Source organism: Solanum pennellii, chromosome 2, assembly GCF_001406875.1.
Source record: "Solanum pennellii chromosome 2, SPENNV200".
In the NCBI taxonomy this organism is placed as follows: Eukaryota; Viridiplantae; Streptophyta; class Magnoliopsida; order Solanales; family Solanaceae; genus Solanum; species Solanum pennellii.
Window position 1 is genome coordinate 43,754,804 of NC_028638.1, and position 132,199 is coordinate 43,887,002.

At 32.2% G+C, this 132,199-nt stretch overlaps 13 protein-coding genes, 2 long non-coding RNA genes and 2 pseudogenes across 20 annotated transcripts; 10 read left to right on the forward strand and 7 right to left on the reverse strand.

The window, feature by feature from the left end:
• Positions 1–5,090: 5,090 nt before the first annotated feature.
• LOC107010624 lies at positions 5,091–5,656 on the reverse strand. The gene has a single exon (XM_015209901.2). The coding sequence runs from the start codon at positions 5,592–5,594 to the stop codon at positions 5,271–5,273; it is 324 nt and encodes a 107-aa protein (XP_015065387.1). The 5' UTR covers positions 5,595–5,656; the 3' UTR covers positions 5,091–5,270.
• A 7,398-nt stretch (positions 5,657–13,054) lies between these two features.
• On the forward strand, positions 13,055–14,261 carry LOC114076010 (putative F-box protein At5g55150). Its single transcript, XM_027914200.1, is given in 4 exon segments — positions 13,055–13,164; positions 13,166–13,252; positions 13,254–13,978; positions 13,981–14,261. Coding segments are annotated over 4 exon segments (1,203 nt in total).
• Positions 14,262–27,673: 13,412 nt separating this feature from the next.
• On the forward strand, positions 27,674–41,479 carry LOC107011894 (tobamovirus multiplication protein 1). Of its 3 annotated transcripts, XM_015211577.2 has the most exons (14): positions 27,674–27,863; positions 28,016–28,193; positions 32,252–32,302; positions 34,366–34,399; positions 35,687–35,773; positions 35,845–35,896; positions 37,094–37,262; positions 37,852–37,947; positions 38,531–38,591; positions 39,191–39,255; positions 39,557–39,631; positions 39,713–39,788; positions 40,463–40,626; positions 41,095–41,479. In XM_015211577.2, the coding sequence occupies exons 2-14, from the start codon at positions 28,089–28,091 to the stop codon at positions 41,116–41,118; spliced, it is 1,059 nt and encodes a 352-aa protein (XP_015067063.1). In that variant the 5' UTR covers positions 27,674–27,863; positions 28,016–28,088; the 3' UTR covers positions 41,119–41,479. The 3 variants fall into 3 exon arrangements, with proteins under 3 accessions (XP_015067063.1, XP_027770609.1, XP_015067062.1); XM_015211576.2 differs by having other exon boundaries at positions 27,675–28,193; XM_027914808.1 differs by lacking the exon at positions 35,687–35,773 and having other exon boundaries at positions 27,674–28,193.
• Positions 41,480–41,786: 307 nt separating this feature from the next.
• On the reverse strand, positions 41,787–44,814 carry LOC107009106 (mitochondrial inner membrane protease subunit 1-like). Its single transcript, XM_015208382.2, has 5 exons — positions 44,442–44,814; positions 44,103–44,327; positions 43,818–43,928; positions 43,031–43,092; positions 41,787–42,229 (listed from the first exon to the last, which is right to left on the reverse strand). The coding sequence occupies exons 1-4, from the start codon at positions 44,565–44,567 to the stop codon at positions 43,045–43,047; spliced, it is 510 nt and encodes a 169-aa protein (XP_015063868.1). The 5' UTR covers positions 44,568–44,814; the 3' UTR covers positions 41,787–42,229; positions 43,031–43,044.
• A 5,834-nt stretch (positions 44,815–50,648) lies between these two features.
• Positions 50,649–54,173, forward strand: LOC107011818 (transcription factor bHLH144). Its single transcript, XM_015211471.2, has 4 exons — positions 50,649–50,816; positions 51,375–51,510; positions 51,918–52,091; positions 52,687–54,173. Exon 4 carries the CDS (start codon positions 53,037–53,039, stop codon positions 53,775–53,777), a length of 741 nt encoding a protein of 246 aa, XP_015066957.1. The 5' UTR covers positions 50,649–50,816; positions 51,375–51,510; positions 51,918–52,091; positions 52,687–53,036; the 3' UTR covers positions 53,778–54,173.
• A 4,108-nt stretch (positions 54,174–58,281) lies between these two features.
• On the forward strand, positions 58,282–63,393 carry LOC107008930 (LRR receptor-like serine/threonine-protein kinase FLS2). The gene is made up of 2 exons (XM_015208146.2): positions 58,282–62,440; positions 62,890–63,393. The coding sequence occupies exons 1-2, from the start codon at positions 59,296–59,298 to the stop codon at positions 63,252–63,254; spliced, it is 3,510 nt and encodes a 1,169-aa protein (XP_015063632.1). The 5' UTR covers positions 58,282–59,295; the 3' UTR covers positions 63,255–63,393.
• A 3,397-nt stretch (positions 63,394–66,790) lies between these two features.
• Positions 66,791–67,613, reverse strand: LOC114076070. The gene is made up of 2 exons (XR_003576680.1): positions 67,483–67,613; positions 66,791–67,410 (listed from the first exon to the last, which is right to left on the reverse strand). It is a non-coding gene; the product is annotated as an uncharacterized LOC114076070 (long non-coding RNA).
• On the forward strand, positions 66,999–71,315 carry LOC107010815 (LRR receptor-like serine/threonine-protein kinase FLS2). The gene is made up of 2 exons (XM_015210087.2): positions 66,999–70,131; positions 70,428–71,315. Exons 1-2 carry the CDS (start codon positions 66,999–67,001, stop codon positions 70,796–70,798), a joined length of 3,504 nt encoding a protein of 1,167 aa, XP_015065573.1. The 3' UTR covers positions 70,799–71,315.
• On the reverse strand, positions 69,360–71,453 carry LOC114076069. 2 transcript variants are annotated; one of them, XR_003576678.1, is made up of 4 exons: positions 71,315–71,453; positions 70,545–70,712; positions 69,942–70,194; positions 69,360–69,485 (listed from the first exon to the last, which is right to left on the reverse strand). It is a non-coding gene; the product is annotated as an uncharacterized LOC114076069 (long non-coding RNA). The 2 variants fall into 2 exon arrangements; XR_003576679.1 differs by lacking the exon at positions 70,545–70,712 and having other exon boundaries at positions 71,315–71,452.
• Positions 71,454–73,253: 1,800 nt separating this feature from the next.
• Positions 73,254–76,566, forward strand: LOC107010817 (chlorophyll a-b binding protein 1B, chloroplastic-like). Its single transcript, XM_015210089.2, has 2 exons — positions 73,254–74,127; positions 76,062–76,566. The coding sequence occupies exons 1-2, from the start codon at positions 73,334–73,336 to the stop codon at positions 76,465–76,467; spliced, it is 1,200 nt and encodes a 399-aa protein (XP_015065575.1). The 5' UTR covers positions 73,254–73,333; the 3' UTR covers positions 76,468–76,566.
• A 6,254-nt stretch (positions 76,567–82,820) lies between these two features.
• Positions 82,821–86,131, forward strand: LOC107010042 (light-harvesting complex I LH35 proteins-like). Its single transcript, XM_027914201.1, has 2 exons — positions 82,821–83,711; positions 85,241–86,131. Exons 1-2 carry the CDS (start codon positions 82,917–82,919, stop codon positions 86,039–86,041), a joined length of 1,596 nt encoding a protein of 531 aa, XP_027770002.1. The 5' UTR covers positions 82,821–82,916; the 3' UTR covers positions 86,042–86,131.
• Positions 86,132–87,358: 1,227 nt separating this feature from the next.
• LOC107010924 lies at positions 87,359–90,676 on the forward strand (annotated as a pseudogene). Its single transcript, XR_001455767.2, has 3 exons — positions 87,359–88,244; positions 88,291–88,292; positions 90,197–90,676. The product of XR_001455767.2 is annotated as a chlorophyll a-b binding protein 1B, chloroplastic-like (transcript).
• Positions 90,677–92,124: 1,448 nt separating this feature from the next.
• On the forward strand, positions 92,125–95,534 carry LOC107010307 (annotated as a pseudogene). The gene is made up of 2 exons (XR_001455679.2): positions 92,125–93,034; positions 95,055–95,534. The product of XR_001455679.2 is annotated as a chlorophyll a-b binding protein 1B, chloroplastic-like (transcript).
• A 1,619-nt stretch (positions 95,535–97,153) lies between these two features.
• On the forward strand, positions 97,154–98,117 carry LOC107010306 (chlorophyll a-b binding protein 1B, chloroplastic). Its single transcript, XM_015209582.2, has one exon. The coding sequence runs from the start codon at positions 97,223–97,225 to the stop codon at positions 98,018–98,020; it is 798 nt and encodes a 265-aa protein (XP_015065068.1). The 5' UTR covers positions 97,154–97,222; the 3' UTR covers positions 98,021–98,117.
• Positions 98,118–98,234: 117 nt separating this feature from the next.
• LOC107010305 (probable starch synthase 4, chloroplastic/amyloplastic) lies at positions 98,235–108,421 on the reverse strand. The gene is made up of 17 exons (XM_015209581.2): positions 108,242–108,421; positions 108,024–108,172; positions 107,217–107,418; positions 106,132–106,213; positions 104,922–105,990; positions 104,787–104,838; positions 103,881–104,003; positions 103,716–103,791; positions 103,439–103,623; positions 103,167–103,361; positions 102,989–103,060; positions 101,938–102,147; positions 100,445–100,570; positions 99,386–99,535; positions 99,221–99,282; positions 99,050–99,125; positions 98,235–98,877 (listed from the first exon to the last, which is right to left on the reverse strand). Exons 2-17 carry the CDS (start codon positions 108,170–108,172, stop codon positions 98,701–98,703), a joined length of 3,006 nt encoding a protein of 1,001 aa, XP_015065067.1. The 5' UTR covers positions 108,242–108,421; the 3' UTR covers positions 98,235–98,700.
• Positions 108,422–112,061: 3,640 nt separating this feature from the next.
• LOC107010520 (purine permease 21-like) lies at positions 112,062–114,094 on the reverse strand. The gene is made up of 2 exons (XM_015209808.2): positions 113,995–114,094; positions 112,062–113,382 (listed from the first exon to the last, which is right to left on the reverse strand). Exons 1-2 carry the CDS (start codon positions 114,029–114,031, stop codon positions 112,253–112,255), a joined length of 1,167 nt encoding a protein of 388 aa, XP_015065294.1. The 5' UTR covers positions 114,032–114,094; the 3' UTR covers positions 112,062–112,252.
• A 7,132-nt stretch (positions 114,095–121,226) lies between these two features.
• Positions 121,227–122,701, reverse strand: LOC107009590 (purine permease 21-like). The gene is made up of 2 exons (XM_015208933.2): positions 122,575–122,701; positions 121,227–122,485 (listed from the first exon to the last, which is right to left on the reverse strand). Exons 1-2 carry the CDS (start codon positions 122,612–122,614, stop codon positions 121,338–121,340), a joined length of 1,188 nt encoding a protein of 395 aa, XP_015064419.1. The 5' UTR covers positions 122,615–122,701; the 3' UTR covers positions 121,227–121,337.
• Positions 122,702–132,199: the final 9,498 nt, after the last annotated feature.

A 132,199-nucleotide genomic window follows, 5' to 3' on the forward strand; every position in this document is an offset into this window, starting at 1 on the left:
CCACCCCCACCACCCAAAAAAAAATAATTTTATTTTTAAAAAATATTTTAATTTCATAAATTAATTTTTATTCTAGTAAAAATAAAAGATGTCTCTCAAAAACATTTTTAATTCATAAATTAAACACAAAAAATTATTTCCGGAAAATATTTTTCTAGTTACCAACCAAACATGAGAAAATAAGTCCAAATCTACTTGTTTTCCAGGAAAACATTTTCCATGGAAAACATTTTCCTCCATACCAAACACACCCTCAAAGTAAATTTTACTAGCAAGTTCAGGGAGAATTTTAAGTATTTTCCTTTTATTAAACAACTATCATAAAAAGCCACTAAACATGGCATCATTTGCTCAAGAGTATAACTTTTTATAAATATTCGGATAAATAGTAATTGTAAGTGCTCCATACAAGTTGCAATAGATCTAACATATTAAAGCTTTACTTGAATTCGCATACCTAACTTTACCACCAAAAGTAACTAATTAATGAAGTTTGTGAAACATTTCGTACAAATTTATTTTTTATCATAAATTTTGTGTATATATATTGTTAAATATTTTCAAATGTTAATTATTATAACTTATAATATTTTTTACGTAGTTTATAAATATAGAAAATTTATTTCAAAAAAATTAAAGATTTCATGCGCAAATTTCCAGTCAAACTTAGGTACCATTTGGCCATAAATTTCTCAAGTAATATTGGGGGAAAAATTGGCAAATGATGTTTTTTCATATAATTTCCCATTATTTAACAAATATTTTTGGCAAATATCCTAAATTTTCAAATATTATTTTTCTAGTATTTGTGTCAAACCTCATTATTTTGTTTTTTAAAAAAAAAATTAAAATTTTACACCAAACTTTTATCTTTTACAAAAACACCCTCTATAGTAATTGTTTGTGTTGTATTACAATTTTTTTTACGTGAACACCAAAATAGCGATGAAATATTCTGTGAATATGAAGGTGATGATATGGTTATTGATGAAAATGATGAACAATCGGTTCAGAGCAAAGTCATGTGCTTTGTTTACTTCACGATGTATCGAATGATGCTTGTTTTACTCACTTCAAATACTACATTGCTCTAGTGTCATGGACACTACTTGTTATTTGTTGTAACGAAGATCAAATTGATTTGTAATATAAACTTATGATTAGTTTTGATAGTTTTTAAAATTTATGGGTATAAATCATATCTTTCTAAACAAGTGAAATATATTTCCCAAATAGTCAAACACAAGGTAAAATTTCACCCAAATAATATTTACCAAAAATATTTAAAATTCTATGATCATACCCTAGCTTAAACTGTTAAAATTTTAAAAATATGAAATGTGTCACGTGTACTACTCTAGCTCAATTAACTTCTCACAAAGTGCTAACAAGTCACAATATTGCATCCATGATCAAGGTATGCATCACGCGCTTAGATGTTTCAAAGATTTTTTTTAATTTCGACATTAAAATTGATTTATTCAAACTCACACTAAGTAAGAATCATTTGAAAATAACGTTTTTTATCGATATTTTTTTCATATCCAAAACTAAAAGTTAAATCTGTAATTAAAGAAGGAACAACTCATCAGTGCATACTACCAAGTATATTTTATATATTGTCAAACGCAGATCATAATATTATTGAACAAATGTTATTTTTCTCATTTTGTTAAAATTAGGGGTGGGCATTCGGTATTTCGGTTCGGTTTTAGTTCTTTTTTTCGGTTTTTGTAAATTGTGTACCGAATACCGAACCGAAATATTTCGGTTCGGTTTTAGTTCTTTTTTTCGGTTTTTGTAAATTGTGTACCGAATACCGAACCGAAATATTTCGGTTCGGTTCGGTTTTTGTTAATCCGGTTCAGTTTTTATTAATTCGGTTCGATTTTTTATTTCGATTTTTTAATGGGTCTGCTGGCAACTTGACGGCGCGGCCGCTGCTGGCTGCTTGACGGTGCGACTGCTGCTGCTGCTTCTGGCGGACAGCGACTGCGGCTGCTGCTTCTGACTGCTGCGGCTGCTTGACGATGCGGCTGCTGCTGCTGCTTCTGGCGGACATCGGCTACTGCTGCTGCTTCTGGCTGCTGCTTCTGGCTGGCGGAACTCGGAAGAGGAGAAGAGGAAGAGGAAGAAGAGGAAGAGGAAAGACCAAGAGAAAAAGAAAATCAGTAGAAAGATGAAAGAGAGAGGAATAGGGCTATAGGGTTTCTTTTTTAAAAAAATTATTTAATATTAATAATTATTAATTAATATAATATAAATTATAGTATAATATTTCGGTTTAAATCGAAAACCAAAATAATACGTACCAAAAATCAAACCGAAATACCGAAAAATACAAAAAAGTAAACCGAACACCGAATCAAACACCGAAATACCGAAACCGAAATTCTGAAAAATTTCAATTCGGTTTGGTGTTTCGGTTTTTCGGTGTTTATGCCCACCCCTAGTTAAAATTTCTATTATTTCCCCTTGCCATTTGCCAATAGTTTTTCAATGTGTTTTGTTCTTATAAGAGGATGATACCTAAAGCTATCAATCATATATATTATATACTTTGATTTTATGTAATTAAAAAAAACTCGTTCTATGCTACTAGTATTATAGATTATTACTTATAGATTATTATACTTTGACTCAGAGTACAAGTTATGTCATAAACCATTCACTCATTTGATATTTTATATAATACAATAATTTATTTATGTACATAGAGGATACTTTTAAAAATACTTTGTCATCAGTCACTGATTTAGTTGAAACTTGAAAATGAGTTTTTTAAAGTTGTGTTTAAATTAAAAAAAATAAACTGAAACTTAAAAAGTTGTGTTTATATATGTATGCATTTTACTTGGGAAAAGTAATATTTTTGTGAGTAGAGATGAAATTTCACCCAAAAACTTAGATGATTTTGGAACTTGATTTTTTTTAAAGAGAACTATTAAAAAAAACACGACCAAATCTCATGATCAAACAATATTTCAATTGAAATTGGTATAATTCAATATATTTCTTGAGTGAGTGGAAATGTAAAAAAGAAAAAAAAGTGAATACTTTTTTTTTACTTTACAAAATAACTTTCACTATTTTAATTAAGTACTAATCATTGTGCAGTTGGATTGACAAATTATGTAATCCTCAACGGATACAAAAGTTTGCTTGGAGACTACTTAGTCAACCCAATCAAATGTTGAAGCACTACTTAATCCTCTGAAAATCTTTCCACCAACCAATACACCATCTAGTAAAATACTAATTCCCATTAATATAAAATATAACATTTATTATGTTTCGATTATCACATTATATTTATTACAATGCTTTTTTAATAGTTGTTACGTTTTCTTTATTGTTTTCTTCCTTTTTGTACTTGATTCTGCAGCATAAAAGTCGTCAGTCTTTCGAAAACAATTCCTCTACATTCACAAGATAGTGAAAGATTTGCCTACAATACTCTACCCTAAATCAATACACCACTTGTGAAACTTCACCAAATACGCGATGATAGTGTTATTAATACATAAAATAGGATTAAGGACATCTACTAATTCTACGTATGAAAAAGAGTTACTAAACATAAAAGGCTTATTCTAAAACCAACCGCCAGTTAATTATACATGAAAACAGCCTCGCTCTTTCCTTTCTTTTCTTTGTTACACCAAATCATAACATAATTGTAGGATCATTAGGCGTCAGATAGAATATCGATTTTAGATTCAAAATTTAAAATTTATAACTTATAAATAATTTTACGTTTTATAATGATTAATAAATTTATAATAATTAAATATATAATTTGGTAAATTTCTTATGATCATGCACACATACATGTATTTCGAATAGAAAATTATTATGTTCACGTGAATTTATAATACTCTATGTATAAGATACGCTGCAACACACATTCTAAGTCATAGTTAGCTGTAATGTAAAGGGCCACTTGCTCTTTTTCTAGATGGCCGTTGGACCATAAAATGTCATGTTTGTTACTCCTATTTATACTATAGTATATAGTTTATATAAAGAAATATGTCTGTTCATCAATAATTGGGCAAGATGTAACGTAAACCCCACATATATCATAAGAAAAAATATAAAAAAAAATATGGCAGCTTAACTGAACTGGTCCAAGCTAAGCTAGCTCATTAATCTCCTTTTTTTAAAAATAAACTTAATTATAAAGTGAATTTTGTCTCAAGCATATTACCGTTTCGAAAGAACTACTTTCATGGCTACCGTAAAATAAAAGAAATTAATTCGATATTTTCAATCTTCTTTTAGGGTTAATTGAAAATTAGATTAGCAACTACGTAAAATTATATACTTATCGAAAATTAGATTAGCAACTACTTAAAATTATATACTTATCGGATCATTTTTCATGACTTATTCGTTAGATAATATCCCGCACGATAATATTATAGTTAAAACTATATCTACTAAATGTTATTAGTAGATACTGATAATTTGGACAAATAACAAAAATTACATACTTTTAAGGTAAAATTATCTTTTGTCCCTTATAAGTTTATAATTACAGAAACCCCTCAAATTGATACAATAATATAAGTGCGGATACATTAATTTGATGCGCGAGATACATTAATCGAGTAAGATACATTATATTTTATACATGATATCTTATGTGTAAGATACATTAATATTTGAAACTAATACATTAATTTGATGCATAAAAATGAGAGAAATTTATAAAACTAATAAAGAATAATAATAATAAAAGAGCTTAAAAGATGGGGGATTTCTGTTCGACTTCCTGATCATTTTATTTAGCATAAATATTCGTATTACTTTATTTTTAATATCTTACCTGAAATATCTACACATCCATCTTATTGGAAAAAACAAATTCCATTAATTCCAAATATTTGTCCTGATTTGTGATTTCATTTGGACTTGTCTCGATATTGTTCATTTTTAGAAATTTTTTTAATACATATTATATTAAATAAATTGTAAAAATTTGATTAAATATCTATAATCGTGGCTTCGAGTATCTTTTATAGCATTGTATCGTGACCGAAAGAGACGGGAAGAACAAAGAAGAAGGCGAAAAAATTTAGGACTAATTAAAGTAAAGAATAATAATACTTAATTAATTAAGATTAAGATTACATTACAAAAGAATCTCTAAGTTAGTCTACTAAACTTTCTAATCATTACAAAAGCCTCAACAAAATTAATCTAATTATCAATTTTTCTTCAGAATTCCACTGTTATGTAGGCTGATTTTTGAATTATGGAAGAATCTAGATATGGCATCCGAAGCAGAGGTAGAAGAAAGCCAAAGCAGAGACGAGAAAAATGGCTTCAAATACAGAAACGATTTTGAAGAGGAAGCAATCAACGAACCAGTATCGCAATTTGTAAAGCCTTTTACTCTTCCATCTCAATCCAGAAGACAGATTTTTGAATCGCCACCGTAACGACGACTGCCGATGCGGCGGCGGCGGTGTCGGCTGAGTTAAGACATCGTGATGATCTCCGGCTACTTCAGAAGCAACAGTTCCGGCGACTGGCTTCTTACTTAGTCTGTTGAAGGAGAAGGAATAGCCAACAGCTTTCATTTTCATTTTTCTCTGTTGGAATGAAAAACAGAGTTTGTGCCTTTTTGTGGGTGAATGGGAGAAAACTGTATTGTTTGTATTTAAGAAGTGGGTAGGGGTATTTTAGGAAAGTGAAATTTTAATGGAAGTGGGAATAACTTTCTACAGTTCCGAGTGCGCGTGGGGTGCACGGATATGCCTTGCGGAATAAGTAGGAGAACCAGAGTGGAAGAAATTGAATTACTAATACAATTTTGGACCGTTATTTTATTTTTGCTTGGGTTCGATATATATATAAAAATTTGATATTTAATAAATTTATTTTTTTTTAATTTTTTTTTATATTTAATTAGAATTTAAAATATTTAGTTAGAAAAAAAATTAACTTCATCTATTACGCATCCTTCTAGATATAAATCTTGAATTATTTTAATTACTCATAGATTTAATGAAAAAATTAAAGATACGAAGACTATCCATTGTCTTAAAAATACGTTAATGCTTCCACGAATAAAATAAGATAGTCTTAAAAATAAGTTAATGCTTCCACGAATAAAATAATAATACACATAAGTCATAATGTGAATAATTTGCATACTTGATACTTGGTATTAGTTTTGTGTACTAATAATATTTTATTTGATATTAGTAATGCAAAAACTTTTAATATATATATTAGCATGATTAAAAATATAACTATCCTTAAAAACTTTACATATCTTTGTAGAGTGTATTTTTTTGTAATACATATATATATTTTAAAAAATTTATGCAATGCATATTATTTTTAACACATTAAATCGAACAATATATAAGACATAATCTATTAACAACTAATACAATTATAATTAATATATTTTATTTAAGATTATTCATACACACTCTACCGAATAAAGTCTGATTTGTTCCACATAAAAGTCATCAAGCCCACAACATCAAATTACACTCCGTATTTTACTCACCAACTCAATTTCTGTGCTTAATTATAATCAATGAGAATAAGAATTGTTCTCGTCTTTATATAAAAAATAAATAAATACCTTAGTTTTGTAAATGTTCTTGACAAATTTTATCGTAAGGTGTATAATCCGATAAATTAATCGTTAATTTTACCATAGTCGATTAGGTGAAAAAAAATCTGCAAAGATTGTTTTTTTCATACTCATACAAAAAATATGGTTATACATAATTTCCTATTGTTAAATTTATTAGCTACGTAAGCAAGTCCATGTAATTGAATTTATCTCGACTAATTCAAGAATTGTTGACAAATATTTCAGATAAATAGAAGTATCATTTAATTAATTAAAATTTAATGCGCATAATCAGATCAAGGTGAGATATATATGGCGATTATATCATGAATATTCATGCTTAGCACATTTGATTGACTCATTTAGTTAATTACTAGCTAATTATGATTCGAAGACTTGGTAATCTAATTAAAGAATAGCATATATAGACTTCTAAATGATTAATTAAGAAGGCTAATATCTTGCTTGCTCACTTCACAAGCTAGCCAGCAAGCCTTTTCTCCTGGTAATCAATATTTATACCAATCTTTAATTAGATTTTAAAAAGACAAGAAACATGTATTACTTCTTCTATTTTAAAATAAGTGTTATTTTATCAATAAAATTTTATTTAAAAATAATTATCATCTTAAAATTCGAAACAAAAAAAATATTTCTATGTTCCAACCACACTCTTATACTGCATCTTCTTAACAGTGTTCAAATTTCAAGAGACATTTATTAGATGAAGATGGTTTAATAAACTATTTATTGAATTTATTGATTCTAAATTTCTAATAAACGTGAATTCTTCTAAGGTAATACTTATTTTAAGGTAATACTTCTAAAGTAATCGTACATACACTTTAAAATTATTTAAGGACAATATAAATATCGAACATGAAATAAAAGCACACTCAAAAATGTTAACACTGGACACGTAGTGCACCTTTATTCTCAAGTGCTAGAAGGAGTCCAGTTAAGATTGAAGAATCTCAAGGCTGTGCAGAATAACATTTTTCTAGTGACCTAGCAAATCATTTGCAATATTCAGTTCAGATTTATCATTTATGTTTATAAAAACAAAAGTATATTTTCAAAGTTTTTTTTTAAAGATGATAAATGATATAAAGTTTAGGTTTTTGGAATATATTTTTATCTTTTAACCGACTTTAATTAGAATATTTCCATAGAAAATGGAAGGCTTTTAATACCGTCTACTTAGTGATCATGATCTTCGTTGTAACAATATAATAAGTAAAATGTTTTATTTCGAACAGATTAAAATTTAAATTAAATAAATATCATATTTTTATAATATTATGAATAGATAAATACGAAAATTAGAAGACTAGAAAAAAACACTGCATCAAAAATAATGTCGTTAAATATTTATTTTTAGCGACAATTAATATTTTTTTATATGTTTCTAATGTCTCCAGCGATATTAATTTTAATGAAATTAATTAATATCAGTAAATACTTTAACATTTTTAATTAATATTATATGCTAAAAATAGTTTTTATCGTGCATTTATAGCATGTTTAAGGATGAAACACATCTCCTGTTTGACCAAATTTTTGGTTGGCTGCTTATTTTTTTTCAGATATGCGCAATTTTTTTTCCGTCTAACTAAGTCTTTAGTTTTTAGTAAAAAAAGTTGTTCTAACCCAAAAAAAAAAGTAGCTTATCACACCAAAAAATATTTTTAATTTTTTTTTGAGAAAATTACACTTACTAGCATTTCTTTTTTTTTCAAATACTAATTGCGGCTTTAAAATGTTTTAAATAATTTTTTAATCTCTCGACCTTTTAATCTAATTTACTTTAATTTAAATTAATCATGTTATAAAATTGACTTTGTAAGTCTGTCTTAGACATTTCAAATTTGAACTATTTAAAAAAATAAAATTTAAAAATACATCGTCTTAATTTTGAATTAATCCTTAATCATGTGAAGTCTTAATTCTATCTTTAAAAACTTTTTGCTATTTCTAAAATATTTTGATAATTTGTATAACGATGACTTAATTGAAAAAAATTAAAAAATATAATCAATAAGAGGTTATCTAAAATATAAATATTTGTGGTGTTATATAATTTATATATGAATTTTTCGTATCTTATGAATAATTACAAAAAAAATAATCTTATAATGACAATTGTACGAGCATTGTGTTGTTTTTAGTTTTAAGGAGCATTATATGGTAGTATATCTTCCACTTGAAATTTATTTATCCATTAATCACCCACATCAAACTTCAATAACTTTAGATATCTCCCTTCAGCTTTTACTCTATTACACTTTTTTTCTCTTGTGGTTTATGATATTATGTGTACCTTTTTCATTTTTATTTTCTTGTAACCATTCTTTAAATCAATTAAATAAATACAAATTACTTAAAATTTGACATTTTTACCCTTCTATATATTAATTTCTTCATTTTAACAAATGCTATATAACTCATTTAACAAATATTTTAAAAAGTAAATGATCACAAATATATATAAACTAAAATGACCTTACATGCATATTTACCTACTCACAGATCAAAATAATATTTTGATACGTTTTGTATATAATTTTAATTTTAATTATAAAATTTAATTATTATTTTTTTTTAAGCTCATGTTAGGTCCAATTTACGGAAAAAAAAAACATATGAAATACTCCATCATAATTAATTTATAATCTTGCTTACAAATTAACAAAGAAAAACATTTAGAAGAACAATAACGGATGAAGTACACGTGGTTTCAACAGTAACACTTGTGAAATAGAATTTGGTGATGTCTTTGATGAGCTAACAAAGGAGAATATGGTCAAGTCCCATCTAATTTCTATATTGTTGCTACAATAAAATGACTTTTCAGCTACTATATTGTTTTAATTCTATGTGAATTTTTAAGACACCCTAAAGTGCCTAAGCAGACATGTTGAGCTGCTGTTTGACATTTTCACTGCCTTTTATAATATAGTAAAATAAAATATATATAGATATAAATTTTAAATTATAAGCTCCCATATATCTGGATAAATTTAAAAATTGTGTTGATACCTCAACTTAAGTTTTTTTGATTTGTTAAACTATTTATAATAACTTACATTAGAATTACTCATGCAAAATAAAAATTCAACACATACTAAAATAACATTATTCTAATTATTAAAAAAAAACATAATTCAATTTTCTAGTTGCGACTAAATTTTGAAACTTCAAAATACCAAAATTAAGTTTGATTTATTCGTCGGCCGAGCAAGGCTGTCCAGAAGAAAATATAATTTTATCGACATTATTATTTAAAACTAAGATCAAATCTGTGTTCTGATATTTAAATGGTTAGAGAAATAATATTAATGAAAGCAATATTCAATTAAAGTCTATACAACGATAATCATTCTTAATTTCTTATGCATGAATAATTTATTATTTTTTTAAACCACCTACGAAAACACAAAAAGAAAAATAAGAATATCCTACAAAAAATAATGAAAAAAAATAAAATAAAACCAACAAATTTAAAGAAGCTAAACACAAATGTGATATGTATTAAGTAAAAAAGTTGAATCTTCTAGATATTTAAATAATAATATTTACAAGCACAGTTAAAAAGATATGTATGAGACATTCATGTCAAATAATTTGATAAGAAGTCATTTGATCCTCTTAAAACATACCAAAACTCATGCATGGCAGACTTTGACTTAATAGTGTGAAATTAGGTTTTAGGCCTAATTCACACCTCAAAAGCTAGCTCAAAGGGAGGAGGATTGCCCAAACCTTATAAAGAGTCCACTCATCTCATTAATCATCGATGTGAGACTTTTGTCATTCTTTAACACCCACCTCACGCCCAGTGCTTAGCATCTGGTGCATGGGCAATTTTAATTTTGGGGACCCCAACATCGGGTGAGACGGGCTCTGCTCTGATACCATGTGAAATTAGGTCTTTAGGCCTAACTCACACCCCAAAAGCTAGCTCAAAGGGAGGAAGATTGCCCAAGTCTTATAAAGAGTCTACCCATCTAATTAATCACCGATGGGGGACTTTTGTCATTTTTTAACAAATACTCTTTTTTATTCTTTGAGTAGCTATTTAAGCCGGTGGACATATTTTTATTTTTATTTATAAATTGATGGAACAAACTTGTGCATATCAAATGATACTAAATAATAGAAAAAATGGTTCGAAATATATTCAAATTTTGGAAATTATTATAACAATTTCAAGCATGACCTATTATTTCTGTATAAAAGTGTATATATATATTTACGTGGACAAGTTACTATTTATAATAATATAATATTTAAGATGATCAGAGAAATAATATCAATGAATGAAATAGTATTTAAATGGTTAGAGAAATAATATCAATGAAAGCAATAATCAATTAAGTCTATATTGTGAGAAAATTTCCTTTCTATCATTTTTAATTTTTTATCCATGAACAATTTGTTATTTTCGTAACCACCTACAAAAATATCCTCGTAAAATAATGAACAATAAAAAGTAAAACCAACAAATTTAAAACATACATGTGGTGTATATCAAGTAAAATTGAATCTTTAACTTTTAATTTTAAAAATGAATCTAATGACATTCTTTTAACTGCTCATTTAATCTCTTAAGATTAAGTAGCTATTTATCCTTAATAATAATATAACCCATTTTTGGGACTCAAGAAAGACACAAAGATGAGAATTCAAAAGGGATTGGGTTCTTTTAAACCCGCAATCGGCTGCTACCGCTTTGAACTTAGAAAATTTAGTTTTAACCCGCCCCGCTTCTGCTTCATCCAGGTCGGACACAGAATTTTTGTTCAGGGATTCGAAAAATAAAAATATAAACGTGTAACTAAACTAACAAAACAGAAATTTCAAGAAGTAATAGTATATAGTTTTAGTGGCGGATCCTTGAACTTTTTTGAGTTTAAACCACACTTGTAGTATGTTTTATAAAAGGCAAAATGATCTGGTAGATCCTTGTACATGTATTAGTTTTATCGTAAACCCTTCTACTTATTCTTTTGTCATCTAGATCCTTAAACTCATTAAAACACAATTTAACGAATCCCCCTGACCGTTGACCTAACTTATGTGTCTTTAACATGCCTAAGTTGGCGAAATTGTGTGATTTCACGCTTCTTAAGGGACGAGTGAATTTTTTTTAGATAAAAAAGTTATTAAAAATAAAAACAATTAATTAAAAAGTCTTTTCTTCTTCCCCACTTTCCCTTCCTTTTTGCCATTTTCCCCGCCAGAGCAATTTCTTTTTTCCTTCTCCACGATTTACCAACAATGGAGACCAACAACTAATTCACCGGAGACCAGCGCTCCTCGAGACCATTGAATGGCAGTGCGTGAGAGAGACAAGTGGCGCGGCGGAGAAGAGTTTTTTCGGCCAGATCTAGTGATGCGGTGACTACGATTATTTTTGTGGAGGTTGGAGGAGTAAAGAAAAATGGCGACGACGGCGATAACTTTCTCCAGCAACGGTTAATTTATACTTGATAAAATAGAAACTTTATTGATTTTTTCTTTCATCCAATATTTTACTAATAATTAAAAAATAATTATGAAGAAAATAATGACTTGGCATTAATATATATGACATGGATATGATATGTCATCTATGTAAGAAAGAGTGAGCTACACACATGGTTGGATGAGTTTAAAAGTTTCATTTTAATTAAGTGTAAGCGTTCAGATGATAAAATGGTAAGTAGAAGAGTTCACAATACAAACTGATAGATGTACAAGGGTTTACTGGACCATTTTGCCTTTTTAAAACAAAAAACTAAAAAAAATTGTGAAAAATCGGAATTGAAACTTGAATAAAGGAAACAACTAAAAATAATATGGCTTAATTTCAAGGAGACCTATCACCGGATCATTGAGGGGTCCAAAATATACATATCCACATAAATACAGAAAATTTGCCATAATACATATTTTTTTGCCGAAGGGTTGGGGTGAACCCCTAGATCCCATGTGGGTCCACCGTGGCTTCATCCCCGCATATGCCTAAACACCCGCATGTCTAAGCCCGCCCCAGTCCGGCTCCTGTCCCGCCCCATTGCTATTCCTAAATTTATCGACATTTTGCTAAGATGCTTCGTGTGTTTGTGTAAGTGTGTGCTAGCGCAGAGGGACGTGAGGGAGTGGGATTTGTTTTGGGTAGTTTAAATTAAATTGGGTACAAAGTGGGATAGGAGAGTAAAAATAATGAAATCTTGAATGAATTAAGAATAGGATAATCTATATTCCGTCTTCACTTATTAGGTTGAATTTAAAAAGTCACAAATAGGAGTATATACGTTCCATGAAATAGTTATTCGAATGAGGTAAGGAAAAGGAAACCTATGTAAACTAGAAATCAGAAACATGACTTGTATAAAAGCAGTAGAAATTAAATATTGTGATTTGTGAGTAAGTAGTATACAAGTCTTGCTCTAATTATTGATATATGAGATGGCATCCATGTGGTCAGAGGTTCCAGAGGATCTGTTGAGGTTAATAGCTAATCGGCTTGATACATTGACTGATCAAGTTAGGTTTGCATGTGTTTGTACTTCATGGAAGTCTTAGTATTCGTCGCTCACATTCGTGGTGTCTACTATATCGTTTTGAGGAGGAGGCAAGTGAATTAGGTGAAAAGTTTCTTTTTTTACCACCTTGAGTTTATACCAGAGGTCCTTGGTAGGAGCAAGTTTCGAGGATGTTCCTTCAGTTGGTTAGTTTCTACTGATGATTACTCTCCTAAAATCTCTCTATATAACCCATTCACCAAGGTTCTAATCGCCCTTCCACCGCGGTACAACTTTCCTGATGTGATAAGATACTGTCCCCCAGAAAGGTCTCATCCAGTATATGAGATTGAAATCTATGATGGCGACACAGAGACTGACTTTGTAGCCACAAGTTTTGTGCACCAACACTGGATACACAAATTTGTCCTATCTTCATCTCCTAGTAAACCTAATTGTATGGTGGTTGCCATCTATGGTACTATGGATTATAATTTGGCCTACTGCAAAATTGGAGATGAAAAGTGGACATGCATTGCCAAAGGTAGGATGAGATATGATGATGTTATTTTTCGTGACAAAAACTTTTTGTATGCTGTAACAATCACAAGTCATGTGCACGTCTTTGATTTGTCGCCTAATTCTCCAAAATTGGTCGATACTATACAACCACCACCACCACCACCAGAAGAACTAGGGGAACCAGAACCGGGAAGACGAAGCTACTTGGTCAAGACTTCAATTGGACTGCTCCTGGTTCAACGACATTGGCTCTGGACAGGGTCTCTATATGAAGGAAATCAGTGTGAAAAAACAAAAATTTTCAACTTATACATGTATGAGCCTAGCAGTCGAAGTTGGCGTAGGGTGGAAATGTGCTGTTTTTGGGACTAAATACAGGAGTTTCAATACCTTCTTCTCGTGTTGGTGGATATAAAGGGAATCATATTTATTTTACAGATACTTTACTCGTTTTCAATTTGAGAACTGCTCGACATGGCCCATATGAAATTGGTGTTTATGATTTGGATACTAAAAGTGTACAGTGCTTGCAACGCTATGATACTAAAAAATACTGGATCCGGCCAACACCAATTTGGTACATACACAGCCCTGAAGATTTCTTTGAGCGCGATGTGAAAAACAATTAATTACTCTGTTTCTTTAGCATTACTCTGTTTATGTATAGTTATTTTCTTAATGCGTAGAAACTTCAAATATTTCTGGCATACCCAGTAACACCTCTCACCGATGCTAACACAATATATTAGCAACAACTTCAACGATAAAATCAAATAGAAAACCAAAATTCATAGTTGAGCATAGTAGCCTTGTACATAGTCTTGAGTTGGCCTGACTTTCTTGAACACCGACTTTAGGGCCTAAAGCCAAATTATAGAGAGGGGATTAAAAAAAAAAAATTCCACATACTTTTCTAACTTTTATATATTTGAATTCATTAATTATTGTTTTATAACCTATTTGTTTAAGTAATTCTCTTTCAATTGATAATATAACTAATCTATTCAATCTCTCTTTGAGACATTGTTCATCTTAAATAAAATTTTATCAATTTTAATTTTGAAAAACTTCTTTCGACTGAGGCAACGGTTATAAATTTTTTTAGCATTATTCTATAAGGAATGCATGCATTAGGAAAAGAATCAGGTCTTTTTAATTGATTGAGTATTTCCATTAGATCATTATTTCTACTTATATTGAAAGTGTGAGTTTCATACCTAAACTATCATTTTTTAGTTTGAGAAACACACTTCAGTGGTGTGTGTAGTGTACTCTCTCTTTTATATAAAAAAAACTGACACATGAAATTCCACATAGATAATAATTAAATAATAAAAAATTAATATTAATAAAAAATTAAAGATTATTATCCATAAAAAAATTAAATTATTTTTTTATCTCACTGCACCACCTCCTCCATGTACCACCCCTCCTCCCGCGACAATGTCATCCTTTAAAAAAAAAATCATCTATAAAATATTTGTAAAAATTTCACATTTCATTCTCTCCCCCTTCCCCGATAGAATTGATATTATTTTATTTAAAAAAATCTATCACATCCTATTTAATTTTTCGCTCCTAAACCTATGCCCGAAATCTCTGAAACACACTTATACTATACTAAGGTCCTATTACCACTCTGAACTTATTTTATTAATAATTTTCTACTCCTTTTCGACCTACGTGGCACTATCTCGTGGGCTCAACGCTGGTTGACTTTTTTTTCAAGCTAGTGCCACGTAGGCCGAAAAGGGGTAGAAAATTACTTATAAACTAAGTTCAGGGTGGTAATGGGACCTTAGTATAAGTGTGTCTCTAGGATTTCGGGCATAGGTTGAGGGGGTACTTGTGCATTTTTTATTTTTTTTTATATATATTTTTCTTATTTTGTGTTAGATACACATACATATATTTTTAGGGAAAAAAATTCTACTAGTGTACCGAATATAACATAAACAACTAAAATATATAAAAAGTCTTGTGGCGGTAAGTAAAAAATATTTTCGATATGTATATATAAATACTGAAAAAAATTGAAAGCAGAGAATTAAGTGGGATAGATTAGAATTATATTTTTAAGAAAATAAAATAATATCTAAATAAATATTTGATGAGGGGGAAGGAGATGAAGTAAAAAATGAAAAACTTTTATAAAAGAAATTTAAGCAAAATAAAAAACTTTAAAAAATGGTATGAGGTAAGAAAAATATTTTACATTTTATTTTATATAAAAAAATTAATTTTTTTATAATAGTTTTTTAATTTTCAATTTTAGCTAATACTAATAATTTATTTATTTTTTATCAAGATTGGATATTTTATTCATATGGAATATGATGTGGAAGTTCTTTAAAATAAAAGAGAGAGAAAGTATTACATATACCATGATAAGAGTGATATAAAAGGTCCTGATGAGAGTGATATAAAAGAGAGGTCCGTTTCTCAAACTAAGACAGAGATCGTTCTTTTTTAAACGGAAGGATTATTTACTTCTTTTTGGATCTGCGAAGCTTATCACCTTCATTGCTTCGCGGTTTGAAGCAGGTGAGATATCCACATTAACGCATTTACAATTTCTATTAGGCAATTCAATCTGTTGGATGATCCGCTGTTGCAAAGTATTGCATTTTCTATTTTCCGTTGATATTCAAATTGCATTTAAAATGGCAAAAGTTATCATTGTAATTTCTGATCCATGTTCTCTTCTCCAACAGTCGATGTTACAGCTCGCAAATTTCTGCGCGAGTTCGTCAACGCGACTAGTAGTACAAGCAGTTTGAAATCGAAATCTCTGCTCGATCGCATAGGGCTGTGCTATGAAGTCGAAAATCGAATCTCACGCACTGATGAAGTTAATATAGTATCTCTTCTCTATTTCTTATTCGAATTGGTATATTTTATATCTGTTTATGCATTTTTAGTCTGAAATGCGAAGTACAGCTATGTTTATCTGATAAACTTGTAAAAATGTTCATGTAAACTGATAAATGGTTAACGTAGCTTAAAGTACACGAGGAAACTTTAATCTATGCGATTTTCATCATGCTGTGAACAATTTGCCTGATTTCAACAATTCTAGAGCTCTATGTTGTAGCGGTAACTCTTGTGTGCTTTTTATAGGTTAATTAGATCTATGATGTAAATGCATTCAAGTTTCTGTGCTGCTACATGCACACACTTAATTCGATTTGATGGATCTTGTTATAATTAGTGTGGGCACCGTTTGTCGCTTGCAGATTTGAAACTTTGCAGTATCCTCAATGAAAATTACTTTTGTACTCATGGGGAGGTCATAGTGAAGATACTACGAAAAAAGTTCCTGCATATTTGGAACCTTGGCATCTGCTACCAAAAATCAGGCTCTCATGGTGAGTACATCTACTCTCTGCATTCCTATCATTATCAACTCTACTTTTGTTCTTGGTATTTGGAGTGACGATTAGGTGTCTTAATTGTTCAGTTTAACTACTAGATTTACAAGGATAATGAACAAATGTGATGTTTCGCCTGTGGCCAGAAAATGAATCTTTTAAGCTGAAAGCTTTTTGTTGAGAGAACTTGTGGTTTTGCTGACAGGATGCAGCAGATAACTGTAGTCAGTTGAGTTTGTCTTCTTGGAGAAAAATTAAAGTCATCTTGCTGATATTCCTGAAAGTGTCATCAAATTCTTGTTGGAAAAACAATTCCTGAAGCAGATTGGTGATTTCGAGAACTGTTCGTTGCAAAATTACATTTCAGGTGTAATCATTTAAAATTTATTAAATATAAATTTATAAAATGATTCGGATTATATTGAATTAATAAATGTATTAATCCAAATAAATATTGTGGATTGATATAATTGAGTTAAATATTTAAGTCCAATAAATATGGATTTAATTAAAGTCTAAATTAATTGATTTGGGCTACATTGGATCCAGTTTGTTAAACCCAATCTCATCTCATTCTAGAGTCCATCTTGGCGCCACGTGTGCAGATGATGTGGCATGCCAAGTCAAATAAGAAAACCAATAGAATCATGACATGTGTCAAAGATGACAAGCCCACTCCATAAAGCCCAAATGTCATGTCACTTAAATCTGATTGGCTGAACGGAATCCTATTCCAATCGCAACTCCTTTATTCTAAAACTATAAATAGGGGTCCTCATAATTCAGAAAACAGAAAATTTGAACGGAATCCTATTCCAGTCGCAACTCCTTTATTCTAAAACTATAAATAGGGTCAAACAGAAAATTCTAAACAAGAAGCTAGAGAAACTCTGTGGTACAAATGCCATTTAATTGTCTACAAAGCTACAAGTTTAAGAATTCAAGCATTCAAGTTCAAGAACGATCAAGATCAAGACCACCGAATTCAAGAACAAGCTCGAAGCCCTTGAGTTCAAATAAAAGTCAAGATCAAGATAAAGTTAAAGTTCAAGTTCATCATAGATTCAAGAACAAGCTTTAAAGCCCTTGAATTTATATTTGAAAAGGCAAATTCAGATGAATTATAGAGATTGTAACACTCGCATTTGAAATAATAAAATTGATTATTGCTGTAATTTTCCGTTCTTGATTATTATTTTCTCGACGCGAATTTTATTGTTTACACCAGATTATGGATACTCCTTAATCCTTCCCTAATAGGGATCTTTAAGATGCATCTTTCAAGACCTATTTGTTCACTGTGATTTTCATTTTATGATTTTGTTCATATTGATCTTGTCGAGGTGTAAATATAACAAACTATCTAATTGAGTAAGGGCTATCTTTGTTGGTTCTATATTACAGATTCTTAGAATCGAATCTGTTACCCAAGTTACCATAGAGATTAATTTGTTCTCAAACGCTTTCAGTGAGTAGGAATTGAACTTCCAAAAAGATTTCAGAAATGCCAATTCTATTATTCCGAGTTGTAGGTTGTAACATCTACAATTATAAGACACAAAGTGAGACTCTGAAAAGCTTTCCTTTCATGTCTGCTTCTTCTCATCATTTCTTTTGTCTTTGGATCCTTGTTATTGAAGTACTAAAGCAGCTGAAACTTAGTACTTTCGTGAGTATTCAAAGAGGTTAAAGTTGTCCTTGATGGATTATAAAGGTCAAATATCCTCCACTGATTTCATAAAATTTGAATTTTCAAGGTTAAATCTCATTCATTTAGTTCAATGGATAAGTACACGCTTGGGCCTAACATCTTTGTATAATTTTCTGGGAGAATCAAATTTTCTCTTCCTCCGCACCCTCCTACCATGTTGTGGGGCATATGCATATCTCCTATTCACATCTTCAAACCGTCTAAGTCTTGCTTCTCTCATCTTGTCCACTAAGGAGGCCTCCTCTTCACATGTTCAAACCGTCGTATAAGTTTTGTTTCCCTCATTTTGTCCACTAAGGAGACCACTTCCATCTTGTCACGAATAACTTCATTTTTAATCTTATCACTCCTAGTGTGCTTACACATCTATCTCAACATCCTCATTTCTGCGAATGCATCTTCTACACATAAGAGTTCTTGGTTGACCAACACTTTACTCCATGACTGGCCAACACTTCACCCCATACATACAATAGCCATGGTCTAAACATTACTTTGTAGAACACACCTTTAAGTTTAGATAGTACATTCTAATCACACAAGACTCCGAAGGCAAGCTTCCACTTCATCCATGCAACATCCAGTACGATGAATGACTTATTCCTTGCATTACCAACCCAAGATACTTGAAACTATCTCTCTTAGGGATAGCTTGAGTGTCAATCCTCACTTCTATGCCAAACTCATACACTATGAGCCTGTTTGGCTCAGCTTAAAAGCTGGTCAAACTGACTTAAAAGCTGGTTTTTAATTTATTTAGTTGTTTGGCAATACTCAAAATAACTTATTTTAAGTTAAAAAAAACTTATTTTAAGCCAAAAGTTAAAAGCTGGGGTAGAGGTGCTTTTTTTTTTTTTAGCTTATAAGCTGTTTTAAGTTGACCACATTTTTATCTTTTTGCCCTTAATATTTTTATACAATCTCCAAATTATAACATAACCCTAACATCTCTTTCTTCCATTTTTGCCTTTTCACGTTTGGCATAGCAACTTCAGCACTTTTATCCAAACACATAACTGCTTATTTTAAAAATAAGTTTCAGCACTTTCAAAAGTACTTTTTTAAAGCTGCTTTTATTAAGCCCATCCAAACGGGCCCTATGTCACCAAATTTACACTCTCAAATATTTAATATTCTATTTTAGTCTTGCTCAACCTAGTTGCGTAGCACATGGTGGTCAGGGTTCGTTGAAAAAAATTATGTATATACAAGTAAAATAATATATTAAATGATTATATAACATATTTTGAACACCTTTAACAAAACAAGTTGTTATAGCCCAGTGATTTCAAGTGTTCGTGTGTTCGAATCTCACTAGTTCTACTTTTTGAAATAAAAGCTTTTGTTGTTTTATTTCTCAAACACCCTTTATGAAATTTTTAGTTCCGTCACTGGCTCAACCTGAACCTTTTAGTCTAAGTGTGTCTACACACCTTCAACTTAGCATTAACTCTATCACGTGTCTCATAGGAAAGAACTATATCATCCACGAATAGCATATATCAAAACACCTCATCCTAAATACACCACGTCAGTTTATCCATCATCAATTTGAAATATTTATCAATAATATAAAAAGTACATAGTTTGATTAATGTGTCACTACTAACGTACAATATTTACAGTGAGAAAGTGATTTTCAGGGGTTTGCTTGGTTGCAAGTATAAGGAATTACGGATAGAATTCATCATTAGCTATGTAATACAGTAATACTACACATAATTATAAGTACTGTATACATAGTTTTTTTTTTTGGATGGTATTATATACATAGTTATGTATGATTTGAGCATTAATATGCATATTTATGTTTAAAGTAAGAATTATTTTTTTCACTATATTTATATTAGATAATTGAATAAAAGAAAACAAGAAAACACTTCCCAATTTCTTTTTTTTCATTATATTTAATGTTGGTCTGGTTCTATAAAGAACATGAAGTTGGAATCGCTAGTAATCGCGGATCAGCATGCCGCGGTTTAAACACTATATCACATAATTTTTCATGATGTAATCTAAAAATAAAATTGTCAAAGTAAAAATTTCACATTTTTATAAGTGTTACAGAATAGAACTTGAACTTAGTTCCACAAATTTGAACATGTTCCAACAGGGTTCTCCATTGCAAATAACACCACAAGAGCTTTTGTGGTCTAATTCTAAATCAAGTGGGTCTATGCAGAATGCCGACTGTTGATAGAATGTATCTCAATTTCTCGTTTATGAGTAGAGAAAATTAACCTAACAATAAGAAAGCCATTTCCAGTATCCGCCATGCCTACTGTGGGCTGATGCCAGCTGTCTATCTTGTTTAGAACTTGAACTTAGTTCCACAAATTTGAACATATTCTCATATGGATTCCAGAGGGTTATAAGGTTTCCATTTCATACAGAGAATTAGGAAACGGACTGATCACAGGTGGAACTACTTCTCTAAAATTGTTCATTAAGGAAGAAGGATTTTTTACCTTTTTCTTTTATATGAGGGTAAGAACTGCAGAAGTGTCAATGGAGGCACCAAGATTTCCCCAAAAGACAGATACAGAACCAAATCTGTTGATGCTCTTACTAGAAATAAATAATAATTTACATAACAATTGAATTAATTGGAAAAAAATAAAAAGTATAATTAGTAAGAAATTTTATCTAAAACATAAATATTTGTGGTGTTGTGTAACGTACAACAATTTATATATGTTTTTCGTAGCTTATGAATTATTACAAAAAGAAAATGATAATGATAATTGAACAAGCATTGTGTTATTTTTAATTTTAATGAGCATTTTATGATAATATCACCATCTTTATAGATAAATAGATTTCAGGTGTCATATCTGTCCAAAATAACTTTGTGACAATTTCATTGTTGATATTTGTCCAAAGTAACCAATATCACCCATCTAACACTGTAATTTCTAAATGTAGGTTATATATTGTCTAGTTGATTTACTCAAAAAATAATAATAGCCTTGAGAAAACACTGATTATGATATCATTATATAAATATTGCTCTTTAGATTGTTAATCTGCCATTTAAGTCTTCTCGAAGTTTTTCTCCGTAAAGTGAGATGACCAGTTCTTTGTTTAATTTCTTGATTTAAATGATTAAACGGAAGTTTTGGGCGTTGGTAAGATGAGAACTTATAATTTGAGTGGACCGTTTTCAATTAATTTTAAATTATTTTATTTTAAATAATAATTTTATATTAAATGTCAGAATTATAATAATTTTAAATGAAGATCTAAGTTGAGTGAGTTTATTAATGCAAAAAGAATTTTAAGGACTTTGTTAGACAAAATTTGAAAGTTGAGTGACCTTTTAAAATATTAATCTCCAAATGTTTGACCAACATAAGTTATTTTTGGAGAAATAAGATAGATCTTGAATTCAAGCTTTGAATATGAAATAATTCTATTGAAAAATGCACAATTTTAAATTTTATCAAAATTATAATATAGATTCAATATTCAAATGTCTGTTGAGTAAAATTATGGGTTGTATTTTCATATTTCCATAGAAGTATAACTCCTCCAACATCGATTTCGAGAACTATTTACCCCCTAAATATGTCACATCACACAAAAACATTATTTCGTCCTAATTTATATGATTCACTTTCTTTTTTGCTCAATTCCCCTCATCCTCCAACCCCCGCCACCACAAAAAAATCATTTTACCCCTAGTTAAATGATTTATATCCGTACAAATATTTATGACTTATTTTAGACTAAATAATTTTTTATCAAGTCAAACTATCATATGAAATGAGAATCAATATTATATTGTTTTACTTTGTTATTTGTCTTTACCACCTATAGTTATTTTAGATTGTTTCTGAGATGCCCTCGATTCAAGTGAGTTAAACTCAAATAACATAAGAAAAAAACAATGAAGAGATCACAATAGAAAATATAAAAAGTAGTGTAGCGCCTGTAAGATATGAACAACACTACCAACAAAATAGTGTGATAATCGAAACATATAAAACAATATATGACAAAGACAAGACAATATTCTACCCCTATTATTCTTCTATACCATTACACGACCTTCTTTCTATCCTATCTAAGGTCATGTTCTCAGTAATATAAAGTTGTGTCATCTCGTATCTAATCACTTCTCCATAATATTTTTTCAGCCTAATGAAAAGTTGTAGACTATTAAATTTGCAGTTATTTTTACTTTTTATGTATTTATTTTATTTAGTTCAATTTAAAGAAATCATGTCTTAACATTGACTTTGTAAATCTGTTTCAATTTTGTAATATATTTTTTAGATATATCAAATTCAAACTATATCAAAAAATTAAATTTAAAATGTCTTATCACTTTAAATGCATAATCAATTGTGAAATCTGAATTATATTTTTAAATATTTTTACTCTTTCTAGAATATTTTGATAATTTGTATAACAATTGACTTAGTAGGAAAAAAAATAAAAAATATAATCCATAAGAAATCATCTAAAAGATAAACATTTGTGGTATTATATACGTACCTCAAATTTCAACAAAACGTCCCAATTTTTTTTTTTGTTATATTTAATTGTGGTCTGGTTCTCCTTTAAACACTATATCACATAATTTTTCATGGTGTAATTCTAAAAACAAAATTGTCATAGTAAAAATTTTATATTTTTATAAGTGTTACAGAATAGAAACATTTAATCGTACATAGTATGAAATTTTCTCATTTTTATATAAGTGTTATAGAATAGAAACTTATTAATCGTACGAAATTTTCGCATTTTTTATATAAGTGTTACAAAATGGGTTGAGAAGATGAAATTCAGCAGAAGATGGAGGAGTCCAATAGAAAACGAAAGATGTATTTTTTTTTCTGCGGGAGGGTTACCACCAAAAAAGATTGACAAACTAGATTTTCCCAATAATTACATTCAGAATGAAAACTACAAACGTTGTATCCAGAACAAAATCTACTAACACTTTTGATTGAAACATTGAGAAATTTACAAATGTTTCGAATTGGAAGCGTTGAGAGGATTTTTTGAAGAAGGTTGAGCGTAAGAAGGGATCGATATAAGTAAGAGATAAATTATTGAAGGTTGGGCGTAGAAAATTATGCAAATCATTTTATTTTAAATAATAATTATATATTACATGTCAATATTTTATTTTAAATAATAATTTTATATTACATGTCAATAGGGGCATTTGTGGTTCACTGGATCGGTTATTGATTAAAATCAAAATCAAATCAATCTAGTCGGTATTTTAAACTTTTAAAACCAAAACAAACTAAACCAATTGTCGATTTGGTTATTATTGATTTGTTCGATTTGGTTCAATTTTCTTTGATTTATTCGGTTTGATAGTAATAATTTTTTAGAACGTACTTATCTCGATAGACATAAACATCTAGTACATGAGCAATCCACAAAAAATATTATCGGTTTAATTAAGAAATACTAAACTATCGATTATAAGCAGGGTAAGTAAATATTAAAATAGATTTTGATAGACTTGGACTTAGGAATTAGGATTGTCATAGTTGGATTAAAGTATTGGCTTGAGAAAATTGTAAAGTTAAAAATTTCAGTTAATTAAAATTTAACATTATGAATAATATATAAATAATTATAAAATTTTATATATCTAGTTTGTCGGTTCAATTTGATTATTTTTTTGATTGCTTTTAGTAAAATATAACAAACCAAATGGTATCGATTTTTAAAATTTAAAACCAAACCTAACCATACCAAACCATATATCCATTTTTTTCAATAGGCTTGGCTCGAATTGCGGTTCTGTTTGATTTTTTAAACATAACCGTGAACAACCCTACCTGTCAAAATGGATCATCAAATTAAAATTTTTATAACATAAAAATTAACTTACCAAATCATATTGTTTGCCACAAATTTTAAAACAGAAAATAAATTACAATCACAAAAAAATATGAAGAAACCTGATTTTTATTGATAAATAGCGGGTATACAATTCAATTTATCTCTTGATTCATATCTTTTAAGATTTCTCCGTGATTCAATCTTCTGAAATTATGATGATTTTGATTTGATCTCCATAATTCGGGACTTCAAATCCATAATTCAAGAGTTGTTGGTGCATATTTCTCAAACTAAGATGATTTGAATTTGATCACTTTATGAATATTTTATGAATTTGTGGAATATTTGAGATTTTGATCTCTTTATGAATATTTAATGAATTTGTGGAATATTCATTATTTTGATCTCTTTAATGAATATTCTATGAATTTGTGGTGAAATTTTCTTCCATGAATTTGTGGTGAAATTTTCTAGATTAATTTTTTTTTGTGGTGAAATTTTTGAGATTTTAATCTCTTTATGAATATTTCATGAATTTGTGGTGGATTTTTTGAAATTTTGATCTCTTTAATAAATTTTCTATGAATTTGTGTCAGAATATTTAAGTTGATTTTTCAAGGGAATGTAGCACCCTTTATATAAAGATGGACTATCAGAATATCGATATGTTTTTTCAAGGAATTGTGTATACTTTATATTAGGATGGACTATTGTTTAGAATTGAGTAGCATTCAAGAATCCTAATTAAAATTGAACACATTCAAATTGAATACGTGATGTAGTTTTGGAGCGTCCCACAAAATTTTAATTTGTCGACATTTGTCCAATGTTTGACCAAAATGAATTGTGTTTGAGTGATTTGACTGTCCACTTTTCGTAGATAGTAAGTAAGCATTTGACCATCGATATCATATCACAATATGGTAATTGTGAGATGAAATCAACATTTGGACATGTGATTTCACACTGATTCCATCTCATAATTTCATATCATGAGATGGAATATCATATTCTCTAAAAAACATGATATGAGAATTCCATATCATGATTTGAGATTTTTTAAATACAAAAATTGACCCATAAGTTTATATTTTAAACAACCCTATATTATATTTACTAAACATTATTTCATATGCAGATAAAATTAATAATCACATCATTATTTTTTAAAAATTATTATTCTCACCAACATAATATTTATTGCTGCTTTCAATTTGGTGGATATAAATGATAAAGTAAGAATTGATCTGGTAAATATAAATACAAATGGAGGGATTAATGTTCTTTTTTGTGTTTTCATAATTTTTTTCCAGCTACATATGAAAATGTTTAATACATGTTTGATAATCACTACTTCTCATACATATTTTAGCACGAAGTTAATGCGATGAAAATGTGTAATTGCACACAAGTGAAACAAAGAATAAACCATATGATATTGACACAAGTGAAATTTTTCATAACTTGTACAATGTTACATAAATATTTATGATAATACCAAAGCAATGATGAAATAATTATGATTTATGAGCATGAAAATATATTTGTGAATGCTATTGGCCAACAAATGATCAAAACAACAATGTTGGGTTGTCTTCTCTGTCATATGATAGAGAAATGCAACTTAATATGAGACGTTTGTTCGTACTATGTGGGAGGATTATACTATAAATTGGTACACTATAATTTATGTTCAGTTTTTTATTGAATTAAAGTTTGATCAATTAAAGTTAGATTAAACAATTAAGTGGAGAAAAATGACTTTGTAATAATTTGTTATGCGACTTTGTAATTTTTTGTTTATTTGATAAAATTGAATAAACAAATGAGACTATTTTAATAGTTTTACTTATGAGATTCTTATGTTTATGAGAAAATATACAACACAAAAATTTCATATCGTATGTCTAAACAAAACTTCAACTTAATCGCATGATTTCATCAAACGGGTTCTAAGTAGGCGTTTGACCATGCGATACCACATCACGATATGAAATTGTGAGAAGGAATCACCATTTAGACATACGAGTTCACGTTGATTTTATCATATTCTCCAAAAATCATGACATGGGAATTTCATATCATGATTTGAAATTTTTTAAATACAAAAATTGATCCACAAATTTATATTTTGTTAAAATCACCCAACATTTATATCTACTAACCACTTATTTCATATGTAATTAAATTAATAATCACATAATTATTTTTGAAAATTTGTTATGCTCACCAACACAAATTTTATTATTACCTTAAATTTAGTGAATATAAATAGGAATTGATTTGGTGAATAATGGAGGGAGTAATATTTTTTTATTTTTGCATAATATTTTTTTTCTCTTTCGTCTACATATGGAAATGTTTAAAGCAATTTAATATGAAAAAAAGGACAAAATTGGTGATATATATTTGATAATCACAACTTCAAGTTTCAATATATTTATTTTTAACACGAAATTAATGCACCAAAAATGTGTAATTGCACATAAGTAAAACAAGACATAAACCATATGATATTGACACACAAGTGAAAATCGTCATATCTCGTACAATGTTACACAATTATTTGCGAGAATACCTAAGGAATGATGAAATATTTATGATATATGAGCATTAAAAATAGATTTGCGAATGATATTGATTAACAAATGACTTAAAGTAACAATGTTGGTTCATCTTCTTGGTCATATAATCAATTGAGAAATACAAGTTCAACATGAGGATTATATGAAAGACGAGTACACTACAATTCATATTCAATTTTTTTAATTGAATTACTAGTAAAGTTTGATCAATCAAAGTTAGATGAAATAATTACTTACGCGGATTGCAATAATTTATTATGCGATCTTATATATAGTTATTTATTTAATATTGAATAACAATTGATGTTATTTTAATAGTTTTACCATTTATGAAATTTTTATATTTATGACAAAATATATAATACAAAATTCATATCGCATAGCTAAACAAAACTTTAACTTTAATAATGATTTCATATGGCATGGTCATACAAGCCATAAATTTAAGCTCTTGTACTAAAAATACGTGATTTAAATTTAATCAAAATTTTAATATAGGTCAATATTTAAACGTATGCTGAGTAAAATTACGGGGTTTGTATTTCTATGAAAGAATTGTTGAAAGCCACCAGCGTGGCATCAAGACAAAGGGACTCGTACTCGGTCCCCAAAAGGGCCAACTCAACTCTTGTCTACAGAGGGAGAGAGAGAGAAAAAGGGGTATAAAGGGAGTGTTTGAGGTAAGAATCCAGCGGCAGATCTGCAGCAAATTCAAAGAAAAAGATACCATCGAGGCTGCATAAAGAGAAAAAAGTAAGGGGAATTAGGAGAATATCGTTTTGGATACCATTTCATTTTCTTTTTTACTTCTTCAAGACTTGTATGTGTTTTGGGTACATATAAATATATATATATATACAAGCTTATCATCATATTGTGTGTCCACGTTTTTTTCTCTGTATTAGAGGGAAAAGGGGGTAAGAAGGATTGAGGCAGTGGATGGTTTTTTAAAAGGTAAAGAAAAAGAGTGAGAAGAACATGATTGAGTGGAGAGAAGGGACTTGTTATCCTAAGGCTTTAATGGGAGTGAATGTGGGTCTTGCTTCTGTCGATGCCGTTATTGCAGTTCTTGCTTTTGCTCAGGTACTCTTCTCTCTCCCCATGTTCTTCATTGTTTCAGAGGGTGTTGTTATATATGTGGCGTTTCTGCTAAAAATTATGTATTGATTATTGGAATTTTTGTGTTGGGTGTTCGTTTCTTGTTCCCAATTTGGGATTTTGGGAATGCATTTTATTGGGATTTTTGAAGGGTTTTAATGGATTCTGAATGATAATCTTGTTTGTGATGGACAATGGAAAGGTGCTGTTTCGGCTAGGTTTGTGATATTGATTGAAAAATTGAGTCCTTTTGCTAAATTTTCTTCCTGTGGCTTATTAGTTTCTGTGTTGTCAATATGCTTGAATTCGAAGGAAATGTAAGTTCATTTGTCACAATGGGGTTAAGTTTTTTGCTTTCTAATTTACATGGGTTTATACAGACGCATTTTCTTGAGACAGTTTTCTGCCATTGTCATGCATAGTTTAATATAATAAGTAGTGTATCTCTTTGACAAGTTCTGCTGAATTTAGTTATTTAAAGTTGCAAAGATTCGATTCGAAGAGACCAAATGTAATCTTGTTCTGAATATGGATTTTCTGAAGCAGAAAGCTTATTTTTCACGGGGACTTTGCCATAGATCACTTGCATAGCGATTTTTACTATGATTTCTCTTCCTCTTCTCTGGGAGGAGTAGGATGCAGTTTTTTGTGGGCCAAATTGTGATAAGTTTTGTATATAGTGCTTGCAGCAACATCTAGGGAGTTGTCGAGAAGTGATTTTCACTGTTTTGAGGGACTTTACCAGTATTATGGCATTTATGGCCAATATGATTCCCCATGGAGATTGCATTAACTATATGATTGTTATCTCCACATTCAATAGATTTTACTGCATTTGGTGAAAATGGTTGGGTGCCATTGTTACAATAGCATCAAAGATACTAGCTAAATGTGGAACTTTTGAATCATTGGTATTCGCATACCCGCTCTGCAGTTGTGTAGGTGAACATGATTTTTGATGTCCTTGAGAATGGGCTAAAATTGGGATTGTTCTTGAAGCAGACTACTGGGATTCAACCATGTGTTGTTTTTCTGTTAATGCTTATCAAATACCATATCAGTCCTACGCTTGCATAACATTTGATTTAAAATGGAATAAAACAATTGTATCTGAAATTATATTGTTAAATGATTCTCGGAGAATCAAGAAGATTGTGGATACTAATTTTATTCATGACAAAGAGATCTTATATGTTTGAGCTTGGGAATTCCATGTTGGAGGTCTCAAGTTCGAAACCCCTTGCCAGCGAAAGCAAGGGGTTTGCCTTCTGGGTCAAGCTCGTCGCACCAGGCTTGCCTAGTGCGGGTTACCTCTCCTATTTGGTTTGCGAGCTATTGCATAGGAGCGGGGTTTTACCCTGTGCGCACCCAAAAGGGTAGCGGCTGGGGGTTTCCCTTGTAGTCAAAAAAAAGAGAAGAGATCTTATATCTCAAATTTGGACCAGAAATACGTGTAGAACTCTTCTTTCTCGTTGAGAGTGCAAGATATCATTCCAAAGAACAGTTTGAAAGCTTTTCAGAAAGTAGCCAATTTTTTAGAGCTAACGGCTCTTGTTTAAGACAGGAGAGTACCTTGCTTTTCCTTTTGAGATATCCGTACTCTTACAGAATTTTGTGATCCTTTTGTTCTCTATCCTATTACAGTTAAAGCAAAAACTTGGTACGTTCGGATAACCTTTAATTGGAAGCTAATATGGTGTAAGCATAACTCAGGGTATGGATCTTTTTTTCCCATCCATGTTGTTGTCAATGCTTCCTGAACTGCAAACCGAATCTCCAAATATCCTCCTTACTCCTTTTCCTTTAGGCATGACCTCTTTGAAGATTATTTTTTTTTTATGAAGTAATTAGTTCTATTGCAGGCATCAAGTAGATGCATAATAGTTAGAAAAGCTTAGTAGCAAAAGGTCAGCTCTCCTTTACATTGTTAATTGAGAATCAGGGAGCGGACATGGTTCAGAAATCAGGGCAATCTAGAGGGGATAAATAAACCCAACTATACAAATAAACCCAACTATACAAAAACATGAGGCAGTTAGCTTTATTGGTAGGTAGTTGATATTCCGTCAAAGCATCTTCTATTCCTTTCGTTCCAGATACTCCAAAAAATGGTTGCAGGTATCTTTGAAGGTTAACTGACGTACCCCACTTCATATCCCAAGATCATGGTGGATGTTGGTCAACTGCAGTGAGGAAGCATTCCCTTTTTCTAATTATTTTTTAAAAAGTCTACTTCTTAAGAAGAAAAAGACATTGCAGACCTGTATCAAAATATTTCATCACTGCTTGGTGCGACTTTCTGCGACTTAGGTTGCAACTTTCTCCAGTTCTTCTTCTTCAAGCTCCAGCTATACTGTGTTGCTACTTCTTCTTCTTCTTCTTATTATTATTATTATTATTACCATGCTGCTATGTTCTTTTTTGCTGCTGCGTTCTTTTTTTCTCTTCTCTTGTTTCGGTCTTCTTCAGCTTTTATATTCTTTATTTGTTTCTCTCTTTTTTTTTTTCTTCAGTATGTTAATTTATTTGGATTTTGTTTATTTATTGTCTTCTTATTTCTTTTTTCTTTCATGTGTTGCGTATACTTCTTGTGTCTAATTTTAATTATTTTATTTCCATTTTCTTCTCATTTTCATTTTATTCTCTTCTTTTTCAGTAGCTTTTTTTGAATTACAGTTGTTGTTTAATTTTTTGTTCTCTTAACAGCAATTTCAAATGGCATCATCTGAGCAAAATAGAGAGCCATCAATTTTTTCAATGGCATCATCCATTTATGTTTTGTTTTTTATTTTGCTTGTTCTATCAAGGATTTTTGGCTTTCAACTTTCTAGTTTTTAAATTGAAAGATTTGCTTCTATATATTATTTCTGTTGATGTCTTTTTTGATTTAGTTAATATTACTCATGTGTGCGAGGTTTATTTTATTTTTGAAATTGTGCTTCACTTCAATGAAGAGAGTGAAGGGAGCTTTTGTTGCTTTTTTGCGCTTCATGCTCTCAAAAACACTGCCTCCCAGCAAACTACTCTATAATTAGTCCAAGGGGAGGGCTAGATTGGTTTTCTTCTACAAGTATAAGTGTCTTCTCCTCATGTATGTTGATTGGTTCAAGATGGAAATCGTTAAGAGTCCCTTGATTATTTGTCCCACTTGAATAAAGAAATTGTTTCTTCGGCTTGGTAACTCTTAAAGGAGGTGTTTGACACATCCCTCGGCAGAAGATGTTACATATGCCTTGTTTTTGCATTGCTCAGTTGCAGCCGATATATGGAAGTATATTCCTGTCCTTTTGTCATTCGATGAGTTATGCCTCATGGTCATAGCATAAAAGCACATACATAAGTGGGGACAATAGAATGTAAGGGAACAATTAAAAAGTTTTGACAGACTGTTCCAGCTTCTATTTTATTCTTTGGTGCCTATGGCTGGAAAGAAATAGCAGAATATGCTTCTCAAGGAGCCTCTTCTCCTATTCATGCTTTGAAGTATAGATGTCTTGTGTACATTTTTTTCTGGAGTAACCATTATATTCTAAATAATTTTGATCAGCTTTTACACTTTGTGAGCTCCTTAGGCGGCATAAAGGAGGATCACTGTTTAATTTAGGTGCTTGCTTAATATGACTAGTTGCTAAGATTGAAAACCAGAGAGGCCGGGGGTGGGGGTTGTGTGAGAGTTTGATGTTGTCAATGAGTTATCAGCATTCAACTACAATCTAGGACCATTGTGAAGGTGAGGAATGAATCCAGCAGAGTACTTTTTGACACCAACTGGGTGACTAACTGAAAAAGATAAAACCTTAATCTAGCTCAATTCTAACCTTGGGATACTGAAGCAATCTAATGGCTGCAAACCAGTTTGGTGCTTCTTTTTAGGTTGCTGCTCGTGCCTTCCGTGGTTGCATAATGTTGGTGCAACTCTATTAGAGTATATTCTTGTGCTGTTAATGACACTCACATTTGCAGTGTGGTAGTGATTATTTCTGGTTAAATAGATTGTGCCATCATATTTTTGTGCAACTAAACTTGCTTATCTGTTTTTCCAGTTAATGAGAATTCACTCTCGGAATACACACAGTGGCTGGACTCGTCAGAAAGTAAGCATTTCATCCTCAATTCTCTGGCTGATTTTATTGGTACCTGAGCTGGATGAAAACATTCTGTCCCTTCTACTTTAAATTAAAGTACTTTCCCAAGGTCTAAGTAATTATTGAACAATGTGAAAGCAGGCCAATTTGCCACCGACACTTTTTGTCTAGTTCCAATTATGAATAGCAAATATACTAATGAAGCATGTTGCTAGATGCTTATATGCGACCGACTTTCCCTTTGATACCGAAAGTTACTCTGATTTGGGTGTTGTTAATTCTCTTTGGGAATTGCACCCGAGGGTGTGGCCTAACTGTCAATGAAGATGAAAACCATGAAACATAGTAGAGACAGACTCCTAAGTGAGTCCTTCCCATTTGCCTAAGCCTCAGAGGGTAAAGTTACCCTGTATTTGTGTTGGTGTGAGGTAGTTGAAGTGCTCGCAAACTGGTCTAAACACCACAATTACAATAATAGTAGTTTTCTTCGGCAACTAAGACTTAGGTATGCATGTTCAGGTGTGTAATCATTTCTATCTTTACATTAACCATAAGTGACAAGGATAAAATCGTGGAGGAGGTGTGCGTATAGGGAGTATAGTTCGAGTAAATGGCTGGTTATGTAAGCTCTATTACTGTTGATACTTGGTATAATGTATTTTGCATACTTATTAGAAACACTTTCCTCATCTGTTTTCCTTCCAGCCGAGCTCCTCACTTATGTTGCCGGTTTACCTATCAAGAGTGTAGAAGAGAGGAGAATATGAAAAGTCCCAGAACCCATGTTGATGATATTCAACCGAATACTCTTGTCTAAACCATTAGTATTATAATGTTCAACACCCATGCTAGCATTGACGGTTCAGGTGACATATCATCTCTTTTTAATAATATTAGATAATTCAGGTGACATAACAGTGGTCTTCAGAAGCGAAAATATACTTGAAATTCCTTTACAGTTGTGGTATTAAGTTGCTTCTTTCTCACTATTGCCATAGTAATGAGTAACGATCCTTATCCTCCATTTCTACAACTTGATAACTATTTCCTAAAATTTTCTTTTTTGATAACCATTGCCTAAATTACTGTTCATCATGTAGGTTTTCAAAATTTTAGTATTCATACCAGGTTAGTCTCCAGTTTTTTCCATGTGATCTAGTTGTACTCTCTTAATGTATCTCTCTTCCCCTCTCAGTCCTCTGATGAGTACAAATCCAAACTTCAGGATATTAAACCCAGCCTAATCACTTGGCCATTATGGTATTAGTGGTTCATTTATGCTCACATCTAAATTCTTTGGTGTTAGAGATGAGGGGTGTCTATGCTCAGTTCTTGGTGCAAGATCAGTCTATTGATGATTGACCATGGAGGTTTTACGAGTGTGATAATGGTGATATTGAGCTCTGTAACAGTCAGGGTCATAGTAGTGATAGTCTTGTGGAGTTAACCGGTAAATGCTGGGCCACGGCTAGTTCTACCATGTTAACTTCCAGCCAAGTGGTACAATGTGTAGTGCAGATTGGGTTGAATATTCTGGTGATGTTACTTGTTCAAAAGAACACAAATGCATCTTTGAATAGCTGAAATTAGTGAATATCGAGGAGTCTCGTTCTGCATAAAATGATCCAAGTATGGTGCAAACAAGACGCTTCTTCCACTCATTTGAAGGCACTACCAAAAAACTAGAGTCAGTTTACCTCCTTGTTCTTCTATACCCGACTGTGAAGTGGGGCATGCTTGATATACCAATTGAAAACGAAACTGGGCTAAACTTGATAATATCTATGTAGACTAGCTCCTTGTAATAACAAATAAAAGACTTCATCAACTCTGAGGTAGCACTACATCTCTTGGAGGATATACACATATATTAGAATTTGGAAATATATTGCCTTAATTAGTTTAGTTTACTGCTATGAAGCGACAGTCATCAAGTAGATTCAATGATTCTTCTTCCTTTTGTCCTGGTTAGCCTTAAAAAAATTCTTTAGTACATTCAATGAGGCTTCCTTCTTGTTCACTTATGTGCTAATTACAGATCATGCTTACTGGACTTCACTATGAAATTGCAGGTATTTCACTTGATGATTGGATCTTCAAATTTGGGTAAGCATCTTATTTTCTCTGTTGTATCATCATTCTATCTACGGATTATTTTTCCCTGAGATCTCCCCGGGAGCTCTTATCAAAAGAAAATATTTGCACTCTTACTCATAATATTGGGTTTCTTAAGCCAATTGTTGATGCATATTTTGTTTTGAATGCACATGGAAGAGATTAAATAATGTGAAGCACAAAATGATAAGCAATTTTAAGAGTTAATGCAATGATATGACTTATAAGTTCTTAGATTATATTTGGAAAATATGAAGTTGCGCAAGATTAGGTAGTATGTCGTTTTTCTTTTATCATTTTATGGGAATACAAGCTTCCTGCAAACCTCTCATCCATATTGGGTAACTGAGTTTTTTTTGAGAAAGGTAACGTTAATTCTATATATCCACAGGTATACTACATCAAAGCATAGTCACAAGGAACAAATATCAAGAATATTTGCTAGTTCTCTATGTACAGAACTCATGGGTTAACTGAGTTTTGTACATAGAGAACTAGTAAATATTCTTAATATTTGTTCCTTGTGTAGCTTCTCACTAACATTTGACTCAATGGTGGAAGTGTTGAAAAGCGTGCTTTAACTAAACGTAATTAAAATGTGGGTTCTTCTGAAAAATGTGCTGATACGAAATAAGACAGATTTTAATCTAGTGCAATCTATAAAAATAGAAGAAAGAAATATGTATCCAGCGCCAGAAAACATAATTATGAACAAAAACAACTAACTCAGACAAATGAGTTGGTAGATACACAACTAGATGAAATATTTAGAGGTAAGATGATAAGTATCATTACTATTATTATCATATTCTTCAATTGTATCACTGGTGTTGTTTCTTTTACTTGGGTTATCTTCACTATCTTTGTTTTCAGTACTTCTCTTTTCTACAATATTTTTACAATAGCTTTTACTCTTGTATATGTCAAACCTGTTTTTGAAAATGTTTTTCTTGATCCGAGGGTCTATCGGGAACCTCCCTACAAGGTTGGGGTTAGGTCTGTGTACACCCCAACCTTCCCAGACCCCACTAGGTATGTCATTGTAGAAGATCTCGTTTGGTAGAAATCAAGGGCAGAAAGTGTATAAGCTAATTTGGACATGGAACTTTGATAAACCACCTGTGCACGTGTATACAATTATCTTTAATACCTTACCTTTATCTTTTATTTTTTGCTTTCTATGCATTTCATAATGATAATGTAAGTTATTATCCAGCAAGTGATCTGTTTGAATTTAGTTGCTTGTATGAATTGGTCATTAACTTTATTCTCCTGCAGGTTATTTCCTTTATTTTATTTTGACAATTGTTGCCGCATGTAAGGGTTGGATTTTCTGGTCGCACTCCTGTGGCTTTGTCGTTATGGGTATGTGCAAACCCACCGTTCTTTTTCAACTGAGGCTATTTTAACTAGGGCTTATGAAAACTATTTTGCAGCTTTCCCCAAAATTCTTTTCCTTGCGGCATTTCTTCTTCTCCTTTCTTTCTGGTAAGTTCGCCTTCTGTTTTCAATATCCTTTAACGAGTGAAAATTATTGTTGTGAATTTAACTATTTACCTTCTTTTTATAATTCTAATTTTGAGGAAAAGAAACTAATTTATGAGGGAAATTCAGTATCATGATCTTCCCATTTTTTCTCAGAGTCATCTTCATTCCAGAAATAATCTTGGGGCAGAGAAGCAGTACCTGTTGCTTTAATCAGTAAGCTGACAAAACCAGCAGTTTGAGAGACACCAAATAATGATCCTCTTTTGGTGAATAGCAGTTACTTGCTAAAGTTGCGTGACTCTTCATTTTCAATGCCACACCCGTGTCGGGTTCTCCAAAAATCCACTACTTTGGAGAATCCGAGATGCACCCGTTGTCATTTATGAAGAGTCTGAGCAACATAGGTTACTTGAGCCTAGTGCTGTTTGTAGATTATAGATCCTTCTGCTCTACACCAACTAAGTTGTCACTTGTCATGTATCTCTTTTTTTTAATATCCGATCAGTGGAGCAACATTCAGTGCTTGGTTGATAATGGGCACACTCCTTTATACTTTCTCCACTTTAACAACAACAACAACAAACCCTGTGTGATCCCACAAGTGGGGTCTGGGGAGGGTGGGGTATACTGTATACGCAGACCTTAGCTTACCTTTATGGGGGGTAGAGAAGTTGTTTTTGATAGACTCTCGGCTCAAAAATGGGAAAGAGTGTTTTACAAAACAGGTTCGAAAAATACAAGAGTAGAAAGAACTATGATGCAACTATCAAAGAAAAGAAAAATATCGACAACAAAATAGAAAAGATAAGCGAAGTAAAAGAAATAACAGTAGTTCTAAATCTTAAAGAAAAAGGTAATGATACAACAAGAATTATAGTACTGATAAGTATAAGAAGGAGAAAATAATGAACTTCTCCACTTACATACCAGTTCTTTATTTGCAGTGGAATATATACCCGTGACATGCACCTGACGCACATATCTGACATCACACACTATGTTCTCACCTTTAGACCAAAACCTTGGTGGCCAAAGTTGTCGTGCGTCTTATATCCTTTTGCACTTGAATCTACAAAAATATTACTATACAAGAACCTCTGAAATAAAAGAAAATGTGCAGGGGTCCAAGCCATGAACTCTTCATGTAGAAATTAAATATTGATGAAGTCTAAAATCCTTTTCTGTAAATGAATTTAGGGTTGATCTTTGTCATCAGTCAAATGATGAAGAAGATGAAGATGATGTATATAGCCCTCGAGAAGCTTTGTTGGAGAAGAACAAGCCAAATTCAAATGCTGATAGTCGCCGAAGATGCTGCTCTTTGCGTGCTGTCAAAGTGGGAAGCCGCCAAAAAGTTGTGGTTCTGGTAAAGTTTATGGAGTATGCGCATATAATGTTTAAAAGGCAAAATTGTGATTCACTTAGCAGCTCAGTTCACAGGCTTTAAATGCAACTGGCCAACCATGTGCCGAAAAGTCTCTTGAGATAACAACCAAATAAGTGGGGCTAGGCCCACATTTATGCTTTGTGTTATCTGCCTTTTGTGACTCCAAATATCTTTTTCTTAGTATTCGAGTATAAATTCATGTTACTGCTAACTTATAAGAACGATGTGTTTTTGCTCTATAATTTAGTATGTGGTGAAACTATATTAAAATAAACACATCTTATTATCACTTGGTACTTAATTATTTCTGTTTATCTTGTGCTTATGAATTATATCACATTTTAGTGGGTTTTATTTGAAAAAATATTGTTTTCTTAAAACTCTTTTAAAAATTTTGTTCGGCATATGTCTGCGTTGTGGCAATATCCCTACTCTACAAACCCCCCTGCAGTGCCCCCACTTTTAAGACATTGTGTGTATGTTCTACATAAAAAATGACACATTGTAACTCACTGTATTTCTCTTTTTCCATTTTTGTTCTTAATTCATGTATTTGCTTTTTGACCAGGTTACCCTGTTAGTTTTTCTGTTAATGTTGGTAGCTGCTGTACTAATATGGATTGGGAGGGGAAGGAACCCTATTGATTCATCTGTTGTGGCTCGGGTATGGACCAAGGCTCTTTGATTACCAGTATCTATTTATTTGTTTTTCTTGCATATTCTGTAACCTATTTGATTTAGCAGTGGTTGGTTCTCTGTATTGACAATTTCCAGCCTCACATATTCATTTTTAGCTGCAACCAGATTTTATAACACAATCTATTTGATTGTGGTTTTCACATATTCTTTCTTTAATCCATTTGATTAAGCAGTTGTTGGTTCTCTTTATAGATTACTTTGAACCTCACATATTCATTTTTAACTGCAGTTAGATTTTATTACGCAAATAAGTATATACCTTCGACTTGGAGCCCAAACTGTTTCTTAGTATTTATTGAGAGGAGCATGTCGTTGAAACTTGAAAGTGAGGATGTGTTCTCCTGTGAGAAAGGGTAGTTCTTGTAAAATGTGTTTCATGCTTAAGTGAATTAGCATTATTTTTAATTTGCTTTACTATACTAGTAGTCTTTGGTGTTCAAATTATTGTTGGGAGAATAGAAATTTAGACTGTTTCATGGTGATTTTTTTTCTTTGCTACCTTCTCCCCACCTTCCTCTTGATAATTGATGAAGTGCAGTTTCATCCAGGTGTATGTAGATCTCTTTGCCTTAGCAGTTCTTTTGCTGGGAGTGGCATTGGCATGCTATGGTTAGTATATCATACACTGGTATTATTTACCCCCCCTTCCACATTAATGTTCACATGTCCCAGAAAATTGTTGTCTTGCCATTTTCAGTAATATAATCTTATCTATTGCTACTATGAACCATAAATCTTTACATGGGCACTTCAGTACTTGTGTAGTAACTAAAATCTTGATCCACCATTTCTTCACACAATTAGCTGATGTAAAGATTTGAGTTATTTTATTTAACAATAAGGAGTGATTTACAAATGTTCAAGAGTTCTCTCTCCCTCTCTCTGTGTGTGTGTCCCCAGATGTGGGTCAAGGGGGTGGAGAAGTGATTTCAGAAATAGTTTAAACAATAAGATATGCAGGTTGATAGTTTTAGGGGGTGAATCTGCTGTCTCCCCAGAAAGACAAATTTCTCATCAGTAATATCGCGATCGAATGAGTTGATTGTTCAACCAATTATCCGTTTCTCATCGAGTTGTGCGAAATTTTAAGAAACGGCTGTCGTAAAGAACTTGCTGTTTAAATAGGTCTTTTGTGTTCTAAATATTTTGTGTGAAGGTTTTCTATTTCAAAATCTGTCCTTTCTGACCGTAATATCTCGTCTATGCAGGACTGGTATTGTTCTTGAAAATGAGCAAGGTGAGATCTGAAAGGGCTTCATCAGAAATGTGGAAGGTACTAACTCATCTTTCCTCTGTGCATCTCTACCATTTTCTGTATGTCAGCTGGAATTGTTATTTGCAGACTGCAGAAAACTTCTGTGTCATGTCATGTCATACTGAGATCTTTTACAGTTCTAGTTTTAAGAACCGAGCTTGAATAAAGTGCACTTTTCTTTCTCTTTTTTTTCTTCCTTGTTAGATTTTAGCTCTCATGTCACAGATTGTAATAGATTTTTTTTTTCTTTGATAAAGCGATTGTGATAGATCTTTTTACTGTGAAGTTCGATTTTATATTATATGTTTGTCAAATGAAGGTTGCAGGCTTGGCAGTTGTTTCTGTTCTATGTTTCACTTCAAGTGCCGCTGTCGCCATATTCACAGATATACCCGTACGTCTTCTGCTTGTCTCATGAGATCGTCTTTTGTTTTGACTGCATAAGTTTCTAAACGATAATATGCTTTTAATGCAGCTTCTTTTTAACTGGCATGGACAGAAGATAAATGGTGTTTGTACATCTCTTCTCATGGTTTTGTATTATTTTATAGGTACCCTTTAAAACTTTTTCCTTACTGAAAGCTTGATTTGAATTTCTATACTTCAGTGGGAACTTCTGCTTTCTGCCTGCTAATTGTTGTTACCAATTGTAGAAGCTACGAGATGCTCCTCAAGCCCACCTTTTATACCTAAGAGCTACCAACTGTAGTTAATTAGATGAAGAAGGCTGAACTCAACATGGTGGAAGCAACCAATTTAACAATCAGAGGTTGCTCTGATGATGTCATATAAGTGCATTAATATCGTAAACATTTTGAGTTGTTGTGAGATGTCTCTCTGGAGTGTAAGGACTTAACATAAGAGCCGGATTGGGAAATATTAGATATTTCTAAAAATTCGAGGCATGACTGAGAGGGGATTTAGTAATAGTGCGTCAAGATATTGCTTGCCTCCCTCTTAGTTCCTGCTCTTCCCCCCTGACTCCACTTGTAAGATTACAGTGGTTATGTTGTTGTTCTTTAGTTTAAGAAATTGCATCTATCTTCATTGTATTGGGCTATGGTATGGAGACTCCAATTACTTCTTCAACCAAGAATACAAGTAGCTTGTACATGTTTTGTTGGGGGCAGCTGATCTTACAATGCAGTTCTTTCCTACAAATTAGAGTTTTATTCACAAAGGGGGAACTTTCTAATACTCTGTACCTGATCAAAATATTTTCCAGGTTCTTCTGTACCTTCAGCATTTGTGCTATGGGTGATGAGAGAACTACCACCTCCACTTGTCACTTTCAGTCAACAGGAGTCGAGGACAATAGCTTTTATAAATGACAGTTCAGCGACAGTACAGCCTCAGCGATGGACAGCTGCTGCAAGTGTGCAAAATCAGGTTTCTTGCCTTCTTTTAACTCTAATGCACACCTTGTTTGTTGATTTGTCTCTAGTCGTGTGCATCATGATCTTGAGTAGGGAACACGTAGAAAATGCATGTTCATTAATAAGGGCTATAAGCCTATCACTGATTAAATGAAATAGAAAAAAGTTGAAGACGAAGCAAATAAATTATTTATCTCCTGGCACATTACACTAGGGATGGGGAAATCATGGTAGGTGAAGCTATGGCTACAAATCATTTTAGCTGTCCATTAAATTTTTCGTTAAGATCCACCAACTCGCCAGAATTGCAGCTTTTAGCAGTTGAAAGACAAGTTATACAAGCATTATTTTTAACCTCACATCAAAACCCAAAAGAGAATGTGAAAGTAGAGTGCAAAATCAATGAAGAACTCTTTTCATTATCTTACACTAGATGGATTCACAAACTTGTACCAATGTGTTCTAAGCATTGTGGATGCAGGTCTCAAGGGCGAGCCCCATATGATCACCGTGATGGAATTTGTAAATTGATTGGTGATTTTCAGCTAGAGTGAAGGACTGACAATACTAAAAATGAAAGAACTTCTCAGTTGAGTGGTCGGTGTTGTGGTTGAGTGATCGAAGAAAGCTCAACTCAACGGATAAAAAATACCCCATGCAACTAAGTAAGGTGGTTGCTCAGGGTACACATGCCTGCATAACTTGGATTCTTGTACATAGCAATGAACTTTCTAAATTTTACAGATTCTTTTTTGTTGATATAATGAGGTTTTAGATTTTTCTTGCCCTTCAAAGCTTTTCATCTGATTATCTTACATATATGATATGTGGTTTGCCATATAATTCAATTTGCGCTAGAAAATTAATTAGCCATTGGTCAGCATTTAAGAGGACAAATCCATTTTACCGTATTAACAACAAATCCCAATTTTCCTGTTGGATCTTTTTGAAACATTTCTTTTCTTCCCTTTTTTAGAATTTTATTCTGTCTTTCTGTTTTCATCTCAAGCGACTTACCTATAATTTGGTGTTGTGCGTGATTCTAATTTACGATCACAGTGCCATTCTTGACACCTTCAATGAAGTTTTAAGTATTAAATTGTTTAGAGTAAATTCTGCAAAAATTATTACAATTGCATTTGCCACTAGCTTTTGGATATATACAGCAATTAATTAAAATGAAAAAAAATTACTACTGTATTATTTAAAGGAACATGTAACTATCAGAAAAATGAGAATTAAAATGTGGTGCTGTAGCTTAGAGACCAGGTACATGTAATTTCCCGGCGTTAACACTTACTACAAAAAGGCTCATGTTTAGACGAGAAGTCACTGCCAGATCACAACCCTTAGATCCCATAAGTCCAAACGACTCCAACAATGACAAAGTAAAAAAGAAAAAGAAGCCTTCGAGCTAATGCATTAGCAGTGGCACTTCAAGAGCAAATTATGCAAAACCGTGCACCCTTTGGAGCTTGAGAAATACATTAACCGAATATATTTAACAGCTTTGGCGTCCTGTCTTCCACCTCGAACCAAGTAGTAAAGCAACCCACCAATTGCCATCTTCAGTAAATTGTTTAAAATCCAGAATACTCAACAAGCATACTCCAAATCTGCCAAGGTAAAGTCCATTAACCGGTTTCAGATACCAACAAAGAAAACAGGTTTATCACAAGGTCCAACAAAATCATATGCCATTTTTATGGGAAGCAACAACACATATATACAAATACAAGTTGAGGTTGGCTATATAAATTCTCACCTATCAGGTTTCTACGTTTAAATTCATCACATGCCAGCATCATACAATTCTATAGAACACAGCATAACAAAACTCAGAATATTATGCAGAAGATACATTATTACGAGCCATAATCTTGTCATACATTACCAAGCACACATCTTTCAAGTCACAACCAAAAAGAAGCTTCATCCTGTATACAATTAGCATTTGGACGTAATACGCTAGATAAAACATGAAGCAAACAAGAAGCTTAGTTTGAAAATGTGTAAATTTCCTATGAGGAAACCACTGGGAGGAAATTTGAATTAGCCGGGGGAGAAAATAGAGAACATTTAGAAAGAAAAACACAAGGAAGAAACCTAAACACAATATTTGATTCCTAAACATTTTGCTACCTCTCTCATTAAGTGAGTACTTGAAGTTTAACACATATAAAGTTCACATAAGTTCTTGAGAACATTGACAGTAGCATAAATAGTTCACTAAGACAAATTGGAGATATAAAGAGAAATTTTTTTATAGAACACAGGAATCCAATCGGTGACGAAAAAGGCAAATATCAAAGTGAAATGAGGATAATATTGCAAAGCAATGGCACAAGTTCATAACAAATGATCCAACCTCCTAATTAGCAAAAACATATTAAGCATGAAATTCTAAACAAGCATACCTTGTAAGGTTGAATTACTGTACTTCTCTTCCTACCGATCCAAAATTTTCAGGAGGCCATACCTAATCACAACATCAGAACTTTAAGATTTCTACAACACAGCAAAATTAAAGATAGAATGCTCTGCACAAACAAGTACTACAAATACGGAAAAATGATCAAAAAGGTTACACATTTTGTTTTACAACATTCCTAGTTTACTAATTCAAGATGACTCTCCAGAAATAGCTAGCGACATATCTGATGGTTTATGAATTCAAGTCAGAAACGTAAAACATATTGGATGAATTTCACAAGTATCAACTAGTCTACAAGAACCTGAAGTATTAAACACGTTCACAAGATTAGGTGTGCTTATGCATATATGTAGAGATTTTAGCCCTAAGCCCCTAACTTACCAAATTGTACCAAACGGTACCAATAAAATCAGCGCACACACTATTTAGGACAATAGAATCCCCTGAAAATGCTGCTTATGCACAAGCTAGACATGATTCCTATGGCAGGTGTTCCTTCTGGCAAGTCCTACAGGAGACTTAGCTATTCTTTTAATCTTATCAAACAATACAAAGATAAAAATCTGACTTACCAATTCAAACTTAAAAAAATTAAAAATTGTCTTAAACATAATCATCCAATGGCATGCATAAGGACAGCAATATGATGGCGTTAAATATACCTCCGAAAACAGTTCCACAAAATTAAGCAAAAAATATTTCCAAAATATAATCAAGTCATAACAGTTTGGCAAATTAGCTAAAAATTAAAATAGAGAAGAATCACTGACAAGCCAAAAGACTCTGCCCTGTACAAGTCCATAAGGTACAGGTCCAAAGTTCCTCGAATCGTTGGTATTGAATTTGTTATCCCCTTCAATCCAAACATGTCCATCTGGTACCTGTTCACATTCAAAGCATATTCACCAAAGAAACAAAAGTGGAGCGGCGCAAAGAAAATAGGGCAGCAAAAACCCAACTACATTAGCTCCTGAAAGTAAACTACAAACATTTACCAACTGCAAAAGAGGAGAAAATCAGTTGTAAATGAAGGTATTTGATCAATTCTGAATTACCACAATAGTATGTTCTATTCCATTATTTGCATGATCCACAACATATCTAACAGTATCACCACCCATACCCATGAGTCTTTTGATCACAATTTTTCTCGGGTTCTCAGGGCTACGCACTAGCACTACATCTCCACGTTGCATTTTCTCAAATTGAGTTGATAGCCTTTCAGCCAAAACAAGATCTCCAGTCAGATTAAACGTTGGAAGCATGCTTGGACCTTGAGTCTGCCCAAAATATATGAAACAAAATACAGATTTAAAAATTGCAGTGCAATTGGTCCAAAGCATGAAGTAGTAAACTAAGAAAACAGTATAGAACTACTGGTTAAGCTATCGTACGAGAGCTAAGGTGCAGATATAGCTGTTGACCACATGAATACCACAGAGGAATTTGGCTACGAGTAATGTTTGCTGAAATGCTTCTTTGATAAAAGGCGTCAATTGCTTCAGATTTTTCAGACCCATTATTAGTCAATCTGCATCTCAACCCTAAAGAGGCTATCTCACCAATTAAAATGGATGACAGAATCAGGCGAAAGAGTACCACAGTAACCCCGACCTCTACTCGACGGCGAACACGGCCCCCGCGATTTAATTGTGCAATCTCCGATTGACGCACACCGAACACAGCCCGGAATTTGGTGGTCTAATTGTGCATTCTCCGGTGTAGAGAAAGTTGAGAAAAATATTTTCTATAATAGTCCCTTAAGTTTGAGCATCAACTCAAAATAGTCATCGAAATATACACTAAACTCAAAAATAGTCCTTATAGTTTTAAAAATTGTGATATGTATTAATAATGGATGGAAAATCTAACTGCATACGTTGACCATCGTATGACTCATCCAACATAATTACCAATCGAAGCAATAGTAATGAAGTTCATTTGAGCAAGTGTAATACTTTCGCTTTTCATATTCATATTACATTTTTAAAAAAAAGTGAATTTTAACTTATTTTTAAAATTAAATAATATTACACTAATCTGATATTAAAATTAAAAATTTAGTTATTCAAAAATCATATAAAAATTATTATAAATTGTAATTTTTACATGTTGATATGATGAAAAATACATTGTAAAATATTAGTCAAAATTTATATAATTCAATTTGGCTCTAAAAAAGAAAATTATGACAGTTAAAAATAGACAAAGGTAATAGTAGTTAGAATGATTTTGTTGCTAAAAGTAATTTCAACAGGTGATTGACATAACATGTTATTGTCAATAACGTTTTGTAATTCGTTACTCTAAAACACGTATTATTCAAATTTCCATGATTCAAATGGATAGATTTATTTTGTACATACCTTCACTTGAAATGTATATGATTTTCTCTTTTCTTTCTCTTTTATACATAGACAATATTTTTTAAAAAGAAGAAAAAAAAGTGAGGAAGACTTTGAACATATTGGAGCTTGTCTTGTATCATTTCAATTTCAAAATTTGTGAATAAATCATATGAGAGATCTTCTTCTAGCCAAAATAATCATCCCTTCCAAATATTAGACCAATTAGTTTCTTATGATTATTAAATATTAGACTATCAATAAAGAAGCTATTGAATTAAAATTGATACAGTAAGTAAGCAAAACAATTATTAAACAAAAAGAATAGATTAATATTGTAAAATCCCTCCTTACTCTTTTTTTTTACGAAAGTATTATCTATTATGAAAAGAGAAGATAAGAGAAATTTAATAAAGTTGAATGAGGTATGTACGAGATTGAATTTTAGTTTTTAATCAATTCAGAGAAACGTTATTGTGAGTCACGTTTTAGCTGCAAAACGTGCCTCACAGTAAAAAAATAGAAAACATTACTTAAACTAACGTTTCATGTCTGTTTACTCTGTTAGATTTTTGTCTTTTTATTATTAATTTTTTTTAATAAAATATTACTTAAAACGTTATTGAGAACTACATTTATATTAATATTATAAAATTTCTAAAAAATATATTATTTTATTAAATTAATTTTTAATAATGACTTAATTTGAAAGAAAAAAAATCTAATTTTCTCCATATACATATGGAAACTCAAATAAATTCATTGAAGCTATTTTCCTACCAAATTTTAAACATTTATTTTTTGTGAACCGCTATGGGATAATTATGAAAATTTGTCATTATTTTTCCTTCAAAAAGTCAATAAAATATTATATTAAATGATAAAGCATGATAGCTTAGCTCATAGCTCATTGCACAACATTTATTCACTCTTTTTACCTCATGCCTATAAAAGTAGACCACGTCAAATTCATGTTGTTCATACAATTCGAGATGTGAAGAAACATCAAGTTAGATAACAATCTCTATAACTATATAATTAAAAAGAGTTAATAAAATAATCGCAATGTGAATTATCGAATAAATTTCTTTATTGAAAATTCACATATATAATTAGTTCAATTGTTATAGATATAAAATTTACTCAATAAAAATTTTGATTTCACGAATTTGAGTGAAATATAATAAGTATAAAAATAACGTCAACGAGAGGAAATGACTCCGCCGCATCAGCCTCTCCCCCGTCGTCCTCTTTTTTCAGAGGACTTTCGGTACAATCCAAAATCTTTTGAAAGTGTGAATGGCTAATGACAACAAAGATAAATGACAATAGTAAGGTTGGCAAATTGGCGTGCTGCTGTCTAAAAATTGCATGCTTATGCACAAAATTCAAAGCTATGAAAGCCTTATTGAAAACAAAAGATAAACCTTTGAAAATGAAAGGGGAAAAAAGAGATTATTTTTTTGGACTCAAATATTTAAGTTTGAGCCAACAAAGAATATAACCATATGGTGGTCCATTAAATGTTGACAATTTAAAACTTGTTGGTTAATAAACTTTTGAAAAATGCTTGCTATTATCTGAAAAAGGATAAAATTGTGGCCCTTCGATCTTTCAGCATCAAGGTTTTATTGGATGCATGCTTTAACTTTCTTATGGATTTTTCAAATTGCTACTATTATTGATGATAATCAAGTCACTAATTATGATTAATTAAGATTTTGCTAACCAATGATACAATTATATATCCTATATCCTCTCATCTACACAATTTTCAAGTGTGATATATAGCAAGCGTTTCATATAAAAAATATCTTTAAAACCGGTAACTTTTCATAATATTTTGATCATTCTAATCTTCTGCTCCTTCAAACCTCACTTTCATGCCAAGTATAGCGACATAATAACAATATTATCGATAAATTCAAAAAGATAAAAACATACATAAATAGATAAAATACGTTTCACACTAATAACTTTTGACTTTTCATATCACAAACTAGAAGTATATGTATGATAGTTGAAACTAAACCATCTTGCTATCATATATTACTAAGTTTTGACTAGGTTGACATGGACATTAGGGCTGGGCATAAATATCGAAAAATTGAAAACACGGAATTGAATCGAATTTATTTGATATTTCGGTTTCGGTTTTTTGATTTTCGGTTCGATATTCGGTATACATTTTTATTTTTTTGATATTTCGGTTCGGTTTTCGGTATGTAATTTTATGTTATTCGGTATTTTGTTTACCGAAATATATTATATTATAATATATATTTATATTATATTAATTATTAATGTTAAATAATAAATATTATAATTAAAAAGTAAAAAGTAAAAAGTAAAAGACTTATTTGATGTAACTATTTTTAGCCCATTAAACTGAAAAATCAAACAAAAAAATTTGTAAATTTTTAAATTTTAAAAAGTCCACTTAGCAGGTCCAATTAAAAAACCGAAATAACAAAACCGAATCGAAATAATATAAATCGAACCGAAATAATATAAATTGAACCGAATCGAATTATTTTGATTCGATGTTCGATACACGCTGTACAAAAGCCAAAAACCAAAAACCAAAAAGAAAAACTAAAACCGAATCGAATTACCGAATGCCCACGTAATTGGACAAACTAACCTTAAATTAATAAAGAATGTCTATATATGATCTTATGAAAGTTTAATTTCTTTTACAATGTTAGTTGCAAAGTACAACTCATATCTATCATAATAATATTGATTCTTATAGGTTGGCGTGGGGATGAATAAATGATTAATTATGTGTTAAGTACTTGTAAAATAATAAAAACTAGTTACAATAATGATCACAGAATTAATGTTTGTTAGTTGTCAATTGTGAAGTACAAGTTGTTCATTCTTCATTGTATCTTATATAAGCGTGGGACATTAACTCATTGTATAATTTTAATGACGTGTTAAAAGATCATTAAAAAGTCTAAATCTTCTTTCTTACAACACCAATGTTATCGTCATTTTTACTATAATGTCTTGCAATAGAATGTTTGTACGCATGATAATTAAGTTCCTTGTCTTAATTAGAAAAAAAAAATTCGTCCGAATGATATTTTTTCTATGTTATTTCACTTTTTAGATCATGTTTACCCTTTTAAATTTAATGCATTTTAACTAAAAAATGAAAGAAATATATATTTTAAAATAAGAAAAATACTATAATTTTTTTAATTTTCTAATCAAATTTTCTAGTCATTTAGCACTTCCGTTATAATTATTATATCCTATTGAATTAGCAAAGCAAACTATTCTCTCGTCACAATCTAATTGTCGCTTTAGCTCAAAAAAATTGTCATCTTAGAAATTTAACTATAAAGTTGTCAATAGTTTTCAAATTATACTTTTAAACTTTAGTACAGTAAAAACACGATAGTTAAAATGAGATAGATGAAATGTCTTGTGCAATTTTCAGGATAAAATAGTGGTATCCCTAAGTATAAAAGAAAGAACATAAACGAAACAACATATGCATCCTATATTAACAATAACCACAAATTAAGGCAATAAAATAAAATTTTGTTTAATTAGAAGACACATTAAGCTGAGATGGATTATTTTGGTATTATTTTATTAATATTTTTACTTAATTCTATTAAAAATAATATGCATAACAAAACTTTTAAGAAGAAATTATCTTTACGAAAATATGCTCTTATTATATATTTTTTTAAAGAACGTTATGGATATTTTAAACACTATTATTTCATCCTTCTAAAAATATAACTTTTTTGGTCACTAATTACTAAATAAGTTACCTCAAAATTAATTATACACTAAATAAAAAATAAAATGATACTTCAGTAATTTTTATTTTCGAACTATATATACTTGTACAAGCTATTTAGTGATGGAGTAATATTCAACGAAACATTGGCATCATTTTAGTGAGTCGTGCTTATAGTATTTCACACATATTTATTATTATTTCATTGTTTTTCCACTCAATAATATTTATTTGTTATATTAAAAATAGATATGAAACAATATTTATTTAATTTAATAATTTTACACTTTTATATAAAAAAATAAACATATATTGGGAACTGTAGTGGACTTTGGCTCACTTCGAAAATCTAAATCCATCCTAGCATATAGGCTTGTTTACGGGGTTGGCTGGGTCAGTTATTCATCAAAATCAAAGCTAAGTTAATTTACTTGATTTTTAAATTATTAAAATTAAATTAAATATTATATTAGGTTAGTGTGGTTGTTATCAGTTTTTGATTTGATTATTAGTTATAAAAGATATAATTTATTTTAAATAAATTATTTAAGATAATGATTCATTCAAAAACACAATAATAGCGATTAAAATTACAAAACTTTCAACTACTAAATAAACTATACATAAAACGTAAAAATTTGCCACATTTAACCTAAATAAAGAAGAGACAACGATATTCTCAGTCCTATAAAAAAATTGTCATAAGCACACCTATGTGTATATAGAATTATAGATAAAACCAACAAAATCAATACCCTCTATTTGAATATTAATTAAGGATGAGCTGTTTTTATACATAATATATACGTACATACATACCTTCACACTTTTACTACCTTGTCACATTATATTTGTTATATATATTATTATATATACAAAAAAATTAACTTTTTTCTTCTCTATCTTCACATTTTTTTCTTGAGAATAACATTTTATCACTTTCCCTTCCCCTTTTCTTATTCTCTAACAACAATGAGTAAATAACTTGAAAAAAAGAAGAAGAAAAGGAAAAAGACGTTCTTCTTTGGTTGAAAGTTCCATATATGAAAAAGACCAAAAAATACAAATCGTTAGGTGAAAAATGTCAATGAAATTTGAAAAACAATTCATTCATAGTACAAACTTTGGTTGGATAACTTTTCCAAATAAAAAAATTTAGTAGAACAATAATAAATTAAATTATATAAAAAGCTCCACTAATCTTTACTCTTGTTTCACTATTCCCAATATGTAATTTAAATATGTATTAAGATTAAATATGACAAATAAAAATGAACGAAAAAAATATGATAAAAATGGATGTAAGATGCGCCATCTTTGTCAAACCTGATGAGGGCCCACTTTAGCTTTCACGCGTGCTCTTGTAAATTGATCGAACGATCAATAACTCACCCGCATTATACGGAAAACTTTTCTCTCTCTTCAATCGAACGGTTCAGATTTTCCGCCTTTGACTCTTTCCTGTCTCTACCCCTAAGGCTCTAACTAGTAGTCCCCCTCCCTACCCCTACCCCCTCTCTTCACTCGCATATCCCAATAACAAACCACGAGCTTCTTCTTCAACATTTGCATCTGACACTCACCTCTTCCCTCTCCAGAAAAAAAATTCAGAAAATCTAGTGAAGAAACAACAAAGATCTTTTTTTTTTTTTTTCATTTGGGTATGTTGAAAGTTCTTTTTTTTTTTGGTTTAGATTTGTTGCTTTAGTCTTTGATTTGAGGTTGATTGTGCTGTTTCTGGTTTTGGGATTTTATCTGACTTGATTTGATGATGTGGGTATTTGTGTTCTTGGTTTAATTTTGTATGGTTAGTGAAGAAAGGAGAAAAAAAGTATTTTTTTGAGGTTTTTAGATTCAATATGGTTTCTTGTATTGAATTGATCTTAGGTTTGTATTGATTCAATGATAGTGTGTGATTTCATAGAGGGGTGATTTCTTCTACTGAACTTCTTTTGCATCTATTGGTGATTTTTTAAGCATTCGTGATTTGCTGGGAATTTGGGTTTTTCGACAGTTTATTTGTATTAAGGAGTTTTAGTGTAAAGAATATTAGTTTCCTTTTGAAGGAAGCATTGTAAGTTGGTGTTTGTTTCTATGAGCTTTTATAATGTTATGTTTTGCTATTAGTGTGCTTATTGATTATTTAGAGTTATGTTTTGCTATTTGTGTGCTTATTGATTCTTATTGATATTTGGAGTTGTGTTTTGCTATTCTCTCAGTGGCTTGGATTGAAGACTATAATATACTGCACTGGACCAATCAACATGCCGTGGGCATTTTCTTCTCTGAGTTATTGTGTGAAGTGTGTGCGCTTTGTGGTATTCTTTCGTGTGATTCTGTAACCCATTTTACTTGGTGAGATAGCCTCTTGTATTTCTTAAATCTCTATCTGTCTCTTCAGCCTTAGATTTTATTTGTTTCTATGTAAATATTGCACCTTTGAGATAGAGATAAGGCCCGGGAATGTTGTTTTTGTTGTGGTATTTAAATATTGCGGATTAACTATTCCTGTTGAGGATTTACTTAAACAGAACAGTAATGCCCAAGAGATTAAAAAACTTATTGCCGAAAAGTATTTAGAAGAAGATAATTTTAGTTGGTTTGACAATAGAGAAATGGAAATTAAAGTTGTACTACTCGAGTGTTAGTCAGGTGATGGATCCATTAGTTTTACAGTGGTTCGCTACTCACTTGAGGAATAAGTTGTGCTTGTATTGATGTTCTTTAATGTTTTACTCATTTGTGCTTGTTTGGTATGACAGATTGCGGAATCACTTTATTTTCTGTCTTGTGATATTTCTTGATACTAGTCTATTTGGAGGTTGAGAATGTACATTGCGATTACCTTGAAGAGATACAGAGCAGTTAAAGAAGCTGGTGAGATTAAAATGCATGTGGGGAGTGTTGCTTATTACCAATTGATGCTAGTTTGTCAGGTAAATATTCTTTTAGCTTTTGGTCCTGTCTTTTTGATTAAATTGGTATTCTCTCCTGCACTGCATCCAACCAAACTCGTACAGTTAAAAGGAAATAGAGACAAATCAACTAGAACTTAACTGAATATTGTGTGGGAGGATTCTTTTTTGTGTTTCAGTTTTCTGTTTTTGTTCTGACTGGTATTTTGTGCCAGGTGCATGATCTTCTTCTGACAGTCTTATTAAGAGTTCGCTTAAACCACTATGAAAATGTTGAACACTATTCCTCTTTCTATCAATATTGACTTTATCACTGAGGTTGAGTACAGAATATTGTTTATCCTCAATGTAGTATACTGCTATATAGTTTCCATAGGCATCTTGATATCCATACAGATAACCGCGTCTGTATTGAGATATAACTTTTGTATGCCTTCTGTATAACACTCATCTTACCAAGTGTATGGTGGTTCCGTTCAACCTCAAGACAGGGAGAATAGTTGGGATTATTTTCTAGGCATATTTTTTCCTTGTTTTGATATTTTTCTTATCTTGTATTTGTTCTGAATATATGACAACCCAATGATATGGTTCTTTGGTTCTTGTTTTTTTTCAGGCTGAGTACTTCCGTCAGTTGCTTAAACCTGTAACGTAGTCTGCTAAAGTGTAAGCTTTGGGGAGGTTGGGATTGCTTACTTCTTGTTGCTCTTATTCAGCAAAGCCTGTTGAAGTTAGGATTTGTTGCTTCTCTTTCAGTGTATACGAAATCAGAATGACCTCATTAAGCACTGAATGTGGTTACTGTTGATTGGAATTGTCAGTGCTTTTTTACTACAACTAATACACCTTGAACATTACTCTCTTTTGCCTGTGCCTTTCGTAACTCTTAGCTACTTTCATTTTTAAAACTTCCAAAGTGGAAAACACTTTTCTAGTCCAGTTTATTGGATCTTTGACTTGTTACTCATGCAGAATAACTATCAATTTTCCCCTCAAATTCAAAAGCCTTTTGTCTCTCTGGAAGACCAAGCAGCTGGTGGTAATATATTTGATATTCCTGTTCCATCCGTCTTTGATACAATGGCACTTCCTACTGGTTTCCAATCTTCTGTGCCCTTTCATGGTTTTAAATTTCAGTCCTCTGAGGCATGTCCAAAGAATTTCATCATCTTTGATCAGACTGATTACCGGAGCCAGATCATGTACCACCCTGCCATGGCCTCCAAGTTCCCATATCCTGATCTGAATTATAATTCAACTCGCTTCCAAGACGGCATGGAGAGAAAAATTGCAAACAATGAGAATACAGAAGTTTCTTCATATATGAAGGAAGATTCAGATGATATAAATGCATTGCTCAGCTTGGAAGAGGAAGAACATGAGGAATATGATGAAGAAGAGGTGAGCACTGCACGCACTGATGCAAACTATGGATGCAGTTCCCCTGAATCATACTCGAACTATCATTGTCAATCCAAAAAGAGCAGGACCTCTTCTTTCAGGGAATCCTCTGGTAGCAGTACTAGCAATTGCAGTGAGAGAAAACGCCGGAAACTTAAGAAGATGGTCAAGGCAATAAAGGGAATCGTCCCTGGTGCCAGCAGGATGAATACTGTCACCGTTCTTGATGAAGCTGTCAGATACCTCAAGTCACTTAAGGTGGAAGTGCAGAAGCTTGGAGTCGATAATCTGAAGACATATGCTTGATTTCCTTTGTGGTATGGGTAACTTCGCTTCCTTTATCACCGTCTCAGTTGACATGATTATGAACCCTAGTCATATCTTTTGCATATGTGAAGAAGAACTACTTATACCGCGTATTGCTGAGTTGCTGCTCTGGAGGGGGTAACGTAACGTAGAATATGGTCCTTTGTCCAGCGATAGGACGACAAGTCTGCTGTAGTAGCTAGCTGCTATATCTAATTTCTCATTCTAGCCTATAATATGTTTCCACTAGTTGCAAACTCTATTAAGGCATTTGAATAATTTCTCCAATATGTGACACTCTTTCAACTATATTGGAGCTGCTATTTGTTATTGTTGTTGTATGACTTTGATGATTTGTTTTAATGGATAATGGGTTGATGATTACACTTTATGCAAGCGTGTTATGGTCGAATCTTGAGTGTCTTTTTTATTTTAATTTTAATCTTTGCATGCTGTGATCTTTAGTTACTTTTTTGTCTGTTGGGAATCATGAGACATTGGGATTATATGTGATCCTCTCTGCTGCTCCACTTGGCTAGTGCTGTTACTGTAAAGTACACCACTTTATTAGTCTATAAATTTGGATGATATGATTATGCCCTCAGAATTTTATCTTTTCAAAATTTTATTTTACAATGAAATTCGAGTATTTTACAAAGTTTCTGACCTAAATACTTTCTTAATATTCTAAAATAACTTTACTTCAAAATTTAATTTACCATTTTGCGTTTATTTTACAATTGTTATTAAATGTTATGATTCATTCCCTAATATTTAAATGTTTTATAATTAATAGTGGAGATATAGCATAAACATAAATAAGTTAAAAATTGTTTTACCACGACTTTCAGTCCCCTCCTTACCCTTTCTTCCTCGTGATGAGCATGAACTCAATAATACTATACTAAATTTAATATTATAAGTTTCTTTTGGATGCCCGACTAGTTTAAACTACTCTTTAATTTAGTTCATGTTAGTTCAAGGGATTAACTTTCGCCTAAAAATAATAAACTAGGATAAAGTTTTTTTAAACAGAAAACAATGATTTATTGAGCTAATGAGAAATAATTTAAATAATACTTAGTAACTTCACTAAAGGAAAAGATTATACTTTTATTGCTTCTAACTGTAACGTAAGAAAGTAATTTCGAAACAAACTTTACTATCGAAATACTTTAATTTTTTATGGTATTGGATAGTCCAAAAGCCAGGTGGGATCCACAGTAAATACACCTGATCGATCACCTGTTACATAAGCACTGATGCAAGCAAATTAAAGGATAAAATGGTTAGACAAACTCAAAAATAATTCAAAGGAGCTACAAACTTCTTTCATTAACTAATGGAGTTTGGATCAATTCATTCTAATTACAAAGATAACCTGATTGGCCTAATTAAGTTGCAAGAAACATCCATATTTCAGCTGTGTGCTTATTATTTTTCATTTATTCCCGACATCAAAACGAATATCTTTTAAATCCTAAACACAGGCGGAGTTAGCAAAGGAAGAGGTACAACATAAGCAAGTAAGCGGGTCACAAGGAAGTCGGATTCCAATCACAGTGAGTCACGCCGCTTTCAAGAATACCTCAACTTATCCGAGGAAAATGACTCCGCCCTCGCTGGTCCCATAAATTAATCACCGAATTGGACCAACAAATGGGTGAATTTAAAGATCGCGCATCAATGGATCATCAACTTTGTTCAAGAAAAGCCAAACGTGTAGTTATTTTTACTGATTAAAAGGAGCATTCTCTAAAAACACACATCAACACAAATATAACTATTATCCATGATCACCTTTTAACTCCAAATCCATCTAAAATAATATCACACAAACTTAAAAGTTTAAAGTAGTTCGCCCAAAAATGGACGGACTAAGATTCTTTTTATTAATTCTTCACTTGAATCTATATCTCTTTTTTCAACAATAAATATGGGTTATTCACCCACATTCTCTCATTCATCTTCTACTTTTTTTTATACTTATTCTATGTCTCAACAATCCGGAAAGCCTGTATATTCAATTGAACCAAATGTTTATAAATATAAAGAGTATCGTAAAATAAAAATATCAAGAACTCCAAAAAATTCCAATCATAAGTTCTGAAGTTGTGCACGTTCAAAAGGTAAAAAACTAAGTTGTCCATGTCATTTCATTTAAGCTCTATCTTATCCAGTATTACATAAAACAAATTAAATTTGACAAAAAAGAGGGAAATGAAGTTTCTTTAGAAGTCAAGAGATCTCAAAAGTTTAATTCTACAAAAATAATTTTAATATATCATATATGAATTGAAATAAAAGAATACCTGAGTGACCACAATTATTTGCCTCAAATATGGCCCCAAATATAAAATAGATCATAATTATAACATTTTCTTTTCAAAGCAAAGTCTTTGTTTAGTGTTTGAGTTGATTTATTTTTAGTTTTTTTAAAATAATTTGAAATGTGTAAAAAGTTAAAGAGTTAAAAATTGAGCGTTTTCATTTAAAAAGAGTTAATCCAAACATCGATAAGTTGACAAATAGACTCTTTAGATTCCTCCTATCAAAGCATTTTACGGCCTCGTACCTTCTTCACTCCTTTATTCTTATTCTTCTTTACTTTAATTTTTTCCAGTTTAAGAGCACGATGTCATGATCTGTCATATCAATTATCATCATGTCACTTAGGCGTCACGTGGCATAAAGTTATCTATGTGAAAGCTTACATAGACAAAAAAAACTAGTTAATTAGTGTAAGCTTCCTCCACATTTCTAGATTTATGAGATTTAATCTAGATTATTTGTCTAAAACAAAAAGACTTCAATTAAGATTTCAAATATTTGAGATTATTTCAATAGGTTTAACATAAAACTCCAACTTAGAACCTTGACATATACTTTGTTTTATATTATTTGGCTCTCATTGATGCAAATTAGGAGTGGAAGTCTATGAATTGTGATTTCAATATTTTCGAATGTGGATACTTAATATTTTATATTCATACCAAAGGTAGCCAAAAAAAAAAGAAAAAAAAGAAAGAAATTGCTTTTAATTTTTAAAATTAGAGAAGCTAAATGAAATATTTAATCTCTTTAATTTTTAAAATTGGACGAGTAAAACGAAACATTTAATTTTATAAAACACGGCTTATAATTTGCCCATATATAAAACCTGTTCAATTTGCACATGTCGATTTCTAATTAATGCACTTGTTTAAGGATAATTAAGATGGGTGTTGTTACCTAATTATAACTCATTTGAATGTTAGGTCAGCTAGATTACAGGAAAAAAGGACAAATAAATGATTTTTAATGTATTGTATATTTGCAATAAATTATTTCTTAATAGATCAATTGTATAGCAAAGAACAAAATACAAGGAAAAAGAATCGTGATGGAAAAAATTGATTTAGACATGTTAACATTTAACTTTATTTGATTTATTTATTGATCATTTATTCTATTTAAATTTATCGATTCAATCTATTCATTTGACGCTCCAGAATTTTCAGTAGAAAATTTAAAATTGATTGAAGTTATTCTATCTAGTTGGCTGTGTTTTTACGACTTATATAACATGAGATAAAAACCTAGCTCTAATTATTGTGTTGACTTTCAGAACAAGTTGTAATTTAAAAGTTCTCACTTGGGAACTATTTATTTGCACACTTTTGAGTTTTGCTGGCATTTATCTTTTATATTATATAATTCAAATTAGAATTTTGTGTATAAATATTTATTCAAGCATGTTAGTCAAGTTGCTATTTGTCACTATTTGACCAAATGTTGAAAGTTTAGACGACTAAATATATTATTATTTCATATATATTTTTAAGGTTTAAGGAAACTGTTTGTTACTATTTTTTGTACACCAAGCAAACATGTGTGCCAACTGAGAATCGTTATTTGATTTTGTAATCGATTATAAATACTTTTCTCACGTTATATTAATACCAAAATATGTAAAAACAACACAAGATTCATAAGGGCATAGTATTTTATTTTTTTTTAAAAAAATCTAATTGTAAGTGGGAATGAATAATAATGTCATAACAATTCTCGTCATTTAGGGCATAATACTTTTTTATATCAGGAATATGTCGAAGGAATTCATAGAACTAAAGCACCATATAAATAATATCCATTAGAATAGAGTGAGACCACCACTTCTTTTGGTTTCCGGTACCTTTTTGTCTGATTAATTCAGATTTGTACTGAAAAGTCTTTCTTTGGTAGTGAGCTTAGTTAATCTACATTCACACAAAATGCGATTTCATTTTTCGTTGCTGTAAACCCAAAAAATCTGATTATTTCATTTTTCATTGCTCAAAACCCAAAAAATCTGATTAAAAATAATGGGTACTTGCTACCAGATTACCACCTTTGGTGGTATGTAGTCTGCCAACTCATCTTCTGGGAATAGATAACTCATACTATAATAAAATAATAATTTATCATTTTGATATTGGACTCTCCTGCCCAACTTGCAAGTATTTTTATTTTAGAAAGTTGGCTCGTGACTATCCCTTTGGACCCTTTTCAATGCGCGTTCGGTACACAAACTTGTCATTCTTCTTGTTACATTATCATCTTTCATTCTTTTCAATTTATTCTTTATTCATCATTTTTGGTTTGTTTATTAGAGTAATGATTCTCTTCATTCATGACTTTTTAAGTACCTGCCCACTAAATACACTTGCACGAAAAAAAGAAGTGACTATTGAGAGTATTTGAAACGTGCACCCAAAGAGAGTGGTTGAGAGCCTTTTAGGTTTCGAGTTCAAATCTCAGCAGAGACGGAAAAAAAACACTAGGTAGTCTTTTCATCTGTTCTTACCTTGGTGGGCATAGTTACGTGGTACCTATTGCTGGTGGGAGGTAGGAGGTATTCAAGGTGCGTGAAAGTTGGTATAGACATCACCATCATAAGAAAAAATAAGTATTTGAAACCTATATAAAACCATTAGCTACAGCCTATTGGCACTTTATCAAGTACATGGTTCATCTAAAAATTTAAGTTGTCTCAAAGTGAAGTTACCCCTTCCGTCACAATTCTCTCTTTATTCAGAAACCACTTCCCCTTTCAAGAAAAGAGCAAACTGAACTTAACTTCTAGGATACTTGTGTGATCTGTCCATGTGCTACTTCTAGAACAGAAGGGAAAAAAACAGTTGGCTCAATGTAATGTGAATGCACAATTTGAGTTTACGATCTATTAGGTGGTCAGAAAGCTTTGACATTTTTTATGTACTCCTAGGTTTCGAGTAGGTGACGAAGTTCTTGTTGTCTTTTCTTGTGTGGGGGTACATGCAACTTGTTTTTTAACACGGCGCATCCTAGATTAGAGGCATGCTTGGTATTTTGTAACAAATTCATAGAATGCAAGTCATTTTCCTTAAGTGTGAACGGATGACTAGTTGACTGCTACTGAAAGCAGTGATTCACTGAAAGATTTGCTATGAAATGTGCATAAAGGCTTCATTGTCAGCATAATTTTTTCAGTGAGTGAAGTTTTCTTTCTTTTGAAACAATGATGTTAAAGACAGTTGTATATGCATTAGCCATATTTTCTATTACCTTTCTCATACCTTTGTCATCTGGGCGAATTCCAAGCTTTGAAGTTGAAGTTGCTGCTTTGAAAGCTTTCAAGAGCTCAATCTCTGACGACCCTTTCGGTGCACTTGTGGATTGGACTGATGCAAAGCACCATTGCAACTGGTCTGGAATCATATGTGATCCTTCTTCAAATCATGTCATCAACATTTCACTTATTGAGACACAGCTCAAAGGCGAAATTTCTCCGTTTCTAGGAAACCTCTCCAAACTCCAGGTTCTTGATCTAACTTTGAATTCATTTACTGGAAATATTCCACCCCAGCTGGGGCATTGCACGGACCTGGTTGAGCTCGTTTTTTACCAAAACTCTCTTTTTGGTGAAATTCCTGCCGAGCTGGGAAACCTAAAAAAACTGCAGTTAATAGATTTTGGAAATAACTTTCTAAATGGGAGTATACCTGATAGTATATGCAACTGCACTGAATTGTTGTTAGTAGGCTTCAACAACAACAATTTCACAGGCAAATTACCGTCTGAAATTGGTAATTTGGCTAATCTTCAGTTGTTTGTAGCTTATACAAACAATTTGGTTGGTTCTATTCCTACCTCCATTGGAATGCTGACAGCTTTGCATACCCTTGATCTGAGCGAAAACCAGTTATCTGGACCTATACCACCAGAAATTGGCAACTTGTCAAGTTTAGGAATTCTTCAGCTACATCTCAACTCTCTTTCTGGGAAAATTCCATCTGAACTTGGCCTCTGTATCAATCTTTTTACCTTGAACATGTATACTAATCAATTTACTGGAAGCATACCTCCTGAGCTTGGAAATTTAGAAAACTTGCAAATGCTCAGATTGCATAACAATAAGTTGAACTCCAGTATACCTGCCTCAATATTCCACCTGAAGTCATTAACTCATTTAGGACTCTCACAGAATGAGCTAACTGGGAATATTCCTCCCCAGTTGGGATCTTTAACGTCACTAGAAGTGCTTACCCTTCACTCCAATAAGTTATCCGGGGAGATCCCATCAACTATAACAAACCTGGCAAACTTGACATATTTGTCTTTGGGCTTTAATTTATTGACTGGATCACTTCCATCGGAACTTGGGTTACTCTATAATCTGAAGAATCTAACTGCAAATAATAACCTCCTGGAAGGATCTATTCCATTGAGCATAATAAATTGTTCTCATCTTCTAGTTTTATCCCTCGCTTTTAATAGAATAACGGGGAAAATACCAAATGGGTTGGGGCAGTTATCCAATCTTACATTTTTGTCTTTGGGATCAAACAAAATGATGGGGGAGATTCCTGATGATCTCTTCAACTGTTCAATGCTTGAAGTTCTAGATCTGAGTGATAACAATTTCAGCGGAAAACTCAAACCAATGATTGGCAGACTCTCTAAACTTCGAGTTTTAAGAGCTCGTACTAATTCATTTCTTGGGCCAATCCCACCAGAGATTGGTAAACTGAGTCAACTGCTGGATTTAGTGCTTCACGAAAACAGTTTCTCAGGTGCCATTCCACCAGAAATTTCAATGCTTTCAAACCTTCAGGGTCTTTTGCTATCTGACAACAAGCTGGAAGGTGAACTTCCTGTGCAACTTTTTGAGCTCAAACAGCTCAATGAACTCCGGCTGAAGAACAATAATTTCTTTGGTCCAATACCGCATCATATATCCAAACTAGAATCACTGTCGCTCATGGATCTGAGTGGAAATAAGCTTAATGGCACAATCCCAGAGAGCATGACGAGCCTCCGCAGATTGATGACAGTAGATCTTTCACACAACCTTCTTACCGGAACTCTTCCTAGAGCAGTACTTGCCAGCATGAGAAGTATGCAACTTTACTTGAACGTTTCCAGCAACTTGTTGCACGGAGAGATCCCAGATGAGATAGGCGTGTTAGAAATGGTTCAAGAGATTGACATGTCAAATAATAATCTGTCAGGCAGCATTCCCAGATCCCTAGAACGCTGCAAAAACTTATTTTCACTGGACCTATCAGGAAATATGCTCTCTGGTCCTGCTCCAGGTGAAATTCTCACCAAATTAAGTGAGCTTGTGTTCTTGAACCTCTCAAGGAACAGATTAGCAGGCAGTCTTCCTGAAATAGCAGGATTATCACATCTTAGCTCTCTTGATGTTTCACAAAACAAGTTCAAGGGAATTATCCCCGAGAGATTTGCCAATATGACTGCATTGAAATATCTCAACCTTTCTTTCAACCAACTTGAAGGTCACATTCCAAAGGGGGGTGTATTCAACAATATAAGGTTGGAGGATTTACTGGGAAATCCATCTCTATGTGGAAAAAAGTTTCTCAGTCCATGCCACATAAAAAGAAACCGAACAAGTTCTCATGGTTTTTCCAAGAAAACCTGGATCATACTTGCAGCACTTGGATCTGTTTTCAGTCTCATTCTTCTTGTCCTGGGAATATTTTTATTTCATCGGTACATGAAGAAGAAGAAAAAAGTGAATGACACGGAGGATACAAATCCAAAGTGTACCGCAGCACTGAGCCTCCAGAGATTTTATCAAAAGGATTTGGAACATGCTACCAATAATTTCCGTCCGGAAAACATTATTGGAGCCAGCAGTTTAAGTACTGTGTACAAAGGAACACTGGAAGATGGGAAGATTGTAGCAGTTAAGAAGCTGAATCACCAGTTCTCAGCAGAATCTGGTAAATGTTTTGATAGGGAAGTCAAGACTCTGAGCCAACTCAGACACAGGAACCTAGTTAAGGTGCTAGGTTACGCTTGGGAAAGCAAGAAGCTAAGGGCTTTAGTTTTAGAATACATGGAGAATGGGAACTTGGACAACATGATTTATGGTCAAGTAGAGGATGACTGGACGTTGTCCAATAGGATTGATATTTTAGTTTCAGTTGCAAGTGGACTGTCATACCTGCATTCAGGCTATGATTTTCCAATAGTGCACTGTGACATGAAGCCTTCAAACATTCTTCTGGACAAAAATATGGAAGCACATGTGAGTGACTTTGGGACAGCTAGGATGTTGGGTATTCATCTCCAGGATGGGAGCAGCACATCATCAGCATCCACATTTGAAGGAACTATTGGTTACATGGCGCCAGGTAATAATTCTTACAACTTCTTGACCCACACTTTACTTACTAGATTATGTGTTACAATAACATGAATACTAGATATCTATAATGTAAACGAGCTTATATGGGTACCACAAATAATATTTTGTCAATGGTAAATGCTTCAGATACATTCAATTTTAGCATCATTCAGTAGTAACATCACTTCTGTCAATCACAATACGCAGCACAGAAGATTTTTTTTCCCTTTCAATCACAAAATGCTGATTTAACTTGTATATGGAAGAATCGACAAGCAAGTAAATGATGCAATGTTTTGGACATATAATCTGTAAAGTACTTTTTAAAATGATAATGTCAGCTTTAATCTATCCAAAAATGCCAGCGCCATGTTTGAAAATTTGAATTTCTTGGACATTTTACATGCTCCTAATTTCATTTGAGACCTCACTACATGAAATGTTATCTGTGAACAGAGTTTGCATATATGAGGAAAGTGACCACAAAAGTAGATGTATTCAGCTTTGGTGTAATTGTGATGGAGATCATTACAAAAAGAAGGCCAACAAGTCTTACAGGAGCAGATGAATTACCAATTACTTTGCATCAAATTGTTCAGAATGCCCTTGCGAATGGCATAAACAAGCTAGTTCAGATCGTGGATCCTAATCTAGCTTCATATATCTCCAAGAAACAGGATGTAGTAGAGGGACTTCTTAACTTGGCTTTGTCCTGCACCTCTCCTGATCCTGAAGATAGACCTGACATGGAACAAGTTTTGTCTTCTCTTTCAAAGCTAAGTAAGATGGACTGCATGCCTTCTCATTTGGTAAAAGATTAAATTTGATGTAGAAGAAGCTGGAATATCATCACTCTTAATGTGAACCACCACCAAGTTTCCCATGGTGGCTAATGGAACTAGTTCATAACTTAAAATGCATTTACTATTTAAATAATTTTTCCGTATTTCAAGCCATAAATGATGATCTCTCGAGTATTCCTGCTTTAAGATATAATGATACTGTCCCGTCAGATTATGTTGAAGTTGACATGCATCATGAAATTGAACAACATATTCAACAATACTTCATATTAATCACAACTAAGGAGCAAAAAGCTAGATCTTTACGAAGTCCTCTAGTGACATGTAACAGAGCTAGTGAGCAAGCAGTTGATTGCAAACCAAAGTGCTAATGTAGTCTGTCACTAAAGATTAACTAGAGCAAATGAGTACACTTATGAACAACACAAATATATAGAAGTGAGACTGAGGAAAACTCAATAAAGGCTTTAATAAGCCTACAGTCATCCATCATATTTTACCTTGAAATATGCATTATAGAAATTTATTTACAAGAGAGGGAAGAGGCGATCTCATCTATTGGTGGATCATTTTGCAAGAACTCATCAATGGTAGAGGGGAACTCAAAGCTTCCAATACCTTCAGAAACCTCTGAATGAATAAGAGCAGCTTTGCCTAAAAGCAGATGAGCTAACCTAAATGATTCTCTTCTCTCTCCATTACTCCTATCCAGAAAATGCTCAATCCAACCTTCCAACCTCTCCACTTCTTTTTCACTTTTTGGCCCTTTAACCCCAATAATCTTTCCATAAAATGCATCATCACAACCCAAATCCACTTCCACACTTTTCGATCCTCCCCTTTTACTGTCCGATAAACCCAATAACTGCATCAACAGTTCAATGTCATCAACCCCATTACCACCAGTTTCAACTATACCAACTCTTTCTTTAACTTGCGTAGGATTTATCTGAGGTGGGGTTTCTTTGGCATAAGGGGAATTAGAGAGAAATTGAAGTGGGGTTTCACTTTCTTCGAGGTTTGTGTAGCTGGTGTTGGAGTCAACAGGGGTCTCACTCTCATCACAGTTAAGGTATAATGGGCTGATCAAAGACTGGGTCGGTGTGTCGACGGCTTCTTGTTGTGTTGGTTCGTCAAGTTTCAATCTTTTCTCCAATTGTTTGAGAGAAGAGAAGAAATTTGAGTGTGGAGAAGGTCTTTGCATTTTTGGGAGAACAATCAGAATCAATTGGGGGTTTAGGGTTTTAGCTGTGGCCTGTGAGTGAAGGACAGATTATTTAAGAAAAAAAGAGCGCCAATTGGTGAGATAAAACAGTTGAATATTTAGGGTCTAATATTAGAGTTGATAATTTTCCTTATTATTTATTTTATTATATCCAAGAAATTAGTTTCCTCAGATTGAAAAATTATGAGTATAAACAAACATATACTAGTTAATTACTTGACATAATTATAATTAGCTTTAATTACAATTCGCGTCCTACTTTTAGATATATTACGCGGTTTAGCTTTTTTGTTTTATATAATTTACATGTTTGTATAGTTCGAAATTTGTATAACTTTTGTATAATTCAAAATTTGTATAACTGTTTACATTTTTTATGTTTGTAATTGTATCAATTCGTTATTTTTAAGTTTATACAAAAAAAATTGAATTACACAAGTGTACTCGTAAATTATACAAATCAACGAATTATACAAACAAGACAATTTAAATGTAATTATAAGCCATAAATATACAAATTATAGCTATAAAATATAATTAAATTTATTATAGTGACTATTTACGAAAGTTCCTCAATTTATTTTTGGAGAACAATAAAGGATTGAATAACATATGTCGTTGTGTTTTGTGAACATGGATAGTCCAAATAGCCAAACTGTTGGGCCTATGGTACGAAACTAAAGGGACAATTAATCAAAATGGCCATTTGGTGATAATTCTCTCTTCCAGTATCTTCGAAGTTCAAATTTTTAAAAATTAATATGCCGCAAATGTGAATCACTTTGAATAAATAGTATATCAAAAGACTCAAAAGATTGAAATAAATTCATATCTAAAATTTGAGATTGTTTAGAGGAGTTTTGAATTGGTTGAAATTGAGAAAAAATGGTCTGCAATATATATCAACAATGTATATAGTCATATATATGTATATATATCTCTTATAAATAGTTATATATCATTTATACACGAGTATATCCATTTATAAAATATCGATACATTACAAATACATTTGTTGATTTTTTTTTTGTTGTCTGTACATATATTGCTAATTTCGGGTTATTTATTAATGTAAATGAAAACTTGCTATATTTGAAACTACTTTTCATTTTACCCATAATTAAAAATACGAAAAAAGAAAAAATTTCGTAAGATTTATTAGGTCCGCTTGCACCTATCTTGATTTATCACTCATTTTGATCTAATCATCCTCTTTTTAACCTTCTAATAACTCATCCTGTTCATTTGAAGCTGCTAATAATTTTCTTCCAATTTAAAATTACCTAAAGTTGTTCCTCTCACTATGCTTATTTAATTTCTTTGGGTAAATAGCAATTTAATCACTTAGGTTATTGCATTATTCCAAATTTTAGTCCTTATATTGTTCATTTGAGCACAATAAACTTTTGATTAATTAAAACATGCGATATAAGTTCATTAAATTAATATAAATTAAAAACGTTAAAGAGAATTATTATTTGAAAAAATTGAAGGTTCAAATATACATTTTAAATTAATTAACGATTAAATATGCTCAGTCGTATAACACAGAGGATTAAAATCGATATTCAACCTACTTAAGCTAATGATATCTACTAGTAGCAATATTGACTGAGATTTGGCGACTCATAACATGAGACTATAATTGGCGTGTGGACTACAAAACAAGTTATGATTAGTCTAAGTTTATGTATTTTTTCGAATAAAACCTACTTATTTGTATACTTTTTGTCACATTCATCTCATAGAGGTCAGATAAAAATTGTGTGTACATAATCTATTCAAACATGTTGACAACTAAAAAATTGATAAATTTAGGTGGCTGTTGTCTCTCTTTGACCTAATGTTCAAAGTATACACGAGTGAATGAACAATGATAAAGTAGATTTAAACATTTATTATTAGTTCCTATAGAAGGTTTAGGTAGGTTAACTGTTAATCACCTATGATTTCATTTTGAATAATAGTTTCAGGATTAGGACTTTATAATATTCGATCTATTAGGAAAAAAATCGGATCTAATATTTCTATTTTAAAAAAAGGGAGGGATAAATACATATATAAAGTGATAATTGATCCTTGTGAAATATACTCAGTGTTGCCTTATTGGAGACCGAGTGTGAACAAATAGTATTAGATCAATTCTAGAAAATATGTACCTAGAAACGACTAGTTTAATGAAAAGATTATAGGTTCACGTGCACCATAAACTACGCTATAAATTCACCTCTGATGCGGAAACGAACACCGCTGAATACATTTGTATAATATTTCTACTCCAAATGGCAGTTCTAGAAAAAAAAAAAAAAAAAAAACAGTTGACCTGATGTAATGTGAATGCACTCAATTTTCTATTAACAGGACTAGTTTTTGTAGGAATTTTGACAACTTCATAGAATACAAGATTTTACTTTAGTTTTGATGATTAGTTGACTTCTTCAACAGAAAACAGTGAGCAAATATCATTAAAAAATGTATAAACTATTCATTTTCAGCTTAAGTTTGTAAAGAGAGTGAAACTTCTTTCTTTTGAACCAATGATGTCAAAGACAAATGTATATGCATTAGCCATTTCTTTTAGTACCTTTTTCATAGCTTTGTCCTTTGGGCAAACTCCAAGTTTGGAAGTAGAAGTTGCTGCTTTGAAAGCCTTTAAGAATTCAGTCACTGATGACCCTTTTGGTGCACTTGTGGATTGGACTGATGCAAATCACATTTGCAACTGGTCTGGAATCATATGTGATCCTTCTTCAAACCATGTCATCAACATTTCGCTTGTTGGGATGCATCTCAAAGGCGAGATTTCTCCGTTTATAGGGAACCTCTCCAAACTCCAGGTTCTTGATCTAACTTTGAATTCATTTACTGGAAATATTCCAGCCAAGCTGGGGCGTTGCACTGAGATGGTTCAGCTCATTCTTTACCGAAACTTTCTTTCTGGTGAAATACCTGCCGAGCTAGGAAACATCAAAAATCTGCAATTAGTAGATTTTGGAAATAACTCACTGAGTGGGAGAATACCTGATAGTATATGCAACTGCACTGAATTGTTGTTCGTAAGCCTCATCAACAACAGCCTCACAGGCAAATTACCGTCTGAAATTGGTAATTTGGCCAATCTTCAATTGTTAGAAGCTTATAGAAACAATTTGGTTGGTTCTATTCCTACCTCCATTGGAATGCTGACAGCACTGCAAACCCTTGATCTGAGCTCAAACCAGTTTTCTGGACCTATACCACCAGAAATTGGCAACTTGTCAAGTTTAGAAATTCTTCAGTTGCATCACAACTTTCTTTCCGGGAAAATCCCATCTGAACTTGGCCTCTGTATCAATCTTGTTACCTTGGACATGTATAATAACCAATTCACTGGAGGCGTACCTCCTGAGCTTGGAAATTTAGAAAACCTGCACAGGCTCAGATTGTATAACAATAAGTTGAACTCCAGTATACCTGCCTCATTGTTCCATCTGAAGTCATTAACTCATTTAGGACTCTCACATAATGAGCAAACTGGTAAAATTCCTCCTGAGTTTGGATCTTTAATGTCACTACAGGTGCTTACCCTCCACTCAAATAGGTTGTCTGGGGAGATTCCATCAACTTTGACAAACCTGGCAAACTTGACATATTTGTCTTTGAGCTTTAATTTATTCACAGGATCACTTCCACCGGAACTTGGGTTACTCTATAATCTGAAGAATCTAACTGCAAGTGATAACCTCCTAGAGGGACCTATTCCATCTAGCATAACAAATTGTTCTCATCTTCGTGTTTTAACCCTCACTTTTAATAGAATAACAGGTAAAATACCAAATGGGTTGGGGAAGTTGTCCAATCTTACATTTTTGTCTTTGGGATCAAACAAAATGTGGGGGGAGATTCCTGATGATCTCTTCAACTGTTCAATGCTTGAAGTTCTAGATCTGAGTGGTAATAATTTTAGTGGGAAGCTCAAACCGATGATTGGCGAACTCTCTAAACTTCGAGTTCTAAGAGCCCATAGTAATTCATTTCTTGGGCCAATCCCACCAGAGATTGGTAAATTGAGTCAACTGATAGATTTAGTGCTTCACAAAAACAGTTTCTCAGGTGTGATATCACCAGAAGTTTCAAAGCTTTCAAACCTCCAGGGTCTTTCTCTGTCAGACAATAAGCTGGAAGGTGAACTTCCTGTGCAACTTTTTGAGCTTACACGCCTCTATGAACTCCTGCTGCAGAACAATAATTTCTTCGGTCCAATACCCAATCAGATATCCAAACTAGAATCACTTTCGCTTTTGGACCTGAGTGGAAATAAGCTGAACGGTACAATCCCAGAGAGCATGGAGAGCCTCCACAAACTGATGACCTTAGACATTTCATACAACCTTCTAACCGGAACATTTCCCAGAGTAGTACTTGCCAGCATGAGAAGCATGCAGTTTTACTTGAACTTTTCCAGTAACTTGTTGGATGGAGAGATCCCATTTGAGATTGGCATGTTAGAAATGGTTCAAGGGATTGATATGTCAAACAACAATCTATCAGGCAACATTCCCAGATCCCTAGGACGCTGCAAAAACTTATTCTCACTGGACCTATCAGGAAACATGCTGTCTGGTCCTGCTCCAGGCGAAATTCTGACCAAGTTAAGTGAGCTAGTATTCTTGAACCTCTCAAGGAACAGATTAGAAGGCAAACTTCCTGAAATGGTAGGATTGCTACATCTTCACTCACTTGATCTTTCACAAAACAAGTTCAAGGGAATCATTCCTGAGAGATTTGCCAATATGCCTGCATTAATATATCTCAACCTTTCTTTTAACCAGCTTGAAGGTCACATTCCAAAGGGGGGTGTATTCGACAACTTAAGGTCAGCAGATTTACAGGGAAATCCATCGCTATGTGGAACGAAGTTTCTCAGTCCATGCAGCATCAAAAGAAACCAAACAAGTTCTCATGGGTTGTCCAAGAAAACCTGGATCATACTTGGGCCTGTTTTGGTTCTCATTCTTCATGTGGTGGGAATATTTTTGTGTCATCTGTACATGAAGAAGCAAAAAGTGAAAGACTCGGAGGATATAATTCCAAATTATACCTCAGCACTTAGCCTCCAGAGATTTTATCAAAAGGATTTGGAACATGCTACTGATAATTTCAGTCCACAAAACATTATTGGAGCCAGCAGTTCAAGTAATGTGTACAAAGGAACACTGGAAGGTGGGAAAATTGTAGCAGTTAAGAAACTGAATCTTCAGTTCTCAGCAGAAATTCGTAAATGCTTTGATAGGGAAGTCAAGACTTTGAGCCAACTCAAACACAGGAACCTGGTTAAGGTGCTCGGTTATGCTTGGGAAAGCAAGAAGCTAATGGCTGTAATTTTAGAATACATGGAGAATGGGAACTTGGACAGTTTTATTTATGGTCAAATGGCGGATGACTGGACATTGTCCAATAGGATTGACATTTTAGTTTCAGTAGCAAGTGGGCTATCATACCTGCATTCAGGATATGATTTTCCAATAGTGCACTGTGACTTGAAGCCTTCAAATATTCTTCTGGATAAAAATATGGAAGCACATGTGAGTGACTTTGGGACAGCTAGGATGTTGGGCATTCATCATCAAGACGGGAGCAGCATATCATCAGCATCTACATTTGAAGGAACTATTGGTTACATGGCGCCAGGTAATAATTATTACAACATCACTTCTGTAAATCATAATACACAGCTTAGCAGATTTCCTTTCCCTGTCAAATCACAAAATAATGATTAACTTGTATGTGGAAGAATGGACAAGCATGTAAGTGATCCAATATTTTGAACATTTAATCTGAAATGTATTTTCTTAATGATAATACAACCTTTAGCCTAACCAGAAAATGCTAGTGCCAGCTTTAGAATTTTGAATTATTTGGACATTTTACATGCTCCTTATTTAATTTGAGACCTAACTTAAACGAAATGTTTCTCTTTGAAACAGAGTTTGCATATATGAGGAGAGTGACCACAAAAGTAGATGTATTCAGCTTTGGTGTAATCGTGATGGAGATCATTACAAAAAGAAGGCCAACAAGTCTAACAGGTGCAGATGAATTACCAATGACTTTGAATCAAATTGTTCAGAATGCCCTTGCTAATGGCATAAACAATCTGGTCCAGATTGTGGATCCGAATTTAGCTTCACATGTCTCCGAGAACCAAGAGGTAGTAGAGGGACTTCTTAACTTGGCTTTATACTGCACCTATCCGGATCCCGATGATAGACCTGACATGGAACAAGTTTTGTCTTCTCTTTCAAAGCTAAGTAAGATGGTGATCATGCATTCACAAGCTTGTTTGGTAAACTATTAAATTTTGATGTAGAAGCTGGAGTATCATCATTCTTAATATGAACCACCACCAAGTTTCCCTCGGTGGCCAATGGAACTAGTCCAAAACTCAAAATGTAATTACGATTTAAATAGAATTTATGTTTTTCAAGCCATAAATGATCTATCAAGTATTCCTGCTTTACTAGAGGGATATAATTGAACTCTCACATTACATTTAATTAAAGTTGACTTGCATCATGAAATTTGAACAACATATTGATGAATACTTCACATTAATTACAACTAAGGATCAAAAACCTAGATCTTTACGAAGTACTCCAGTTATGACATGTAATAGAATCAGCGAGCCATTAATTGCTAGACCAAAGTGCAAATGCATTCTGTCACTAAAGATTGTCCACAGGATAGCAGGAAATCAGTTATACTTTTGAATGTATAGAAGTGAAATTGAGGAAAACTCAAAAAGACGCCTTAATAAGACTACAGTGATCCATCGCATTCTAAAAATTTATTTAGTAGAGAGGGGAAAAGCAACCTCATCTATTGGTGGATCATTATGCAAGAACTCATCAATGGCAGAGGGAAACTCAAAGCTTCCAACACCTTCACAAACCTCTCCATTTCTTTTTCACTTTTTTGGACCCTGAACCCCAACAATGTTTCCATAAATGCATCATCACAGCCAAAATCCACTCCCACCCTTTTGGGTCCTTCCCTTTCACTCTCCGCGAAACCCAATAGCTGCGTCATCAGTTCAATCTCATCAACCCCATTACCACCAGCTTCAACTATACCAACACTTTCTTGGGCAAGTGAGGAATTTGAGAAAAATTGAAGTGGGGTTTCACTTTCTTTGAGGTTTGTGTATCTGGTGATGGAGTCAGCAGGGGTCTCATCACAGTTGAGGTATAATCGGCTGATCAAAGACTGGTTTGGTGTCTCGACAGCTTCACGTTTAGATGAATCATCAAGTTTCAATCTTTTCTCCAATTGTTTGAGAGATGAGAAGAAATTGGAATGTGGAGAAGGTCTTTGCATTATTTTTTTGGTGAATCAGAACTTGAATTGGGTTTTAGGGTTTTAGTTGTTGAAGGTTGAAGAAATGGAAAGGAAAAAAGAGCGCCAACTGCTGCAAAGGACAATTTAATCACTTCTGTTTGAAATTTTAGGCCGATTTGGGATTTCTTGGTATGCTATTTTAAGGTATTTTCTGAATAAAGAGCTTTGATATCCAGGGTTAGATCCAGAGTTTCAGGTACGAGTTTACGAGAACCAAATAACTTTTGCTTATGCACTGTATATGTCTTAAAAATCTTATTGTGAATAGAATTTACTCTAGGATGATCTATCAACACAATTGACTTCCCTTGTGTACGTTTATACCTTGGATCATATAGTTGCTAATAATAGTTTCCGAAAAATGGAACAGGGAGAAAACATAGCTGCTGAAGTTTTGTGGAAAGTGTGTTCATTTGTTTGCGTAAAACCAGTGCAGTACAAATGCTGATAAGCGTATGTAAAATATATTCAGAAAGGAGAAAAAAAGGCATGTGTGACTTAACCACATAGGTATAACATTGACGGTATAGACAAAATGATTTCTTAGATGATCACTCAACTAATATAATAACCATTATCTCAAAAAGTCACCGTATTCTTGATTTTAATTTTCATTTTAACAAAGATAATAACTATGAGTTGAGTGACTCTCCGAAGAAAACCAAATTGCAGCAGAATTATCTGTTCTTCAACTGGTGGATCACAATTTGATAGCATTAGAAATTCCTGTTTCTTTTAGATGCATTATGCTCTGAAAAATCCAGCCCAAATTTAGGTTTCCCTATCAGGAGTTGGCATGTATGGTAGTGGATTTTTGAAACATTTACTTGGCCAGAATATATTGTATAAAGCACTGTTATAGTTCACATGTTTCTGTGTGCCTTGGAGTAGGACCACTTGTATGAGTGGTTGAGAATGTGTCTACTACTAAGAAAAAACAGAAATTAGTACTGGACAAATTTCTTAGGTAAACAACAAGTAAGCAATTTAACAATGAAGTTCGTAACTAATTTCAATTTTTTTTTATAGAGCCATGAAAATGAACTAACATAATGGTTCATTTATTTCCCCTTATTCTTTTCTATTTTAGACTAAGAAGGGATTCAGGCTGTAATGACCTCAAAATGCCTGTAATAGTGGTGTTGTCTTTTACCCTACTGGAAGAAAGATATATAAAGAATGTCATAATGGAAAAAAGTAGAAGATATTTTAATGTAAGCTCAACAACAAGGACAGAGAGCAATCTTTGTAGCCACACAACATTGGTTGGTCCCCAAAGTAAAAATCTTGGAAGATTGATGGATTTGTGATATGCCAAGTGTGAATGGAGAGTAATCTTGACACCCAATGAGATCATAGATATAGATATCACTAGATAAGGACTCTTCCCTATCTTACTTACTATATATTGTGAAGTTTCAATAACTTCAGCTCATCACAACTAACTTTTACATATCAAACTAGCAACTCCCTCATTTTCCTCTCTTTAAAAACCATGGCAGCTGCTACAATGGCTCTTTCTTCTCCTTCTTTTGCCGGACAGGCAGTGAAACTCGCACCCTCTGCCTCAGAAATCTCTGGAAATGGAAGGATCACCATGAGAAAGGCTGTTGCCAAGTCTGCCCCATCTAGCAGCCCATGGTATGGCCCTGACCGTGTTAAGTACTTGGGTCCATTCTCTGGTGAGTCCCCAAGCTACTTGACCGGTGAATTCCCAGGTGACTACGGCTGGGATACCGCTGGACTTTCAGCTGACCCTGAAACCTTTGCCAAGAACCGTGAACTTGAGGTGATCCACTGCAGATGGGCTATGCTTGGTGCTCTTGGATGTGTCTTCCCTGAGCTATTGGCCCGTAACGGTGTCAAGTTCGGTGAAGCTGTGTGGTTCAAGGCCGGATCCCAGATCTTCAGCGAGGGTGGACTTGATTACTTGGGCAACCCAAGCTTGGTCCATGCACAGAGCATCTTGGCCATCTGGGCTTGCCAAGTTGTCTTGATGGGAGCCGTTGAAGGTTACCGTATTGCTGGTGGACCTCTTGGTGAGGTTGTCGACCCACTCTACCCAGGTGGAAGCTTCGACCCATTAGGCCTTGCTGAAGACCCAGAGGCATTTGCTGAGCTCAAGGTAAAGGAGATTAAGAACGGCAGACTTGCTATGTTCTCTATGTTTGGATTCTTCGTTCAAGCCATTGTTACCGGAAAGGGTCCATTGGAAAACCTTGCTGACCACCTTGCAGACCCCGTTAACAACAACGCTTGGGCTTTCGCCACAAACTTTGTTCCCGGAAAATGAAAATCTTAAACATTCTTAAAATTTGATTGTTTGATGGCCTTGTAAAGTAGTTGTCAGTAATTACTTGACATTAGAATGGATTATTTTTTTTCTATATTCCAAATTTCCAATGATTGTGTAATTCTGAGTTACATTTTTCAAAGCCACGAATAAAAAAAATTGCCACTTTTATACCAAAGGGTAGAAGAAAGAGACCAAAGAAAAAATAATTGAGAATTAAGATGTGGTAACTAGAAAAACTACATGCTGTTAAAAGATCTAAACTTGAATTATGGAATTCAATTAATTCTGGATAAGCAATACTCAAAATTAGGGTAAAGTACTAATGTTGAACACCATGACGTTATTACATGATTCCTTATTTTTCTATCGAGAAGCGAAAGAGGAAATAAGAAGACATTGTTTCATTTCAATGCTAAGTGAAAACCAATGTGTTTAATATATGAGTTTACAGGTCCTTGCAATATGTGTCCTGTGAACAAATTCATAAATTTCTTGAAAAATCATCCTTCATAACATTGATATCATCTTTAGATTAAAAGATCTTTGACAGATCCTTCCAAACAAGGCGCATAGTAATAACCATAGCCAAAGCACATACTTGTATAGTTAGTTCGTAGAAGAGACAACATGACACTTATTGGCAACAAATTTAAGCTCTATGCACTGATAATATAAAAATTATATACAATCAGTTTACTTATAAAGTAATATATGTAAATCCGTTGATAACCGTTACTCCAATTAGGGAATTGACTTACTATCACATGTTAAATTTTGTGGATACGGCAAAAACATCTTTACACTGTCAATGTATATAACTTAAAATCTACAATTAGTAAATTATATTTCTCTGAAGTCTTAACATAGCCAATATATTGTGATGCTGCTGAATACCAACAAATTAACATGTTTGTTCATGTTCTTCTGAAACAAGCTCTTTCAGAGTTTCACCATTGCTCATGTAGCAGTCAAGTACTGGAACTAAGCCGCATTAAATCTCTAAACATGAATTAACAATGTCTTGAATGAGCATAAAACAAGATAGCATGTGTTGCTGACATAAACAACTTTGTCAATTGGGGTCTAATATGTTGATAAAGTTTCAATCACATTGTTTTCCAAACATAAACATGCATTATTAATTTCCCACAATTTATGCATCAAGGTGGTAATAAATTTCAACTTCTCCTCAAATTTCCTAAACCATAGTTGTACATCTTTTACCCTGCAGGTAGACAAAATCTATAGAAATGGCAAGTGGATAATGATAGGGATATCATATTGTAAGCTCAATAAATCACAGGGTGGATTTCAATCCTTGTGGCAATACTGAATGTGTTGGAGATTCAAGTTGCTACGATATATGGGATCTTGATATCCAATGAGATCATATGTATAGATATCACTGGATAAGAGGATTCTCTCTCTCTCTCTAATTAACACCTATATATTCTGAACCCCAACTAACTTCAGCTTCATCACAACCAACTTTGACATTTCAAACACTCCTCACTTTTCTCTTAAAATAAACACAAATGGCAGCTGCTACAATGGCTCTTTCTTCCCCTTCTTTTGCTGGACAGGCGGTGAAACTCTCACCCTCTGCCTCAGAAATCTCTGGAAATGGAAGGATTACTATGAGAAAGGCTGTCGCCAAGTCAGCCCCATCTAGCAGCCCATGGTATGGCCCTGACCGTGTTAAGTACTTGGGCCCATTCTCTGGTGAATCCCCAAGCTACTTGACCGGTGAATTCCCTGGTGACTATGGATGGGACACTGCTGGACTTTCAGCAGACCCTGAGACCTTCGCCAAGAACCGTGAACTCGAGGTGATCCATTGTAGATGGGCTATGCTTGGTGCTCTTGGATGTGTCTTTCCTGAGCTCTTGGCCCGCAACGGTGTAAAGTTTGGTGAGGCTGTGTGGTTCAAGGCCGGATCCCAGATCTTCAGCGAGGGTGGACTTGACTACTTGGGCAAGCCAAGCTTGGTTCATGCACAAAGCATCTTGGCCATTTGGGCTTGCCAAGTTGTGTTGATGGGAGCTGTTGAAGGTTACCGTATTGCTGGTGGACCTCTTGGTGAGGTTGTCGACCCACTCTATCCTGGTGGCAGCTTTGACCCATTAGGTCTTGCTGAAGACCCAGAGGCATTTGCTGAGCTCAAGGTAAAGGAGATCAAGAACGGTAGACTTGCTATGTTCTCTATGTTTGGATTCTTCGTTCAAGCCATTGTTACCGGAAAGGGTCCATTGGAGAATCTTGCTGACCACCTTGCAGATCCAGTTAACAACAATGCATGGGCCTTTGCCACAAACTTTGTTCCCGGCAAATGAATATCATAAAATGTTCTCTAGATATTATTGTTTGATGGCTTTGTAAAGTTTTAGTTGTGAGTTTACTTGACAATAGAATGATTTTTTCTTAGTCCTGAATTTCATTTGATGAATGAAATACTGCAAAATTCATATTGAAGGGGAAAATTGATGACAAAGCAAAATTAACAAGACCAAAGTTACATTTGAGATGTGGTAAAAGCTTAAACCTGAATATACAGACCAGAGGAACTTATGGAATTCAATTAATTCTCAAGAAGCAATACTCCAACTTAGACATTGAACGACATGCTGTTTGTTTACTTTCATGATTCTTTATTTTTCTGTCAAGAAGTGAAAGAGAAATTAAGGGAAAACCAATGCACAGTATGTTTTATAATCTGAACGTAGCAAGTAATATATGAGTTTCCGGGTCATTACACTTATGTGTCCTTAATTTGAGCACATCCATGAAGTTCTTGTATTTTCCTCCTTCTTTACATGGCACATCCTAGCAATGACCAGAGCCAAAGGGACATAATAAGCACAAGATACAAGTTAAATATACATGCATGGCACTTATTAGAGAGGAAATCAAGTTCTCGCTGACATTGTGAAAAATGCTTATACAATCATATCATTATTAACAGGGCAGAGGTAGACTTCAGCGATGAATGGAATGTCCCACATCGATGAATGAATGACCTCTTTATAAGTGTTGAACAATTCTCTATCCTTTGAGATAACTTTTGAGGTTCAGTTAGCCACAAGATTCATTTCTTTACATCCAACATACCCGGTTTGACAAAACCAAGTAGCTGGTCCAACGTCAACACATGCATATGTGTTAAGAAATTTAGTAAATATGTGGAACTACTAAATTTAGAATGATTAGAATTTAAGATCGCCTTTCTAGATTTCTGAACCCATGAAGTTCAAATCTTGATCCATCTTTGCTTACTAGTTCTCGGAACGTGCATCGCACGTTTGTCTCTTAATTGATATTAGAAAATTTTAATTTATATAGCTAAGTTCAAATCTAAGTCCATTCATATGTAAGTTTAACATAAAAATATAACTCTGCACAAAATATGACATGAAAATCTTGTGTTAGATGTTGGAGGTTTGATATATTAAATAATTCATGAAAAATAAATATTTATTTTATCAGAGGAATTAATATATTTTAATTACTAAACATAAGTTTTAATAATCAAAAAAGAAATTGTCTATAAAAAAAGATACGTATAAAGAAAAATATTACAAAATGTTTGGACGGTATACCATCAAATTTATAGAAAAAATTATAATTTCAAATGAAAAAAAATGAAGTAAATAAAGACATGACATCCATAAAAAAAGACATCACATTAAAATATATAGACAAATTTTATCATACTAATTGAATTATATTTTGTTAAAAGTAGATTTATTCTAGACAAAACATGACTTACTCTAGACGAAACATATTATATGTATAAAAAACTATAATCATATAATAATAATAAATAAGACAAACAGAAAAGAAGGCATGAATATATTAAGAATAAAGATAAACTATATTTCTTGAACTATATATTAAAGTGTGTGTGTGTGTATATATATAAATGAATTCTAAAATAATATTATTCAATGTATCATTTAGTCATTTTTTTACCATACATTATTTTTTTTATTATTATTTTTGCACTTATTTTGTACCTCTTTATAACAGTTAAGTACATAAATTTTTTGAACATTTGAGATTACATATAAAAAGGAAAAAGTACAAATATGTTTGTTTAAAAAGATAAGTGATTATCAAACAATGAAAAAGACATAATTATTATTTTATGGGATTTAACATGTTTACCCTAAAATAATTAATGATAAATAGAAAATGTGATTAGCTTTACTATAGATATCCTAAAAATAGAAGAAATGATGAATACAAAAATACAGTAATCAACTACAAAGTTATATTTAAAAAAACTCAAAACGATGAAGATGTGAAAAATAAATATTTACTTACAACTTCATATTAGAGTATATTCATCTTGTAACTATCATAATTTACATAATTCTCAACAAAAAGAAGATGAATATGCATGAAATTTTAAAGAATACAAATAAATAAAATAGTAAGAATTCTTATAATTACAAACTGGTAATGAAAATTTTACAAGGGATGTAGACTAACCTACTGTAGTATGCAAGATGATTACAAACTTGAATAAAACAAGGAATATATATAATGTGGTATGAGTGTGTTTGATAGACTCTTCATTACCCCCACTTATCTTACAAATTAAAGTTGAAAGGTTATTAGACTCTTCATTATCTATATTTAATTAGTACATGAATATATGATGCATTAAGATCTTATTTGATGCATGAATTTAAATATAACTTTTACTTAATATTTAATTAACTAAATAGATATTAATATTAATTTATTTTAGAGGTAAAATAAGGGTAAAATGGTAATTCAACTTTGAGGTTAGAAGCTTCCACTTATAATAATATATGATATGATTAGGTATTTACAGATTAATCATATCATATCACCATATCATATCATATATCATGTAGTGAAGGGGTGTCGACCGACATCCCTTTGTCGGAAAATTACATTATGTAGCTAGAATAAAAATATATATATTACATATTGACACTCCTTGGCTTTTTCACGATTTAATTTCTTTAGATTTTGACACCCCTTAGACAAAATTATATTATATTATACAAAATACTAAAATAAGAAGGTGTAAAGTCAAACTTTGACAGACAAAAATATTTCATAGAAAATTATTAGAAATTATTTCACAGAAAATTGTTCGGAATTACTTTTTTTTTTTTAAAAAAAATTCTCTATTCTTTCCCTATAATTAGTGTGGTTGAATGGATCAAACTTGTTATCCTTTCTCTATAATTAGTATAATTAAATGTATTGAATTATTAGTAAAACCAATCAACCTTTCCTTTCCCCCATGTCTAAGATCACTAACTTCTAAAAATTATCTTAAATAACTCCTCACCTTTTCATCTTATCATATAAATTTTTAGCTATATATATGTATAATGAAAAAGTAATTTTTCTTTATCACTTATCTCTTTTTGATGTGAATCATTAGGCAATTTTCATGTACTTTTTTTGTTTTAAATATTAATATTTGTTTGATCCTATCTAGAATGATATTTTGTATGATAGTTTTATCTTTATCATTTTAAATGAGTTTTTTTTTGTACGGGAGAAGGTATCATCAAGAACTTTACTCCTTATGTATTTTTTATGCATATATATATATTAAATATTTGATTGTATAAATTTAATTAAATATTAATGAATTTTAGGCTTCCGAAGATTAATTACTAATGAAATATCTAATCTATTAATATTTATCATCTATAATCTATACCTATATAATAATTATAATTTTTTTAAGAAAAAATCTTTTCCTAAATTTCTTTACTTTTCCTCTTCTTATTACTCTTTCTTTAACCCCTCTCATGAATAATATGATTGATGTGGATAAAGTATTATCCTTTATGATAAATAACGAAAAAATAATTTAAAGGGTGCAAATCTACAAAATGGAGATGTACATTGATAATGTCCTCTTGAATATTATTAAAGAATGACTCTAGCTTCACAAATTTAAATTCATTAATGCTTAATTACATGATAAGAACTTTAGTTGTTCTTTCTACATGGTTTGCTAACTTTAATTTCTTTTTTCATATTCTTCATTTATTTACTATTATTTTCTAATTACTTATTTAACTTTTATACTCTTAATATTCATAACTCTCATCTTTTCATATTAATAACCTCCAAATATTTAAACTAAAACTTTAAGATATCTTTTGATATTCCTTCTATTCTATATATATAAATTCAACTTCTTTATCTCATGAAATCCCTACCAAGATTATTAGGCTATTATTTTTATTCAATAGTAAAAGTAGATGATGAAGACTCTTAAATTTTGATAGGATATGAAAAGAGTCGATAAAAACTCGGAGATTTATGTACTAATTTTGTACTTATTTTTTCACCTATTACATCAATCTTATAAGAATAATGTCTATATTGTATTTTTTTCTTAAATATTCTATTTCTTTTTGTCTTTTTTTCTTTCTGTTAGACTTCTTAATTTAATTTTCTATGAATGTTTTATTGTTGTAAGTCTTTATTCTTATTTTTTAATTGTTACATTTTATTATTCATTACAATTTACATATATATTTTCATGAAATTTTAGTCATTCTAACGTATCTATAAAAATTCACATGAAACACACGTGCGAAGCACGTCCTCAGAAACTAGTATTATTATAAGTGGAAAGATTTTATCTTCAAAGTTGAATTCCAGTTTTGCCCTTATTATTAATTAAAATATTTAAAAAATCTAATTAATTCAATATTAAGTAACAATATTTTAATTATTTTTTAGATTATGAGTTATTTATTAGCATGAAAATTAAATAATTATTAATTAGATTGTATAATAAATTAGCCAAAACAAATACTTACAAATTAAATGCAAGTGCATGTATGGTGAAGAACTCAATTACAAATTAATTGCAAGTGCATGTATAGTGAAGAACCCAAAGAGTTATTTGTATGACTTCTTTTTTTCAGCATGACTTTTGAGTTTCTATATGTCATTATATATTTAGTAACTTAAAAATACACTTGTGTGCTTCTCATACTTTTCTGTTAACTTTGTCATGAAGTAATTTTAGTTTTTTTTTTATTTTGCTTGTTTCGTTAAGATAATGAATTATGGAAATGTTGATGATATGAAAGAATATCAAGGTGTGAGGAATATTGAAAACAAGAGATTTTTTTAAAAAAAAAAAAAATTAGTCACATTTCATTATTGTGTCTCTTGATTATTTAATTTCGATATTACTCTTTCGCTTTTTTATCATTTGATATATGTAGCGATATTTCAGGTTGAAGTAATGTTGAATGAAAGAAAATCTACATATACACGCATATATTATGTTCTGCTTCGTATTTATTCTTTTATATTTGCTCTATTTTGTTTGCTTTTTAGATTTAATTTTTTGTTGTTTGTTTTATATTTTTCACCCCAAGTCATGGAATACTATTATACCCGTCATATGATTATTTTTAGAGTTGAAAAGTTGGAAAACTCTAATGTTAATTTTTCTTTTTGATGGTTACGTACTTTGTGGTGACTAGGTGAACAAAAGACTCACACTATATATATTTTTGCATCGTATTATTTTATTCTGATATTATTTTATAACTTTGCAAGGAAATTCTTTTGTATCTATGAATTACCTTTAATGTATCATATTTTATGTTATTCTTTAGAAATACAATAGTAACTTAAATTTATCAATAAATAAATATGATTGCATGTTTGGAGCTACTAGCTTTAAAGGAAAAAGTATATTCAAAGTTTTAATATGTATCTATCTAGCTATACTATTAGATATATAGAATATCTTAAACTAAATTAATTAAAAACTAAATAAATCTTATAAAATTGAATGCCCACATACAGTTTAAAAACATATTTTTATTCTTCAATCAAATTACTTCTTTGGATATTTTTCACCAAAAGTTAGTGATAATAAGAAATTGTATGACACCCCCCAAAATAATTGAGAAAATATTTGAACAACTTCAACAGTGGACTTTTGGAACACAAAATCTCTTCCTTTATTTGGAACATAGTATTTAATAATATTCATGTAATTTTTAAAAAATAAATACATTGATATGGGGTACCTTCAAAGTTAATCAAAAAATAATTAATTTGTAATGACATAATAAAGCCTATTCAAATTCTTGATGTTGTTGTGTCTTTGTGCTATTAAACTTTAATTTAAATTACACTTGAATGTGTAATTGCATGAATTACTATCGATAATTTTTATTATGAGATGATATATTGTAATTGAATTTGTATTTTAGAGGATTAATTCATTGTTTGAAGTTCTTTGTCTAATTTAATGTGGCATCGCACGAAGCACGTTGATCTTAATAGTTTGTCATGTTACATTTGACATTATATATACATTTTAACTAATTATTTATATAAAATTCGATTATGAAATGACTCTGAACCATAGCTATAGTGCTAATAGATAAAATCTGGAGAAATTCCCAATGGATAATGATAAGAGATATCAATATTGTTAGCTCAACAAATCAGAGGGTAGAGTTCAATCCTTGTAGCCACACATAGGAGGACAATATTGGATGGGTCCCTTTAGTTGTAAACATCTTGTAAAATTGGAAGGATTGGAGATTGCCAAGAGTGCATTAAATCTTGATATCCAATGAGATCATAGATATAGATATCACTAGATAATTAGGACTCTTTTTCCCTCTTAATTACTCCCTATATATATGGTGAATTAGTTCCTTTGTAACTTCATCTCATCACAACCAACTTCAACAATATCTCATATCATCAAACACTTACATTTCTCTTGATATAAACACAAATGGCAGCTGCTACAATGGCTCTTTCTTCCCCTTCTTTTGCTGGACAAGCAGTGAAACTCTCACCATCTGCCTCAGAAATCTCTGGAAATGGAAGGATCACTATGAGAAAGGCTGTCGCCAAGTCAGCCCCATCTAGCAGCTCATGGTATGGCCCTGACCGTGTTAAGTACTTGGGCCCATTCTCTGGTGAGTCCCCAAGCTACTTGACAGGTGAATTCCCTGGTGACTACGGCTGGGATACCGCTGGACTTTCAGCAGACCCGGAAACCTTTGCCAAGAACCGTGAACTCGAGGTGATCCACTGCAGATGGGCTATGCTTGGTGCTCTTGGATGTGTCTTCCCTGAGCTCTTGGCTCGTAACGGTGTCAAGTTCGGTGAGGCTGTGTGGTTCAAAGCTGGATCCCAAATCTTCAGTGAGGGTGGACTTGACTACTTGGGCAACCCAAGTTTGGTCCATGCACAGAGCATCTTGGCCATCTGGGCTTGCCAAGTTGTACTCATGGGAGCCGTTGAAGGTTACCGTATTGCTGGTGGACCCCTTGGTGAGGTTGTCGACCCACTCTACCCTGGTGGAAGCTTCGACCCATTAGGCCTTGCTGAAGACCCAGAGGCATTTGCTGAGCTCAAGGTAAAGGAGATTAAGAACGGCAGACTTGCTATGTTCTCTATGTTTGGATTCTTCGTTCAGGCCATTGTTACCGGAAAGGGTCCATTGGAGAACCTTGCTGACCACCTTGCAGACCCCGTTAACAACAATGCTTGGGCTTTTGCCACAAACTTTGTCCCCGGAAAATGAAGATTTTTAAACAATCTTAATATTCCTTGTAAAGTAGTTGTGAGTTACTTGACAATAGAATGGATTGTTTTTCTTTAATATTTCAATGATTGTGTAGTACTGAGTAACATCTTACTAAGCTATGAATCGAATGTTGCCACTTTCATAACAAAGGATAATCAAAGAAAACGAAGAGAGCAAAAAAGACAGAAGATATATATATATGAGATGTGGTAACTAGAAAAACTATAAAGCTGTGACAGGCTTAAAACATCGAATTTTCAGACCAGAAGAACTTAGGGAATTCAATTAACTCTCAAGAAGCAATACTCAAAATTAGAGCAAAGTATTAATTTTGAAACAATATGATGTTATTACATCATTCATCAATTTTGTCGAGAGGTGAAAGAGGAAATAGAGGACGTTATATCATTTCACGACTAGAACATTAACAGTTCGATGATAAGGGAAGAAAGCCAATATGTTTTTTAGTCTGAAATGTAGTTATTAGAAACATATAAGTTTCCAGGTCCTTATATTATGTGCCTTTAATTTGGATAGCATCTTTGAACAAATTCATAAATCTCTGACAAATCCTTCGACATAGTAATGACCAGAGCCAAAGGACACACTTATATAGTTAGCAGAAGACACAAGTAATGCTATATATGACATTTATTGGCAACAAATTCTAAGTTCTATGCACTAATAACGTAAACAATATTTACACAATCAAGTTACTTAGTAAGTTACTAAAGGTAAATCCCTTGGTAAACATTAATCGGTACTCTGGTTAAAAATAGGAACTGATCTACTATCACATGTTAAAATTTATGGATAGTGTAAAAACATCTTTACACTGTTAGTAAATTCTATTTCTCTTAACATGGGAAAAATTGTGATACTGATGAATATCAACAAATTAAAATCTGTGTTCATGTCCTTCAGAACAAGCACTTTCCAAGTCTCAGCATATGTTGCTCATGTAGTGGTTAAGTACTAAGCTGCGTTGAATCTCTACGCATAAATTAACAGTATCTTGAATGAGCATATAAAAATATAACATGCGTGGCTAACATAAACAACTTTGTCAATTGAGGTCTAATATATTAATAAAGTTTCAATTGCATTGCTTCCCAAACATAAACATGCATTTATTGATTTCCCACAATTTATGAATTTAATTGTGGCATCTTTTACCCTGAAGGTAGACAAATTCCAAGTGGATAATGATATGGACATCATATTGTGAGCTCAACAAATCACAGGGCAGAGTTATTGCTTGTGGCTACATATGAGAGGACAATATTGGATGTGTCCCTTCTTGGAATGTTGATGGATTGGAGATTGCTAAATGTGTATTAATTGCTACACATGGAATCTTGATACCCAATGAGACCATAGATATAGATATCAATAGATAATTAGGACTATTTACCTCTTATTTACTCCCTATATATAGTGAATTAAGTCCATTGTAATTTCATCTCATCACATTCACAGCCAATATTTCATACCATCAAACACTTACTTTCCTCTTGATATAAATCATGGCAGCTTCTACAATGGCTCTTTCTTCACCTTCTTTTGCCGGACAGGCAGTGAAACTCGCACCATCTACCTCAGAAATCAGTGGAAATGGAAGGATCACTATGAGAAAGGCGGTAGCCAAGTCTGCCCCATCTAGCAGCCCATGGTATGGTCCAGACCGTGTTAAGTACTTAGGCCCATTCTCTGGTGAGTCCCCAAGCTACTTGACCGGTGAATTCCCTGGTGACTACGGGTGGGATACCGCTGGACTTTCAGCTGACCCTGAAACCTTTGCCAAGAACCGTGAACTCGAGGTGATCCATTGCAGATGGGCTATGCTTGGTGCTCTTGGATGTGTCTTCCCCGAGCTCTTGGCCCGTAACGGTGTCAAGTTTGGGGAGGCTGTGTGGTTCAAAGCTGGATCCCAGATCTTCAGCGAGGGTGGACTTGACTACTTAGGCAACGCAAGCTTGGTCCATGCACAGAGCATCTTGGCCATCTGGGCTTGCCAAGTTGTGCTGATGGGAGCTGTTGAGGGATACCGTATTGCTGGTGGGCCTCTTGGTGAGGTTGTCGATCCACTCTACCCCGGTGGCAGCTTCGATCCATTAGGCCTTGCTGATGATCCAGAGGCATTTTCTGAGCTCAAGGTAAAGGAGATTAAGAACGGTAGACTTGCTATGTTCTCTATGTTCGGATTCTTCGTTCAGGCCATTGTTACCGGAAAAGGTCCTTTGGAGAACCTTGCGGACCACCTTGCAGACCCCGTGAACAACAATGCCTGGGCCTACGCCACAAACTTTGTCCCTGGAAAATGAAAATTTTAAAACAATCTTAAAATTATATTGTTTGATGGCCTTGTAAAGTTGTAATTCTGAGTTTACTAGACAATAGAATAAAATTTTTCTTATATTCCAATTATGGTTTAGTCCTGAATTTCATTTCCCAATGGTTTGAATTAAATACTGTCAGTTTCATATCAAAGGGAAAAAAAAATGACAGTTAAGAAAGTTAAAAGCCTAAAACTTGAATATACAGAATGTAATTCAATTAATTCTCCAGAAGGAATACTCTAACTTAGTGCCAAGAATAAGATTGAGCAACATGATGTTATTTACTCACATGATACCTTGTTTTTCTTTTGAGAAGTGAAAGAGGAATTGAGAGGACATAATAGTGTTTCATTACTAGACCATTGACATTTTAACAATAAGGGAAAAACAATGTACAGTATTGTTTTGTAATCTGAACATAGCAAGTAATGGAGTATATGAATTTCTAGGTCATTATACTTGTGTGTCCTTTAATTTATTTAGCATGAAAAAATTCATAAACTTCTTTTATATTCTTCTATCCTTACATGCATGTGGTCTTTAGAGAACAACATGACACATAGCAATGACCAAATCTAAAAGGACATAGTTAAGTTCAAGATACAAGGAAGCTATACATGCATGACATTTATTAGAGAGGAAATTAAGTTTTCGCTGACGTTGTAAAAAATACAACCACATCACATATTGATAGTGGAAGAGGTAGACTGCGGTGATGAATGGAATTTTGAATGAATGAAATCCTGGCCTCCTTATAACGTTTGGGCAGTTCTCTTTCCTTCAAGTTAGTTTTTGAGGTTGAGTTACGCTCAAGATCCATTTCATTACATTCAGCATACCAGGTTGACAAAAACAAGTGGCTTTGGTCATGTATGTTTGTTAAGAAATTCATTAAATATATACAACAACTGAATTTAGAATCCATTTACTTGCTGATAAGTGACTACAAGTTTATTTTTTGATAAAATGATAAAAATGGCTAAAACATAGTTCTAGTGTTCTACATTGAATGAGCTGTAGTGCTGATAGATGAAATCTGGAGAAATTTCAAATGGATAATGATAAATATATCACTAGTGTAAACTCAACAAATCAGAGGGCAGAGTTCAATCCTTACAGCCACACAGAGGAGGGCAATATTGGCTGGGCCCCTTTAGTAATAAACATCATGCAAATTGGAGATTGCCAAGTGCATTAATTGCTACACATGGGATCTTGATACCCAATGAGATTATAGATATAGATATCACTAGATAATTAAGGCTCTTACCCTCTTACTTACTCCCTATATATGGTGAATTAATTCCCTTGTAACTTCATCTCATCACAGCCTTCAACAATATTTGATACCATAAAATACTCAACACTTTTCAATTAATATAAATCATGGCAGCTGCTACAATGGCTCTTTCTTCCCCTTCTTTTGCTGGACAGGCGGTCAAACTCTCACCCTCTGCCTCAGAAATCTCTGGAAATGGAAGGATTACTATGAGAAAGGCTGTCGCCAAGTCTGCCCCATCTAGCAGCCCATGGTATGGCCCTGACCGTGTTAAGTACTTGGGCCCATTCTCTGGTGAATCCCCAAGCTACTTGACCGGTGAATTCCCTGGTGACTATGGATGGGACACTGCTGGACTTTCAGCAGACCCTGAGACCTTTGCCAAGAACCGTGAACTCGAGGTGATCCACTGCAGATGGGCTATGCTTGGTGCTCTTGGATGTGTCTTCCCTGAGCTATTGGCCCGTAATGGTGTCAAGTTCGGTGAGGCTGTGTGGTTCAAGGCCGGATCCCAGATCTTCAGCGAGGGTGGACTTGATTACTTGGGTAACCCAAGCTTGGTCCATGCACAGAGCATCTTGGCCATCTGGGCTTGTCAAGTTGTGTTGATGGGAGCCGTTGAAGGTTACCGCATTGCTGGTGGACCTCTTGGTGAGGTTGTCGACCCACTCTACCCTGGTGGCAGCTTCGACCCATTAGGCCTTGCTGAAGACCCAGAGGCATTTGCTGAGCTCAAGGTAAAGGAGATTAAGAACGGCAGACTTGCTATGTTCTCTATGTTTGGATTCTTTGTTCAAGCCATTGTTACCGGAAAGGGTCCATTGGAAAACCTTGCTGACCACCTTGCAGACCCCGTTAACAACAACGCTTGGGCTTTCGCCACAAACTTTGTTCCCGGAAAATGAAAATGTTAAACATTCTTAAAATTTGATTGTTTGATGGCCTTGTAAAGTAGTTGTCAGTAATTACTTGACATTAGAATGGATAATTTTTTTTCTATATTCCAAATTTCCAATGATTTGTGTAATTCTGAGTTACATTTTTCAAAGCCACGAATAAAAAAAATTGCCACTTTTATACCAAAAGGTAGAAGAAAGAGACCAAAGAAAAAATAATTGAGAATTAAGATGTGGTAACTAGAAAAACTATATGCTGTTATAAGATTAAAACTTGAATTATGGAATTCACTTAATTCTGGATAAGCAATACTCAAAATTAGTGTAAAGTACTAATGTTGAACACCATGACGTTATTACATGATTCCTTATTTTTTTTTCTATCGAGAAGCGAAAGAGGAAATAAGAAGACATTGTTTCATTTCAATGCTAAGTGAAAACCAATGTGTTTAATATATGAGTTTACAGGTCCTTGCATTATGTGTCCTGTGAACAAATTCATAAATTCCTTGAAAAATCATCCTTCATAACATTGATACCATCTTTAGATTAAAAGATCTTTGACAGATCCTTCCAAACAAGGCGCATAGTAATGACCATAGCCAAAGCACATACTTGTATAGTTAGTTTGCAGAAGAGACAACATGACACTTATTGGCAACAAATTTAAGCTCTATGCACTGATAATATAAAAATTATTTACAATCAGTTTTACCAATTGGTAGTCTCGTAAAAATAGGGAATTGACTTACTATCACATGTTAAATTTTATGGATACGGCAAAAACATCTTTACACTGTCAGTGTATATAACTTAAATCTACAATTAGTAAATTATATTTCTCTGAAGTCTTAACATAGCCAATATATTGTGATGCTGATGAATTCCAACAAATTAACATGTTTGTTCATGTTCTTCTGAACAAGCTCTTTCAGAGTTTCACCATTGCTCATGTAGCAGTTAAGTACTGGAACTAAGCCACATTAAATCTCTAAACATGAATTAACAATGTCTTGAATGAGCATAAAACAAGATAGCATGTGTTGCTGACATAAACAACTTTGTCAATTGGGGTCTAATATGTTGATAAAGTTTCAATCACATTGTTTTCCAAACATAAACATGCATTATTAATTTCCCACAATTTATGCATCAAGGTGGTAATAAATTTCAACTTCTCCTCAAATTTCCTAAACCATAGTTCTACATCTTTTACCCTGCAGGTAGACAAAATCTATAGAAATGGCAAGTGGATAATGATAGGGATATCATATTGTAAGCTCAATAAATCACAGGGTGGATTTCAATCCTTGTGGCAATATATGAGAGGACAATACTGAATGTGTCCCTTCTTGGAAAATTAATGAGTTGGAGATTCAAGTTGCTACAATATATGGGATCTTGATATCCAATGAGATCATATGTATAGATATCACTGGATAAGAGGATTCTCTCTCTCTCTCTCTCTAATTACCTCCTATATATTCTGAACCCCAACTAACTTCAGCTTCATCACAACCAACTTTGACATTTCAAACACTCATCACTTTTCTCTTAAAATAAACACAAATGGCAGCTGCTACAATGGCTCTTTCTTCCCCTTCTTTTGCTGGACAGGCGGTGAAACTCTCACCCTCTGCCTCAGAAATCTCTGGAAATGGAAGGATCACCATGAGAAAGGCTGTTGCCAAGTCTGCCCCGTCTAGCAGCCCATGGTATGGACCAGACCGTGTTAAGTACTTAGGCCCATTCTCTGGTGAGTCCCCAAGCTACTTGACTGGTGAATTCCCTGGTGATTACGGGTGGGATACCGCTGGACTTTCAGCAGACCCTGAAACTTTTGCCAAGAACCGTGAACTTGAGGTGATCCACTGCAGATGGGCTATGCTTGGTGCTCTTGGATGTGTCTTCCCTGAGCTCTTGGCCCGTAATGGTGTCAAGTTCGGTGAGGCTGTGTGGTTCAAGGCCGGATCCCAGATCTTCAGTGAAGGTGGACTTGACTACTTGGGCAACCCAAGCTTGGTCCATGCACAAAGCATCTTGGCCATTTGGGCTTGCCAAGTTGTGTTGATGGGAGCCGTTGAGGGATACCGTATTGCTGGTGGACCTCTTGGTGAGGTTGTCGACCCACTCTACCCCGGTGGCAGCTTCGACCCATTAGGCCTTGCTGAAGACCCGGAGGCATTTGCTGAGCTTAAGGTTAAGGAGATCAAGAACGGCAGACTTGCTATGTTCTCTATGTTTGGGTTCTTTGTTCAGGCCATTGTTACCGGAAAGGGTCCATTGGAGAACCTTGCTGACCACCTTGCAGATCCAGTTAATAACAATGCCTGGGCCTTTGCCACAAACTTTGTTCCCGGAAAATGAATATCATAAATTGATGGCCTTGTAAAGTTGTAATTGCGAGTTTACTAGACAATATAATGGATTTTTCTTATATTCCAATTATGGTGTAGTCTATAATTCCATTTTCCAATGGCATGAATGAAATACTGCAAGATTCATATCAAAGGGGGAAAAAAGATGACTGAGCAAAAAGAAAAAAGAAAAACCAATATACTTTTGGAATGTGGTAAAAGCTTAAATCTTGAATATACAGACCACAGGAACTTAAGGAATTCAATTTATCCTCAAGAATCAATAATAGTCTTAACTTAATGCCAAGAATAACATTGAACAACATGATGTTATTGACATGATTCCTTATTTTTCTATCTGAGAAGTGAGATGATTTAAGAGTACATAACATTTTTTCACTTCTACACATCATTGACATTTCATTGATGAGAGAAAACCGATGTGCGTGTTATGTAATCTAAACGTAGCAAGTAAAAGCATCTATTCAACTGCTTATATAACAGAGGCAGGTATCCTCCAAAGATGGCATATAGTAACGAGTAACGACCAGAGCCAAAATTAAGGAAATAGTAAGCAGAAGATACAAGTAACTGAGTAAGCTATACATGACACTTATTAGAAAGGAAATTAAGTTCTAAGCATTGACATTGTAAAAATGCTAATGCTCATGTCACTTATAAACAAGGGCAGGGGTAGGCTTCATTATGCATATTTGACAGAACCAATTAAGTAGTTTTGGTTCAAACAAATATATGTATGTGTTAAGAAACAAACAAATTACATTGAGGAATTCATTTACTAGTAACTCAATGAAACATATACAGAGTGTTCTATGACTATAAATGCCTCTTCATGACCATAAGATTTTTAAAAATCCATGCATGGACCTTGGTTGAAAGAGAATATGATATTCTGCATTTCCTTAATGTCGCCAAATGCTATAGTGACTCTTGGATGCAATGACATTATATCAAAGCTGCTAAATGTTTTTACGGAAAATCTATTGTCATTGAATGTCTCTTTTGTTGTAGTGATATGTGTTAAAGAAATTCATCAACACAAATTAAATTTAGAATATGTTTATCAGAACCCATAAAGTTCAAATCTTGATTCTACATTTACTTATGAAGTAATTAGAGGTTAAACATGAATTGATAATATGATAAAAATGAGTTTCAGCTTTTCGTCAATTTATTTAGTGAAAGGCTTAACCGTAGTTCTACATTGAATAAGCTTTACTGCTGATAGATAAAATTTGGATAAATTCCAAATGGATAATGATAAGAGATATCAGTGTATTGTAAGCTCAACAAATCAGAGGGTAGAGTTCAATCCTTGTATCCACACATAGGAGGACAGTATTGGATGGGTCCCTTCAGTAAACATCTTAGAAAATTAGAAGGATTAGAGATTGCCAAGTTGCATTCATTGCTACACTTAGGATCTTGATATCCAATGAGATCATAGATATAGATATCATTAGATAATTTGGACTCTTTCCCTCTTAATTACTCCCTATATATATGGTGAATTAATTCCTTGTAACTTCATCTCATTACAGCCAACTTCAACAATATCTCATACCATCAAACACTTGCACTTCTCTTGATATAAACACCATGGCAGCTGCTACAATGGCTCTTTCTTCCCCTTCTTTTGCTGGACAAGCAGTGAAACTCTCACCATCTGCCTCAGAAATCACAGGAAATGGAAGGATCACTATGAGAAAGGCTGTCGCCAAGTCTGCCCCATCTAGCAGCCCATGGTATGGCCCTGACCGTGTTAAGTACTTGGGCCCATTCTCTGGTGAGTCCCCTAGCTACTTGACCGGTGAATTCCCTGGTGACTATGGGTGGGACACCGCTGGACTTTCAGCAGATCCAGAAACCTTTGCCAAGAACCGTGAACTCGAGGTGATCCACTGCAGATGGGCTATGCTTGGTGCTCTTGGATGTGTCTTCCCTGAGCTCTTGGCCCGTAATGGTGTCAAGTTTGGTGAGGCTGTCTGGTTCAAGGCTGGATCTCAAATCTTCAGTGAGGGTGGACTTGACTACTTGGGCAACCCAAGCTTGGTCCATGCACAGAGCATCTTGGCCATCTGGGCTTGCCAAGTTGTACTCATGGGAGCCATTGAAGGTTACCGTATTGCTGGTGGACCTCTTGGTGAGGTTGTAGACCCACTCTACCCCGGTGGAAGCTTCGACCCATTAGGCCTTGCTGAAGACCCAGAGGCATTTGCTGAGCTCAAGGTAAAGGAGATTAAGAACGGTAGACTTGCTATGTTCTCTATGTTTGGATTCTTTGTTCAAGCCATTGTTACTGGAAAGGGACCATTGGAGAACCTTGCTGATCACCTTGCAGACCCAGTAAACAACAACGCCTGGTCCTACACCACAAACTTTGTCCCCGGAAAATAAAAATCTTAAAACATTCTCAAGTTTCTGATCATTTGTTGACCATGTAAAGTTGTAATTTGTGAGTTTACTTGAACAATAGAATTGATTTTTCTTATATCTTATTCCTGTTATGGTGTAGTCTTGAATTTCATTTTCCAATGGCATGAATGAGATGCTGCAAGTTTCATATCAAAGGGGAAAAACAGGTGATTGTTCAAAAAAAAAAAAACAATATACATTTGGTATGTGGTAAAAGCTTAAAAGTTGAATATAAAGACCAGTAGAGGAACTTATGGAATGATTCAGTTCTCAAGAAGCAATACTCGTAACATAGTGCCGACAATAGCATGATGATTCCTTTATTTTTAAGTTGAGAAGTGAGATGAATTAAGAGGATATATGTTATTTCACTACTACGTACGCAGTGACATTTCAATGATAAGGGAAAACTAATGTATATGTTTTGTCTTCAGAATCAGCAAGTACTCTCTCTGTTCCAATTTAATCGTCTTACTTTCATTTTTTACAATACCTTGTTTCAACTTTTCACTTTACATGTTTAAGACCTCAAGATTAAATAACGTTTTGGTACATTATACATATCTTTGTTTTAAGACCATAAGATTCAAAAATATTCTTTACTTACTTAAATTCCGTAACAAGTCAAAACTAGACAAACAAAATAAAATGGAGTGAGTGATATTGACGAGTTTCCAGATCATTAATAGACTGATATGTCGTTAAATTTAATTAACATCTTTAACTTGAACAAATTCATAAACTTCTTGTATAGTCTTCCTTCCTTACATATGTCTTTAGAGTAAAAGCATCTGTGTGACAGCTTATATAACAAAGGCAGATATCCTTCCAAACATGGTACATTTTGATCAGAATTTACAGCCAAAAGGACACATAGTAAGCAGAAGATATTCATGACACTATGAAAAGGAAATTAAGTTCTATGTATTGACATTGTCAAAAATACTTGCACAATAATATCACTTATTACAGTGGCGCACAGAGGTAGCCTTCAGCATATCAGTTTGACAGAACCAATTAGCTTTGACTTAAACCATGTATATGTGTTAACTAATTCATTAAATATGTATACAGAATTTACTAATACTTGAGGTCATTGTCCTAGATTCTAGAACTCATAAAGTTCAAATCTTGATTAGTCTTTCCTTTTTAAGTAATTACAAGTTGTGATAAACACCAGTAACAATATAACGAGTATAATCTCACAAGTAAGGTCTGGGGAGGGTAACGTGTTAGGCAGACCTTACCCTACATTAAGTGATGTATAGTGCTGTTAGATAAAATCTGGAGAAATTTTCAATCGATAATGATAAGAGATATCATATTGTAAGTTCAACAAATCACAGAATAGAGTTCAAGACTTGTAGCCAATTAAAGGTGGACAACATTAGTTGGGTCCCCACTGTAAACATCCTGTAAAATTGATGGACTAGAGATTGCCAAGTTGCATTACTTGCTATACATGGGATCTTGATACCCAATGAGATCATAAATATAGATATCACTAGATAAGGACTCTTTCCCTCTTAATCCCTATATATGCTGAATAATTCCCTTGTAACTTCAACTCATCACAGCAAACTTCAAAAATTTACCATCAAACACTTACTTTTCTCTTGATATAAACACAATGGCAGCTGCTACAATGGCTCTTTCTTCCCCTTCTTTTGCTGGACAGGCGGTGAAACTCTCACCCTCTGCCTCAGAAATCTCTGGAAATGGAAGGATTACTATGAGAAAGGCTGTCGCCAAGTCAGCCCCATCTAGCAGCCCATGGTATGGCCCTGACCGTGTTAAGTACTTGGGCCCATTCTCTGGTGAATCCCCAAGCTACTTGACCGGTGAATTCCCTGGTGACTATGGATGGGACACTGCTGGACTTTCAGCAGACCCTGAGACCTTCGCCAAGAACCGTGAACTCGAGGTGATCCATTGTAGATGGGCTATGCTTGGTGCTCTTGGATGTGTCTTTCCTGAGCTCTTGGCCCGCAACGGTGTAAAGTTTGGTGAGGCTGTGTGGTTCAAGGCCGGATCCCAGATCTTCAGCGAGGGTGGACTTGACTACTTGGGCAACCCAAGCTTGGTCCATGCACAGAGCATCTTGGCCATCTGGGCTTGCCAAGTTGTGTTGATGGGAGCTGTTGAAGGTTACCGTATTGCTGGTGGACCTCTTGGTGAGGTTGTCGACCCACTCTACCCAGGTGGCAGCTTCGACCCATTAGGCCTTGCCGAAGACCCAGAGGCATTTGCTGAGCTCAAGGTAAAGGAGATCAAGAACGGTAGACTTGCTATGTTCTCTATGTTTGGATTCTTTGTTCAAGCCATTGTTACCGGAAAAGGTCCATTGGAGAACCTTGCTGATCACCTTGCAGACCCAGTAAACAACAACGCCTGGGCCTTCGCCACAAACTTTGTTCCCGGAAAGTGAATATCATAAAATGATTTTCAAATTTTCATGTAAAGTTGTTGTGAATGAGTTGACAATATAATGGATTTTTCTATTCCAATGATTTTTAGTCCTGAATTTTCATCTTCTAAACCCACGATACGAATCAAACAATTAAACTTTCATTCCAAAAAGAAAAGAAACAGAATAGAGAATAAAGCCCTAACGAACACTTTCAGCGATATGGTAATTAAAAAACCACAGCAAAGGTGTTTATAGCTTAAACTTCAATTTGTAGAACAGAGCCGATTTATTAGGTACCTCGTCTACGCTATGTTTGAGCTATTGACACACATATATATACTGACAATAACAACAAACAGATAGTATAATGTTTGCTTAAATGTTAATGTTATACATTACCTTAATTTCCAGGTCGAAAATCTCTGCAGATTTTAATTTTCCATTATCACGTACAGTGGTGTATAGTGATCATTATGACTAATGTCTCTTCATGACCATGAGATTAACTAACAAAAGTCTATTCATGGATCTATGTTAAAAGAAGAAAAAAGGATGGTGGCGTACTGGCGCTAGTTGCTTGGATTCTTTGAAAATGTCAACAAGTGTGTATGGAATTATCAGTATTTTTGGTGAATCCGACACGGATGTTGTTGTAAAATCCAAAAACCAATATGTTCACTTTATGTGAATTAGAACTTGTAAAGTAACCATTACTCCATATCACCATATGTATTATGATCTGACTCAATCTTGCTTATGCTCAGACCATAATTTTTACCAAAGGGATTCAAAATATGAAAAAAGATAAACCCATAAAGAAGTCTAAGGGGAATTTAACGTATAATTTTAATCAACCATTTATAAATAGCATAATTTTCTACCAAATGAGGTTTGGATGAAGTCCTCGGCTCTACTTGGCTCTCATAAGTAGTATATATATTATTACTGGGAAGCGTATAATCTAAATTACTTTGTTAGAATTTCTTTTTTACTTTTTTAGTACTGATTCACCGGAAGAAATCAAATATATATTTATTCAGAAAATAGATATCTAGAATTACGGTATTTTCGTTTGTTCTTTTATTAACTAGGAAAGAATTAACTTGGAGCGAATATCACCTGTTAATCTCATTGCTTTTTACGATCATAATTAAGCATGCAAATTGCAATTTTACTTTCCCACAATTTGCAAGTGTTTGATTAATGACAATATCCTGCCTATGAAAGACCCATGAGCGGTTGGGTGGCCTGGGTCGGAGTAACATGGCGCTTTGTTAATGAATTTAGTTAAGAAATAAAGTTATATCTTTGCTATGAGCTATAACTTTTTGCGTATTTGATTCTAATAGTAAATCAGATAGTAATTCATTTCATATTTTCCTTCTTGACCAGTAAACTCTAAAACCAGAGAGAATAGATGCATAAAAAAAGAAAGACTAATGGACCTACATTGAATGAGCTAGCTGTAGAAACAGATGGTATCTGTTATCCTGCTGGTAGAGGTGTCATAATGTAAGCTCACGAGATAGAGTGAAATCCTTGTAGCCATACATAGGAGGACAACATTGGTTGGGTCCCCCTCGTAAAAATCATGAAAAAGTTGATGGATTATAGATTGCTACACATGGAATCTTGATACCCAATGAGATTATACATATAGATATGACTTGATAAGATGATTCTCTCTCTTTTCTCCTATATATTCTCAACCGCAACTAACTTCATCTTCATCACAATTATACATTTCATAACATCAAACACTTAATTTTTCTCTTAAAATAAACACAAATGGCAGCTGCTACAATGGCTCTTTCCTCCCCTTCTTTTGCTGGACAGGCAGTCAAACTTTCACCTTCTTCCTCAGAAATTTCTGGAAATGGAAGGATCACTATGAGAAAGACTGTTGCCAAGTCTGCCCCATCTAGCAGCCCATGGTATGGCCCTGACCGTGTTAAGTACTTGGGCCCATTCTCTGGTGAGTCCCCAAGCTACTTGACTGGTGAATTCCCTGGTGACTATGGATGGGATACCGCTGGACTTTCAGCTGATCCAGAAACTTTTGCCAAGAACCGTGAACTCGAGGTGATCCACTGCAGATGGGCTATGCTTGGTGCTCTTGGGTGTGTCTTCCCTGAGCTCTTGGCACGTAACGGTGTCAAGTTCGGTGAGGCTGTGTGGTTCAAGGCTGGATCCCAGATCTTCAGTGAAGGTGGACTTGACTACTTGGGCAACCCAAGCTTGGTCCATGCACAAAGCATCTTGGCCATCTGGGCTTGCCAAGTTGTGTTGATGGGAGCTGTTGAGGGATACCGTATTGCTGGTGGACCTCTTGGTGAGGTTGTCGACCCACTCTACCCTGGTGGCAGCTTCGATCCATTAGGCCTTGCTGAAGACCCGGAGGCATTTGCTGAGCTTAAGGTTAAGGAGATCAAGAACGGTAGACTTGCTATGTTCTCTATGTTTGGATTCTTTGTTCAAGCTATTGTCACCGGAAAGGGTCCATTGGAGAACCTTGCTGACCACCTTGCAGACCCAGTAAACAACAATGCCTGGGCTTTCGCCACAAACTTTGTCCCCGGAAAATGAATCTCTTAAAACGTTCTCAAGTCTCTTGTCGTTTGATGACTGTGTAAAGATGTAGTGTGCTACCTGACAATATAATGAAATTTTGTTTGTGTTTGAATGGCTTTTCTGTACTGAGTTTCATTTTCCCAAGTCAACCCATAAATCAAGCACTAACAATGATACAACAAAATGACCCCTCCACATATGAGTAATAACTAGAAAAACTGTAATGGTATGTTGAAAGGTTGCACTTGAATTTACAACTAGAGCAGTTTATTTAATTTAATGAATTCTCTTTATAAAAAAATCTATACAGCATCTCACGTACGTAAACAAGTTGACTACACTCTCTATATTCTTGCTTTAAGCACTATGAAAAGTATTTACCAACAACATATTTGGCCAAAAAGAATATATTGTACTAACAACATAAAGATTTACACAAAATTGTAAATTAAACTGAGTTGCTCATTTCTCGCCGGAAAAGCTTGACAGATGGTATTGGTATGCCAATTCTGCCTTACACCTTTGATATCCGAGGTTGTACATACATTACCCTCATTGTGAAATCACAATTCTCAGTGAAGTCGTTGCTCGCCCTGTTATCCCCGAGTGGATGCTATTGCCACACAATGATGGCATGCCCTGTTATTCAAGCAGCTAACTGATCAATAAATTAACAAATCGTGATTGGAATGAGGTCAACTACGACTTGCAGCTCTTGCTCTCAACACAGCCTTCTCGTAAAGTTCTTCATATTGTGATGCTGATGAATCCCAACTAAAATCTATGCTCATGTCCTTCTGAACAAGCTCTTTCCAAAACTCATAATTGTTCATGTAATAGTTAAATGCACGTTCCAAAGCATTGTTGAATCCCTGGTCATGGAACAGTGCAACATCAAACTTTGTATATTTCATTTAAAAACAAAGGTTGATGCAAGTTCTGAACTGTAATAATTTGCTATAAGGCCACAAAACTGAACTAGAATTGTGTCTTGGACAACTTTTTACTAATGTATTAGGCTCTTAGCTATTAAATTGCCGATACCTGTTCATCAGCAGTCGCAAATGTGAATCCATTTCTAAACTGAAGTGGGATTGAGTCATCATCAACATCAAAAACACTGCAAAATGATTTGAATGGTTAATAATAAATCTGAAACTGTAAAACCATGAATGCTGACTAGTAAAGAAGTCCTGATGTTCTGCATCGACGAACCTATCATTCAAGCCCCCTGTTTTCCTAGCAATTGGTATCGACCCATATCTCATCGCTATCATCTGCACAAATGGAATTCAGATTCAAACATTAGAACTTAAAAGTATTGAGTCATTCTACAGGTTCTTGATTTAATAGAAATCGTTCAGGCAACTGCGGAATGACCTGAGTAAGACCGCAAGGCTCAAAGATGGAAGGGATAATAAGCATGTCAGATGCTGCATATATCAAATGGGAAAGAGCCTCATCATACTTCAATACCAACCGAGCATGTTCGTGATTTTGGAAATGGTTCCCAATATCCTCAAATTCCCTCTGCACAAATATTGATGTATGAGTTGACAAAGTTCTAATCATTATGCTAGGATGAACCAAGGGTAGAGCAACAGTGGAGGAGTCCACAGCAAAGTGCAGACAAGTTCACATGAATGGTTTGATAAGAAATAAGTGTGGAAAAAGTAGGAAGATGTAACATACTAAAGTCTAAAGTTGAGCCAAAAACATCTGACAGAGAAGCATTATATCCATCATATACAATTTTATTATTTTTCCATGATTAACAATGCAAGGAGAAGCCACTAAAAGAAAATCTAGCAAAACCCAAGTCTATTCATGTGTTGGGGGAAATAAGAAATCAAGCTTCAAATAGTTTAGTGTTTAAGTTCAATAGAAAGAATACAAGTAAGAATTGGAACATTTACCATAGTAAATACAAATTTATGGGAACCAGCACCCCGAACCTTAGCAAAGGCATCATCTCAAAGAAAAGACAAGCCAGCCTTTATAAAGAATATAAGGGCTGATACCAACCATTCTTGAATCATCAGAAAGAGTTTCTATGAGTTTCCAAGTTTTGGATGTCTCCATAAAGGCAGGATTTCTGATTTGATTAGCACAGGAACACAAAGATCTAACTACTAGACTGGAAGGAATAGGTTACTGAATTGTTCATTCTCATGGACCCCAACTAGAAGATCCAACACATAAAATTTTACCCAACAGCTTTGTTCCTGTACAGACGTGAATTCTTATTGACGTAACTGGACATGTAGAACATATTTTTCTTCTACCGTATTTCACATTTGATTGATCAACGAAGTTCAAAAATTGAGCCACAGCGGCTTATCTGTGTGCTAGAATCAGCAAAATATATAACGTTGACACCGTCATTAAGACGACATGATGATTGTATTTACTTATAGCATAGGAAAAGGAAATCATTACCTGAATATGCGGCACCGGGCTAGAACCAAGAAGAACAAATTGACCTCCCAACTCCAAAGTCCTATATACGGCATGTCTAATAAGATGCACGCCCTTTTGAGGAACCAGTCTTGTTATGCAACCAACCTGTAGCCAGCCAATCTTAGTTAAAATATGAAAGTGATATGGAAGTTTTTATCAAAAAGGAAAGAGTAACCGCAGCAACTTATAATGCAATATCAATTAGTATATCCACCCAACTGTTGTTCTTCTCAAATCATTAGCTTACTCATCCAACATTGTGTTTGAAACTTTTAACATTCCATACACCATGTCTTTTTGTTGTCTTTGCTTTTCAACTTCGGTTATAAGCAACGAGTACATTTACATCAGAATTTGTGATATAAGGATGATGTTGCCAAGAAAGGTCAATTGGTACAATAAATTAATAAAATGAGTAGTGCAGCATTGTCATATTGTCATCCAAATATTATTTAAGACAAAATAAAAGCAGTGGGATGATTCATGGAATCTAAAACATCACAACTGTCATAAGTCATGCTATTCTAACATTTTCGTTGAACTTAGACTTTATTCAAAAGGGTTTTTATTTAAAATGAAATGTTTTTAGAGTTAACTTTGATGAGATATTATCCCATGCTAACTAATGAAGTGAAAAAGATTACCTTGAGAGAAGGATAATAAACCATGCAACATACAATGAAACTAAATGACACAGACGCATACAAATATTTAGGAAGACCCACCAGCATGCTTTGCAGCTCTAGAAAATTCATAGTCAGATTTAAAGGTTAGGCTGAGAAATTCCAACTAAATTCAATCACTGCATAATCTTGTTCATGGACTCGGTTAGTAAAAAACACAGTCATCACTTAGTGCATTTTTTCTTTTTTTCTTCAGAAAATTCACACTAGTGGAATCCTCTGAAACCAATGGTAGTTTCAGCAGCATTCCGCTACTTTAAACATTTTTTTGCCACCAAATCCAAACTTAGAATCACTTAATTCCATTGGAATGCAAGCTAGTAGTTGCTCCCTCTGTTCCCCTTTATATTGACACACTCTTCTTTTTAGTTTTTCCTGAAAAGAACAGCACGCTCTCTTTTTCAAAATTATCTAATCTTAGCATCACATTTACCTGAAATGACGTGGCTTGTTGGGATCCACTTGATTCAAAATGAAAAGACATGTGGAACTCTCTCCATCACTCATTTAAAGGAATATATTGACACTTCACATATATTTGACCTACAAGTCAAAATCTCCTTTGTTTCTTAAAACTCCAATCAAGTCAAATACCTTCACATAAAATGAGACGGAGGAAGTAATAATTTTCATATTGAATCTCATAATTAAAAGGTCAGTCACAAAGTAACAAAAATATTGTGGTGTTATGGCAGTATAATACTGACATCATAATCACTCACTGATAAATAAATTACTGACATCATAACCAGCAAGTCATAACTTAATAATAAACAAAGAAATTCTTACCAATGGTTGTCTAAAGTCAGAAGAAGAGAGCCCTAGAAGTCTTCTTAAAGCTTCTTTATTTTCTATTTTTCCATCTATGTCACTGGCACTGTATTGGACCTTAAGAAAATTATCAGAAGCAGGATTCCAAGCAGCAGTATCGATTCCATTTAGAATTCCAGCAAATTTCTTAGAATGGGAGTTAATTGTTGCATGAAGTCCTTTTCCTCCCTGTACATTAGAAATGAAAATTGACTTTGAGGCAGAAATTCATCAGGCAAGGTGTAAAGGATTGACTAAACATGATAACAGATTGTCAAAATCACTTTTTTCCTCGCCTAGTAGGATGGAATTTTTTACTTGGAACATGCATAAGTAATTTGTATAATCATTTTGTAAATAAGATCATTCTACAAACTTAAAGACCATCATGTACCAAATGAAACAAAGCTTAGAACTCAAATGGAAGTGCACTCAATTTTTAAAAGAGCTAGATCCTTCTGCCAAACCACCTTTGGACTTCGCAGATCTGAATAAGCTTCTGATCAAGTCAAATATCAGGTGTACCACCAATTTGTTTCAAGGTCTTCTAAAGTTTTGGTCAAAAGTAGTATATTTTACCATCTTGAAAATATATTGGCCATATGGCAACTTAAATCATCAATGAAGACCCAAAGACATGATCATTGGACCTTATACAAAATCAAGGATGTCTCGGATCACTTGTTTACAGAACTACAGAAGTCAATAGATTTCAAACTGATCCTTGAAGACACCAGGGGAATATTCACCATCTTTAATACCAAAGAAAGACAAGGAAAAGAATATTGAAGAAGGAAAAGAAATATATTTTGAGACTCTTTGGCAACAACAGAAGTTTTTACTTATTCATGAAGATGGCAACAGGTCATTTCAGGCTGTGCAGAAACTATAATTCAGAAGTCAAAGTCCTATTTAGTTGCATTTCAAACAAAACCTATCATGCCTCACTAGTATAAGATAAAAAAGAAATGACTGGACGCGCATGAAAACAGAATGTGAGAGAATATGCTTAGGGAAATGAAATTCATACCTGAACAGAGCGGACCTCTTGAGCATAAGTTGGTGAAACTGTGGTAACAATGTTAGAGAACACAATTGCACCCTGGAACAAGGAAGAACCACATTGACAACGTATTAAAAAAGTTGACATGAAAGGAAAGGAGCCACCAAGATCAGGTATAACAAGTTATCAACAGATATCTTGCTACCTTCACGGGATTTATTCTATCATTTGCTGAATTGTCCTGCATCCTATCTGGTCTGTTCAAGTGATAAGCATCAAGACCGCAAGATGTTAATTCTGATGCCGGTGCAGTCCCTTGATACTCAAAATTATGGCATGTAAAGCAAATCCTCGCTGAGTCCAATCCTTTTGGCACATATATTTCCCAATAAAGTGGTGCCTTCATGAAACAATAGAATCCTGAATGTATGAAAAACAGCTGCTAGAAGTTACCACAGAAATTGGAATCGATCTTACAACAAAAGCTGTTTGCCAATCATGGCAATGAATTATATCTGGTCTCTTTTCAGCCTGAAGTAGTAATTCAAGTGCTACCCTGCTAAAGAATGAAAATCGTTTGAAATCATCGTGCTCTCCATAAAGTTGTCCTCTACAGAAGAATTTACCAGGATGCGTAGGTTCAATAAAATAAACTGGAAGGCCTGAAAACAAAAATAAATAAATGATATAGCCAAACCTACAGGAAAAAAATGTAACAAGAAATGGACCCTTGTGGAGCGTAAATACTCTTGACCTTCAACAGTGCCCGTCCAGATATTATTTTTGTATAACCGACCATCAAAATAGGACTCAACCACCACATCTAAGACCTGTAAAAGCATAATCATTTACGTAATCCAAAATCATATCAGAACCTGGCTACTAAGGTAATGATGTGAATGTCAATTTTTAGGCATACCTTCATGTCCTTGATTGACTCATACTGCATACAATCATATTTAGGAAGAACAATTTCCACAAGGTGTCCTTTCTCCTGCAGAGCTTTGCCAAGACCTGCCACCACATCCCCTAGACCACCTACCTGTGAGACAGTTAAGGAACGCCTTTTAGATAATTTAAACATTACAAATGCCTCCAATACAGTTGTTGCTTAATATTAAGTATATAATTTCATAGTTGTTGCTTAATTTACCAAAACATTGACCATGAAAACTTATTATACATAAATATCACGAATAATATTTACTTTCTATCAACAGAATATGCAACTTTCAGAGGGCATAACAGACTAACAAAGAACGAAATACAAATAAAAGAAAGACACAAGACCACAACAGAATAAATACTGGATGCATTTTGATTATCTTTCAGAGTAAGGAATAAATGAGACTGTTATGATAAATCTTGTTCAGTGTACTTGTTTTTCATACTCTCATACCACTCATTGGCCAGCTATGATTGCAGCATACTTTGCTATACTTGTACTAAACAAACATTTTTTTGAGAAAAGGAGAGTATACACTTTTACCAAATAAACATTAGCATCAGCCAACAGGACAATGATTAGGTGCATGTGATTCTGGTCTAACCTAGAGTTATCTGGAATTTATGATAAAGATGATCTATAACCAACTCATACTAATTGCCTTCATATTTAAATCAAAGTACTATAATTAAATTACTTTTAGTAACTTGTCTTTCCACCCTTAGTACATCGATGTAAGGAGAAAACAACTTCGTCCTAAATACAGAACATACAATCCAATAATCCATTCTGAAGAAATTGTTACACAAATAAATAAAGCTTAAGTTTCATATCTTCATCTAACAGAGGATTGCAATCCACAGAGGTGAGCGATTATACCTTCGCAACAGGGGCCATCTCGGCTGCAATATGGATGATATGCAGTCCTGGACTATTGGTTGACCAGAAAAGAAACTGCAAGTTATATCCTCAAACTAGGAATATTCAGTGACGAATTATTGAAACCAGACATACCGTGTTGGTGATGAAGTAAATCTAAGAAATGCCGCTAGAATTTCACGATCATTCTTTTCCTTGCATGACATATATGCATCACAAATACGTCTATCTCTCTTCCAGACCAGTTCTCTTAACAACTTTGCATCATCCTTTGAGATTTTCTTTTCCATAGACCAACCTTCAATCATCAGCAATAACCGACTCCAAAATTCGGAAGGCATCTCGTTTACAGGTTCATCTAGAGCTTTTTTTTTAGTTTCATTTTTCAAATTATCAAGTGTATCTTGAAACTCCTTGACAGAATCCTGATGCAGCAGGACATAAGATTGTATCTCTTCATCAGACCTCTGAAGGCGTTCATCAAGAAGTTTTATCTTTTGCTGCATTTGTTCATTATACTGCTGTAATTTTTCAGATGAAAGTTTATAGATGCTAGCCTCTTCAAGAGATTCTTCAAGCCTGTCGACCTTTTTCCGCAGCTCTTGGTTTTGCTGTAGCACTGATATTGCTTGATCTGCTTGTTTGGTTGCCTTAGCTAGCAATGCTTGTAAGTGTTCCACCTTTTCATATAAATTTTTGCACTCCAATTTCAAGGCAGAGAGCTCCGAAACACCTTCCTGAGATGCAGCCAGTTTAGATTCCAACTCAATTAAAGAAGATTCAAGAACTGATCGTTCTTTCTCTAGCATTAAAACGCGTTCATCTGTTTCCTTGACTAAGCTAAGCTCTGACTTCATCGATTGAAGATCTTGCTTCAATAACATATTTTCTTTCCTTAACGAATCACATTGCTCACTCAGTGAATTTACAAAATCACTACGTGAAAGAGGAACTGAATTATTCACATTAAGCACATTTTCCTCACTGCCTCTGCTTCTAGACAACTCATTTTTTAGCTTTCCCAACTGGTCTTCTAGAAGTTCCACGTGTATTTTTTCTTGGGAAGCAACGCTGAGCCGTGCATCAGTTTCTGCTAGCTTCATTTCTAAGATATTGATCTTCCCATGCAAATCCTCTTTCTCTCCAAGAACTTTTTGAAGTTCTTCTAACGCATGGACCCGAGCTTCATTGAGTAGATGAATATCTACAGATGTTATTCAGAAGGTGATGAAGTTATACACAATGATATTTTAATTTTGATGAAATTCGCACAAACTTCCCAAGGAGAAAACCTTAAAATAGCAAAAATAAGTGAACTTAAAGGATGAAACCAGAACTATCTTACTCTTTTCCGCATTTCTTATCATGCCAATCAAATCCTTAAGATGAACACTTGAAGGTTGTCCCTCCTCATTTGAGTCGACAGACTGTTTCAATTATGAGGTATTCAATTTATGATCCCAAGTAATTTGCACCATTAGGATAAATTGACAAAAGAGAAAAATGCAAAAGACGTTACCAATTAAAGACTACATAAAAAACAAGGATCTTTTCAATTTCCTTATTGGCGAGGATCAAAACGACAAAGGTCATTTGGTAGAGCTTATTTATGAAGATGTATGACATGCATCAAACCTCTAGTGAATCTTAACCTTTTTGCTCCTAACACAGCAAATAAACTGGATATTATTTGATGCTCTAAGTTGTTATACACTGATGATAGATCATTCCATATTTATGTAAATGGTATTGTAGATATTTTAGCTTCGTAGAAATGTAAGGGAGTACTGGTAGATTGAGAAGGAGAAGAAGCAAAGAAAGGTCCAAGATAATTACTCACCTGCATTAAATATATTGATTGGCATGAAATCTCAGGGGCTTATATACTCAGCAGAAAGAAATGTGGCATGAAAGTCTGGCAGGTGCATTAAGCTTTCTTTGGTTAATCTTTTGGGAATTTTTTAATTACTACTTAAACCATTAAAAGAACTCCGTTTTTCTTACAGTATTTGTTGGTGTACAGAAACTAAAACTCTGGTGTATATGACGCCATCTGATATTGAATATGAATACATTGGGGACTGACTTTTTTCTAATGGAAGCACCCACCCCTGGCACATAGTTCATACGTCATAATATAAATTCTTATCTATCAAAAAAGCACAAGGTACAGCAATTTAGCTCAAATGCTGAGAGACACTTAGTTATTTGTTGATGGCAAAATAAGGGCATGTCTCTTCAAGGCACTCTTTCAGGCATGCCTGAGATTTTCATATAGCTTTAATAGGGTTAAGGATTTGCGAAAAGCTCCACCCAGAGAATCCAATGAAAGGGGTAATTTGGATGACACACCTGAAAACCCTTATTCAACACACATGAAGTACATATTGACTACAAGTATCTCATACTCTATTATCTCAAAGAGCATACCGAATAAGTACTCTCATCTGAACTTTTGATTTCCGTCAAAGTGTCAACATTTTCTTCGATGGAAACTTCCTGATTTGAACTTGATAGGCTTTGTTTGGACATCTTTTCAGTATCAGAATCTACATCATCACTTAACTGTAGATCAACATCTGGTGGGCGTTCGATATTTATTGTCTTGGTTTGTTTTTTCTTGTTCTGCAAACTAGAAATTTCAAAACAAAGTTAACTAATGCAGCAGGAGAGAGAAAAGAAGATTGATTTCATGTTCCCAACTATATGATCTACTCGACTTCTAGAAATACATTTTTCACCAATCCATTTAACTAAAGTTCCAGATTATATAATAAATTACAGCTTCTTCAATGACAATTTTTTCATCTTTTGCAGTTCGAAGTTCCAGGAATCAAAGCTATTCAAAAACTCAAATGACTTCTCCACGATTACAAATATTCAAATCACAGAACCAACTCCTGCTAACAGAAACTAAAGCAAATGATTCTCGTCAACTAAAATCTAAATAAACCCCTAAAACTAATTTAAAACCAAAAAGAAATAAACTAGAACCATTTTCCACAACACAAAACCTCAAAACACAATAAACCAAATAGCAACTGACTCTCCATATATCAGAAAGTCCAAAACCTAATTAAACAACTCAATTAAAAATAAGTACAATCAGTTACTTACAAACCTCAAATCACTGTACGAAACCAGCTCAATTATTTCAGAAATGTAATCAGCTGATCCTTACAAAATCTAATTCCGCTTAATTTCAGGGAAAACGAAAAAAATTGAGAATTACAATACCTAAAATTGCGGCGCTGGCGCATTTTGCCGGAAGCTGGAGGCAAGCGTTGAGAAGGTAGTGGATAGAATCGAACATTTACTTGTCTAGAAAAAGATGCTCCTCCGCACCATTTTTGCGTGGGAAAACAATTGGAGATCTTCATCTCCATCTGCAAAAATGCAAAAAATCTGAGCTGAAAGAAGAGAATGAGATAGAGAGAAGAGAGAAAGGAACAAACCGTTTCTTAGAACCAACGACTCCCTGAAAACTATTTGGGTGTGTGTTAATAAAAAGTGCACATATCTTCTTTCTTATTCTTATTTTTTTCTTCCGAAAAAAAGTGCACCAATCTAAGGACTCGGCGGAGAAAAAGAGGGGAAATATCTCGGACTAGGTGAAATAAGAGGATGATTCATTACGCTATATGCTACATGGAGTGCATATGTGATTTCATTTCGTGATTATAAGTGGTGAATGGTGATGCCTAAAATTTACTAATTTTTTTTAATATTTCGTAATTTAAGAACATAAGATGAAATTAACATTTTGACAAGTGTGAAATTCTTTTTTAAAAAAAAATTGATTTAGAATTTTCTATTGTGATTTAACTTTTTTATTTAAATACAAAAATTAATTCAAAAAGTCTAAAAAAATTCATAATTTATAAGAATATCAAATGAGTGATGAAATATTATATGGTAATATAACTATTAGGCATAATATAACTTGACGTCAATTGACAACTATGACATTTAGATTTTAGTGTGTACAAGTAGACACTTAAACTTGTAAAAAAATTGAACAAGTAGACTATTCGTCATACATAACACCCCACATAGCAATTTTGTGTCTTACATGACATCCTACGTTTATTATGTCATGTAAGATCAGGGGCGGACCCACATACACTTGTGAGGGTGCACGTGCACCTGTAACTTTTAAAAAAAAGTCCTATATATATGTATAGACGGTTGATAAAATGAACATATATTCAATTCCCAGAGCAAGCAACAATTTTTTTACTTTAAATTTAAAAATCTTTTCTCAGAAAAAATAATCAAAATGGTCCTTAATATTTTTTAACTTAAATTTGAAGCCTTTTCTCCGAAAAAATTATCAAAATGGTCCCTAATGTATGGGGGTTGACTTATTTTGATCGTTAATATATTTTGCATGATCCATATAGTTTTTAATATATTATAAAGAGTACTTAACTTGATCTTTTTTCCTAAAAGTAAAAAGTCATCAAAAATTTGTATTAAGTTTAAACCTGAGTTCCACTAAAAATAAATTCAAAAACTTTCTTGTTCCCCTTTTAAGCCATAGCTGAAAAACTTGTCCAATTTTCATACTTTCTTAGAAATTTCAAAGAATATATATATAAAAAAAAATAATTCAATCCCAAACTAGAACTCGTTTTTGCTGCCTCATTTGGCCTCGCCTCATTTCTTAATGACCTTTTTTTGTCATTCGGTTCCTTTTCTTTCTAATTGAATTTAAAAAAAATAATTTTTGCTAAGACAATTCTAAACAAAATATAATACTCCAAAATTAAAGTCCTACTCCTATTATCTCTGTGTTAATTGGTAAGTTTTTCTTTACAAGCTATTTTTTTACAATAATTTGTTGTTGATTCTTGTGCTTTGAGATGGATAGATTTTTTAAGAAAAATAGTTCTTCTCAACCAAGGGTTAGTTTTAGAGACATGATTTAAGGGTTCATTTTCTAGATGGTTGGAGTATAATATGAAAAAAGATATTGTATTTTGCTTATGTTGTTAACGGTACCCTTGTGTCACTCCTAGCCTTATCCTTGAGTCACTCATAGTAATGCACCCTCTATCTTTAAATTTTGGATTCGCCTCTGTGTAGGATACATGTTTCTATTTGTTTAATTTTGTACAAGTTTAAGTGTAGACTTGTACACCCAAAGTTAAAGATCATATTTGTCAACTGCGTCAAGTTAAGAATCATGTTTAAGTATTATGCCTAATTACTAGTGATATTGACCAACAAACGACTTATTAAAGAGTAATACACAATAACTCATGTTCTATTTCAATTTTTTATTGAAATAAAGTTTGCTAAATAAATAAATGTATTATTTTTCAAAAAATAATTATGTGATAATGTGTAATATAAAGAATTAAAGCAATTTTGATCATATACATAAAAGAATAAGTTTTTATATATACCATATCTTTTTATCAAAAATTTAAATAAACCATTCAGTATCATGTGGATCGTCCCTTGATATAGGACACAAGGTTATCCTCTTAAGTGAAATGTGAGGGATTAATGGAGTAATTCCCATAACTCAGACTAAATCTACTATATATTTGGTTCATGATAAATTTTATACTATCATCACGTAACTATTTAACTTATTTTAAAATACAATAGACAATTTTAATTAATATAATTTAAGATAACATGATTATAAATTTAATAATTAAAATTATTTATCCAACTTTTAAGATATACATAATATATAATTTCATGATTATATATAAAATATAAAATTATTCAAATTTTATTTGATATCATTAACAAATACAAAACATATTTAATTCTAAAATTTTATATAAAGATAATTCACTTTGATCGAATAAGAAGTTCTTATTAGAAATAGTAGTAATATGGCGATAAGGAAACAAGTATTTGGATAGATGGGGCTGGACAGCAAAAAGTACTTAATAATTTCCTTGCTGACTGCATTTTTATTTTGGTCTGCTTCTGACTCCTGATATATCGTTCAAACAAATGTATTTCGAAATATATAAAATTGAGAATAGATATTGATTTCAATTAGCTCCATAGAGGTATTTAATACATTTCGTTCGCCTTTTCTTGTTTTTTTCTCATCTCGCTTGCTATTATCATATGTATCTGATATTTATCCTAAATACATGTGAATCATATCAGATATAAAGATACATATGAATCTAGTGTGTATCTAAAATTATTCACATGTATCCGGAATACATGACTAATTCCCGTTCCATCTTGTTCGTCCGTCTTTCTATTTTAATGTAATTGAAAGCATAAATATATGTATCAGCGTGTATCGTTCTCAATATATGATAAAAACTCTTGAGTAATATTAAAATACGTAATTTTCTAAAAATTTAAATAAAATTAATGTATATAATATAGATATATGTCTAATAAGATAATTTCCCTAAATTTTAATTATCTGCCCATGGATGTTATCTAGCCAGAGGAAAAGAATCAAGTTCATTAAACAATATTCTATTTTTCAATTAATATGCCTAAATAAATAGATAACAAAAAATTATAAGGAAACTCATCCTAATATATTTGATTACTTTTTTTTGCTATTATCGCATCCATCACTACTAAAGGTGGTAAAAAGGTATTTTATAAAATGGGTATCAGTAAAATTCAATCTTAAATTAATTAGAAAGTAAAGTATATACAAAACAATTATAGAATTTTGATTGATAAAAGCTGATTAATTCCACATACAGTATACATACACCACTCTATTATATGCAACTAATTTGGCATACAACATAAAGGATATATTTTTCAAAAAACTATCTTTACTTTAATTAGTTACCATTTATTTTCAATATGAAATTTCACTTGAAATTTATATCGTGGACGCTTGACATGGTTCTACTTTTATTCAAAGTTGAATTCTAAAAAATAAATTGCTCACATACAACATAAGAATATATTTTCAAAAAACTATCTTTACTTTAAATCTTTAATTTAGTCACCATTTTTTTTTTAAAAAAAAACATGAAATTCCACTTGAAATTTACATTATGAGCGCTTGACATAATTTTACTTTTATTCAAAGTTGATCTCTAAAAAATACGTTGTTCGTAAAATTTAAAACTTTCAGAAATTCTAAAAAATTGTTTTCACTCAAAATTACTCACAAATAATTAACAAAAATAACTCTAATTTTCAAATACTAATAATTTTCATGATGAAACATCTGTTTCTTAGAAAAAAAATCAAAAAAGTCACGCTTTTTATTAATATTTATCCCATCTACTAATTAAAGATCTATTCGAATTTTACTAATTCAAGGAAAAAGGCGAACATATGATTTATATTTCAATAACAACAACAAAGCAACATCATTTTAATAGAAATACCAATACATTATTATATTTTTTTTTAAAAAAAAAAAACAACCTAAGCTAGATCTACCTAGCTAATTATTCTATATACATAGAATTATCTTTAGCACATCACCCGCTTTCAATACCAGTCTAAATCGTTTGTCGATCAGTAGACTCATCCTCAATTTCGTTACTATCATCTTTATGATTTAGCTCATCAAGGTACTGTTGATAAGCATAAGAAGAAAATCCCCAAATAGCTAAAACAATTGAAATTGCTTTCACCCCACTCATCTTATCATTAAAAATAATCACAGACATAATCGGGATTAACGGCGCACCCAACGTAGTAATCACATTTGCAAACACAGCAGATACCTTCATAATTAATCCAAGTAGACAATAAGTATACAGCTGCCAACACACACTAATCCAAATTAATATCATAATATAAGCTAATCTCCCAAGCTCAAAACTATTCATCTCCGTCTTCAAATTCCTCCAGTTTTTACTCGCGAACAAGCCAATCATAATTATACACGTGGCGAAGAACGATTGACAGATAATAACGTCCATAAATTCTCTCAACGTAGATTTTTTAAAGAATTTTCTAAAATAGAGATCTGTTAAGGAAAACAGTAAACCAAACAAAGCGGAAGCAATTAGCGTGCATATAAATCCGATTGCATTGTGATGGTAGGACGAAGCGTTGTTTGATGAATCTATGGCTAGGAGGAGGGAGGAGATGGTTACGAGGGTGATAGAATTCGCGATGAGAGGGGTAATTTTTTCGAGTTTCATGAAGAGGGAGAACAAGACGTTGAAGGCTAATTGACTTGAGGAAATAAGAGAAAATGTTGAAGCTGGGAGATGTAAAAGACCAATGGAAAATAAACCACAGCCAATTCCAACTAGAAAGCCAAGAAATACATAGATAAATAATTTGGTCATCAAAGAAGGAGATTTTGAGTCTAAATTAGGGATTTTGTTGTTATTATTATTGGTGCAATTAAAGATCATTGGAATTAATAGAATGGGAAAAGCAATAGTTTCAGTTAGTGAAATCACCCAGGTACTTTTTCCACCTTTGTTGTAATACAACTTTCCAAGTATTGTAGCTACTGTCTGGCTAACAAGTACAATCAAGGCGTAAATGCCTATTTCGAGCCATTTCGTGTACTTATTAACAGAGTTTGGAGTCGTCGTTAATGATTCAGCTGGTATAACGATTAATGCATCTGTCTTCTTCGTTTTTGGATCATCAGTTTCTTCTTGGACGTCTGTCATGAATAGATCATAAGTTAGCTAGCGTCGTCTTTCTTCATCATCAACATAAACATTTTGTATATATAGAAAAATGTAAGTTCTATATGGTTATATAAAAATAAATTAAAAATTGCTGAGTAATTTAATTTAGCATAAAATGCAACACACATACACTATCACGTAGATTGCATAATTAATTATTTGCCTATCAACTATTGCAACATCACTTTTCCACTAAAACGCAAGTAGCAAATGAAGGAATTTAAAAATATGTAGTACTTAATACAGAAACAGATTTTTTATAACTTTGCCTCAGTTGGTACATGTGAGACTGAGACATTCAACTTTAGACATATACAAGTAAACACTTTAAAATTTTAAAAAGTTAAACAAATAGACGATACTACGTGAAATTTGGTTGAGATATACTCATTTGTATATGACACATACGATATGTGTATGTCTATCGATCTGTATACTTCTTACAAGTTAATTAAAGAACCTAAATGTACACATTCAAAGTTAGAAGATATATAAATTTCAGTTAAAAAAACACAAATAAAGAAATAAATATCTAAGAGAAGTGTTTTTTCTTTCTTTTGAGTTGAAGATGTGAGAAATCTTACTGATGATATCCAGCTTCTTTTCTGCTACAGTTCCCATGTTAATTGGCAAACTATTTGTCTTAATATTCCTCTCTTTCTCTCTCTTTTTTATGGATTTAAGGAAAAGGTTGATCGAATGAATCTCATGTTAGGATTCTGGAGGCTTTAAATTGCATGAAAACAGGGCGGGGTCAGGTAGGAGTGTAGGGCCAAGAGTAGTTTATTCGAAATTATTTCGATAAAAAATTATATTATTTATACATGTTTAGATCTTCTTTTATACATATATATACAACATTAGATGTTGAGTCCTCTTTTGACTTCTTCATAGGGACGGAGCTAGAATACGGATGCGGCTGAACCCAATATCTTTTGTTCGAATAATATATTTGTCATAAGAAGTATATTGACTGTATACAAATATTAAGTTTAGAATTCAGTTATTAACACTTGAAAATCATCCTATAAAATATAGAATCATAAGGTTAATATTCTAGTACCCTGCCAGAGGCAGACCCACACTTGCAAGTAGGGGTGCACGTGCATTCGTTAATTTCAAAAAAATCATGTATATATATTTATATCTCTCTTAAGAACTAACAAAAACTAATGATAGAATTACCAGTTCACCCAATAGAAGTATATGACTTATGAGTGTTTTTGTATTGTTGGTACAAACTAGAAGAACTACCTGTGATACTAGAATTTGAATCTAGCTAAAGACCTTTTTTCACTAATTTTATTTTATGTTTAGCTAGGTAACATTAGTGCACCTCAAAATCTTTAAATTTTGGATTCGCTTCTGATTCTATGTTTCTTCGTGTGCTTATTTTTTGATATTTTAATTCCACTTTGTAAAAATTGGCTTTTATCATTCTTGTCACATGAATGTAATACCTAGCACGTAGCCACTTACTAAATTTTGCACAAAGTGTTAAACTTTGGATAATTGAAAAAATTGGCTTAACTTAGATAACATTCTATATAAGTTTAAATCAAAGTCCTAATGATGGAGCAGAAAGTTTGTTCTTAATTAGATAATAGGAAGCATAATGGAGTAATTGAGTTTCCTTCTAAATATTATAACAAAATTAAATTTACAGCAAAATGTCATGGTCAAGTTAATTAGTCAATTATATGAATTAAATAAAAGTTGCCCTCTGATTTGATTGATATAATTAGCAAGAAACAAAAATTAGCGTACAAAAATGGACCTTTCCCTTTTAATGAAACAAATTATAACACAAGATTTTTATATTCGATTCATTATTACTCTTTCTTAATTAAATAACAAAATATTAGTCATCTATTTTGAATTACCTATTATGGTATACAACGTAAAACAATTGATAACGGGATGTTTTTTTTGTTTGTCATTTCTCACTCTCACACACTCACCATTCTCTCAAAATTATTATTCTCTCCATGTTAATTTATGTGTCTGATTAATTATTTTTCTTTATATTGCATGAAAATTATAATATTATTTTTTATATTTAGTACTTCTTTAAAATTTAAAACAATCCACATGACGTATATATTTAAGACTATAAAAAAAATGTTTCACATTTAATTACATTACATACATCTCTAAAAGATGCTATTTTAAAAATATGGAATTTGTAGCCGATAAACTTTTAAAATTTGTGATTGGAAGTTGATGTAAATCAAATAACCGTTGAAATTATTGGATTGTTTTTCTTTAATTAGCAGAGATTTTCTCTTGCGTACTATATTATTGAGTTGGATTCAATTTTTTGGTTCTTCTAATTCAAAATGAGATTAAAATAATTGAAGTTCTACAATAGTTCTTTCGTTGTTGATCATCAAAATTTCAAGTTGTTGAGATTTGTGAAGAAAGAATCATGTGTATTGGAAAGTTGAGAATCATGAATACAATTGTTTTTGAAATGGTCAAAAAAAAAAACGAGTTCGTAGAGACTATCATCAATTAATAATCGTCTGTTCTCTCTTATAGTTTTTTGATGAGATGATCACATAATTCAACATGATATTAAATTAGACAGAACATCTGGAATGAGATCTCACTGTCACTCAAATTAAAAAGAATTTGAATATTGGTTGGAGCAAGAATGATTTGGGTCCTTCAAATTCCAATCCTCCGTAATAAATGTAAAATTAATTAAATATGACCTTTTCCCCTTAAATATAAAGAAAATAGTCATAATGTCTTTAAACTACATGAAATGGAAAAAATGTCCTTTGGTTATGATTTGGTCCAAAAATATTAAAATATCTTTATAATGTTATTTAATGAGTCAAAAATGCTCATTTTCCAAATAAATATATTGTTTATTTACTTTTTACCACCTATTTTTTCTAATAATAATTTTTAAAATTAGCAAATGTTTTTCCTATTTCAAAAAAAAAACATATTTCTTATTTTATTATAATTATTTTTATTGTTATATAAATAAAATTGAATGATGGATTTACAATAATCTTATATATATGACATATATTATCCGTTGAAAGGAACATTAAAATATTTATTTTAATTGATAAAATGAGATTAAGAAGAAAAAAAATATTTCCTACAATTTTATTGGTGAATGAGATTTTAAAAAGAAGAAAACAAGAATAGGGTACTTTAATTATATTTTAATATGGAATAAGATGCATTTTGAAAAGAAAATAAATAGTATATTTATTCGGACAATGACATTTTTGACCCATTTAGTAAATTATAGGGACATAATTGGATTGAAATATTTATTGCAAGGTTTTGAATTAAAATATTTGTGACAAGAGCATTTCTATACCAAACTATAAACAATAAATATTTTTATTCATTTTACATTATTTAAGGATATTTCTGACCGTTTTTCCTTTAAAAATAGGGAAAATGGTATGATATACTCCTCAATTTTGTCATTTGGAGCTAATATATTTTTAGTTACGAAAGTGACTCATATATACCCTTACCGTTATAAAAACGGCTCACGTATACCCATGTCGTTACAAAATGAGCTCACATATACCCTTTATTTAACGAAAGTAAAAAAATTAGTTTTAAATTTATATTTTTTACTTTTAAATTTTTAAAAAAATTATATAGGGATATATATGATTCTTCTATTTAAGTCCAAGGTATATTTTAATTTTTTCATACATAAATTATTTTTTGACTTTTTTTATTATAATTATTTGAGTTTCTTATTCTTATTTTTTTTTCATTCCTTAGTGTAAAGAAAAGATATTTAAAACTATTTTTTTGTCTATATTGTAATTTAATTTTTTTATAATCGAAGAAAAAAATCTGGTCATCTACAATAAGTTTTACAAGAATATTAGTGAAACATAAATAAGTTTAATTATCAAAATAATAATTCTAAATTAGTCATTGAAACAAAAAAAAAGGTCAAAAAAATATGTTTGACAAGGATTAAATTTACTTATATGGGATTATTTTTTAGTAAAAAAAAAGTTAGATTAAATTTTTTTTTTCATTTCTGTTAAAGGAAAAGGGTATATGTGAGTCATTTTTTATAAGTAGGGGTATATATGAGTCACTTTCATAATAAAATATATATCAGCTCTAAATGATAAAGTTGAGGGTATATCAGACTCTTTTGGATTAGTGGACAAAGGACAAATTTCAAACCAAATTTTTAAATTTGGCCAAACCCATCGGTGGCCCCCTAAACTTGGCACCAATTTTCACTTAAACACCTCAATTAGGCGAGTTCATTTTAGACACCTCGGTAGAGTTCTGTTGTATCATTTTGACACTTTTCTAACAATAAATAAAAAACTAAAGGAGAATGTAATACACGCGTTGATGACGTGATAAACAATCAATTAAATAATTACATGTGTTATTTTCAAATAAAAATAATTATAAAATCTAGTTAGTAAATAAATTAAAAATATTATTCTAAGAGAATCTCTTATTTCATTATACTCAAAATCTCTTTTGTGTTTTTTTTAAATTTTTTTTTCTTTTACTGTGTTTCTTATTTATTCATCTTCTTTCTTGTTAGTATTGTTTTTTGGAAAGAAAAGAGGAAGAGGAAGAAAGAAGAAGAGAATAAATATGAAATATGGGTGTTGGTATTCATTTTTCTGGCAAAAAATGGAAGGAGGTGATGATAGATTTAGATAAGTAATACAATGAAGAAGAAGAAAATGACTTAAAAATGAATTTGAATAAAAAAAATTTGACTTCCATTGAAGTAATTTAAGCTTGAAAAAAGATAGGGGGTGGTGGCTTGAAAAATGGAGAAAAAGAAGAGAAAATAAAATTAAAAATGGTTAAATTAAGTTTTTCACGCGCTATTGTTGAGTGTATCACACTCACTTTGACATGTCAGCAAAAGTGTCAAAATTATAGAACAAAATTCCATATGAGGTGTCTAAAACGAACATGATGTAATTAAGGTGTCTAAATAAAAATTGATGACAAATTTAAATGGTGACCAATGAATTTGGCCTTTAAATTTAAAGTGAAAGTATGATGCCACATAGGAGATTCTCCATGAACAAATGTTTTCAGTAATTAGGTGAAAAGATTAGTACAAGAATCTTTTTCCAACTGAAAGCAAGTTCACTATATCTTTTAGGTGAAGTAAAATCCATTAGTTATGGGTGTGTTTGGTAAGTTAAGGGTGTGTTTGATATGAATAAAAATATTTTTTGGAAAATATTATATTTGATTAGATTTACTGTTTTAGAAAATATTTTTCAAATTAGTTCATTTTTCTCATTTAAGAAAAACATTTTTCAAAACACTCTTTCAACTTCAAATTATAATTTATCCTTCTGTTTGAAAACTCTCCTCCAACTTCAAATTATAATTTATTCCCCTCCCCATACACCTCCTTCAAAAAAAAAATTAAGTTTATTTTTAAGAAATATTTTCTACTTCAAAATTTTATTTTTTTCACCCCTACCCTCGATCCTTCCCCTCCCCCAACCATAAAAATTTTAAGTTTGTTCTTAACAATATTTTCAACTTTAAAATTTTATTTTTTCACCCCGATCTTCAACCCCTCCCCCACCCCGGCCGGCCCAAAAAAAATTATTTGAGTTTGTTTTTAAAAAATATTTTCAAACTTTTATTTTTTCACCTCTACTCTCGACTCCCCTACCCACCCCCCCTACTAGCCCCTACACCTCAAAAAAATTTAAGTTTGTTTTTAAAAATTATTTTCAACTTCAGTTTTTTATTTTTTCATCGTTATCCCAAAAAAAATTAAGTTTATTTTTTAAAAATATTTTCAATTACTCTATTAAAAATAAAAGATATTTCTCAAAAAATTTCATTCATAAATCAAATCCTAAAAAAGTTTGAAAATTTTTTTCTACTCACCAATCAAACATGCAAACTAAATCAAAAATCTATTTATTTTCCAGGAAAATATTTCTTTCTTACCAAACACAACCTAAATCTTTTTCTTTTCTTCTTTTCTAAAAGGTGTTCAATTATTGGAAAGAGATCAAATGCACGTCGATCGATTTCATACACAATGTATGAGCTTTGTCACGTGAATCGAAACGGAAGGAATAACTCAATGAATGTATTACGATTCTCCATATTTTATATTTTAGCTTCATAAATGAAATAGAAATATGATTTTCATAATAACTTGGGCCCTTATGGCCCAATTCAGTTCGATATGTCTCAATTGAATTGTATATGTCATATAAAATGTATGTATATCTATTAAATTTTAAGCATAATAAAAAAATATGATCCTTAAATTGGCTTTTATAGATAATTATGTCCTTTAAAATTTGAGTGTGCATAAGTAAACACTTAAATTTGTACTTCATAAAATTGTATAAACACACGTGTCCTACGTGACATAGGACACATAAGATGTCATGTAGGTTACAGAATTTTCATATAAAGTGTCATGTAGGACGATTGTATTTACTTATTTAATTTTATATAAATTTAAATATCTAATTATATATATTTAAAATTAAAGATTATAATTATCGGTTAACGTCTTTTTTAAAAGAGTAAAGAATATGTATTCCAAATTGCAATCATGACAGTCTGGATCCATTACACAAGTAAAACCAACCAAAATAAAAGGGTTTTGTACGTATGTCACATAGTGCCTAACTAGATGTCATGCAAAACATGCTTCTCAAAAATTCGTTTAAAAATACTGAGTTCTGGTCCCTACGTTAAAGTCTACTGAAATTTCTACCTTCCATCATTCAATAATTAATTCTTTTTTTTAATTTTTTTGATTAATTTTTCACGTAACGTATTTAAAATTATATATTTAAAAAATATTTTGATACATTTCATATATTTTAATTTAAGATCACAAAAATAAAAATAAAAAACTTATTAGTTTCCTTATATTTTGTAATCAACTCAAATTAGATCGAAACTAAGAATGAGTCTATTTGGATTTGTTAAAAAGTTGCTTGTAAATTTTAAATGATTAATGATTTTTATTAAATAAAATGGAGTATTTATGATTTGAAAAAATAAATATCAGAGCAAAAATAGTTGTTAAGCTTAAAATAAGCCTAGAACAGTAACCTGGACAATTGCAATTTATTGCTTTGGGCTTAAAACAGTTTAAAATTAAGTTGATTTTTACCAAATACTCAGAAAAAATAATCAAAATAACTTAAAAGTAGCTCTAAATCCCATCCAAATAGGCAGGCATGCCCAAACATTATAGATGGGTAATGGATTGACCTGGTTCTTTTTCTTAAAGTCCTTAGTCAATTCGGGTCTAACAAGATTTTTTTTATATTCAGAGTTCGAATTCAAAACTTCTGATTAAGAGTGAAATAGTTTCATCACTTCACCACAATTCATATCAGTGGATTGATTTGGTAATTACTTTATATTAGGAAGGGGGTAAGGTATGCCTAAACGTAACCCTAATGGATATTTACATAAACTTTAATTAATTAATTAATTAATGTAATTGATAGGGTCACAAGCAGTCACTTTTAAAATGAACTAATCGTGATTAGTGTTGATTGATACCTTCATTCCATTAGACCTCACCTTCTACAGACAAAATTTCAATCCTAGAAAACACTAAATTAATCGATATTTATCGGTGATTCTTAGCTAATTAAATTTATTAAAATTCATTACTATTCGTTGCTAAATAAGACTAGTACGAAATTTTTATTGTTTAGCTAGGAAATTTTGTTCATCGCTAATTCCTTATGTTGTAGTAATAGTACGTTAAGTGTCATTTTTAATCCAATTAATTTATATACATTGACGAACAAAAACAAAAGCTCTATTAAAAACAAACTCCTTATCACATTAACTTAGTAGAAGATAATAATTAGATAAAACAAATTAAGAAAGTATACATAAATTTACACAGCATTAATCTTTTGTACAATTAATACTAATTAGCTCTATGATTCAATCCTGTTTCCACAAGTGATACTTCAGCTTCTTCTTTTGCCTTTGATAACTCAATTTTGAGGTTAACTTCATCAAGATATTGCTGATAACCATATGATAAAAATCCCCAAATTGCCAAAATCATTGAAATTACTTTGACTCCACTCATTTTCTCATTGAAAAAAATGAGAGCAAGTACTGGAATTAGTGGCACACTTAATGCAGTAATCACATTAGCAAATAATGCAGATACTTTCATAATCAAACTTAGTAAACCAATTGTGTATATCTGCCAAGCTAATGCATTCCACACTAATGTCATTACATATGACACTTTCCCAAGCTTATACTCACTCATCTCTCTTTTCATCCATCTCCATTCGCCGCTCGCGAATAGTCCAATCAGAATAGCACACGTGGCGAAGAACGACTGCCAAATCACTACGTTCATCACCTCTTTCAATGTGCGTTTTTTCATTATGTTTCTGAAAATTCGCTCTGTTGCTGATAACAGCAACGCGTACCCTGCTGAACCGAAGAGAGTGCAGATGAATCCGATTAAAACGTAGCCTTTACCTTTCGATGAACCGGTTGATGAGGAATCGTCGGGTTGGAACACAAGGAGAATTGAGGATATTGTGAGTAGGATAATTGAATTAGCTATATAAGTTGTTATTTTTTGGGAATTGAGGAAGAAGGAAAACAGAGCATTGAATCCCAATTGGCTAGCGGAAATTAATGAAAAAGTTGAAACGGGTAGGTGTAACAGTCCGACTGCATTCAACATACAGCTTCCGCCTAATAAAAAGCCGAGAAAAACATAGACCGATAAAAACATCCATACGGATGGTTTCTCATTGTTACTATTAATAGTATTCTTAATCAGGTCATCCTCGTCTTTGCTTTCTTCCCTCTTCTTCAAGAAGAGAATAGGGAAGAGTATCGGGAATCCGACCATTTGTACGAGTGAATTCATCCAAGTGCTTTTTCCACCTTCTCTGTAGTAAAGCTCGCCGAGGAGTGTTGCAGCTGATAAACAAACTAGAATCAATGCAGCATTAAAACCTATTTCAATCCATCTCTTGTACTTTTCACGCCATGAATTAGTCGAATTATTCGCCATATTTACTTCCTCTTCAACTATATGAACTAGTAAAAAAAATACCAATTAGTTTAGAGAATTGGTAAAGCAGAAAAGAAAAAGATGAAGTATGAAAAGTGTGAGAAGATAAGCTTACGAGAAATATTGAGCTGATTTTCTACTTGTGGTTCTCCCATTGGAAAATAGAGCAAAGTTCTTCAAAAAGTTAAAAGAATAGTCGATTTTTAATTTTTTATTTGTAGTAAAGTAGCTATAAATATCTGTTTTTTTTTAATGAATTTGTGGGTTTATTTATTTAGGGATGGGTAGGTGGTGGTCGCATTTGGAGCAGGTGAGAAATGTGGGGAAATGTGAGGGGATAATATTTCTTAAATATCGTCGAATAAGTTTCACTTTAAAAATTCAGATAATAATTATCGAAATATTTTTATTATTTTTATATATATTGGTTAGGTTCGCAATTGCATAGTATAGATTGTTAATTTATAGTATATATTGTTAGTCTAATTGATGTAATTTTTGATTGAGTATTAAAAAAAAAATAGTATACTAATATTTGTTTCCAATCATGAAATGTGCATTTTTGAAAATATAGTATAGTGTATACAACTATTCTTGTCTATTCTTTTTTTTTTTTTTCTTATTACCCAACTTGTTCTAATTGTCCTTCCAGGAAGTCACCTTCATGATTATTTGATATTTAATTAGTTCGAAGCCTAAAATATTAACAAAAATTTTAAAAAAATGGTATATAAAATTTTATATTAACCAAAACGGTAAAATCGCTGGAATAATAGTGATTTCCTCCGCCGGACTGCAGCGATTTTGCAAAATGTGATTTTTTTTAAAAAAAAATAATTCAAGAAAAAACGATTTTCTTTAAAAAAAATCACATTTTTTCCGACGGAGGAAATCGCTGTTGTTCCACCGATTTTACCGTTTTAGTTAATATAAAATTTTAGATATCGTTTTAAAATTTTTATTAATATTTTATACCTTTAAACTCCGGACTCTTATTTTGAATCAACTACTTTTGATTAGCATTAACAGTTCCATTCTAAAGTAAAATAATCTTTTTTTTAATCAAAAATGACTTCATATCCTATAAATTACATTTAATAAACTTGGTTTGCAAAATTTTAAGGTTAGAAGTTAGTATTAAATTTAAAATTTAGCCGATAAGATCAAAAGTGTGTCTCCTCATTCTGGTAAATTAATCTTTTATACTAAAATACAAATATGAAATTTCTAATTAACGATGAAACTGAATTTATCACTCTAGCCTAATCTTAAACGGTTAAACGTCACATTTCTTTTCTCCGTATAAAACAAGTTTGGATTAGGAACATGAGCTGTATTTTGCTATTCTTAACTAATTGTCCTAATCAAATTATTGAACGTAATTAACTAATATACAATATTATATCATTGTGATTCGTGCACTAAGCATACTCTATGATTGTATTGAGTTGGTGGAGAAGTTAGATTTCATGGGAAAATCTAAAATCAAATTCTAACTCTGGTATCTAAATGTTGGAAATAGTTTTGGCTGTGAATATTTATGAATGATGCTAATTAGTCTCACTAGTATATTTGTAAACTAGGGTTTGTATAGAAAAACATTTTACATTTGCTTAAAGAATATAATATACGATATGGACAAAGAAAATACATTTGTTTTGTGAGAATTTTCAATAAACAATGACTCATCACATCATAAGTCGTAACTGTCGTAGATTTACCTCCAACCTTCTATATCTTGAAATTGAATTCACCAAAAAATTTCATGAAAAAAAGAATAAAAGAGTGTACAATACACTTGAACATCAAGAGTCAAGATCGTTCAATTAATATAATCATAAAATGATTAGTTTTTAATTAATTAACATCATCGTTGGCGTTAGTTAATTATTTTAATATGCCTATTATTTCAACTAAACTAATCTCAAAGATTAGTTGGAGTATTATAATTTAACTATGATATTTCCCCATGTGATTTTTTTCTAGTTGTTCACTTACTAGGTTGACTTGAATGGTGAATTGGAGACCCTATTTAATTATTTCCCATTATCACAAATAAAAAGCATATATATACTCCAATAAAACCAACAAAAGGGGAAAAAAGGTTTAAAGTGAAAGTAGAAAACGAAAATAATAAAAGCAAAAGGTGGAAGTGACATTTTGATTTCAAAACGATAAGTCTTATTGAAATCTAATATTTACGTCAAATTAATTTATGGATGCAATATAATATTTAATTATAATAAGTTGTATTAAACTAATTTATGGACGTAATGTAATATTTAATTATAATAAATTATATTAATTTAATGTAAATATTTGATACTTATAAATATTTATAAGTCATGTGCTCTTTTTTTGCGATATATATATTTTTTTAATTCGTTAATTATTTAAAATATCTAATATTTTTTTGAAATTATCTTTAAGTTCTCATTTTATGATTTATAATATTATTTTATAGTCATATAATTATTTATAACTTATTTTAGATAATAATTTAATTTAAATGAGGAAAAAAAACATTTTTTTAAAAAATTTTGAATCTATCTAATATTTTATTACATAAATGGGATTGAGGGGATGAGAAATATTTTAAAAAAAAGTATTAAGGTAAAAGTTCTCAATCATTATGAGTGACAGGAAAACCAGAAATAATATGTTTGAACTTTAAGAATTGAGAAATCACTGAGAGGAAGTGCTTCGTCTCTTTAAATTAATTAATAATTGACTATTACACAAGAAAAGAACGGGAAGATTAAGCTTGTTTTGTTACTAAGTTTATTAAGAAAACTACTTTTTGTCATGTAGGAGCAAGATTAATGATTAGTACTACAAAAATAGTAACGTTAGGTTTGTTTATTTAATGATAATTAATTAATCAGTGCAACTTGAACCTCAACTTATTACTTAAGTACGATAAAATTGGTACTTATATTTTAGAATAAATATCCGGTTAATACACTAAACCGTTCTTATTATTAAAGCATTAATCTGAATTTTTTTTTTTTAAACAATGGGCTTGATTGGCCGAATAAGTGAAGTTCTTAGATCAATAAAGTGGTTGAAAATATTGTCTCAAATTTAACGGAGACGAAAAATACTAGATGATGATATCATGTGATATTATTCAAGGTGCACGAAGTTGGCACGGACATCGTAGTTATAAAAAAATAGTTTTAGTAGAAATGTTCGCCCTTTTACCCTTTCTGGGTAGCTATTTAGGAAGGATCTTCTTTTTGGATCTTTTCTACTTTTGTCACAATTTTGTGCTTGTCTTTAATTTATGCTTCTCATAACAAATAAGTTTGTATTTCCGTATCATAACATTACACAAGTTATGTTTGGACATAACTTCAGTTTCTAAAAACCTAACGTCTAGTGTCCAGCTTACTGAACCTCAATTTCAGCCCAATAATGATTGGGTGTCTGGCCCAACTTAGCTCACTTTAGCCCAAATCCGTCAAAGGCTGACCCTAAGACAAAATGGGCCACACAGAGCCCAACTATTGAAAGAAAAAAGGGAAAATTGTATATAATAGCAAACTAATAACCTAAAATAAATGGAATAGCTAGGGTNTTTTAGAATAAATATCCGGTTAATACACTAAACCGTTCTTATTATTAAAGCATTAATCTGAATTTTTTTTTTTTAAACAATGGGCTTGATTGGCCGAATAAGTGAAGTTCTTAGATCAATAAAGTGGTTGAAAATATTGTCTCAAATTTAACGGAGACGAAAAATACTAGATGATGATATCATGTGATATTATTCAAGGTGCACGAAGTTGGCACGGACATCGTAGTTATAAAAAAATAGTTTTAGTAGAAATGTTCGCCCTTTTACCCTTTCTGGGTAGCTATTTAGGAAGGATCTTCTTTTTGGATCTTTTCTACTTTTGTCACAATTTTGTGCTTGTCTTTAATTTATGCTTCTCATAACAAATAAGTTTGTATTTCCGTATCATAACATTACACAAGTTATGTTTGGACATAACTTCAGTTTCTAAAAACCTAACGTCTAGTGTCCAGCTTACTGAACCTCAATTTCAGCCCAATAATGATTGGGTGTCTGGCCCAACTTAGCTCACTTTAGCCCAAATCCGTCAAAGGCTGACCCTAAGACAAAATGGGCCACACAGAGCCCAACTATTGAAAGAAAAAAGGGAAAATTGTATATAATAGCAAACTAATAACCTAAAATAAATGGAATAGCTAGGGTTTGATTTAATTGTGCTCCATAGCAAACGTTAGCTAAAATTTGCCAGCGTCTCTCTCCCTGAAATCTCGCTCGCCACTCTCCATTCTCGCTCGCCTCTCTCGCTTTATACACAGAAGTGTATAATTCTGTTTATGTTTTGTATAAAGCGAGAGAAAATTGTATATATACATGCAAAAATATATATCTTCGTGTTATACACTTAATTTTACAATTTACAAACATTTTACTTCAAATATTGCAGAGAAAAAGGTCAACGAATTATACAATTGCGAATTATACAATTGTAGTGAAATACAATTTTCTCTAGCTTTATACAACAGAAGTGTATATATTGTGTTTCTGTTTTTGTATAAAGTGAGAGAAAAACATATATCTTCTTGCTATACACTTAATATTGCAGCGAAATAGGTAGTGAATTATACAATTGTGCATTATACAATTGCAGTGAAATAGGATAGCGAATTATACAATTGCAGCGAAATAGGCCAGCGAATTATACACTTGTATATGTATAGCGAATTATACAGTTTTATGTTTGCTATGGAGCGCAATTATGCAAAGTTTGCTATAGCATACAAATATGAATTTTTTGTTTGCTATATGTGAAAGTTGCCCAAGAAAAAATTGTATGAAATAGCGAGGAAAATTGTGTCTGAATATCTTTGATCGTCTAATTTACACAATATATATAGTGTATATTTTATATCACATATACATATATTATATATACTTATACACAATATATACAATTGAAGTCTATATAAGTAGTGTATACATCTACCATATTGGTAAACTAGATAGACCAAGGATAAATTTTATATAAATTTGGTGCTCTGATGTGAGGGGTTAAATTAGCGGAACCGGTAAAATTTATGAATGAGTCATAACTCATAATTCAAATAGCCTATTTAAATTACACTTTTATCCTTAGAGAAATATAGATTAAATTGATCGACCACATTAATTAGTTGAAGGAATGTGTTCTTTGGGTGGAACTTAGGATCGACTCTTGTTCAAAGCTTGTTGAGTCATATATATATATATATAAACGAGATGTCGTGTCTCAACCTAAAAATATTTTTAGTTTTTCGAAAAAAATCATAATGCAAGAAAAAGCGAGTTAGAAATTTTTTTTTATTTAATTGAAGATGTATTTTTTCTGGTCGAGCTATAGAGTCAACTCTTATACAAAGTTTGTTGAATTATATAGTACTGTTGGGATATTTTATCCTGGATTAGGGGACAAGTCAGGAAAATTACGATTGAATCGATAAATTAGTGTTATAATAGACTTAAAGCTCATTGAACAGAGATATACGTGCCTCAAACCTGAAAATATTTTATTTTTTTCATTTTGTTTTTTTTATTATTTGTAATTGTACTTTCGCCAACAATGGATAGTCATGATAAGATAGAGTTATTATATATGACATCCTTTTAATTATCTGGCATTATTTTATTAACGAAATTGTTATACAACAACTTTTGTCAATTCCAAGTTTGTTAAATAAATTCATTTAACTAACCAAATTCAAACTAGATCTGCTGTCATACTTCATTTTATCAATAATGTGGAATAAAATAAAAAAAGTTGTACAATTATTTCAATATTTTTACGCTACTGTTCTGTATTGATATTATCGTACTTCACGATGTACTTTCTTCGTTCATTATTTTTTGTCGTGATTTTTATTTTTAGAGTCAAACTATAAGAACTTTGATTAACATTTTAAGATTGATTTTTTCATCATATTGATATGCAAGAAATTGTAATTTATAGTATTTTTCATATAGTTTTTAAATATTTAAATTTTTTCTTTAAAATATCGAATTAGTATAATCTAATTTAACTTTAAAAATTAGTCACATTAACTTTCGAAAATCGTAACATGACAAATAAAAGTGAAAGGGGGAGTATAAAATTTAAATGACACGACAAATGCATAGTATTTTAATTTTCAATAATTGAAGATGATGAGCAAAGAGCTGAAGTATTACGACCAAGTTTAAATTTATTAGTATTAATTAAATTTTGCTGAATAAGATAAGTCTGCGATATGAACTATTAAGGATAATGCACTTATCTCATTAATTAATAGTCAACAATCAACATAAATTAAAATAAAACTATGGAAAATTTCAAATATAGCTTCACGTACTTCATTTCTAAGTGATGTGATTATTTTATTTGAAAAATTATTTTTTCAATAAAACTTCCACTTATCTAAGATTTTTATCTGTTTGAATGTCAGTTTAATTGTTTAATCTTTTCATGTTTAAATTGTTATAGAAATAACTTTTTGTTTATTTAATTTATATAGTTCTTCAATGTTAGAGAGTTTGACACCGGAAAAATGATGAAAAAACATATAATCTTGTAACGGCGAAAATTATATAAGAAATACGTTTCTTTCATTTTAATTTGTTTTTCATATTTTAATTAGGTGAGAGTTTAAAAAAGTAAAAAAAATAAACTAAATATTGTAATTTTAAATTAATTATATATCAAAATATTCTTTAATCTTATAGTATTAAATATCAAGTAAAAAATTAAAAAAAATAAAAAATATTTTTAAAAATTAATTAAAAAGATAAGACTAATAAATTAAAACTTTGTTAAGTAAGTTATGGTTTAAAGGTCAAGTGAAATTTTGGCCACTAGGACTACTAATTATATTGTCAAGTGCTTAAGCAAAAGGGACGAATAAGAGCAAGGTATAAAACTATAAATTATAAACATCTAAAGTTAGTTGCATCTTTAACTCCATTAAATAATACTTATTAGATATTTATTAGACAAAAGCTGGATAACTTGGAGTGTGTTCGATATGAAAAAAAATGTTTGACTTGTTAAATTCTATGAAAAATATTTTTTTACGAAAATAAGTTATTTAAAAATGAGTAAAATAATTTTTTTAATAATAAAAAAAAAGTTTTTAGAAGTGATATTTCATATTAAATTATCTTTTTTTATTTGTCTCTAAAAATACATATTTAATAACAATTAATTTATTATCGTTAATTAGTTATTACTATAAATCAGTGACCACCTCACGCCCCTACCTCTCACCTTTCCATTACATTTGTGATCTAAATATACACAAATATCTTTTAAGATAATAATTTATATATATTTACGTATTGAAAAAAATAATTAAAAAAAATACTTATTTTCTTGAAAATATTTCCCTCCTCCCAAACGCACCCCTATTGTACAAGCTATTCTTAAAACCATTAAAATTATTTAATATATTTAATTTCTGTTGTGTTTGTAGGAAAAGGGCAACAGGGGATGCATTTGGTATGATGAACCAAAAGTAATCTAATTTATAACTATTCTATAGAGAATAATGTCATTAATCATTTATATTCTTTTATATAATAAGAGGGAATATTCAAAATAATTTTTTTTCCCCTTCTTTTGCAATTATACCTTCCAAAGTATGCTCTCTGGCTAATTATCATTTAATTTACATTTGCAAATGTACTCTGGACTTCCATGTGTCCTATTCATGTCCCTCTAATTTCCAATAGTCATACCCAACTGAGTCTTTGGAATCGACTTTCGTATTATATTTTATGTTCTTTAATATTTTGTTCATTTTAATTTATGTGGTACTTTTTAAATTTAGAGATTCAACAAAAAGTTTATATTTGATCGTGAATTATCTAAATATCTTTTAAACATTTTTAAATTGTTAATTATATGACTTATAGTACTTTTTAGGGAAAATGTACAAGTACCCCCTTATCTATGCCCGAAATTCCAGAGACACACTTATACTATACTAAGGTCCTATTATCCCTAAACTTATTTTATAAGTAATTTTCTATCACTTTTCGTCCTACGTGGCACTAGCTTTAAAATAAAGTCAACCAGCATTGTGCAAACAAGATAGTGTCACGTAGGCCGAAAGAGGTAGAAAATTATTAATAAAATAAGTTTAGAGGGGGTAATAGGACCTTAGTATAGTACAAGTGTGTCTCTGGAATTTCAGGCATAGATTGAGGGGTTACTTGTGCATTATCCCTACTTTTTATGTAGTTTATAAATATATAAATATCATTTATAAAAATTTAAAAAATATTTTCAATCAAACTTAAATTATTTGACTTTTAAAAAATAAAAAATGCTATGTAAATTGAAACTAAAGAAGTAACTATATTTTGTTATAATAATTAAAATTTTCCAAACAAACGATATCGATATAAAAAGGGTTGGAGCTTATTATTTTAATTATATATATGGAAGTTGTTGGATTATAATATATATGTGGACAATACACTAAATTATCCATACAATTGTTTATTATGAATGAATATGGACATCTCAAAATATTTAAACATGTTGTCGACAATCTATCCACTCTTCAAATAGAATAAGGACACAGGGTTTTATCTTGCTGGCACAAAAGACTTATTCCTGAATTTGAAATAAGGGGCAAGAAGTGTAGCTATAAAGTGTTTAATTACAAAATTGGGGAAAATGTATAATACATAATTATTATAATCTCTAAAAAAATTTATCATTTAAAATTTTTTATTAACATTCATATCCTATTAGATACATTCTTTTTATTAAAGTAGTGTATCATTTGAAATGTATTGAACAAATAATGAATATATTTGACAGCGATGAAAAATTCGAAATTCTTGTAATCGAAGAAACTTGTGGGATAAGATGCAACTATTAGGTTTTAAAATGTGTAAATGAAAAATGAAGAGTTGTGATTTTTTTTGAAAAGTTGTGATTTTAATAAAAAAAAATTGTGACTTTTACGAGGAGTTGTAACTTCTAGAAAAGTTGACACTTTTACGAAAGATTGTGACTTTTCGAAAGATTGTGATTTTTTCAAAGGATTGTGAAATTTCTGGTAAGGTACAACAAGAACATTTTCACACTACCATTTGTTGTCTATAATAAAGGAATTTTCTCTCATTTTAATAGAGCCAATTTTCCAGACTTCTTCTTTTACTACTAAATTTAGTATTCTAAGTCTATTTCACTGTCGTTGAGTGGTTCACTACACATCGTGGTTGTAGGTAACGCTTCACCGGTGAGTAAGATCGTTCTATCCTGTGAATCTAGTAAACTCGGGTACTTGAGAGAAATAATTTCCTTAAGGGGGCACTGCACTTTCAGTGGGATCGATTTTCTTCTTTGAAAAAAATATTTTGTTCATTGTTTCTAATTTGATTCTGATTCTATTTTCTCTACTAGTTTAAATTTTCTAATTTTAAAAATGCTCTTTAAACTTTGTTATTTCTTACCAAGTTCTTTAAAATTTTGTTTTAAATATGTCATAAGTTGAACGAAAAAATAATAATGAGAAACAATTCACTCTATTGATGAAACATACATGAATTCTAGTTAATATTTGGTGATAAAGCTGTTGCTCATAACTGTAACTTTAGTTGCTCCTAAATTATATGTTCCATTGTTTGTCATTCCAAAATGGTTTTATATTGAATCGTCGATTGACTGAATTTGAAAATTATATATATATATATATATATA

What these genes read in the sequence shown, in the direction of transcription:
- LOC107010624 (XM_015209901.2), bottom strand. Translation starts at nt 5,594, where the DNA reads ATGAAAATGAAAGCTGTTGGCTATTCCTTCTCCTTCAACAGACTAAGT.
- LOC107011894 (XM_015211577.2), top strand. Translation starts at nt 28,089, where the DNA reads ATGATTGAGTGGAGAGAAGGGACTTGTTATCCTAAGGCTTTAATGGGA. An exon ending in CAGTTCTTGCTTTTGCTCAG is followed by an intron (nt 28,194 to 32,251) that starts GTACTCTTCTCT and finishes CTGTTTTTCCAG; the next exon opens with TTAATGAGAATTCACTCTCG. An exon ending in GTGGCTGGACTCGTCAGAAA is followed by an intron (nt 32,303 to 34,365) that starts GTAAGCATTTCA and finishes ATGAAATTGCAG; the next exon opens with GTATTTCACTTGATGATTGG.
- LOC107009106 (XM_015208382.2), bottom strand. Translation starts at nt 44,567, where the DNA reads ATGGGTCTGAAAAATCTGAAGCAATTGACGCCTTTTATCAAAGAAGCA. An exon ending in ATATCTGCACCTTAGCTCTC is followed by an intron (nt 44,328 to 44,441) that starts GTACGATAGCTT and finishes TATTTTGGGCAG; the next exon opens with ACTCAAGGTCCAAGCATGCT. An exon ending in GAATAGAACATACTATTGTG is followed by an intron (nt 43,929 to 44,102) that starts GTAATTCAGAAT and finishes GAATGTGAACAG; the next exon opens with GTACCAGATGGACATGTTTG.
- LOC107011818 (XM_015211471.2), top strand. Translation starts at nt 53,037, where the DNA reads ATGCAGAATAACTATCAATTTTCCCCTCAAATTCAAAAGCCTTTTGTC.
- LOC107008930 (XM_015208146.2), top strand. Translation starts at nt 59,296, where the DNA reads ATGATGTTAAAGACAGTTGTATATGCATTAGCCATATTTTCTATTACC. An exon ending in TATTGGTTACATGGCGCCAG is followed by an intron (nt 62,441 to 62,889) that starts GTAATAATTCTT and finishes ATCTGTGAACAG; the next exon opens with AGTTTGCATATATGAGGAAA.
- LOC107010815 (XM_015210087.2), top strand. Translation starts at nt 66,999, where the DNA reads ATGATGTCAAAGACAAATGTATATGCATTAGCCATTTCTTTTAGTACC. An exon ending in TATTGGTTACATGGCGCCAG is followed by an intron (nt 70,132 to 70,427) that starts GTAATAATTATT and finishes TCTTTGAAACAG; the next exon opens with AGTTTGCATATATGAGGAGA.
- LOC107010817 (XM_015210089.2), top strand. Translation starts at nt 73,334, where the DNA reads ATGGCAGCTGCTACAATGGCTCTTTCTTCTCCTTCTTTTGCCGGACAG. An exon ending in ACAAACTTTGTTCCCGGAAA is followed by an intron (nt 74,128 to 76,061) that starts ATGAAAATCTTA and finishes GGCTGTGTGGTT; the next exon opens with CAAGGCCGGATCCCAGATCT.
- LOC107010042 (XM_027914201.1), top strand. Translation starts at nt 82,917, where the DNA reads ATGGCAGCTGCTACAATGGCTCTTTCTTCCCCTTCTTTTGCTGGACAA. An exon ending in CAAACTTTGTCCCCGGAAAA is followed by an intron (nt 83,712 to 85,240) that starts TGAAGATTTTTA and finishes CTCTTGATATAA; the next exon opens with ATCATGGCAGCTTCTACAAT.
- LOC107010306 (XM_015209582.2), top strand. Translation starts at nt 97,223, where the DNA reads ATGGCAGCTGCTACAATGGCTCTTTCCTCCCCTTCTTTTGCTGGACAG.
- LOC107010305 (XM_015209581.2), bottom strand. Translation starts at nt 108,172, where the DNA reads ATGGAGATGAAGATCTCCAATTGTTTTCCCACGCAAAAATGGTGCGGA. An exon ending in GATAAGAAATGCGGAAAAGA is followed by an intron (nt 105,991 to 106,131) that starts GTAAGATAGTTC and finishes TAACATCTGTAG; the next exon opens with ATATTCATCTACTCAATGAA. An exon ending in CTGGACGGGCACTGTTGAAG is followed by an intron (nt 103,624 to 103,715) that starts GTCAAGAGTATT and finishes TTTTGTTTTCAG; the next exon opens with GCCTTCCAGTTTATTTTATT.
- LOC107010520 (XM_015209808.2), bottom strand. Translation starts at nt 114,031, where the DNA reads ATGGGAACTGTAGCAGAAAAGAAGCTGGATATCATCA. An exon ending in AAAGAAGCTGGATATCATCA is followed by an intron (nt 113,383 to 113,994) that starts GTAAGATTTCTC and finishes TATTCATGACAG; the next exon opens with ACGTCCAAGAAGAAACTGAT.
- LOC107009590 (XM_015208933.2), bottom strand. Translation starts at nt 122,614, where the DNA reads ATGGGAGAACCACAAGTAGAAAATCAGCTCAATATTTCTC. An exon ending in AAATCAGCTCAATATTTCTC is followed by an intron (nt 122,486 to 122,574) that starts GTAAGCTTATCT and finishes TTTTTTTACTAG; the next exon opens with TTCATATAGTTGAAGAGGAA.